We start from the raw sequence: 114,762 nt of genomic DNA, 5'->3' as shown, positions 1-114,762 counted from the left end.
TTACTGCAGGAGGTTAAGTTCTCGTCGCCAACTTCTAGGAGAAAAGATTTCCTTAGATTTTGAAAATTTCTTGCACAGGGTTGCACATATGAGAAAAGGGAGACATATTTTGAAGTTATTTTATTTCAAATATGCATCTAAATATACAAAGGGGCTATGCATTTGGTTAGCCAAAATTACATTAAGTTAATTTAAATATATGCATATATTTTTCGGCACTAAACCCTGTTAATTTGAAAAAAAAAATAAATTAATGAGATATTCATTGAGCGAACCGAATCATTACTTATATTATATATGGGCTATGCATTTGATAAGCCAAACTTTAAAATACATTCAATAGGCTGATCATTGGAAGCCAAGTTTATAACATACAATGGGCTATGCATTTGGTAAGCCAAGTACATGTAATATTACACAAACAATACATACAGTTTTTTTAAATATGTAAATTTGCCTATGCATTCTGTTAGTTTAGTTTTAAAATAAGTAAAATGGGTTAATTATTTGATGAGCTAAGTTTTACAATACATGCAATTGAACTAAGCATCTGATAGGCCAAGTTATAAAATACATATAATGGGATATGCATTAAGTTTACCCTTTTTTTAAAACATACAACGTGCTGTGCAACTGGTAAACCAAGAACTAAATTCATCTAACAATCAAACAAATGGGCCAAATTATTGTAAGTCAAGCTTCACAAAAAAGATATTTAAGTGGGTAAACCTTGGTAGGATTTTTTTTTTTGTTTTTGTTTTTTTGTTTTTTTTGTTTTGTTTTGTTTTGGTTTTGCTCTCTTTCGAATTTTCAATATCTACAATTTTATCCGCCCCCCCCCCCCACCACCACCACCATTCCTGAAATTTACGACCTTTTTAAAATCCTCAGCTATTGACATTCACATTTACGTTATTATTACATGTTTCCCCCCATTTTTATCTGTAATGAAAAAATAATTGGATATTGGGAGACTGGAGACATATCTAGTGCTTGGAATAATTTCTCTTCATCTCTGTTACAAAAGGCGGTCCCTGAGCCCGATGTTTGATGATGTCGGGATCGGAAGAGTACTCATGATATAACTCATGTCGGGACGGATGAGTGGGGAATTCTTTGTAGATTTTGTTGGAATGATGCAGGACAGTGATTTTAATATTCTTTTTGTCGGAATCGTATTCACGACTGCAAGGATCCATGATGGTTACTTCTAAACCATCTCCGTTTAATGTCACCTCAGCTTTGGGGTGCGTTGGTGGGCAAGACAACTTTCGCAGTGTGCGCTCGTTGATCTGTCGCGGGCGCTGCGGAAGTTTTCGCACTTCCGGTTTCCACTGGTTGTTTCCAATTTCCTCTTCTGGTTGAATCATTTTGTGTTGCCTTGATATAGCATTTGAGCTTTTCTTGCGATCGCCATGATGTTCGTGTGACTGTGGATTTATTCGAGTGGCATTGATTCTTGGAAGAGCGATGCCTGCTGGTTGTCTTCTTTGTCCTTGTTTTAAATAAGGACTAACCTTTAGATCATCCAAAGTATTTGAAATAGCTGGGAGATCGATAGCGGTAGAGCATGTCCCTTTCATATTTCCCATCCTTTGATCTTGTCGATTCAGATAAGGGCTACTTTTTGCAGTACCGGTGATTATCATTCCCTCCATATTGTTTTTCTCACCATTCATGCAACGGTGTTCCAAGGCTGTGAAGTCCTGAAGCCTGGCCTTTGCTCTCTTGGCCTTTTTTCGTTCTTTCTGTTTCTCATTTACAGGATCTGGAGGCTTGGATGGCTCCCGTTTCGTTTTCCCCATTTCATTCTGGGCAGTTTTACGAGATTTTCGGATTTTCTTTCCAGTAATTTTGAACTCATTTTTATCACCAAGAATCTTCTCAGCAATCAAAGCAGACAAATCTTGTGGATCTTTAGGTACCGTATGCGAATTTGTTTCAGCAACCCACTGTGCACAGGCTTCAGCGGTGGTCTGTTCTGCAGAAGTTGGTGACTTGTTGGCATTTTCTTTGTGAGTTGAGACCGAGTTCCAGTTTTCCATAATGGATGGTCTCAGTTTGACACAATCGGCCTCTAAGAATTCGTGACCAGTTTGGTCAAGTTTCTGCAGTTGTTTGACTGGAGCAAAAGCGGCCAACTTAGGATCTAAAGAAACTGCCTCTTTCAGTTTCTTAGACTTAATGAGATCATCATCACCAGTATTCCAAAAATCATCCTCGCTTTCTGCAGACACCATTGTCTCCTTGCTGTTTTTCTCTTTTTCTAAACTTTTGTAATCCTCGAAGTCATCATCATAGTGGTACTCGACCACTTTAGGGGAACAGCTTGGTCTATCCATTTCTCGAGGTGATGTCTCTTCATTGCCCGTATGTCCGCTTAATTTTTCGAAACTCTGGTTCGATTTTTCAGGACTATAATTATTTTTCCTGGTTCTGCTTCCGGAGCGAGAGCTGTTATCTGGACTTCTGCTTCCAGAGAGAGATTCTCTAAGCGGAGTTCTACGATCAGCACGAGAGTCATTATGCGGTACCCTGCTTCCTGGATGAGAATCGTTATCCAGAGTTTTCCATCCAGAGAGAGAAGCTGAAGCTAGGGTTCTATGATCAGCAGGGGAATTATCATCCAGTTTTCTGCAACTGGAGTTAGATTCTCTTTCTTGAGTTCTGCTAACAGTGCGAAATTCGCAATTTGAGGCTCTGCTTCCAGATCGAGAGTCAGTACCTGGGGTTCTGCAGTTGGATGCTTCTCGATCCAAAGATGTGCAATCAGCATTAGCATCATTACTTGGAGTCATGCAAACAGAATGGGAACTGTAAGCTGAGAGTCTGCTCTCAGTGTAAGACTCCCTATCATGGGTTCTGCCACCAGCGCGAGAGTCGTTATAGAGAGATCTACTTTCGGAGTGAGATTCTCTGGATGAGATTTTTGAATCGGCACGAGAGTTATTTCCAGCTGCTTTGTTACAAGAAAGAGAGTTTCTTGACCCATTTCTGGATTCAAAGTGAGAGTCCAATCCCACTTTGCTTGCAAATACCTTTTCTACATCAGATTGCTTCAGATTGACAAAATTGGGCTCCAACGGTTCGTGACCAATTTGATCAAGTTTCTGCGTACTGTCGACGGAAGCAAGAGGGACCAAATTTGGTTTTAAAGACGCTTTTTCATTTGGTTTTTCATCATCATCATCATCAGTATTCCAAAAATCATCCTCGCTTTCTGTAGAAGACACTGTCTTCTTCTTGTTTATCTCTTTTTCTAAACCTTCGTCCTCCTCGAAATCATCATCGTAGTGGTACTCGATCTTTTTAGGGGAACAGCTAGGTCTCTCTATTTCTCGGGGTGATGTCTCAACATTCCCTGTGTGTTTGCCAATTTGGTCATTCCTCTCAGCACCCTGATCAGAGTTTCTGCTTCTGGAAAGAGGTCCTCGAACAGAGCTCTTGTGACCGGCCTGGGAGACACAGTCAGATGTTCTGCTTTGGGAGAGGCATTCTTTTACAGGAGTTCTGCGATCACTTTGTGACTTGCTATCTGGGGTTTTGCTTTTGTACTGCTTGTCGAATCCAGATAGATTACTTTCAGAACGATAGTAGCATTCTCCATTATTTCTAGGGCTGGTTTGGTCCAACATATCCTTTTTATTAGAACAATAAACATTTCTGTTGGATTTTGCACTTCCATTTCTAGTAGATCTTACAGAGGATTGACTGAGGCAGGAACTAGAAATCCGAGGGTTTGGGCTTGGAATGGCCGTTTCCATGCGGAAAAGATCTCCAGTTTTACGTACAATTGATGAGCTTTTCTTTTCGTCATCTTTCCCATAGCTTTCCTTTATGTTCTCTTTTCCAGAGACAAGACCGCGATTTCCTGAAATCTGACTGGATGGTCTAGAGTAGGGTGTAGTACGCATGCTAGCTTTTTCACTATTAGAGGGATTTCTGCTGGGATCGTTAAACACTGTCGAGTTGAGGTTTTCTTTGCCGCTCTTCAAACGCTTTGCTATCTCAGCAACTCGGGATGGTTTTATCTCAATGTTATCGATGTTATCGATGCTGTATATCCGGGTATCAGACCCACGTGGGGATAGTAAACGCTGGCTTTCTTTATTTTCCATTATCCTCTGCAAAAAATATCAAATATTAACCTTATTTCTCACTTACAAATAAATAACTTTGAAAGGTTCCTTAACGTAGCATTCCTGAAAGAGGAAAAAGAATAATGTAAAGAATTATATCAAATTTTGCACAAAAAGTGTCTCAAAAATTAATTCTTCTGTGTGATTGAAATCAATAAAATGTTATGCAGTCTTGAAATATTTCCTGTATAGGTCATATCAGAACATACACTGTATGTGTGATTAAGAGTGCTATTATGTATCTACTTGTTCAAACTGCTAAAATTTAATTATTAAAAGTTAAATATAGATTTCTAGAAAGAATAATCTGAATTGTGAAATCAAACGTTAACTTAAGTACATGTATTAAAAAAAAAACATGAGTCAAACTTGATTATAAACAATAGAGAAACATCAGACGTATTTTGAGATTCTACAGACAATATTTGAGTTCTGGTCATTTTGTAGTAGCTATAGAAAGATAAACCACGAGCTCCCCGATATTAAGGTGCATCCCTAACCGTGAGTCCTTCTTGGGCCCGAACACCATATCGCTGGCTTTACATCTCCTAGTATATACATGGTACTTAAAGATACACTTTCATGCAGGAATTTTTGTGTTAAAGTAATTAATCCTACATAATTTGGTAAATTGATATACGTGTATATAGTGCAACCACTTACTGGAGCACAGTGTACGTTTTTCTCTATACAAGAAAATTTTGAAGGAATAGATGTCATATCTTCGAAGAAAAAAAAAGAAGAAACAAAAATTTTTTGTGAGCTTCATGTCTCTATAATATCTGAGTAAATACCGAATCTGTAAAGACTCAGGAAAACTAAGAATAATTGTTATACTGCCTCAACTTTGCAACATAACAGGACTCTACAAGTGGCAACAAAAAATTCGGATCTGAATAAGAAAGCCCCGACCACATGCATTGAAATCAATATTTTCATCCCCAAACCGTCAACAATAAAGAGAAAGAAAAAAGGAAAATGTGGATTTGCTTACAACAGCAAATGATTAATCAGGCAATGGCAGACAACATATGATTTAAACCTCTAAAAATGTGGCCAAATCGAAAACTTTCCCTTTCTAAAACTTTTGTACTTTCCCCTAAAAAGATGTGACCCCCCCCCCCCCACACACACACACACAAACACACAATAATCTGTCTACAGATCTCTCTACCTATGCTCTTGTAGTATAATCTATACCAAGTAATGTAAAAAAACAATGTCATAAAATACTCACTGATAGATTCTTCAGAAACTTCCAGTAAGTCTGACTGTAGGAATGGTGTTGATCCTACTGTCTCAAAATCGCTCGTCTTCAATGCACATTGACTGTAGACAGTCAAGAAGACTTGCAAGACGCAGTCGTACTTTGACTACGTATAAATCCGGCGAAATGGTTGACAAATCTGAGAGCACAGATAATTGCCAACCATATGTTCCAGGAAGATTTCCCGAAATGCTGGAGATTCAATTGTGACGCCACAATTGCGTTCCAGGAGTTATGACGTCATAATAATCAGTAGTCCTATATTTTGTTCATTTTTTTTTTAAATTTACAATTATTGTTAGAACAATGTATTCAATATTATTTAGACGCAGACAAACACCCTTTTTGGGATTATTTGTTTTGCTTAATTTCTAAAACAAGTGTCTAAAGAGACATTAATTTAAAAAGAAATGTACAAGCATAGATATCAAGAAATTGGAAGAAAAGACTTTTTTAAACAAATCTAATAGTAAATATCAGTATTGAAACATGTATGAAAATTTATTAAAAAAAATACTGAAAATGTTCTCTTAATTTTATTACATTGAATTGATTTTAGTTTTCTTATCCGTTATGCCAGCTTTGTACTATTTCTTTTTCTACATGACATTGTGAAGCATTTAAATTTTTTCCAGAAATATTATGTCATGTTGTCTGGTCCTTGAAAAGTTTTAGTTGTTTGTTGTTCAACAAATCAAGTTTTAAGAAAAGTTTGCAGGTACAGTAGTACAAGAGATTTACCAACTTTGAATTTTGTATCGAATATTTCATTCAAAAGCCGACTTTTGTTGCAACATGGTCAATATCTCCGATATTTCATTCAACATTTTTCTGTAATGACTGAAGAATAATTTTTTTAAAATTCCATTTTCCTTTTTTAATTTTCTTCTCAAATTTTTGTTGTTGTTTTTTTTTTTCTTTTGTTTTTGTTTTTAAATACATTTTTTTTTGTTTGCGTGTGTGAGAGGGTGTATGTGTATGAGGGAGTGTGCGTGTATGTGTGGGGTTTTTCAAGGGGGGAAGAGGTCAGGCTTATACTCCCCCCCTTTAAAAATGATTGAGAAACCGATGGTACAGTGTATGATGCGTAATTTTTTTTTTTTTTTGTTGTTGTTTGTTTGTTTTTTTTTTTATTATTATTCTTTTGAATTCGCAAGACAGTAGTGGTTTTATCTAATAAATTCCACGTGTGTTAAGAAAAAGGCTTATCAAACAGTCAAAAAGACTTATCAAAGAATCAAAGAGTCAATGAAGTGTTCAAAAAGAAAGGGAAATATTTAGTTAATTTTAGTCTGTTCTCGGTTTATTGTCTTAGAAATTAAGTATAAAAACGTGAGTTGTCTTTCTTCCAATAAAACCCATAAAATGTAACCAAATAGTACGTATTCATTATTTTCTGAGAAATTGCCTTCTGTGCAATAGTTTGAGAGACAGTCTGAGAGCTAGCATACTTTTTTGCATCTAACCCTCTTTCAAAAAAATAAATAAATAAATTTACCCCCCCCCCCCCCTGCTAAGATAGGAGTATATATGAATATTTAAATATAATATATTATATTTAAATAAAATAAAATTTCTTTGATTTCATGCATGTTAACAGTACATCAGATGAATCATGAATCAAGAAAACACTAGGAATACTTAGAGGACATCGAATAAATCAGTAAACCTGAGCCGAGTCAGAGAACTTTATAACATGTATCTTTTATCTAACAAGACACAACACTAAGCATCATATCATAATAAACACATACGCAAACACACGTAAGATTGAGAAAAAGAATTTAATTTAGTTTAGCTGTTTAATCAATGTAACTAGTATTATGCAAGAGTGTGGCTTCCCATAAAACTAAAAGTAAATAAAACGATTTTTTCAAAATTAACAGGAGCATTGAAATTGAAAATAGGGAAGGAATCATAAAGTTTACAATTGATACATAACGTTTTATTTCGACAAAGTTATAGCAATATGAAATTTAATGTACACACTGCATAAAATATAATTCCAACTATATATATATATATATATATATATATATATATATATATATATATATATATATATATATATATATATATATATATATATATATATATATATATATATATATATATATATATATATATATATATATATATCAGCTGTTTTATATATATATATATATATATATATATATATATATATATATATATATATATATATATATATATATATATATATATATATATATATATATATATATATATATATATATATATAAAACAGCTGAACCTGTATGGGCACATATGTAAAGACAAGTATCCTTTGTTATCAGTTATGATATTTGTTCTATGCCCTGTATCAGATCATGTCATGTTGCCGCCATCAGTCTGTTTAATCTGAGCAGCTAAAATGGTGTTGAAATTCTTTGTTTTTATTTTGTTTGGGGGTGTGTTTCTTTTGCTACAAAGGAAACATGTAAATGCCAAATCTCCACACATTCTGTTTATTGTTGCAGATGATCTGGGTAAGTTTGATACATGTATATTTCCCTGATAAATGTACTTTATGTAGATAAAATATGAACAACAGGGACTATCGCAATAGATGTAGGATTTTTCGTCATTTTCAAGTATATTTAGTTAAATGAGAGTGAATTTTACAACAAAAGCGAAGAAGCAATGAATGAAGACAATGTTTTCCTTGTTAGACAGATGGTATAAGAAATGCTTTTCATAATCAAGTACTGTGCAATATTTTATTTGAATCTTTAGTAAGTAACCTCTATTATTTGCTGAAAGGTTGGAATGATGTGGGATTCCACAACCCTAACATGAAAACCCCGAACATAGACAGACTGGCGAGGGAGGGGCTTATTCTGAACCAGACCTACCTACAGCCTCTGTGTAGTCCGTAAGATATATATATATATATATATATATATAATCAACATTAAATCTGTAAACTATAGTTTGATTCATGCTGTCTTAACTTCCTACTTTAATAAGACTTTTTCCCCTTAGATCTCGCCACGCCATAATGACCGGATATTACCCCTACCATGCAGGTTTACAGGTACGCCATAAATGGTCGAAATCTGGATATTATATTGAAAATATATTCAGGCAAACAATGTTTTGAAGGGTTTTGATTGTTTTTGTTGCAGCATCTTGTGATCCTTCCCTGGCAACCCGTCTGTTCACCTCTGAAAATGAAGTTTTTACCTCAAAGACTGAAAGAACTTGGTTACGCTACTCACATGGTCGGAAAGTTAGTACCACGAAAAACGTTTGATATATCTTTCACTGCTGGTCTTCTTTATGAGTAGACATTCTTTGACGAACCCGTTTAATTCCTTTTCTCCAGATGGCACCTGGGTTTCTGCAGTTGGAATTGCACACCGACTTACCGAGGGTTCGATTCCTTTTTTGGATATTATAACGCACAGGAGGATCATTATACACACGAGTGGTGTGAGTTCATTTCAGAATTACAGTCAGTTGTAGTAATGGACAGATCAACACAGAGTACCCAAGAATACGTTTGACATTATAACAAAGTCACAGTTTAGAAATACAGTTTTTCATCAAAATTCTACATGCAACAGTTGTTAGTAGTATTCTATCCTTTTATTGACAAACATATAAATCTAAGTACTAATACATTGAGTCAAGTGTTTGAATTCGAGGTGTGTTGCTTTTTTTCTTTTGAATGAACAATTTTTCAATGGACAATGCAAATTCATCATTATTAATCGTAAGTCACTTAGTAATAATCGGTTGGCAGACGATATATCGCTGTGTATTCAGTTTGTAGATTTATGTTTCTTCTTTTTCAGATAATTTTCTGGATTATAGGGACAATGAGAAACCAGTGAGGAATCTCAACGGAACGTACTCAGCGGTAAGGCTTTCAGGGGAACGTACTCAGCGGTAAGGCCTTCAGGGGAACATACTCAGCGATAAGGCTTTCATTGGAACGTACTCAGCGGTAAGGCTTTCATTGGAACGTACTCAGCGGTAAGGCTGCCAGGGGAACGTACTCAGTGGTAAGGCTGCCAGGGGAACGTACTCAGCGGTAAGGCTTTCAGGGGATCGTACTCAGCGGTAAGGCTTTCAGGGGAACGTACTCAGCGGTAAGCTTGTCAGGGGAACGTACTCAGCGGTAAGGCTTTCATTGGAACGTACTCAGCGGTAAGGCTTTCAGGGGATCGTACTCAGCGGTAAGGCTTTCAGGGGAACGTACTCAGCGGTAAGCTTGTCAGGGGAACGTATTCAGCGGTAAGGCTTTCAGGGGAACGTACTCAGCGGCAAGGCTTTCAGTGGAATGTACTCAGCGGGAGGGCTTTCAGGGGAACGTACTCAGCGGTAGGGCTTTCACTGGAACGTACTCAGCGGTAAGGCTTTCAGGGGAACGTACTCAGCGGTAAGGCTTTCACTGGAACGTACTCAGCGGTAAGGCTTTCAGGGGAACGTACTCAGCAGTAAGGCTTTCAGGGGAACGTACTCAGCAGTAAGGCTGTCTGAGGAACGTACTCAGCGGTAAGGCTTTCAGTGGAACGTACTCAGCGGTAAGGCTTTCAGTGGAACGTACTCAGCGGTAAGGCTTTCAGGGGAATTCTATTGACCAGTCTTTAAATAAGAGTTAGGAGTCCTAAGCCTTTCATCGGCCTTGATTGAAAAATATGGGAATCACTTTATTTAATATTGAATCGCCTAAACTCAACGTTAAACTTGCTTTTTTTCTGTTTTCTTCTGTTATGTTTTAACCATTCACTAAATATCTTTAAATAGATTGATCATACTCATAGGACAGTAAGGGTTTCTTTTTGAAATATTCATGAGCATAATGATCAATGTAACCATTTAAAACAGAGTAAAGAACAATTTAAAGGGAATTCTATTTTATTTGCATGACGGAAAATTAAAAATTGTAGTTCTAAAAAGCAATTTTTTATGAATTATACATGAGCACAAATACGGTTTTAAGTCTATTATTAAAATGGATTTTTCTAAATTTGTCCCAACTGAGTGAAGAATCCTTTTGAAATGTGAGATTATTCAATATAATTTGATTAATTTGATTTTATTTTCTGCTGAGATTTTCGTGATTTTTTTTAGGTTTTATAAATGCCTAGATCTTAGACATTACTTTGAAATTGTATCAGCTTAACTTTTTTTCCAGTTTACATTTGCATCGAGAGCTCAGAACATCATAAAGAACCACAACTCTAGTCAGCCTCTGTTCTTGTACATGGCCTTCCAAAATGTCCACGATCCAATTCAGGTTATCATATGAATGATACAAAACTTAACTTTATGTATCCACTTTTTCCTATTTCATGTAGACAATTTGGGTACATACAGTGCTTTTCTGTAAATCTTGGAAAATGAATATCATCTCCTCAGACGTGTATTAGGTAAAGCAAAATAATACTTTCAAAAACGATTGTTTCATTCACAGAATGTTAGAAGCATTGAATACAATCTGCGGGTTATTCTCTGTAATGATAAACGAAAATTAAACCCCGCCAACTTTAATTGACATGCGTTTTTAGGTTCCAAAGAAATATGAGGATATGTATCCTAGTATAAAGTCACAAGGAAGGCGACAGTTTTCAGGTCAGACTGCGAGAGGTGTAGCAAGAAAGAAATCGCTGTAACAAGTTTTCCTCAACATCTCAACAATGACACAATCATGTCAGATTCATATAATATATGCATACATTCTTTGTTTATCCATATTTTACTACTAAATGTATTTCACTGTCTTGCATTTACTTAATTTGCCTACGCAAGAGTTAAGGAGTTCATATATTCTAAACAAATACCGACAATTAATCCTATTTTTTTTTTATATTTACACTATATTTCCTTTGAATTTTGAAGGCAAACGTAAATATTGATAAAAAAAAATTTGGCATCATAAGCCAATATGAATAAATAAAAATGTACATGTATATGATAATAGGAATGGTCTCTGCCTTGGATGAAGCTGTGGGGAACATCACAAACCAACTCCGGGAGTCGGGGCTGTACGAGGATACTCTCATTGTCTTCACTGCCGACGTAAGTTACCAGTATACAAAAATTTAATGTACATGTAACCGGTACACTATTCACAATTATCGAGTTTTTTTCCCGACATTTTCGATAGAATGGTGGCTGGCCCCAGTATTTTGGAAATAACTACCCTTTGAGAGGTGGGAAATTCACGGTATACGAAGGTGGTACTCGTGTTGTCTCTTTCGTTCATGGTGCAGGGCTACAGAAAACAGGAGAGTCATTTGAAAGGTTAGAAGTTTACTAAAGCAATACTTTCGATAGTCTTCCATGAGACAAATTGTCCTTAGTAATATATTGATAATTCGTCTAGTTTTATCATATTTTCAGTCTGATGCATGCAGTTGATTGGTCCAGTACACTAGTGGAGGCCGCAGGTGGTAACCCAGGTAGGTCGGAGGGGGAAAGACACAACACCACATAAAACAGAAATTAAAGGAATAAAATTTCAAAATTCGAAATGATATATATATAAAATGTATTAACTAAATTTTCTTTACTGCAGTATTAACTGGAGATGGAGTGAGCCAGTGGTCTGCTATTAGGAACAATTCCCCGGGCCCACGAACTGAACTGATTTACAACTTCGATTCTGATGTAGCCCCTGAAGAGGGCCATGCAGCGATAAGGTATTGACTTATAAATAAATGAAAATAAACATCGGAATAACTACAATCTTAATTGAAAGGTTATCTTTTTATTATCATTCAACAATTATTTGTAATTTTCATGTTGAAGAGATGAACTGGGCAACGAACTTCAAATTACATGATGGTGTTAATTTTGAATTTACAGAGTGAACTGCCATTGGTAAAATCAAAATTTATCATGTAACATTTTAATCCCTTCCTTATACAGAATGGGGGACTATAAGTTAATTGATGGGTACCCAGGATTATACCCGGACTGGTATAAACCGGACCAGCTATACGCTTTCAAACCGGAACCGTCTGCTAAGGAGATACAGGCGCACGCAGGAAGATACCAGCTTTTTAATTTGAAAGGTTACTGTTATCTATAATAGGAAGTTGTGCGGTCTCTTAATTAACATAATCATATAAAATAGATTAAAACTCATTTTTTTTCTCCAAAATTTTAAAACACGTTTGAATCTTCTGGATATATACAAATGATGTTCAAAAACAAGTATATGAAACTGACGAAAATTATTCGTTATAGATGACCCAACAGAACACAATGACTTGTCCAAGTCAAAACCAGATATAGTAAAACAACTTAGTGAACGACTACAGATACTGACCAAGAACGCTGTTCCTCCGAACTACCCCCTCATCCCCGACCCCAAAAGTAATCCGTCCAAATTTGATAACGTGTGGTCCCCCGGCTGGTGTTGAGGAGACGAAAAAGTGAGTTATCTCTCTTAGGTGATCAGAGCGCTTGTCTTATTTCTGCAATTCAATGGAAACTGAATGATAATGCAGATTTTGTTGATGAAATAATGTTCACGAAGTGTCAGAGAGACGAGGTAATAACAGGTAGAAATTTCTTTCTGCAGGAGATTCATAGATTTAAGATGTATGTATAAAAACAATCTGATATTATGAAATACTTTTTTTAAAAAAATATTTTCTATAGATTGTGGTGATGTAACTTGGAAAGACTCGAAGGACAAGAAAGTGGATTTAGATTTTCTTACCAATTGATTGTTTTATTATAGAGTAAAAATGCAGGACAGCGTGCGTGCACAATCTCTTTAATTAATAAAAAAGGAAATTAAAAAAGCAAGTAACAGACAGATTGGGAAGAATTTTGAGACGAGAAAAAGCTGAAACACATTAATGAAGTGGTGACACATATTAAGAATGTTAGTTAATGGAGACATTTGCTCATCAAGGTTTACGATTTAGGGCGTATTAATTCATATCTAGGCGTCCATCCTACCGGCATATTTACACATCTAATTTCAGAACTAATAACACCATTCTTCAAAGGGAATAAAAGTAAAACTATTTGCAACATTTTTTTTCTTTTGAAATACGGAGAATTTCAATTATTGCATTTAGTGATTTTCATTAAAGCATCTTATACGAGGTATGTTTATCATTTATAAGCCCCTTACATCGCCCAAAACAGCGCCTCCACCTTCTGGCTATTTCTTCCGTGAGGCATTTTAATTGAACGGTTATCTTTTCAAGAGAAGGAATAATATTTGGTCTGCTTACAGATTCTCGAGTTTTATATTGAGGCCGATTATTAACTTTACAACAATGTAAAATATATTATGTGTACGTACAAATGCTTCGTAATTAGATTATACCAAACATTGTTGTTGCCACCCAAGATAATAATATAAAAGAACAGATCATCTTATCTGTCAGAATCAAGGGGGATAATCAAGTTCATTCTGTCATTGTTATTTATGCAAATTAGCCACAAGTGTCCGCTAGCGGTGAACTGGAACCTGTCGATCTGTCGTAAAGTATTATGACAGAGAGCAAAGGAATGGACAACTCCTGAACTGTTGATGATTTGATCAGCGATCAGGCAATTCTGTTTGGCTTGCCAGTGAAATCCCTTAGGAACTAGCCTCCTCGCATAGGGTGTTAGCGGATGAATACCAGAGGGTTGTTAGCTTTCAAATTCGCACAAACGCTTAATGTTTCTTCGAACAATGTAATGAAGTTAATATTTTATTAATCAAATTTATTGGAATATATTGTGTTCATCATTATCTCCTTCAACTTTTCTGCACAACTCTTAGTTCTGGAGAATTTAAAACTAAGTGCTCAACTTCTGTCATGTTTTTGCACGTGTTTTAATTTGCTTAATTGGCACATATTAACCATAAAATTGCTACTAAAGGTTTCATCTCACTTGAACCGGATGATTCAGGGAGCTTTCTTGATCTAGTTGTCCGTCTTCGGTCTGTTTTGTTGGTTAACTTTTTACATTTTTTCCCGAACCACTGGGTCAATTTCAACTAAGCTTGGTACAAAGCGTCCCTGGTAGTAGGGAATTAAAATTTACCTTTAAAAATGTCTTCTTCAAATCGGGAGTTATCAAGAAAAGATAAAAATATGGTGAGGTCATTTAAAAATTTCAAAAAAACTACTATGCCAGAAAAGAAGAAATTTATATGAAATGACTTTGACATAGAGGAGATTCAAATTTGTTCAAATCGTGGCTATCGGAGATAAGGTTGGGCCACAATAATTATGGAACAAAGATTTACCTGAGAATTTATACAATCTCAAGAACAAGAGAACCGTGATCAATTGTATTAATACTCAAGCTTTCTCAAGTAGAGCAGATTCAAGTTTGTTCAAATTATAATTCGAGTTTAAGAATGGAAAATATAAAACATGGGAAATATTAAGGAAAAAAAATCATCAAATCTTTTTCTCGAGAACAGAAGGACCATGATTGGTAATATTTTCAAAATATGCAAACATCTTCATGATCTTCATGAAGTGCAGGTTCAACAGATTTAAGTTTGTTAGAATCATGGCCCTATCTGACGTTTTCCAGGCTTTTTTTTCACAATTTTGATACTTGACGTGCCAGGCACGTCAAATATCAAAATTATGAAAAACGCACGTCAAAAATCAAAATCGTGCAAAACACCCGGAAAACGTCTGGCACGTCAAATATCAGAATCGTGAAAAACGCCTGGAAAACCTCAGATATTTCAGATTACTTCTGAGAGTGCAGATTTAAGTTAGTTTGAATCGTTGCCCTAGGGAAAAGTTGGGTCCCTGGGTCATGATTGGTCATATTTAAAATAGAATGTTTCCAACACTTCAAAATTTTAAATTCAAGACAGAAAATTCATGAAAGACAAACCATCAACTTACAATTTTTATATTGTAACACTGTATGTGGATTATATCATTAATATTACATGCAAAGCAGCATTGTTAATGTATATTTGTTATATTACTACTGTAAAATGTACATTATTTATTATTATGTATAATTATGATTTACATAGAGGGCCCCGAGGAAGAAAAGTGTTACACTAATTGAGTTACCTACTTTAGACAAATTATTACATATCATAGTTATTAATTTATTATTATTGGGCCTATCATTAAAATATACAAGCATTCCAATGTAGTGCAAATTAACATTTGTTCAAATTCTTACAAAAATTTACCATATATTTAACTATAGTTAACAATAGTACACACTTGTTGATTTTTTTTGTTGGGGGGGGGATATTTTGGTTTGCTATGATGCTTTAAAGGTTTGATTTACAATGAACCACTGAAGGTTCAAGTGAGTTTTTCTGAGCACCTGTTCGTCGTCTGTCTGTCCGTCTGTTTTCAACAAAACTTGCCACAAACCATCCTTGGATAAAGGGGATTCAGATTTGTTCAAATGAAGGACCACGCCCTCTACCAAGGGGAGAAAATCAAGAAAAAAAATCAAAAATGGGATGGGGGCATTTAAAAATCTTCTTTACAAGAACCAATGGGCCAGAAAAAAAATTAAACTTGGGTAAAAGCTTCCTGACATAGAGCAAATTTAATTTTGTTCAAATCATGGTCCCCGGGAGTGGGGTGGACCACAGTAGGGGATCAACACTTTACAAAGGCCATGATTTGTGACAGTTACATTAATATGGAAGCATCCTCAGTACAGAATCAAGTTTCTTCAAATCTGACATGCATATGGCCCCTGGGGTAGGATGGGGAATCAAAATCTTACAAGGCAATATGTAGAATAAAAATCTTTAAAATCTACTTCTCAAAGAAACCGTCACGGTGGATCAGTCAGTGGAGTTCTTGCTCCGTAGTCGGAAGGTCGTGGGTTCGCAACGTAACCGAAACAAAAGCGCTCGGCACTTTGAAGAGAAAGTTGCGGGTCTTTCGAAATGAGACCTTTAAAAAAACAAAGGCCCTGTGTCATGACATGCGTTGTTCCACTAAAGAGGCTTCACTGCTCAATGGCCTTGAGTGTCGAGCAAAGGTCTAAATTCGAAGCTCTTCACTAGCATGTGATGAAGTCTCAGGTAAGTGACTCCAATCTTGTAAAGAGAAGTACCTGTAAAACTACATGTAATAAATCAACCAACCTTATCATGCAAGAACAACAAGGCCATCATGATAGTTCATCAAGTATTCTCAGGTAGTGCTGATTCAAGTTTGTTCAAGTCATGGCCCCTGGGGTAAGGTAGGGCCACAGTAGGGTAGGATACAGTTTACAAATACATTTCTTATAGGCGACAAAACGTGTTCTAACACAGCTCCTCCCCTCAAATGAAAGCTCGTCAAATTCTCTCTCACTAGTAAATATCTCAAGGTGGCAAATCCGATTCGTTTTCCGACAAAATGCACATGTTCGCAAAAACATCTGAAAATGAAAGTAAAAGGAGGACATTTCCAAAATTCAGGGTTTGCACATATCAAACAATTTTATTCCTTTCCTTTCAAAGATAAACTGAAAATGGTTTTGAGCGTGGAATTTTTTTCTTCTTTTATATACATGTATATCAAGCATCTTTAGTTTAGATGACCTACTTATTTTTTATACTGCTTGCAAGTTCAGGAACTATTTCGTTTTGGTGCACTACTTTCTTCGCCCTTCCGATTCTGAAAAAATAGAGTTATGTACCCAGCAGGGGAACAAAGGTTTACATGGAAATATTTAGGAAAACTATTTAAAGATCTTCTCTAGAACAATAGGACTTTGATAAGTAATATTAACATGCAAGCATTTTGAGGTAGTGGAGATTCAAGTTTGCTGAAACTATGGCCCATTTGGGTAGGATAGGGCCATAATAGGAGATCAAAGTTTTACATGGGGATATACATGTATATAGAAACCAATTCTGAAAAAAAATTCTCATGATTAGCCATATTAATATGCAAGCACTTATGGGTAGTAAACATTTTTGTTCAAATCATGGCCCCCGGAGGTACATGTAGGATGGGATACGATGTAGATTCAGATATGGCTAAATCATGATTCCTTGGGGCTAGGGTGAAACTACAAAATGGGGTCAACATTTTTCATGAAATTATATAAGAAAACTTTTTAAATCGGAAGAAGAACAGTTGGGCCAAGGTGACTCAGGTGAGCATTGTGGGCCAAAGACTTCTTTTGAGATTTAGAGCCCTCATATTTCTATGAATGATGTAAATTTAGGAAATATGTAAATATATTTTATATTGTCTATTGATAAATAAAAGTCGTATGAAAGAATTGTAAAAAAGAAATTATAACAAATATGTACATTTTTAAATTTCTTTGTCCCAGATAAAACTACAAACAGTAAAAATACTTATTTCGACATAAAGCTACTGGTTCATTGATAGGAGTGGTTAAAAAAATCACGTGCTGGGCGGGACAGAAAGAGACAGAAGTATGTAGGGCTTGTAGCACATGAATTTACGGAATCAAAAGCATCTAAATATAAGGAATAACTGTCACGACGATGACCATGCAATTGGCTTGCGTGATAATTTGCATAAACGCTGTCGGTGTTTCTGCATATTATCACGCAACCCAATTGCTTGATCACATCAAGAAACCTAAAAATTAGACATTCCTTACATGAAATTAATTGTAAAAACACTGATTTACTATAGTAAAACATTTAATTATACTAATAATGCTGGAAAGGGAATGTGATTTCTCCCTACCGATTCCTGGCATTCAATCTGAAATTAAGGGACAAAAAATACGTCAAAAACAGTAAATTCATACTAAGTTCGAATACTGAGTCAAAATATCGTTATTGTATTAGAGAATACTATAAAAGATCATTGAAGATAACAATATTCTTCCTTGTGGGCAGTCTACAAGGTTTTCACTGCACTGCAATTCATTTTCAGTAGCAATTCACTTAGTACTTCCTGGTAACACACACACACGTCTGTACAATTCATGAGATTACTAGATAGACATTTTTGAAAGAGTTTTCTTTGTTTGAATCTGTAGACTGCACGGAAAAATTGATGGGATTGCAGTCGGATTAAGACGGAATATTGAAGTCTTAGCGATAAAACTTAAAGAAATATTGATTGGTCTATAATTCAAGGAGCTGGACCTATTGACGCTGAAAGGAAGTGATACATTGCAGAGCGTTTAGATGATTGTTTTCTTATGAAAAATAACGTTTTGATAGAAAAAAATTCTTTGTGTACGAATTTTTTTTAAACCCATCACACCGATGGTCATGCAACTTGAGGTACATGTACGCGCGCTAGCGCATTATAAAAATTCATGTGTAAGCATGTGTGATTTACAACATGTACACTGCAGTAAATTTTTTAATGCTTATACACATGTATTTTTTAAAAGATTCCTTTACCAGACCATATTATTTAAGTTCTTTCTTCAATTTATTTTCTTCAACACTTTATTATTTCGACGTCGTGTTTACTCCTAAAAGACAAATAAATGCCAGTAGTTATACAGAAATCGAAAGGAAAAAATGGTGAAGAGATAAGTTGATGTAATTCATAAACTTAAATCATTTACGACGGGGGCACAGTCAGAAACCTGTATACATTGACCTCATTTATCATGCAAAAAGAATAATGCAATCCCAAAAGCTGCAAAGAATTATATAATCAGAAGACAACCCCGTAAGAATTTTTTTAAAAAAAATCCGCAGTGAATCAAGGTACGGGAACATAATTTACATAATTTGCAGGTCGATATCGCAAGATAATGCAGATCCTGGTAACAGGAGAAAAAAAGAGACCCCAGCCAGACACCGCACAGGAAATTACTTGTGAATCTTATGCCCATCCGTTAAACAACAGAGTTATAAGAGCTTCTGATTCCCTAATCCCGTGTATCTTGCACCTGATACTTTTCAGTTCCAAGTTGTCAACAATCCGATTATACATCACGGTAGAAAAATGTCGGAGAGATGAAAATTCTAATGAGGATCTGGTTCCTCCGGGGCAGGAAACATGGGCTGTCGCTATCTTCCACATCGAATTTTAATCACATAGATTGCTTGTAATGGATTAAACTTGGAGATGAACCTTGATCTTTGCGCTCGTGGACATGCCCAAAACATCCAATAGCATTGTTAGATCGAATCATAATCTAGAAAACTTTTTTTTTATAAGCATTTTTTTTTAAATAAAAGATATGACTATATTTATTTCCAGAACTTTCAGACAGGTGCTTGATCGAAACTGGGACTTTCATGTATCTATTCACTAATGATAATGCAAAAATAAATAAATAAAAATAAAAAAAATCACTGAATTTTTCCGTGTTTGTAACGTGTAACACGTTGCAGTATAGTCAAATAAGGGTAATGTATAGGGTACGAAAAAATTTGGTAATGAAAGACGTTGGAAGCTATCCCCCCTCCCCCTCAAAATATGATTTCCGAATTTGGACAGTTTTCCTTGGGTTTTTTTCTTGTCACGTTTTTTTCAGGTAAGTTAATTTTTTCTGGCTGCCCCCTTCCCACCCCCCCCCCTTTCAAAAATGATGCTACGTCCCTGGGTATATTGCTATATGAATAAGGAAAGTTGACGATAGAAAGTTGAAGTCATCATGTTTATCATAAAGTTTTGTCGTTAGGTTACCATTAACGTCTTTTTCTAGTAAAATATCCAAATATGAAACAGATGTGTCAGACTCTGTGGTATCTTTTACTTCGAATTCAAAGTGATATAACGCTGAGATTCCTACCTCCCATCACAACTTGTACATGTACGGCTCAGCCTATGTACCAAGGCATCATACAAAACCTCAAAGTCTGTTACAGAAAATTATATTAAATCAAAGTACTGTGAGTACTGGAAGACGGAGGCCTGAATATAGCAATGAGCTGAATTTTGCATGTTTTTAAGTCTTATTTATAGAACTTTATTCACAGGCACTTGTGCCTGTAAAAAAAATTTATTTATAGCATCATAGAAACAGAAAGTATCTTATCTCCAAATTACATGGAGTACCCCTCCCCAGAATCACCAAACATTTAAACTTTCAGAGGAAATGCACTTGTCTTGCAAACTGTTTATTACCATTGACTTCTAAGATAATTTATCTATACAACCATATATGATATCCTTGTCTTTATTTTTATTCTTTATTTGTCAGTGCATTTCCTCTGAAAATTTAAATGTTTGTGATTCTGGGGAGGGGGGTACTCATGTAATTCGAAGTTGCGTACCTTGTATTATTACAATACCATTGGTTAATTTAAATTTTTATTACAGAAACAAGTGCCTGTAGTTCCCAAAATTTAGATTTATGTTTTTTTTTTAAAAAGATAATAACATGCGTCCCATGTATGTTGGCAATTTCCTGAAGTATAGATACAAGTACATCTATGCTAGGGGGAAAAAGAAAAAAGAAATCACTCAACTGCAACTTTTTAATTCATTTTCATGGAAAATAAAAGAATATTGCAAAACTAGTAAAAAGTACTCTTGCCACAGTTTTCACAATCTTTGAAACTTACTTAAATTCATGCATTGTAAATATATTGGATTACATAGATTTTGTAGAATGATATGAAAAAATACAGTGTGGAAATGCTTGCAAAAACTTAAAAATATGATTTAACAGGAATGTATTTCTGGTAATAAAATAAAAAAACAAAACAAAACAAAAACTGTAAAAAGAGAAGCCAATTATTTGTTAAAAATTTAAATAATTTCACACATACTGGATACATAAGATATTTATCTTGAGGTAGCAATATCAAACACATGTAATACACACTAATGTTACAAATAAACTGAGAGCAACACATGTTTTATAATATTAAGTGTGGAAAAAGAAGAATGCAAATTTATTGAAGTACAAAGTAAAATGTTGTGAAGCAAACCTTATGTATGTAAAACATAATGTGACTAATGGGCATGACTAAGTTTATATGTGATCTAAAAAATACTAAAAATATAATGAATACATGAAACAAATAGGGGGGAAAGTATACAAGTAAAACAAACCATGCATAATCACAAGGAAAAAAAAACATTGTGGTATATAGAAAACTATATGTATCAGAACGAAATACATTTAAAAAAAATATCTTACATTTAGTAATAAAATGTAAATGACATTTATGAAACTTCATATAATGTAACGAGCATGATTAAGTTTGAATGTCAACTGTTCTAGGAAATCTAGGTATTTAGATCTTGAGATTAAAATACATTAAAAAAATTATCTTGCATTTTGTAATAAAATGTAAATGACATTTATGAAACTTCATATAATGTAACGAGCATGATAAGTTTGAATGTCAACTATTCTAAGAAATCTAAGTATCTAGATCTTGAGATTATGAACACATGAAAGAAATTATATAAGTATATATAAGAAAATGTAGTAAATGTTACTATCTAAATCAAACATGCAAAATTAAAAAAAAAAAAAGAATATGTACAAAAAACATGCATCAATATGAAACTTTTAAAGCAGGTTTGACTTATATCTGAAGTTTGTCTTGCATTTCCTTGTAAAACCAAGTTGCCATGTATCAAATGTCATAAAATGCTGAGGGCATGACCATTTTTGAAAGTAAAATTTTCATAGAAATGGACTTAAAAGATAATGAATACTCTGATTGCCCATTGTGGTCCCCATTTTTCCCTGGGGACATGATATGAAAAAAAAAACAACTAGAATTTACACAACTTCATGATACTTCAATATAAATATGACTTATCATGGCTTTGCTAGTTTTTAAGAGATTCTTCCGAGGTAAAACTTTGACTGCCCATTCTAACACCTCCCTTCCCCAAGGATCATGATTTTGAAAAGATGCCAATAAATTTTTACTATTTTTTAATTATCTCGTCTTAAAATAGGTTTGAACAAACATAAATCTTTTTCATCCAAGGATGCTTTATCGCAAGTTTAGTTGAAATAGGTCTAGTGATTCTCAAGAAGTCAAAAATGTGGCATGTTTACAAATAACACTATACAAACAGATGCTGGACAGCTTTGGATCAGAAAAGCTTACTTAAGTCTTAAGCTCAGGTGAGCTAAAAGGATACACAAACAATAAAAATGTATGCAGTTGTAGCAAACTGAAATAATTTTTAGCAGTTTACTAAAAATATATGCAAAATTTCATGAAAAAACATAATTTGTACAAAGATGTATTAAAATGTAATACAAATGAAAAGATGTTTTGCATTTCCTTCACAATACTGATTGGCACAAGAAAATTGAAAGTAAAATTTGGCAGTCACTGAGTATTGTAAAGTCTACTCAGTATTTAGCACCTCACTGAGTATTGCAAGATTTCATTGTTAACAAAAAAAGTTATTCCAATCCATTCCACTCCTTATAATCCCTTGGTCTATCAATGTGATTGGACTCTTACAATATTATTTAACCAATCATGGAGTGTTTTACAAAACTATTCGTTTACGGGATCTCCAAGATGTTTTTTTCTTTCTAAATACACAAAATTTAATGAAGAGGATCTATTAAAAAAAATGATAATTATATAACACTATGGCCATCTTATATACTGATGTCATCTAAATAGAAAGTAGCACAACACACTCTCAAATAGAAATCATTTAACACTTCTTTTTAATTACACTTTATTTTGCATAATGCAACAGTGTTTTAAGGTCAGATTTTAGATTACTTGACATAAACAATTCTGTCTTTAAAATGGCATATCAAGACCAAAGTTTGTGAGGAGTGAAGCAGATCAGAAACACTTGACTAGCAAAAATGATGTATAAAAACACAATATTATACATGTTTTAAAAAATCATATAAATGTTGAACTTCAGAAACAATGCAAAAGTTACAAAATCCCCGAGTTAATAACACATATTTTGAGAACAAAACTACAAACTAGTATTCAGTAGCACAAATTAATTGTAAGTACTTATTGAGATAAAATGTTATTCGTATAAGATAATTTTCAGTTCATTTGGAAAACTTTTCTGTGATAAGTATAAATGAACAATGGACATACAAAATTTTGAAATTTTCTGAATATCATACCTTCCCTTCCTTCCAAAAATGAGCATTCCTGAACACAAATATTGTAAAATTGAAAATATGTCTGTCTCACTGGTATCTTATGAATGACAGAAACAAATATTTTCTGAGATTAATATGCTTTTCAAAGAAGTTCCATGTTTAAAACAGTTGACCCCTGTGTTCTCAATTCAATCAGAAAGGGAATTTTCTGAAGGAGGAATTCCTCTTTTGCAGACTTCTCCATTAATTGCAATTCGCTTATTTTCTCAATCATGATATCATTATTTACAAAGAAATCTTTGTATTGATCATTTGTGTGCACAGAAATTTCAATTCCATTGTCCTTCAAGGAAATGGCCTCAACAGTGCCGAATATGATAATTTCTCTGGGAAGGATTTTCTGAAAAGAAATTATAAACTTTATGTGTTATGCTAAAAATACAAATTTATCTTCAATTTTCATACACCTTAGGCCATAAACAATCAATGTTTCAAGTATGAAATTCCAATTATTTTCCATTGCTAAGATATACTCTGGACAAGAATTTATAGTATTTTACTATTTTCTACTGGTGACCTTGCATTTGTTCGAATGACCTAGGGTTAAGATCAGAAACACTCATGTCAATCTCTGTTTCATATGGGCTTCCAATAATTCTCCATTACAAAGTTATAGTCGGGACAAGAACTTTACCCTTAACACTGTGTTTCTTGTGGTACTCAAAGTTGGCTTCTTCTGCCATTCTGATGTGATACAATGCGTTATCTCCAAATTTTCTCCTATTTTAACCAAAGGATCCTCAGCCAAGTTGCGCCACAAAGACACATCGATGAGCTGGCCTTCATCCTCTACGGTTATTGTTCTGACATTTGTATCTCTTTGGCTAACTTTCACGATCTTAATAGCCTCATCCTGCACAATACAAAGAATTCACTGAATACTCTTTTACAATACTTATATCAGATTATTAGCTGTTTATTACTTTTTCTTCATGGGGCCTATAGTGAACCTATTGTCTAGGAAGCAAACAAATCTGTAAAATGTTTTTTTTAAAGATGCATTCTTACAATATTCTTACATCTTTAATTTGAAGTACACTGAAATTTGTCACATAAAAATGCAATTATAAATTGAAAACCATAAACTAAATGCTTGGAAAACTCAATTTTCATAATCATATAATTTGGAGTATAATTACTAACCTTAACAATTTCCCCCTGGATGGTGACCATTTGCCTCAGAGGCAAATCCTTTGTTTCCTTTACTGTCTTCCTTGGCGAGGCAGGTGTAATAATGTTTGTGGCTTTTTCGATGTGCACAGCATCAACGTCGAAAAGTGGACCTTGCATGATCTTTGTGTGCTCTGTCAAGACTAGTCTGCCTCCTTTCATGAGGAAATTCCTTATCTGGAGTGTTTTGCCTTCTTTTACAGTGTCAAATTGATTTACGTCACTTAGCGTTGCCAAAACAGCACCACTATTGTCAGCTACGCTGAAGTTCAGCATGGATCCCTCTTGGCCATTTGACTGTGTGAAGTTGGCTATATGACCAACTTTCACCACCTTCACTTTTACAAGACTTGTCGGATACGGCTGTGGTTTTTGACCAGTCTGCAGCAGATCCTCCAATTTCTTCAAACTCATCTGAAAATGATAATTTCAAATATACTGTTGAGTTTCAGGTTTATATAAAGTTATCCATGTAAGGACCTGAAATAATGTTGTCAATATTTCAAAAACATGTAACTCAGCCATTTTCTTCCTTTTTTTCCTTCCTCCTTTTTTTGCATTTATTACAAATATTGATTTTTCAGTACAAAAATTAATTTTTAAAAATCAAAATATAGAATTGTAGTGATTTGTAAAATGCTTTCACAAACTTTTTGAATGAATGACATATATATTTTTCTATTTCCACGTTAGAGAATAGATAACACCGTATATGTTTAAGAGAGAAAGAGGTAAAATTGCATTTTAATCAGGCCATATTTAAAATGTTTGCTTGTTCTCTTCTGACACAGGGTAAAAAAAAATTGGGTTAGTATGTTGGAAGGAAAATTTTTTCTCTCAGAAAATTTCAAGATGTTGACAAATGGGAAAATTCAGGAATAAAAAAAAAAAATAGTGTAATTCCTGGAGGTTGAAAAAAGTTTTAAGTCAGGTCATTTTGAGCCAGTCGGTTGGAGAGGACAACCAAACAATTTTTTAAAGTTGGCCTCATGAAATCATTTTGCTCTGAATTATCCTAAAGTAAGATATATGTGCACACACATGTTGAGGACAAAGACAGTAAACTGTCAAATAGGGAAAAAAAGATTAAATGGCCTTAAATCTTTACTTTGGTAAATAAACAACTATGGGTTTATGATCCGAGTAGTAAGAATCTAGGGTTGCACATGATATATCAGAATTTGACATTAACGTGGAGTAAACATGGTCCAAGCAAGTGTCATAGTCTGTAGTACTACTGTGCATGAGTTGTCGCAGTCCAAGTTTTCGCAAATTTGATGTCAATGACTTCTGGGAATTGAAATCAATGTTTGTATCACCAAGTATCAGGACCGGACCAGCTTTATAAAATTTTGCTTGCATTATAGTTTGTAAGTATTTGGTGAAATTTGCTATACTAGAAAACTTGGGTGGGCAGTATAGAAATGCAACATTCATTATCATGTCTTGAAACAGGAAAGATGCAAATACTGTTGCAATTCCAAGAATAATACAATATTCTATTTCAATGAAATCTATTTTTGAGTATACAACCATTCCATGAAATGGTCTATCATTGTCAGATTTATCAGTCCCATCAAACCTAAACATATAAAAACCAGGAATTTCATAAATACCATCAATATCTAATCTGTTCAATCTACTCTCTGATATTGCAATTATATCTGCTGAAGTCAAATTTATATCACTTTTCAAGTCTTCAATATGCTTATGAAGAGATCTTGAATTGTGGAATACTATTTTCACATCACTTGTAATGTTCTGTAGATTTGGTAAACAGAGTGACAGAGATGCATGCTCACGGAGCCTTCTCATTTCATCAATAACTTTAGGGGAGACAGCTATTTTCTTATCATTCAATTCTAAAATATGCAAGTCTTGTAAACTTCGAACCCTACTCAAACCAACATAATGCAAATGTTCCTGTTTTCTTTTTCCCAAATCCAAGACAGCTTTTTTCATAGTAGAGCCTTGAGCTTTATGTATTGTTTTGGCACAGGCTAATCGCAATGGAAATTGTCTTCTGCACACATGACAGGTCTTGTTTCTTCCAACAGTAAATTTTTTGGATACTTCAAGAATTGGAGTCCATGATTTTGATATTGCATCATTATAATATTTGGAGTATTTCATTCTGTTAGAAGCTCCAATATTCTCAAGTTCAAATTGCACCCACACAATACTACATCTGGTGGAATTTTCGACTTTGAAATCAAATTTTTTCACTATACATGGCGTACCATTAGTCAGGCCATCATTTACATCAATGTTGATACAAATTTCTGCAGGCAAGTCCTCTACAAGATAGAGTTCCTTAAACAGACCCATTGTTTTGGATGGGTCATTTGACATTTGGTTCAAAATCTTATGTTTCACATCATTAGCCACATCTCCAGAGACAAAATCAATTGCTGGGATAACACACTTTTTTACAAAAGGAGCATTCCGAAATGCTGCCATGTTATGGTCATTAACTTTTACATTTGTTGTGAACAAATGAGGCAATTTATCAGGATTCTGACCTTTGTCAAGACAATCTTGCCTTGAACATAACATTCTAACATCATCATCTGACTGCAGACCTTCACGAAGCCTATTTAGTAACTCTGCAAAATCTTTATCTTCTTTCTGCCTCATAATTTCTGTTAACTCATACATTTTAAACAGATCTCCCCATAAGTTCATTGCAAGTGGTCCATAGCCTTCACATAAATTCTCAAAGATCCAACCATCAAATACTGGTTTCAACTGAAACAAGTCACCAATTGCTACAATACTTATACCACCAAAGGGCTGATCATTGGCAAAAATTTCTTGAAGACGCATATTGATAAAATTGAACATTTTATTGCCTACCATAGATATTTCATCAATAAATACCATTCTGAGACAACGAAACTTGACCCTCATTGAGTCTAACTGTTGAACATCCAAAGGAGTATACCTCAAATTTTGGTTGGCAGGGATGCAAAACAAGGAGTGAATTGTTTGCCCATGTATATTGAAAGCAGCCTTACCAGTGGGAGCACAGAGAACAACTTTTATTTCATCTGGTTTGTCTGACAGACATTTGAAATAGAAACGAACAATACTTTGATAGAGACAAGTTGTGAGAACACTTTTCCCTACTCCCGCACCTCCTGATAAAAAACAATATAGAGGAAGTTGCTTCGTTTTCACTTTGTGCAAAACATGATAGAAGAAGAATTTTTGATTTACATTTAGTGACCTTACCAGTTCGATATAGTCTCTGTCATCCATTGCATTTACTAAAAGATCATTAATTGCCACCTGCTTTCTGGATATTCCTAGATCTAATCCTAAATCATAAGAAACTCCAATTGACTCAGGAATAAAGCAACCATGATCCATGCAATTTTTTTTTTCCGAGCTTAAGTCTAATTCTTCACTATGCTGAACTTCAGCTGCAATCACCTCTTCCTTGTCAACAGATATATGAAGCATATTGTCTTCCACAATATCAGCTACACCTTTGTCAAGTGCATAAGCATTTTTCTTCAACAGAACTTTTTCCTGGTATTGAATGAAACTCGTCTCATAATTCACATGTGTTCCCTTTAAATCAGACAGTTCATTTCGCCAAGGTAAAAACAGCATAAGCTGTTCTCTAAAATAGTTTTCTGGATCTTGATTCTTGTTAAACCTTACAAATCTGATTATTTTTTGTACTCTCCTATGCTTCAAGATTGAACCATCTGTCATGGGGTATTCCTTCTCAAAATCTTCAACTTGTATGTCATTAGTTTGTCCATGAATTAAATCATCATCATTTTCCTCTTCCAATTCATTTTCAGGCAGGTACTCATTATTCAACATTTGTCTTTTGTCTTTAGGTGGTAAGATTATGTCAAATTTTGACACAAAGTCTGCTAGGCAACAATGTTCTAATGCCTTAGGCCTTCTTTGGTAGCGTTTTATCCAATTATCAGACTGGATATTTGTTGAATTGTCTGGCAGTTCTTGCAATACTTCTAATGGCTTCAATAAAAATGTTCTGTTTTCTAGTTCATTTGTATTTATGAAAACCACTGTTCTAGAGCTCAACCGCAAAGGTATCTGCAAAAGTAAATATGCTGCCTCTTGTGCACTAATTTCAACATGTGTAAGAAATTTGTTTCCAATTTGTCTCACCTGTTGTTTAAGGGATAAATTTCCCTTTCTAGCTTCTTCACATGCCTCGTGCAGCAAATTTGACATTCCTCTCTGCGACTTTGATAAATAGGAGACTATGTAAGCAGCACAGGCATAACTGTCTAATATGAACTGTACATCAATGTTTGCCTCCCAAGACTTGAGTAGCATCTCATTATAGGAATTCACTCTTATTTCTGGCACTTGACGTTTTAAGAAAACTTTCGGAGATTTCAGGGATGACCGAATCGCCATTATGTAAACCTCTTCAGACATTTCCAAGTTTTGAAGGAAAGTCTCAAATGTCATCAATTCTCCCAAATTCACATTATTCAGAAATTCACAAATTCTTGTATAGTTCTTTTGTACCTCTGGATTGTTCTCAAAGTCCTTTTCTTCAAGAGGTTTAAGGATAGTTGTTTCAGACATTGGTGGTAATGGGAAATTGAAGCGACATATATTTTGACCTTTTTTCTTGCATGTTCGAGCATGTCTGTGTGTCTGGTAGTTTATGAGTTCAGCAATGTTTTCATTTTTAGCACATGTGCTGTGTTTGTCAATAAATGATTGTATTTCTTTAAGAGAATTGACTTCAAACTTTGGGGCATTCTTTATCCATATCAGCATATGTATGTGTGGGGATCCTCTTTGCTGAAATTCTACACGACAAAAATAGTCCCTTATCTCTCCTAAAGGCTGTGTTTTGCCTTTCAGAATATGGGTTAAGAATGTTTGAAACCGATGACTAAAGTATCTTGCACAGGTAACAGGATCTCTTTTAATCAGTTCACATTTATCTATCCATGATAAATTATGAATTTCTTCATCTGTCAAATTTCTGTTATTCAACAATTGACTAAGAATACGAAGTAGACCTGTCCATTTTGTTTCAGCAGCTGAGAAGGAGCAAAACCAGGTTGGAACTCCAAGCTGTCTAATCATTGCAAAGATGTCTTTTTTTGCATTTTCCCAATATGCAGGTGAACCACGTAATGTTCGCAAAACTCTATACCCTTCATTTAATCTTACCAACTTGTCAAAAGATGAGTCATTTAAAACTTGTCCAACAGTAATTTTCTCTTCCTCTGACTTACATTTCCTCATTGCTAGAGCTACTTTATCCTGAATTTGCTTTATTTGTACTTTTTTCAGCTTGAAAAAAAGGTTAGGCATGCAACATGCCGCTCTACGATCAAGTGAACGTAACTCCCATTTACAGATTGTACTATATGTGACAGGTGTATGCCTGTCTTTATTGTTTGGACGTCTTTGACCACAATACAAGGTTGGAAAAGCTAAATATTCTGCATCTGGGTCTTGATACAGTCCAAGTGGAGTTTGATTCTCTCCAGGAGCAAATGAGAAAACTTTGTTTAATGATCTTACATCACTAGGGTGCAACAATGTATCTGTATTTCCTGTAAGTCTTTCATCAAAATTTTCATCTTCTGTCCATCCATCACCATCCAAAGATATTAGATTTTCCATGCTGTCATTCTGATTATTATCAAGTGTAGAATATTTTTCATTAAAGTCAAACCATTCAGATTGCTCGGACATTATATCCCAGTTCTCATTTATTGTGATACCTTCATTTCTGAACAATTCACTGTTCTGTAAAAGCCATTTCAATGCATTTAAACACTTTTTTGGTCTGATAGCTTCATGTAACACATGATTCTTAAAACTAATTTTCCTTTTCAGTTTAACTTGAACTGTCTCAGATTCTGATAATGTCCGTGGTAAACATTTTACAGTAGAATTAACATCTGACGGAACATTTACAACATTACCCCTTAAACTTTTCTGACCTCCTCTTGGCTTCTCCATTAATTGCATAAAAGGAATTCTAGGACTTATGAGTCTCTCCTCCATTTCCGTAACTTCTAGGTCTGGTGGTTTGGACGGAAAACCGAAACCATTATAAATGGCACAACTTGGAATTTTCCCCATCTTAATGGATCTGTAACATGTGTGACACAACCATTCAACTCCCTGTTCACATCTTAAACCCAATAAACATTGCTGTGCTAAAGCAGACACATACAATGACTCTGCTTTTTGAACACCTTCTCTGAACCATGTTTGAGTACAGCATGAACAAACATAAACTGGACCAATGGAAATAATTTTTTTGAATTTAGCAGTTTCTGAATCTGATAAGTTCATGAGATTTCTCTCTGCATCTTTGTGTAAATTCATAGTGGAACCATCTTTCATGAATACCGAATCCTCAGTACTACTGCCAGGTTCAGAGTTAGTCCCTGTCCGATTGTCACAAACTATAAAGTCTTCATGTAGATAAGAATTTTGACAAGATGTTTTACTGGAAATCTGATCATTTATTTCAATATCATCATTCTTGTTATCACGATATAGAAAACACTGCTGTTTACATGGTGAAGCAAATTCATTTCCATCATTTGAGTTCAACTTTACAAGACGCTGCCTTTTCTTTGGTGTTTGCAAAAACGATTTAAGTAAACCATGTTCATCATGCTGATGTACATTTTCATTTGTTGAATTAGAAGACAAGTCAGGTAAATGCATGATATCTGCTTTTCTAACACTGTGTGGTAACCTCAATAACTGCCGAACACAAAATGTACCTGCCTCATACTGGACAAACTGCAACTGCTTACATGTAACAGAATTACAAAGCAATCGTAAAAAATTGCACATGATCTGAAAAGAACTGAATGAGGAAAGCACACATGTGCCATCTGGATCACACAAACCATTGATTCCCCTGTTGTGAGAGTCAAACACGAAATATTTATTGTGAATATGATCAAAATAGATGGCAATTGCAGATGCATTGAACACAAGTATGCATGCACATTGTTTAGAAAACACAAGATTTAAACAACTTTCAAGCTTTGTTCCAACTTCTGGCAAATTTTCCGACATATTACCAAATTCTGTTTTCTTATTCACAACTGAATAAAATAACCCCTTATATTCAAGTATGCTTGGCAAGTCAGATAGGAGAAAAAAATCATTGGATTTTTTAAGACATTTGTACATCCAATCTCCTGTACACAATATTTCATGTAGGTCAGATTTGTTCAAGGACACATGTTTTCTAAAAGACACAAAAACCAAAAACATTAAACAATTGCAAATGCATTGTTTTCCTCTTGAATCCTCTGAAAAGAGTATTGAACCTTGACTGTAATCAGCCTGCACCACAGTTTGTGGAACAACTGCATTTAAACTATTATTCATTGAACAAGTTGAAGCCATTATGTGTCAATGCTAAGACTTATCACGAAAATGAAAATAATGAGCAATCTTGCTTTTTTTTACTGTGACAAAATGTCAAAAGTAAAAAAAAAGTGTGCCTTCAGCCCCCCCAAAAAATAACATATTAACACAAAACAAAGACAAAACATATGCTTTAAGTTAAAAATGTGTTATACAACCGATTCTCAGACAATGAATTGTTCAACTTCAGTTCAACTTCATGTTTCTCATTTGCTTCTATGCAAACTTTCTAAAACAACTGTAGACTTTTCTCTATTAAATAAGTTCCTTTCATGCTTCACTCAAATAAAGTCATTAGTTATTCAATCATTTGTAAATTTTTCCAAAGACAAAATTCTATAGTAAATCTTCTGAGTCTTCATAGTCTTATTTACATTTCTAGTCAATCTTTCAAGTCAATTTTCAAGACAGTTCTAAACATTCATTACTTATGTCATTGTTATTCCTTGTGAAACATCAACTACAAGTTTAATGTCTTAATACATTGCTTATTGCGGTGACTTCATTGTTTTCTGTGAATTTTATTTCTGTGTTCCCTAACTGAATAACCCCATTAACTTTCTCCAAATTTAACATTCACATATTTCTTGTGTCTATGTACTTTATAAACAAAATACAAACCCTGCCACTCCATTTCCGGATGAATTTATTAGCTTATAATATTGTTGAAGCGTTGTAAATGGAGCCCCCATCGTAGCTATCATTCGTAAAACCTCGGCTATTTTCCGAAAGAGAAACGTTCACGAAAATGGCCGAATAGTTACGATTGCCACTCACTGCATGCTAATATAAACAAATAAAAAAATCGTAACATAATTACCTTTGTCTGGTTGCTGAAGGTGTAGGAAAACGTAACACTTTCTAACAAAGCCACTAGTGAAAATGACACACTTGTACGGAACTTTTTCTAAATTAAACAAAAGCATAATTAAACTTAAATGTTTGTCGTGTTATTGTATTCTAAAACAATGTGGAGACCCACGCGGCCACGCTATCTCGGGATGAATTGTAATTTTGTTACATCATTGTATCGTTTATAAAAACAAAATAGACAAATGCTATCTCAAACAAACAGCGTATGCCTAAAGCTATGCATGCAACATAAAAATACATGAAATTCATAACATACCTTTGTTTAGTATTTCTGCAGCTGGAGGCTTTCAGGAAAGCGTGAAAACTTAGTAAACAAAGCCACGAGCGTTATGTGCAAGATATCATTACGCACTGGATTACATTATTCGAGTATAACATCCTTATCTAATATTTAGGTGGGGATCACATGTTAAGAGTTTATGTTTTATTTTTTATATACTTCAATTTGCATACCACATACGAACATTTACTTAAGATTTTTTTCTATGAACTATTTTTCACCGAGTAACAACCTGGGGCACCGTGTACTGAAAGCAATGAACCCCGAAGACAATGGTTAAATATAACAAACGTAACAACCTAGGGCACCGTGAAACTCAGACACTGCAGGCCCTGTCGATTCCATAGTACCGATATACTTATCATTTCAACACTTACAAAATTAAAATAGGGGAGCGCTTATGACCATTTATTACGATTTTTTGTCAAGTGAAGGTGAAAGATTTTTTTAAAAATAAGAAGTCTATAGTATGCATTATATCATTCGCAATCTATAAATAAACAACACGTACGGATGAGAGAAATGTGCTCTCCAATGCAAATGAATGCGCGAGACACATCCGAGGAATTCCGATTGAGGCTGTAGAGTTATCTGCGCCTAGTATAATTTCCATCCGATAGGACTACCAATTTTTCGGGGGTTTTGACCTCAAATGAACTTGTTAGGATTTCAATCCCTATAGGCCGGAGGCTAGAGGCCTCCGTCTAAAAAGTTCAACTCTATATCTAAAAGCGAGTCCTCACATCACATCTCTGTTCTACATCTGTTGATCCAAGCTTGGACCTGTGTCAAATTCAACTGCATTTTCGATTAAGCAAAAGCGCTAGCACGATTACCACAGCAGAGACTGAGGGGGAAGAAGACGATTTTGACGTTAGTGATTACATCCCTCTCTCTTAGCTTGACCACCGAAGTCCTAGAGTAGTTCACTAACGCCGACATCAAAATAAACCTGTGTTAAAATGAAAGATTAGGATATCGTAGAAAAAGTCAAAATGAATCGAGAAATAGAGGCCCCGTCTGCCGATGATAACGACCCCGATGACAGCCATGTCCATGTTAATGGCTTTGAAGAAATATTAAATGCATGTGACATTGTGCGTGCTTATCTTTAAAACCATGCTATATTGATGAACATCAGCAATGAATGTGTGCTCTTGTAAACAGAAACAATTTTAAGAAGGCATCCGATTTCCTTAAGTACTTGAAAACAACTCTCGATATCTCAGTTAACCACGGGTCCGCGGTTGAAGTCCTATTCGAACACTATGAGAGACGTGGAATTTGATTTGATGATAAAAATAACCATCGTATCAATCTGGAAATTCCCGATCTCTTGTTCATTGTAGGAAAAAAAATCATATATATATACCTGAAAGGTTTTATTACTTTTAGAATGGTGGATGTTAGTCAAGTGGAGATATCGGAATTATTCAACCATAAAGCTTAATAATTTTAAATGATATCACGAAAACACGGATTTTATTTCTGCCTTAGTGCAATATTATGATTTATTTTCACCAAGGGGTATGACTTAGGATTAAGATGTACGGCATGGCTCAGTGTGTATTCCAACAACAATTCACCTGAATACTACTTAAGCAGGGTTAACATGTACATGTTAGTCCAATTTACCCGATCACCGGATCAATTGTTTCTTGGATTAGGTGTGAAAGCAGCAGTAAAATATCGGCAGAATCTACGCGAGAAGTCTTAAATCAGAGGTAGGCTAAATTATAATGCACTGCCATGTCAGAAATATAAACAAAAACCTGGCAATAAAATATAAATTCATATATAAACCCGTCTCGATAACTATCCTCGTAAAACTTAGTATTTTAAGTATTGAAGATATGCATAGCTTAGTCCAAGGCTTCTGGTTCGATTCCCAGGCACGTAGCACGTAGCCTGGCCCCCACTTTTTTCCAAAGACTTTTTTTACTATTTGAAATGTTAATTGAAAGGCCGGTTGCCCCCCCCCCCCCTTTTGTTGTAGAATAGTCAAGTAAGGATTAATAATGGATAAAATTTGGTACTGAAAGAAGTTTGAACCTAACCCCCCCCCCCCTCCACCCCCCTCGAAATAGGATTTTCGAGTTCGGACAATGTTCAATTTTCCTTTTTTTGCTTGTCAAGATTTTTTCAGGTAAGTTGAAATTTTTTTTCTCTGGCGCCTCCCCCCCCCCCCCACTTTCAAAAAAAAAAAACGATGCTACGTCCCTGATTCCTAAGTGGTTCTGAATAAAGACAGCTGTTAGAGGAATACTTGTGTATTACGAAGCATGTACTAACAGGGTTCAGAAGTTGAGAACTAATAATTTTTAGATTGATGATGGTTATTTATTTTTCATTCCACACACAAAATTCTTTAGACTTAAGTAAATATACCGCTTTATTTAACTGTGGGGTGCAATTTTAAATTGAAATGTCGTAAAAATACATGCCAGCATTAGATTTTTTGCTCATGTTTACCTAGTGCTATATTATAAGTAACATAATTGCTATAACATGCTTTATTGAATTTGAATTTATAGCTTAGGTTGTGTATCTTTAGGGGAAAGTACCACGATGGATCACAATAGATCTTTGTCGGACAAATATCGTAATAATTCATGATACATCAAGATTATACATTTGCTGTTTTCTCTTCAATTATTTCTTGATTTTAAGGAAGAAAACTTTTTTTCTTTTTCAAAAATCTTATTTTAATAATATGTCGCAATAATGAAAACCAAGCTTAAAGCAAAATAATAGGTTTAGCTTTTCTTTTTAATTGCTGGAAATAGAAATTTTATTTTTTTTTCCATTGAATAATTTATGATTTTCGGTCATTCCGGCAAATACATGTACTAAACAGGTTGGGGGGAAACGTAAATTCCGCTATAATAGTGGTATACCACTATTATAGTGAGATTCCGCTATATTTTCAGCCGTAGTTGTCCTCGATTTCATCAAATAACATACTTGCTGTTTAAAGCGCAAGTTATGATGGGAATAAAAATGAACAATAATTGGCATCCTTACATATTATGAATTTTATTTAATTTTCTGCCGATGCGTTTGATAATGCGAACACACTTTTTAAAGCGGAAGTTACATTTTTAACATAGCAACCAGTGATTGCGGTAGCATTGAACAAAGACTGACTCTTAATATCTCTCTCACATGTGCACAAATTAGTGCTTGTAATAACTTTCAACTCATTTTGGAATAGGTTTGTCGAATTTATAGAAGAAAAGGTGATTTTTGCCTGCATGGTAACGGGTACGGAGGCCCGTTATGACAAACGAAAAAAAAGCTCAGCACATGTACAATTTAATGGAACCGATTTGTGTCGTCTAAATTGTAAGCAATATATATAATATGTCATTTTTCGAAGTAATCTTAAGTTTGTGTATAATGTTTCCTTTCTTGATGATGAATCCATGAATTTAAATGATTATTCTTAGCAAGAAAAGAAGAATTACACTTGTGCATGGAATTACCTGTAGACGTGACGTAAAATAAATTCTGCAAGATTTATTGATTCTCTAACTTGCATGAAATTTTATATTTAACTACGATATGCACTGGAAAAGAAACAATGAAATCCTATTTACCAAAAGTAGATTATTCTGTTGTAAATAAACGAAATACAAGGAGAAACAGAAATATGAAGATAACGAAAAAAGGCCATTTGAGCAATATTTTTTTTTGCAGAGCGAATAGGTAGGATAAGGTGCTATGGAGGAGTACGCACCCCCTGTCGAGCATGGACAAAATTCATTTATTAATAGTTATCATGAATTAGTGCATCGTTGTCTCTCCACAGCCGCTAAAATATTAAGCCCGCTTTTTTAACTACAAAGAAGCCATTATATACACATTGAATTGTTTTCGCGTACGGTTATTTTTTCGTTTTTTTTTTCCTATCACGACAAGGAACACACTTGTCGGCAGGGGATGCTCACTCCTCCATGACACCTGATCCCATCTTTGATGTTTTTAGAGGTTCGTGTTTGCTCTGTTTAAAATTTGCATTGTTTCAATGGACTTTTGAGATCGATTACTGTTTGTTATCTTCATATTTCATACAGTATTTCAAGCAAATTGAAAAAAAAAAATTGAACCCATTTAATTTATTTTCTGTCTTAAGTGCAAAAATTTAAGTGAATTACATTATATTTTTCTTACATCTATTTATTTATTTTCTGTCAGAAAATGTACAAAATTAAGTGAAATCAATCATTGCATTTTCATCGTTTTATTTATTGTATTTTTCTGTCTTAAAGTGTATTAAATTCTACAAAACACAGGTATATCTAAGTTGTGGTGTAATTAACATAATTGTTATAAACACAAATGAACGTTCAACTCATTTTGTTATTTGCAAGCGGGAATAGGTGGATTTGTGATTTTAAAAAAAAAGGGGGGGGATAGGTGGAAGACCCTCTTAAAACCGAGACCCCTTGTTGTTCGTAATGTGTATCGAATCAATTAATAATTTAAGACATTAATCCCACATGCAGGTAATATGGTATATTGCTACATAATAAGGGAAGTTGACGATAGAAAAAATAGTTATCACATGTACCATGTAAGTTTAGTTATTAGTTTGCCATCAATCTCTTTATCTAGTAAAATATTTAAGGAAAGAAGCAGATATGTCATACTCCCTGGTGTCTTTTATTAATAATTTTCAACATACTTCTATTTTTGGAAACTGCAGCTATATCATAACTAAATGAACATTTAATTAATTTATGTCTCGCCATTACGTATAATACATGTATTAAGAACCAATGTTTCTTCTGAGAAATTACGCCAAATATTCCCAACAAAAATCGCTTATACATATAATTTTTGAAATAGTTTTTAAAAAGATTTTTCTTTTTTTAATCTAACTTTACTTGTCATAATACAAAAATTAATATTTCCAAAAATTTTGTTTAACATTCCGGAAACTAATGTCATATAATGTATATGTAATTACCTGCAGAAATGACATCTTATATCATTGTTTACGATTTATTGCAAAAACTATACAAATCGGTTTCATCAGAATAAAGTAAACATGTAATGAGCTTTTTTTTCGTTTGTCATAACGGGCCTCCGTACACGTCACCATGCAGGCAAAAATCATCTTTTCGTCTGTAAAATCGACAAACCTATTCCAAAATGGGTTGAAAGTTATTACAAGCACTAATTTGTGCACATGTGAGAGAGATATTTAAGAGTCAGTCTTTGTTCAATACTACCGCAATCACTGGTTGCTATGTTAAAAATGTAACTTCCGCTTTAAAAAGTGTGTTCGCATTATCAAACGCATCGGCAGAAAATTAAATAAAATTCATAATATGTAAGGATGCCAATTATTGTTCATTTTTATTCCCATCATAACTTGCGCTTTAAACAGCAAGTATGTTATTTGAAGAAATCGAGGACAACTACGGCTGAAAATATAGCGGAATCTCACTATAATAGTGGTATACCACTATTATAGCGGAATTTACGTTTCCCCCCAACCTGCTAAAGACATATCCATTATATACTTCCAGAAAGTATTGAAAAAAATACAGATACTTCACTTTACGTATCGTATATAGACCCACTCTGCATCATAATACATCGATGTATTAATACACCCCATTTAATAAGCACAATAAATGCAATATATATATATATATACATTAAACGCTTGAAGAATATTTGTACTTTGCTTCATAGTAAGGAATACTTATGAACTGAAATTGTCCTTGGGGCAAATTTTTGTGCTCGAATCTAATAAATAATCAAATATCTCCAAATATCAAATATCCCCACCCCCTGTTAATGAAACGATTAACACTAGATATAAAAGCATCATATTGTCTAATACATCGCTAATGTACCAGACCAAGCATTTGTTTGACCAGAACAATTACCTGTATGATTTGCTCGGTATGGACAATCAACTTTTATTGTTTACATCAAAGTGAAATGTAAAATTATACCTAGCAATTAATTTAATAAAGCTATCAATCTACTATAAAATTATCAAGGGGATACATGTATCTCGTTTTTTACAATAGCTTTTGTAGTATAAGAGCATCGATTGATCTAAGAAGCTTACAGCGATATCACTATCTGTGCATTTAGCACTCTATTACAGATAGTGGACGCTTTGTTACGCTGCCGGAAGCTAAAGCCGAGTATTGTTTTTTCTGCTGTACTGGAACACTCACTCATATTTTAATGTATCATGTCATATTCTATGTTAATATGTGTCACAATGCTGGAAACGAAATGACAGTCGTTTTATGCCCCTTTATGAATATAAGGGGCCGGGGCATATAGTTTTTGTCCTGTCCGTCTTCCGCCTGTCCTTTCATCACACTTTGTGTTTATCAATTCCATTAATGAGATAAATAAATCTCATGATAATTTAATGAGTTAATGATATCTTAATCAAGAGAAAAAAGATATCTTCAATTATTGAGTTTATGTTAATATTGTTCTCCATACTATTTATGCTTTTAATCTAGATCATGGATTTTGTCGAGTTTTCAGCAGTACTATATACATATCAAAATTGTGAAAATTCTTTGTATCAAAAAGGATTCGTTTACATGACCCCCTCCCCCCTTTTGCTGAATTCAGTCCCGAAACTAAATTAAGCCGGAAGTTTGTCTTCTGTTGAGTGAATCTTTTTAGAGTTTTACTGGCACCTCTAAAGGTAAGGTTGCTAATGTCCAAGTATCAATTTCGGAAGACCGATTGTTTACTTTTTGTGTGAAAATAGCAGGTGTAATTTGCGATAATATCAGATTAATTTCAGGATTTGATTGGCAAACATTTCGTTACATTACAGGCCATTAAGAAGGTACATCATCCGGGTAGTACAGATTTCAACATATCACCTTTAGTTTGATTTGCTTCTGAACAATCCATTTGAAAATAAAATTCTTATATATATTTTTTCTTCTTAGGTATCTTAGTTTTATCATTGAAGAGAACTTACAGATCATTTCTCTTCATTTTTCCTAAATAAAAGGGAGAAAATCGGGGTGCTAGAAAAAAGGGAGTTAACAGGGTGCTGGAAATGACGATGTTCATCGATATATTTTTTAAAATGAAAAAAAAAATGATTTCTTAGGAGCAACAAAGGAATTTAAAAAAACAACTTTTTATTAGACAAAATAATTTGTCGACTATTTTATTCCTCCAGAATGCAACAACAGAAATCAAGTGCAGAGATGTATCAACCCATTATATTCAGTATAAATATAATCAATTATTCTATGTAAAATTTTTAGTGATTATTAATTATGTATGTTTCACTACATTTGTTCAATGCAACTTATGATATTTAGATAGCGTGAAACGGAGTAAAAATCTCCAGAGAATTAGGAAACTTACTCCAGTCGTTGCAGTCAACATTCATGTAATACGTCTTTTTTTCCCATTCACTCGGTCTTACTGCCGGTTTTATTTCATTCCAGTTTAGAAATAATTAGATATATACCATTAAAAGCTCGGGATCAGCGCCTTGTATTGGCGTTACACTCATCAGAATTCTCACCAATTCCCTGACGATCAAGCCAGCAGAAGGTTCCCTCGTAAAACCTTTCACTTTCCCGACCCAATTCTATTTTTACGATTAACAGAGGAAATATATAGTTATATATCATAAACTGAGGTGATATACAAACAGTTATATTACTATGAATGCATTAATAACTTTTTTACATGTTGTACATTGTAGAAGTTTGGCTACGTTCGTTTATCGATTCTGATACCATAGAGGTAAGGTCGCTGGGAATTAATTTTATCTAAGTGAACAATGATTATACCTCCATCCAATCGCGTAGTACGAAGTATTAAATGCTTAAACTTTCATCATCGCTTCTTTGCTAATTTCCTTGAGAACGGCGATAATAACATAATTATCACAATGTTACTGTGGAAGCTGCTACGTTGACATTAAAAAAAAAGACACTTACACTTAACATTTACAGAGGAGTCTACATCTTTTAAGACCGGAAGTGGAACCAAATTTGTGAAGACATGTCTATTTGTATGCACTTCCCCCATCTCTCAAGTTGTCGGAATAACAGGGTAAGTTTTATCTATGTTACTATTTTTATTAGATTAATTTTTCTACAAAGTTTAAAATTTTATTTATTTCCATTCCGTAGATTTTGGTTCGCACGTTTCACATCTAAGACTGAAAATGTTTTAAATTTATATATTTTACCGTTTTGTTTTTGCAAACTTGCGTACTTCATAGCAAGCAATACCGATAATAAGAAATAGTAAATGTTGTATACATCTTGATCTGCTACTTTATGTTACACATACATACAAATAAATAAAATGAACCTGTCATGTGGACCACGGAATCGGTGTATTAGGTAGCGATTTCATTGATTCGGGGGACCTTTGTTGACTTAAGAATATTTTAAAAGAAAATTAGCTCAGCTGTCACCTACAAACAATAAATGAACATCGATTGTGGCTGGAGACCCGTACGTTTGTTTAATTATGCATGAGGGCAAATACACATTTGCAATGCTTGGTTCCTCAGCATTGATCTCTGAATCACCCGTGTATCACAGATAAAAAATCCAGCATATCAGGCAAAATCTTTGCAGTTTTTCTGTAAGAGATCCAGCTGTTTCTACAGTATTTTATTTAAAAATCGATGCGACTTTTCGTGAAGTGACAGGCATTGGACACCTGTGCTCTTCATCTTCCCGCGCATTTGTCAGATTTCAGCGTCACATGACTCTCGGAGATCTGCAGAAGCCGGATATTATAGTCAAGTTATGACACTTTTGTTTGAATAACAAACCAGACAAATACGAAAATATAATGTATTCTTGAAAACCTTTTGCGTAATTCAGGGGATGAAATGGAAAGCTTGATCGAAACAAAGAGCTACATGACACCAATCTTTGCGTTTTAGTGGGTTAAACGTTATGATTTATACGATATTTTACACAAACTATTTTTTAATTTATTTCTTCTATTCAGTGTGAATTTCTCTTTCTCAGAGAATAAAGCGTTTGATAAATAGTAATGAATATCTGTATTGATGAGAGTATATAATGCGCATTTTAAAATTTTAAAAAAATGAAAATCAATTAAAAAATCTTAGTCGATTTAATAATATTGTTAACAAAAATAATTAGATTAAAAAAAAAAATAGAAAAATAGAATCTTAATTAAGTAAATAAATAAAATCAATGAATAAATTAACCATTCTGATTAAAATTGTATTTTCTTCGAAAGTTTATTTTTTCATTCAGTATCTATGAATTTCTGTAACAAATGTGTCTACAGATTCTTTGTATTTTTTTGACAAGTTCTTGCATAAATGAATATAAGAAAAATTTCAAGTTATTATTATTTTTTTTTTTTAAAAAACTCATCTTACAAGAGGTCTCCTGCAAACTTTACCCGTCATAAATTTCTCGTACAAGTTATCTTTCTTTGTCCATTATTTACTTGTAACAATTTCCAGCTGCTGCACCTTTTACCAGATCGTTGTACAAAAATGTATTATTCTGTTTCGACCCATGATACACCCTTTTATAAAATTTTCATGAAAATCCGATCTAAACCCTGTAAAATATCTTTTTAAAGAACTCCAACTTTGTTGTCGGAGGTAGCTAAAACTGATTTGACCGTCGTTATCACTAAACTCATTTCAATGTTCATGTAAAGAATTTAGTAAAGAATGATGTTCTTTTATTACATCACGGAAACTTACCCACTTTCAAGGAAAGGGATTGCTGTTTGTAAAAAGTACTGCTGCAGAATGATATGATATTAATAGAAATTTTAAACAAAAAAGGGAGGGAGGTGGTTATGGTTTAGAACAACTTTATGGAATTGGAGTATTTATGTGTTTATACAGTATACCCTGCCATAGTCTTTTGTTCTTTAATTTTATCTTTAATTTACTTTTCAATCTTTGTATTGGTTCCGTGAATTAATTAAGTCTCTTGAAATTGTCAGTGCCAAATGGATAAATACAGAAAAAATGTTTTGTAGCTCATTAGATGTTAAAAGTTTAAAGGAACAGCATACAATATCAGCTTGCTGTAGATAATTCTACTTTGCTCGTTTATCATGTTTCAACAGAAATATTTTGTCAGATGGCAGAAGAAAAGTGATGAATGGCACCTTAAGGATTAGAAATATTTTGAAATTGCTGGCGTTGTATTCATTAATAATAGTCATTCGTTCGATCTACCAGGAATTGTTTTAGCATCAAAGCTCGGTATTCTTGTTGGATATTGAAGCTTGGTCGTGGTAAAGAGAAAGCCTCAGTGATGTTTCAGATTAAACTTCAGTTTTAATTGTAGTCTTCATGTATATTCATTTTATTTTGTTTTTTAACAATCGCCTATTTTCCTTAGGTATGTGTACATATAGAATGTCATTCATTTTTAATCTACTAAAATAGGGTCCTATCTGAGTACATTTCACTTTTCTTTCTGAACTTTTAGACTATTTGAACGATTTCTTTCTTGAATATTTAATTAGCTTGACCAATAATAGAAATGTTTAAACTGAACTTAGTGGCAGATCCAGGAATTTCAGAACGAGGGGGGGGGGGGGGGGCAGTAGAAGGTAGGGGGTCTTGAAGCCCCCAGTGGGTCCAGGGCGGGGGTCCGAATCCTTACAAATAAGAGGTGTTTTCCCCCTTGATTTTAGGATAATGGACATATGAGTTCTAAAAAAATTCAAATCCGCCTTTGGAACTTTCATACATTAATACCGTTTTCAGTAAATTCTTTTCCTTCTAACAACAGTGCTATAGTTCGTGAAATTGAGCGAAAATTCCAGCTGCGGGCCAGACGGTATATAACAGGAATACCAGTACAACTGACAGCTAATATAGCTGATTGTTAATTGTGAACAGCTTGCTCAATACTTAGTAGAAAATATTCATACAATTCGTAAATATTGATTATTCAAAACGGGGGTTTATGTTTTTGTAGATTTGATGTGCGTAATTGTACAAATTACTGACATAACATTACGATGTACTTCGGAGTTTAAGGATCATAGAGTATAAAGCAAGGTTTTTTTTTTTTTTTTTTTTTTTTTTCAGGCAGATGCTCTTAGACAATCATTTGTATACTTTAGCATACCCCCAGCAGGCATTGAATAATTCCTATGAACTGAAAATGACGTCTTTGTTTTTTTTTTTATGTATGCTGCAAAAATTAAAAACTTGGGCAAATAAGTCTACGAGTATGAAGTTTGAACTTAGAATTCCTCTCCTGGTTGATTTATGCAAATAATACAAAATTATGAAACTGACCTTAAGTAAAACATAGAAAAAATTCTTCCTTCAGTTATACAAGACTCCATGTGTTTTTCGGCATTATGTGGTTTTTTCGATCTACTCAGCATTCGAATTTATCGACTTTGTGCCAATGTTTGTTATTCTTCAGATCAAAAGCACTAAGTATTTTGATGACAATAGAACCATATCATCAGAAAGATCTAGGTATAACTTAAATGTAAAATTGTATCTTATTCCTATACTGGTGTTTCAGTTGTTTTGAGTTCTTCATCAGACAATCAGTGTCAATCAGACTCATCATTTTTCTAATACAGAGTATGTACATGTTTTGAGACTTATTCATTATGTAATGAATTCCATAAAAATGTTGAAATCTTACAAATGCATATGAACTAATGCCCTGTTCACACGGAGAGTTTAATTCGAATTAAACGTAAGTTACTGCGAATTAAATTTGATCCGCGTTCACACGAAGAATCTAATGCCCTGTTCACACGGAGAGTTTAATTCGCAGTAAATTAATGCGAAGTAAAATGATGCGAATTAAACTAATGCGAATTAAATTGCGTTCACACGACAGCTAATGCGAAGTAAACTAATGCGAATCATAATTTTTTTATTCAACAAGGCTATTCAGTGAGGCTATTATGACGTCATTTACAAATCACGTCATATTTTGCAGAGCAGTATACATTTGACATAGTGTCTGTACACATTTTAGTGATTAACATAATTTTCCTTTGTTTTCCACTCAAAAATAGCACAGGTACCTATATTTGACCATCGACATGTGGCCTGTGACTTAATTCTGCCCTTACGCGTGCGTCAAAATTTAATTCGAATTAGCTTCGCTTAGCGTTCACACGGAGCTAATGCGAAGTAATTTAATGCGCAGTAAACTAATTCGAATTAAATTAATTCGCATTATGCCCTGTTCACACGGAGAGTTTAATTCGAATTAAACGTAAGTTCCTGCGAATTAAATTTGATCCGCGTTCACACGAAGAATCTAATGCGAATTAATTTATGCCCTGTTCACATGGAGAGTTTAATTCGCAGTAAATTAATGCGAAGTAAAATGATGCGAATCAAACTAATGCGAATTAAATTGCGTTCACACGACAGCTAATGCGAAGTAAAGTAATGCGAATTGTAAGGCTATTCAGTAAGGCTATTATGACGTCATTTACAAATCACGTCATTTTGTGCAGAGCAGGTACATGTATACATTTGACATAATGTCATAGTGTCTGTACACATTTTAGTGATTAACATAATTTTCCTTTGTTTTCCACTCAAAAATAGCACAAGTACCTATATTTGACCATCGACTTGTGGCCTGTGACTTAATTCTGCCCTTACGCATGCGTCAAAATTTAATTCGAATTAGCTTCGCTTAGCGTTCACACGGAGCTAATGCGAAGTAATTTAATGCGCAGTAAACTAATTCGAATTAAACTAATTCGCATTAAATTCTCCGTGTGAACGCGGATCAAATTTAATTCGCAGTAACTTACGTTTAATTCGAATTAAACTCTCCGTGTGAACAGGGCATTAATTCGAATTAGTTTACTGCGCATTAAATTACTTCGCATTAGCTCCGTGTGAACGCTAAGCGAAGCTAATTCGAATTAAATTTTGACGCACGCGTAAGGGCAGAATTAAGTCACAGGCCACATGTCGATGGTCAAATATAGGTACCTGTGCTATTTTTGAGTGGAAAACAAAGGAAAATTATGTTAATCACTAAAATGTGTACAGACACTATGTCAAATGTATACTGCTCTGCAAAATATGACGTGATTTGTAAATGACGTCATAATAGCCTCACTGAATAGCCTTGTTGAATAAAAAAATTATGATTCGCATTAGTTTACTTCGCATTAGCTGTCGTGTGAACGCAATTTATGCCCTGTTCACACGGAGAGTTTAATTCGCAGTAAATTAATGCGAAGTAAAATGATGCGAATTAAACTAATGCGAATTAAATTGCGTTCACACGACAACTAATGCGAAGTAAACTAATGCGAATTATAATTTTATTTCTACAACAAGGCTATTCAGTGAGGCTATTATGACGTCATTTACAAATCACGTCATATTGTGCTGAGCAGGTATACATTTGACATAATGTCATAGTGTCTGTACACATTTTAGTGATTTACATAATTTTCCTTTGTTTTCCACTCAAAAATAGCAGAAGTACCTATATTTGACCTTCGACATGTGGCCTGTGACTTAATTCTGCTCTTACGCATGCGTCAAAATTTAATTCGAATTAGCTTCGCTTAGCGTTCACACGGAGCTAATGCGAAGTAATTTAATGCGCAGTAAACTAATTCGAATTTAACTAATTCGCATTAAATTCTCCGTGTGAACGCGGATCAAATTTAATTCGCAGTAACTTACGTTTAATTCGAATTAAACTCTCCGTGTGAACAGGGCATTAATTCGCATTAGTTTAATGCCCTGTTCACATGGAGAGTTTAATTCGCAGTAAATTAATGCGAAGTAAAATGATGCGAATCAAACTAATGCGAATTAAATTGCGTTCACACGACAGCTAATGCGAAGTAAAGTAATGCGAATTGTAAGGCTATCCAGTAAGGCTATTATGACGTCATTTACAAATCACGTCATTTTGTGCAGAGCAGGTACATGTATACATTTGACATAATGTCATAATGTCTGTACACATTTTAGTGATTAACATAATTTTCCTTTGTTTTCCACTCAAAAATAGCACAAGTACCTATATTTGACCATCGACTTGTGGCCTGTGACTTAATTCTGCCCTTACGCATGCGTCAAAATTTAATTCGAATTAGCTTCGCTTAGCGTTCACACGGAGCTAATGCGAAGTAATTTAATGCGCAGTAAACTAATTCGAATTAAACTAATTCGCATTAAATTCTCCATGTGAACGCGGATCAAATTTAATTCGCAGTAACTTACGTTTAATTCGAATTAAACTCTCCGTGTGAACAGGGCATAATTCGCATCATTTTACTTCGCATTAATTTACTGCGAATTAAACTCTCCGTGTGAACAGGGCATAAAATTTTAACATCTTATGCTTTAATACATTATAATTTTGTAATGCTGCTTTTGTTTAATGGCATAAATAGTAGTTCTGTCCGTAGGAGCAAATAAATAAGACTACCTTCCTGTCTGAAAGATATATATTTTCTTATAGTTTTCTGTTATTGATTATGATTTCCAGTGCCTATAACATATGCAGTAATCAGCAAAGTACGTGTACTATGTAAAAGATCCAGCATCCTGAAAATAGATTATAGATCTGTGATCTGTACGTACATGTAACATGTGGCATGAAGTACCATTCCAGTAAAACACACAGGATAACGTATACATGATTTAATCTGGAGTGTTATATTTTTTGTCACTTTTATCTCCTTATATCATGCTTTATATGTACGATTTGATGTGTACATATTTAGATGAAGTATTTTGAACAACTACTTTAATTATTGTTTCAATAATACATAAAGCTTTTAGCATTAAAGCACGTATATTTATCAGTTAAAACACCTCGCATATAATAAAAAATTATCTACTTGTATATTGATGCTTCTAAAGACGTATAAATATTCCTTTTTAAAAAAAAAAAATAATAATAAAACTTACATTGAATTATTTGGCATGTAATTAATCCGGTTGAAGGTAATTAAGCAGTGTCACTTAAAGTAAGTTCAAAAAGTACTTTAAAAATTTATATGCCTATATGGTTTGTTCAGTAAAATAGTGTGTAAAAAATTTTGATACAATTGCTTTTGTTTATATATAATATGAACTTATTTTAAGAAGACATTTATAACACAAGTCAGTCTTCCACTTGATTGAACAAGTTGGAGTTATCTCTCTTCTAATACTCATTTACTTCAAAGGTAAGGAACACCTGCTTTTATTTATGTAATATAAACCCATTTGTTATTTATTTAATGCACCTGAACATCATTAAAAGTTTAATTTGTTTACATTTTCAGTACATTCGGTTAAAGATAGATATTTGAGTTTATTTATTAGTTCTTAAAGGTATTTGTGACTTTTCCGTGACGTCATGTAACAGTAATAATGAAGAGTTTTAAAAAATAATGATCCGTTATTCCGGCAGCACATCGGTGTTTGTTCCGCCTATTTCTATATATTTTAGAAAATCACTAACTACTTCCACATGCTGAACAGCTTTTAATGAGTAGATGAAAATTCTCTGGGTTCCTGAAGAGCAGGCGATTTTCATTTGGTGTGAACATATAGAATAAATCTTTTTTGATATGCCACTTTCCTTGTGCAGTACCTTTCAAATATCACAATGGTTATCTTGATTCCATCTATTATACCTCTACTTTTAATTACTCATTACCATATAAAATGAATACCATAAAACTGTCTTTTTCCTGGAGAATGCACTCCTCTTCCTTCTTAAAAGTTCTTTAAAATATCTGTGAAAATAATTTATCGTAACATGTTATTATTTCTAACGATATTTATTTACTAGTGATTTAATAAAATTTTGTTTACTATATTTATTTAAACATTGTCTAAAAATAATTTACATTTCCCCTCATACCCATTCCATAACTGTATAATATTGAATATAGCCTTTTATATATATATATATATATATATATATATATATATATATATATATATATATATATATATATATATATATATATATATATATATATATATATATATATATATATTAATTGATTAATTTAATCAGATTTTTTGTGAATTGGTGGTTATACCATCGTATTCAAAGATGAAGAATTAACGTTTCAAGTTAGAAATATACATTGAAGATATATATCCTTTAATACATTGGATAATTTTGGTGGATAAGGGATATTTTTCGTCCAAATTACTTTGTTTAATGCAATACAGAAATTCTTCCATTTTTAGCTCACCTGAGCCGAAGGCTCAAGTGAGCTTTTCTGATCACATTTTGTCTGTAGTCCGTCTGTAAACTTTTCACATTTTCGACTTCTTCTCCAGAACCACTGGGCCAATTTCAACCAAACTTGCCACAAAGTATCCTTGGGTAAAGGGGATTCAAGTTTGTTCAAATGAAGGGCCACGCCTTCTTCCAGAGGGGAGATAATTAAGAATTCGTGAAAAATTAATGACATCATTAAAAAATCTTCTTCTCAAGAACCACAGTGCTTGAAAATATAAAACTTATGTGGAAGCATCCTCAATTAGTGTAGATTCAAGTTTGTTCAAATCATGACCCCCGGGGGTCGGGTGGGGCCACAATGGGCGATCAAAGTTTTACATAGGAATATATAGGAAAATTCTTTAAAAATCTTCTTCTCAAGAACAGCAAAGTCATGATTGGTCATATTTATATGGTAGCATCCTCAGATAGTGTAGATTAAAGATTGTTCAAATCATGACCCCTGGGGGTCGGGTGGGGCCACAATGGGCGATCAAAGTTTTACATAGGAATATATAGGAAAAATTTAAAAAAAACTATTTCTTAAGAACAGCAAAGCCATGATTGGTCATATTTATATGGAAGCATTCTTAGATAGTGTACATTCAAGTTTGTTAAAACATGACCCCTGGGGGTCGGGTGGGGCCACAATGGGTGATCAAAGTTTTACATAGGAATACATAGGTTAAATCTTTAAAAATCTTCTACTCAAGAACAGCAAAGCCATGATTGGTCATATTTAAATGGAAGCATCCTCAGATAATGTAGATTCAAATTTGTTCAATTCATGACCCCCCCCCCCCCCCCCCCGAACCACTTTTATATTTAAACTTTTCAACCTTTCAAGACTGAACTGATTTCTGCTATTTCCTAGCCATAGTGCTCAGGTGAGTGATGTGGCCCCTGGGCCTCTTGTACATTATGCCATGAGTACCAGGATGTATTAAAAAGAGCATTATAATTTAATAGGTATTGATAAGAGTTTGCCTTGAGATAAATTTTAATCGAAATGTAAACCAAACCAAAAATTAAAACAAATCGAAAAAGAAACAAAGTCGTGGAAAAGGATATGAAATACACCAATAAATCGGTTAAGTGCGAACATTAACCGGAATGGTCATTGTCTTATAATTCGTAGGTACATGCATATAATCATAGGGATCCATACTTCATTATGATAAAAAGTGATGATAGTGTACTAGTATTCGATAAGACAAACTTATAGGAAAGCTTGCTTTTTTTTCTTGACACAATACATCAACTGGAAAATGTGGGTTTTTTTAAATGTCTCTTTTAAATTGAATTTGTTATCTGAAATCAATCAGAAATAAATAAGCTTTTTTTTATCGAGGGGGGGGGGGTTAAGTGTCGACGGTTAATTCCATACTCCCATATTTCATAAGGTCATTGAAACGAGATCAGATATTCAATCTCAAATAATTCAGGTAAATGAATTCAGGTAAATACAGGTCAGATTTACTGATCACCTGTACTCCAAAGCTAGACAATGCTCCGCGAGCCATTCTTTTCATACTACAAGAAGATGGTTCTTAGAAAATGACAAGAATGTAGAGTGTGACAGAAGAATTAAAAAAGGAAATTGAATTTGTCGGGGAAGGGGTGAAAACTTATTACAAATTTAGAGAAGGGTAATTTTAAAAAATCTGAAAACTTTCTGCAAAAAATTATTTAGTGATCCATTGAACTGTGCGATTTTTTTTTTTTCGAAAAAAAGTTGCTACAAATCATGGGCACAATAGCTACCCCCCTCCCCCTAACAATACCTGAGAAACACTTTGGTACTAATTGATTTTCAGATAGCAAATTCTATTACAGAGGCATTTAAAGGTTCAACTAATTTCGTTTCATTTCAGCTTTATTAAATATGTTACTAGATTTACATATTTTCTAGATTTTTTATAGGATTTCAGGCCCGTAGGAAGCAAATTCAGTTGGGGGGGGGGGGGGCACAGCCATACATTTTCAGTTGACAGTTGAGGGGGCACTACCAAAAATTTCCTGAAAAGCAAAAAAAAAAAAAAACAAAAACAAAAAAAAAACAAAAAAAAAAAACAAAAAAAACATGGATTTAAACAATGTATTATCTTTTTTCCAGTACTTTTAATTTATTCAATAAAATATGTTCAAAACAATCAAAACAATGTATTATGGCATTATTACTACATTGTAATGTATATCCGCATTCTCTACAGGAAGTTTGATGTATTGTTATCCTGTTCTGTCTGTCTGTCCGTCCGTACGTCCGTCTGTCTGTCACATCATCTTCCTCAAACTCCTCTGACATTTAAAGCAGTATTAATCCTATTCCTTTTTTTTTGCTTGAATATGATTGTTGGTGTCTTGTAGATCATATATATGCAATAAAGTTTCGGAATTTTCATGTTCATCTATGCAGAGGACCATTGAGGGTCGAAAAACGACGTTATTCTACCAAAACATTGTTTCCAGAATTCTTCTACATTTTACATAATTTTGGAATATTATTGGTGGTGTCCTGTAGATAAGTAAAAGATTAATGTTAATGTGATAAATATATGAAACATTGCAAGGACTGAATTTTTTAGGACTGTCGGATACAAATTTGATGCCCGAACTGACTTGTAAGTTGTTCTGGCAACAAATATATCTGACGGTGGCTGTGAAAGTAACTTTCATAAAAGCATATATTCACATTTTCAAACATTTCCTTTATATAACACTATATGAGCAAGGTGTATTTAAACAGGTTCGTCACCTGACCTTAATGACGTCATAAGTGGTCAATGTGTTCTTATATTTTTTTTAAAAAAAGCATTCATGGTTTTAAAACTATACTACCCAAATATTTGTTAAAAATCAGTCACAAATGTAAATATAAGTAATAAGGCATAATTTTTAAACATTTAGCGGGATGTAAATACGGATTGGTACGTGATCAAATCTATCATAAAGCCCTTCGGGCTTGTGTGATTTGATCACATGACCAACCAGTATTTACATCCCGATGAAAGTTTAGAATTGATACCTTATTTTTTAAATAGAACATTGCATTTATTGCTACAGCTAAGGTGTCATTTTGTATCTGTCAAAAAGTAAGAATCGATATTTAACTCACTAAATTACATATACGTACATTTTTATGCTATTTTAGCAGTATGCGATATTCACAGTTTTCGTTTTAAGCTCATCTTAGCCGAAGGCTCAAGTGAACTTGAAAGGGGTTCAGGTTTTTCAAATGAAGGACCACATCCTCTTCCATGGGGAGATAATTAAGAAACAGTGAAAATTGGGTGGGGTTATATAAATATCTTCTTCTCAAGAACAAGTGGACCAGAAAATACGAAACTTCTATGAAAGCTTCATTACATAGTGTAGGTTCAAATTGGTCAAATCATGACCCCCGGGGGAGGGTGACCACAATCAAAGTTTTACATAGGAATACAAAGACAGACAGAGACGTGATGTCATATTAATAATTTAAACAAGATGTGTAAAACATTGATGCCACTGTATGGCAACTTATAGCAAAGTTAAACTTTCTCAAATGCAAATCAAATATGCTGGTACCCATTTAGTAACGTCTTGTCTCGAGGAATATACCTGTGAAATATGAAAGCCCTAGCAGCAACCATTGAATAGATATGGAAAAGGTTGAAGTTTTTTCAGAAGTAAGTCAAACATCAAGGTCAAGGTCAAATGGTCAAAATTAATGGTGGCCAATGAAAGGCCTCCAAAGAAATACACAGGTGAAATATGAAAGCCGAAGCACCAATCGTTCAAAAGTTATGACCAAGGTTAAAGTCTCTCAAAAGTAGGTCAAACGTCAAGGTCAATGGATTACAATTGTTGGTATCCATAGGGAGGTCTTTTCACAAGAATTACGTATGTGAAGTATGAAAGCCCGAGCACCAACCGTTCAAAAGTTATGGCCAAGGTTAAAGTTTTCCAAAAGTAGGTCAAACTCCAAGATTAAGGTCAAAGGGTCAAGTTGTTGGTATCAAACAAAGGTCTTGTCACAAGGATTACATAAGTGAAGTATGAAAGACCTATCACCAACCGTTCAAAGTTATGGCCAAGGTTAAAGTTTTCCAAACGTAGGTCAAACTCCAAGGTCAAAGGGTCAAAATTGTTAGTATCCAAAGGAAGGTCTTTTCACAAGGATTGCACATGTGAAGTATGAAAGTCCTAGCACGAATTGTTCAAAAGTTATGGCCAAGGTTAAAGTTCGGTAAAATTTTGCAAAACTGGGTCAAACTCCAAGGTCAAGGTCAAATATGATGGTACCCAAAGAAAGGTCTTTTCACAAGGAATACACATGTGAAATATGAAAGCCATAGCTCCAACCAATCAAAAGTTAAGGGCAAGGTTAAAGTTTATGCGGACAAACAGACAAACAGAAAAACAGACAGACAAACGGAAAGGGCAAAAACTATATACCCCCTAATCTTCGATACGGGAGGATAAAAAGTGAAAAATGAAATATCTAAATCATATAATGCAAAACCACCTCATCATAATAAAATAACCACGGCATATAATGTAAACACACCTCATTATAATGAAATACCCACAGCATATAATGCAAACGCACATCACCACAAAGTAGAAACCAAAGTATGCTGAAATATGTTAGATACAGTAGTATGCTGAAATGTGTCCGATACAGTAGTATGCTGAAATGTATCAGATACAATAGTATGCTGAAATGTATCAGATACAATAGTTTGCTGAAATGTATCAGAAACAACAGTATGCTGAAATGTATCAGATACAGTAGTATGCTGAGATGTATCAGATACAGTAGTATGCTGAAATGTATCAGATACAATAGTTTGCTGAAATGTATCAGATACAATAATACGCTGAAATGTATCAGATACAATAGTTTGCTGAAATGTATCAGATACAGTAGTATGCTGAAATGTATCAGATACAATAGTATGCTGAAATGTGTCCGATACAGTAGTATGCTGAAATGTATCAGATACAGTAGTATGCTGAAATGTATCAGATACAATAGTATGCTGAAATGTGTATATATATTGTAAAAGCACCTAATTATAATGAAATACCCATAGCATATAATGCAAACGCACCTCATTATAATGAGTTCCATAGCATATAATGTAAATACCCCTCGTTATAATGAAATACCTAAAGCATATAATGCAAAACCACCTAATTATAATGAAATACCCAAAGCATATAATGCAAAACCACCTCATTATAATGAAATACCCAAAGCATATAATGCAAAACCACCTCATTATAATGAAATACCCAAAGCATATAATGCAAAACCACCTCATCATAACGAAGAGCCATCGCATAAGGCAGCTCTGACGTTCTATATCAATTTGCGGAAACATGGTGCAATGAAGAAACCACAGCATATAATGTTAAAGCACCTTATCATAATGAAATAACCGCAGCATACAAATCAAAAGCATATCATTATGAAATACCCACAGCATATAGTGCAAAAGCACCGCATAATAATGAAATAACCAAAGCATACTTTACGTGTACATAAATTGGCGAAATCAAAATTTAGCGCAATCACTTAGTATGGAGTTGTTGGCGTAATCATTAATTAGCGCTACACATGTCCGTGCCGTATATTGTATTTATAAATGATCTCTTAGCGGTATTCATAAATTAGCGCATTGTTTTCTGCGCCAAGGCCGCTAAGATTTGAAGCCCGCTTTTTTTAAGTACACATACAGTATAATGCAAAACCATCTCATCATTATGAAATACCCACAATAAATAATGCAAAACCACCTCATCATAACCAAGACCCATCACATAAGGCAGCTCTGACGTTCCATAATATCAATTTGCGGAAACGATTTATGTTACATGGTCTAATTTTGTTTCGTTCGCATTTCGTTTTGTATCGTTTCAATTTCTTTTAGCAAACTTTACATGTACGATTCTGCATTTCACACAGACAAGGAAAAAGTTGTCAAATTTGAATTTAAAAAACAACCATGGTTAAAACTTAGTTAAAAAATAGAAAGTATTTTTTTCCTCAAATCTTTCACATCTTTTAACTTTGGCATGTACATTTTAAACAATTAACCTGGATGTTATTGAAAAAATGTAATATTACACAATTTTCTAAGTTCTTTTCTTAAATAAGAGATTTTTTATCCTCATACACCAGTCTATTTCTACATGTATTCGTAATGCATTTGTAGTAATTTTATCACGTGTCTCAATGGCATGGGGAATCTAGAGGAATACGGATAACCGGGAATTAGCTCACATGACTAACGCACGGGGATTAGTCCATTCATAACGATTGCTAGGGAATTGGTCACATTTAACGATCTAATGTTATATAGGGAAAAAATCAGTAGAGGTATAATAATAATAACTAATAAATTATTAATATGAACACCAAAAACTTGACATGTACTTATTCCGTGTTTATCAAAGATATTAAGTGAATCACTGCATGATCTCTTTTATTTCACAGTAAGTCTTTCAACTGTTTGGAGTTTTTCTTTTTAATAGTGCGTGTGTCAATTGTGGTAGACGCTCAATTCATTTACTTATTTTTTTTCTTTTTCTGTCGCTTAAAAAAGAGACGCAAAACACACTTTTCCGTTGAACTACTACATTTATATCGAAGACTGTGAATAAGTGCCAGACGGAACACATCGGAAGACCAACAGGTAGAGCTCTGTCGTCAAGAAGGTCCTGAAAATGGCTTCTCTATTTCTTAAGCATGCAATGCTTCCTTATAGAGAAGTGATCAGTTAATTGTATCCTTAAATTTACGATAGAGAGAGAGAGTAAAACATCCATGTATTGGACATTTTTTTTATTTTATTAAATTTACCTTTGAGATTATTTTCAATTCTAGTATTTTGTTTTAGGAGGTTTTGTATTATTTGGTCGTTACTGTAGAGTAAAAAAGGAAAGTTAAAAAAGAATACCTAGTGTTCAACCCTTTCAGCATAATCTTTTGAATCTCTCTACATGTATATGTTTTTTTTCTTGCTTGTTTGTTTTTAATGATTTTATGCCCCTCCATGAATATGGTCGGGGCATTTCCGTCTACTGTTAAAGTTTATCAAACTTTATATGGTGATACATATTGGTGAGAGCTATATAACTGCATCTTTTTTTTTCTTTTGACCTTAGACTCAATTTTATTAAATTTGTGTTTAGCTCAGTTTCATAGAAACTATTCAAGATACATGTATTTTTATTAAACTTCATAATGCTGATACATATTAATAAGAACTATTCAACTGTATCATTTTTAGCTCACCTGAGCTGAAATTAAGCTCAAGTGAGCTTTTCTGATCACATTTTGTCTGTAGTCCGTCTGTCTGTAAACTTTTCACATTTTCGACTTCTTCTCCAGAACCACTGGGCCACTTTCAACCAAACTTGCCACAAAGCATCCTTGGGTAAAGAGGGTTCAAATTTGTTCAAATGAAGGGCCACGCCCTCTTCCAAGGGGAGATAATTAAGAACTAGTGAAAAATTAATAGTATAAAAATCTTCTTAAGAACCACAGGGCCAGGAAAGATTAAACATCCTCGGGTAGTGTAGATTCAAGTTTGTTCAAATCATGACCCCCGGGGGTAGGGCGGGGTCACAATGGACGATCAAAGTTTTACATAGAAATATATAGGAAAAATCTTTAAAAATCTTCTTCTCAGGAACAGCAATGCCATGATTGGTTATATTTATGTGGAAGCATCCTCAGGAAGTGTAGATTCAAGTTTGTTCAAATCATGACCCCCGGGGATAGGGTGGGGCCACAATGGACGATCAAAGTTTTACATAGAAATATATAGGAAAAATCTTTAAAAATCTTCTTCTCAGGAACAGCAATGCCATGATTGGTTATATTTATGTGGAAGCATCCTCAGGAATTGTAGATTATATTTTGTTCAAATCATGACCCCCGGGGTAGGGTGGGGCCACAATGGGGGATCAAAGTCTTACATAGGAATATATAGGAAAATATCTTCTTCTCAAGAACAGAAAACCATGTTTAGTTATTTTGATATGGAAGCATCCTCGGGTAGTGTAGATTCAATTTTGTTCAAATGTTGACCCCCGGGGATAGGGTGGGGCCATAATGGGGGATTGAAAGATTTACATAGGAACATATAAGAAAAAAAATTCTTTTCAAGAACAGAAAAGCTATGAATAGTCATATTGATATGGAAGCATTCTCAGGTAGTGTAGATTCAAGTTTGTTCAAATGATGATACCTGGGATAGGGAGGAGCCACAATGGGGTATCAAATTTTTACAAAGGAATATATAGGAATGTTTTTAAAAAAAATTCTCAAGTACAACAAAGCCATTTGTTATATTGACATGTAAGCATCATCAGGTAGTTTAAAATTCAAATTCAAATCCCCCCTCCCATAATCTTTTCAATACTGAACTGATTTGTGCATTGGCTACCCAATGTGGTCAGGTGAGCGATGTGACCCATGGGCCTCTTGTTTTTTACCCTGACCTTCAGTATGACCTTGACCTTACTATTTTACTTTACATTTAGGTCAGTTTCAAAGAAGGTATTAAAGAAACTTTTATCTAAACATATACACTGATAAATATTTGTGAGAAAATTTCAACCGTGTCCAATTTTAGCTCACCTGAGCCGAAGGCTCAAGTGAGCTTTTCTGATCAAAATGTGTCCGTTGTATGTCGTTGTTGTCGGTGTCGTAAACTTTTCACAATTTCATCTTCTTCTCCAGAACTACAATGCCAATTTCAACCAAACTTAGCAGAGAGTACTTTTGGGTGAAGGGGATTCAAGTTTGTTCAAATGAAGGGCCACGCCTTCTTTCAAGGGGAGATAATTAAGAAACAGTGAAAAATTAATGGCATTTTTTCAAAATCTTCTTCTCAAGAACCACTGGGTTAGAAAATATGAAAACTTCTATGGAATCATTCTCAGGTAGTGCAGATTCAAGTTTGTTCAAATCAAGACCCCGGGGTAGGGTGGGGCCCCAAATGTTGATCAAATTTTTACATACATGTACAGTGTAAGAATACATAGAAAAATCCTTAAAAATCTTCTTCTCAAGAACAACTAAGCCATTATTGGTCCTATTTATATGAAAGCATCTTTAGGTAGTGTAGAATCAAGTTTGTTTAAATCATGACCCCAGGGGTAGAATGGTGCCACAATGGGTGATCAAAGTTTTAAATAGGAAAAAAGTATTTAAAAATCTTCTCAAGAACAGCAAAGCCATGATTGGTCGTATTTATATGGTAACATCCTCAGGTAGTGTAGATCAAATTTCTTCAAATTTTGACCCCCTGGGGTAGGGTGGGTCCGTAATGGACAAAATTTTACAAAGGAATACATAGGAAAAATCTTTAAAAAATCTTCTTCTCAAGAACAGCTTAGCCATGATTGGTCATATTTATATGGAAGCATCCTCAGGTACACTTGCATGTAATGTAGATTCAAGTTTGTTCAAATCATGACCCCCGGGGGTATGGTTGGGTCACAATGGGTGATCAAAGTTTTATATAGGAATACATAGGAAAAAATCTTCTCAAGAACAGCAAAACCATGATTGGTCATATGAATTTAGAAGCATCCTCAGATATTGTAAATTCAATTTTGTTCAGACCATGACCCATCAGGAGTAGAGAGGGACCACAACAGGGGATCAAAGTTATACAAAGGAATATAAATGATATATATCAATATTTTTTCTCTCTCAATAACAGCAGGGCCATGATTAGTCATATTAATTCAGAAGCCTCTTTAGGTAGTGTAGATTCATGTGTGTTCAAATCAATTTCCCGACGGTATGGCAAGGTCACAAAAGAAGATCAAACGTATAGGAAAATTTCTTGAAAAATCTACTGAAGCCATGATTAGTCAAAGAAATATGGAAGCATCCTCAAGTAGTGTAGATTCAAGTTTGGTCAAATCATCCCCCGACCATTTTTATATCTAAACTTTTCAATACTGAACTAATATCTGCTTTTTCCTAGCCAAAGTGCTCAAGTGAGCGATGTGACCCATGGGCCTCTTTTTTTTTTTTTTACCATGGCCTTTCCTCTAACTTTACTATCTATTGTGTTTAAAATTCAATTTTTAAGAAACTTTTCAAGACAGGCGCGTAGCATCAAGGGGGTCGCCCCTTTCTTTTTACAAACATAACTTTTTACTATCAAAAATGTTCATTGAAAGGCCGGTTCCCCCCCCCCCCCCACCTTCCGACCCACTTTTTATTGCAGTATCGTCAAATAAGGGTAAAGTAGTAGTGTATGAATAAAATTTGGTACTGAAAGAAGTTGGACCCCCCCCCCCCAACACACTCACGAAGTAGGATTTTCCTATAAAATAGTAAATATAACTTACAATAAGCTGATTATTTTTAATGCACAATAAGGAATAATTGTAAACACAAATTATTAACACATTTTTCAATATATTTAATGCAGGAATTTCTCCATCCACTTTACTGAATTAAGAGAAATTATTTCAACATTAATAGATGTTCAAATGGTTGGTGTATAATAATGGGATTGTAAGAGTATGACGACTAACATCAATGATCTAATCAGTATCGCTTCCTAATGTGACGTAATATTATCAGCCATTTACAGATGCCATCTGTGATGGAGGTACTTTTAAGTTACAGATAGTACTAATGGTTGTATGCAGCGTTACAGAAAAGTCTTATAGTTTCAATGCATAATGGGAAAAGGTTAGCAAGGATTACTTATTCTCAGAACATTCTTACAGCAAGGGGACTCTCCCTAGACAACTGTTGAATAAATTCTTATTTGGATTAACAGATTTCCTGTTATGATTATCCCCCTTTTTGAGATTTTTAAAAAGAAACTTCTTTGGCTGCTAAACAGACCCAACAGAAACATGTAATGCTATTTCATTTTAAATTGGAACGAAAATAAAAGTGCACAACTATCTAAAAAATTAGTTTGATGTCTGCAAAGTATTAGACTTAGCACAGAAGACCCTTTCATTCATTAAAAGATAAGAAATATTTGATGACTCACATTAAGAAATATGATGGAACCCACTAAACAGTTATCAAGATGTTTTAATTATAAAGTACGCAATAAGCAGCAAAATTTCTCTAGGCAGGTTCAGTCTAATTATAAGAAAAAAACCTCCTCTGTTGAAAATCTAGCGAAAGATGTTAATAAAGCCAAGGTATACACGTAATTAAATTTAAGGTGTACATGTAACTAAATCGTTTTCTTCGACTGAACGGTGCTTAGAACAGTATGCATTGGCTGTAAGTTGTTTGTATAATACCCCCCCCCCCTCCCCCGAAAAAAAATTTAGAAAGAAATCCATGGGCAAAGACGAAAAGTGTAATCAGAGTGTATATATGTATGTAATACTGGGTTAAGATGCAGAATGAAATATTTAAAAAAGGACTTTTTTTTTATAAACTTGCTACCAACAAAATTCAAGCATGGAAATTAATCGTGTTCGATTTCTATCGATCTCTGTTAAGTTTAGAGAATAGTCTCTTCTCTTTTCACCAGGGGGTATTTTTTTCTTTTCACGAAACTTTCGTTTAAACGCGTATCGATTTGTACCCTTCTGCATGGATCTTGAAAAAGAAATTAGCATCTTAGCGACAGGAATTCTTTATTTTAATCCCCAAATGTTCTTTTCACGGAGTAAAACTCTTAAAATTTATGTTTATGCCCCTAACTCTCGGTCGCAGACTCTGCAGTAGAATCCAATCAACAAGCCCTTTAATGAGTAATTGATTTGATTGAACCAAAGTTTTATGCCTGGTTTTGCAAGTAATAAAATCAGCAGAGAGACTATTAGTGCAGAAAATGACGTAACTGTGTCTTTTTGGGCTTTGGTGTGTAAAAATTAAAGTAAGATTTGACCAAAGTGGATTCTTTAATAGAGGGGCAGCCTTCAAGGAATGATACGGAACACGGTGATATATTGTTTTACGTGGATAATGAATAAAACTAATCTAATAACGAGATTATTAAATAGTTTCATCTTGATTTCAGTCATTGAATTTACATAAAAATGGTACTTCAGGGAATTTATGTGTCCCGCTTATGTACGTTACAGTAGAAGTGGGTGGAAGTCCAAGAAATGCAAATGAAGAGAGAAAAGTAGAATTAAACTTGACCTTTCACCTTTTGACCTCAAAATCAATGGGGTTGTTCTTATGCCACAGGGATTTCATTGCAAAAGCTTGAACAGAACTTTTAGAAATTGTCATCTGCAATTCATTTTATCATTTATGCAAAGTTTGAATTTCTTATCTAGACTGTTGGCCCCAAAAGGGTTTTCTTTGATTCATAGGGAATTATGATATAAAATTTCATAGATAAATTACCTTAGAGATATTATCCGGAAACTATAGTGTTACACTAACCCTAACCCAGACAGACGGACACACAGACTCATCCAAATTAACATCTCCCGCTTTTAGCAAAAGCTGGGGACAAATTTTCAAAAGTAAGCATTGGTATTATAGTTTGGAAGTTTTAAAATCTACATTTAACAATGTATAATTTACTGTGTGATGATGAATAAACTCAGTTGATCGTGTTAAGAAACAATTGCAGAATCTGTTTACCTGAAAATTGCTGCTTATTTTCATTCATTAACAAGCAGCAAAATGAAGCCGGATTCATTACTGTTTGTAAACATCTGTAATTCGTTCCCTCTCGATAAATATGTTTCCAGTAATGAACTTTCTGGTTTTATCATTGATGGATGCCTTGTTCCTTGTTTCTCGTACATCTTTCCGAAAGTCTCTTTCTCGAATTCCTCTCAGCAAATTATTATATTACCAGAAAATATTTCTACCTGTCGTACGTAAACACACGTTTATTTTATTCATCAAACATACACAAAAATATTTCAAAGCCAATTACCTCTGGCAATGTTTAATTTTTTGTTGGAAACTTACTGAGCTATAAGTCTGAACAAATGTCTTTGATTTTAGAGAAGAACAAAATGGAAAATAAAAAAAGATCCTGATTCAAATCGCACGTGCCAAGAAACTAGATTTTGGTTCAGGTTGATTTATACATCTGTGAGAGCCGTACTCATGTGTTGCCATGCAAGGTTTAATTCTGCTTCTTATAAATAAGAAAGAGAGAATTGCGACAGAGCCATTACTGATTAATTATTAGATATTAAGTAATCAAGATAAATGGTAAGTTTCTTGGATACTGTTAATTCACATGGCTCAGGACTAATAATTCATAGCAAACTTAAGAGCAGATCGATACTTCCTTAATCGGGCGATTATCGACAAATCGTTAATGATCGCTTTGTAAACTAAATCCAATGAAAAATTGATGTTTCCTTCGCTCCTAATTTAATGAAGCACGACAGGGTTTATCGGACCTTAATAATTCAGTTAATCGAATTAATGGACAGCTATAACTCTCTTTCAACAAAAAAAAATATTGACTAGGTTTTTCGCAATCGATCCCTTTTTCCCCTTTCTTGACAGAAAATGGTCTTGTGGAGCATTAGTATTGACGAGGCGAGTTAATTGATATTTCGGTAGATAGAAAAAGACTTGAAATTTAATTAGGCGCAGATTATAGCGTCTTGGACTTCGGTCAGGTTAAGGAATATTTGGGGAACTGACACTCAGCCATTTTCGATCTAAAAATGTCCGATTTCAGGGGAGAAGCAAGGGTTTTGCTTCCTTTGAAGAAACTTATATAAATGGAAAACCCATCCATTTTCTCTTAAACAGCGAAAACATTTTTGACATATTATCTGGAAAAGACAGTTTCTTATTTGATTTGGAAACAGAAGAAGGCATCCTTAGATTCTCTGACAGGTAGCTTGATTGTGTCTGACAGTGTAATAGCAGGCTCCGGAACAATGGACCTAGATTGACTCCGGGCCAGGGCCATTATAACCATGACTTTGGAACATTACAGGATCGCTGTTACTCGTCGGTTTTGTAGTTGCTAGACATAACTACGTCATTATGGCAGCACTGTTTCAGGCTAAAGCAAATAATCAAAACGGCTGCTTATCCTTAGAATAAAAATTGGAGAATAAAGACAAGAAAAATTATTCATGGAATTTATTTTCCTCCTATGATAATATTTCTGCTCTTCGTTGTGTGTGGGGGCTTTCAGAGATACAGTTTCATTTTGATCCTGCCGAGACTTCTGAAAAAGGATTGAAGATGTTCAATTACCTTCAGATGTTATGAAAATGAAGGATTATCTCTGAGAATGTCTATTCCAAAGGAAGACTGTCTAATTAACGATGGGTAAGCTCATTATCGACTCAGTGCTAATCGCACTTGTTGCTGACTGGTCATTGAAACACTTAGAAGACCAAGTCTGTTGATTTGCTAAATTAGTGATACTTGTCACCCAGGAGCTTTCTTGTGTCACACTAGCACGTGACAAATATTTTTTTTCTCAAGTTTTAATGAGAACATACTCAACTCAGCTGATCTTTGTGATGTATGATTAACTATTAAATTTATCGAATTTGAATTCCATTGGGAAGTGTGATATTCTACAGTTTTGCTTTGTGAAGCGTTTACGTATGAATTCTCTGTGAATTATTTATGAAAAGCCCGATGAAGTGTAACGTAGTTTTATCTGATGGTAGCGCGCTATGTTGATCATAGATGGACGTGCACAGTTTGTCAACTTCCTATAACGCTTTCACGACATTTATTTGTAATACAAAACTCATTCTTGTTTGAAAGGCCTATCGAGTTGTGATTAACAGTTTGTGTTTGAAATAGAATTCTTCATCTGTCAACATTTTCTGACACCCCTCTTCCCTGTGCTGTACGGACCTAGCCGATTAATTGTCGCCTAATGGTCGCAGATTCGCCGGTTCAATCTTAGGATTGATAGCTCCAGATCGATAATTTGGTATCTCTCAAGCACTTGACAAATTGTTGCAAAAGGATGGCTGAAGCTATACTGAAGACGCTAAGAAAGGTAAATATCTGTTTTTCATATTGTCCCTTGGTTTTAAATTGTTTATCAACAATTCGCCTGTCGATTTAGCAAAAAATGCATTTTAGTGTGATATAAATAGGAACGTCCAGTAAAAACTATTTGGGAGTGAAATATTTTTTTGCAAATACTTGTCATATTTTGTTTAATGTTCTATCATGTCATTACATGCTAAAAATATACAGCTTATAAACTGACATTTTAAAGGATCTGAATGGGTGAACTGTTTCAAGTATCGTAAAATCTCGGGGGAAAAACTTCAAGTTATATAATTTCCGATGTTAAGCTCGTAGTTGAAATGGTTACACTGTTCTGTGTTCCTGAAGTCGACCCCGTGGTGGGAGAGGCGATTCCCGGTCTCTTTGTAATTATGAATTATTGCTTCGTCTCCTGGTATTTAGAGCCTTTTAGTTCTGCTAATTTCGCTAAAATTACCATGGTAATTTCATCTACCGCGGTTCTGGTAAATTGTTGTAACTTAACAAATCTGGCAAAATAAAGATCCAGATTCTTTTATTCACATTAGAGAAAGAATTATAAATGATCAAAGTATAAAAATATTTTGCCGTTGATTCCAGCTTCGAAACAAACTAGATTTTTATCCACACTTCTAGAGTGTAATAAGGATATGTATGATTTCAGATTTAAAACTTATATCTAAGTCTGAAATACATGTAGGGCTACTTGGTCAGTCGACATTTTCATGCACGATCGAATTTTAAAACTGATCCTTGATCCTGAGCTTAGTAATTAAATGTTACATATTTGATTTGATTTTCCTCTTTGAAATGATATCGCTTTGATTACGATAGTTTTTTTTTTTTTTTTTTATAAATAGTGTTATTAGAATTAACCAATATGTTCCTCGACTTAAGTCCATAACAGAAAATAAGCTGATTTCAGTTTTTTTAACCCCTGTACAAAGGATAGGAGTTAGGTTACAACGTAGATACCAGAGAGTGACTGCATGTGGTATAAACACTGCTATTGAGCTACTTTAAAATGTAATGATTTTGTCCTAGTGTTGACCCATATAAATCACGAGGGGCTCTTTCTCATCGTAATTATGACACTATGTATTAAAGTTCAAAACCATCTAACCATTTTACTATAAACTCTGTACCCCAGCCCTCTTAATCCTTGCACCTAGTGAATCATCGTGGCACCTACAGGTACCTTATATTCTTTTGGCTGAGATTTTTATAAAAAAGTATATAAACGTGGTGGTTTTGAAAAGTAAATGCACGTATGGCAATATCCTAACTAGTAGTGATTAACCCCCCTTTCGATTTTCCCATTATTTATAAATTTAAACTTTAGTTCTGACCTTTTTCACTGTTTTGTGTAATTTGGAATTTTACTGGATGTAAGTTACAAATTCAAAATATGACAGCTAGTTTCGCCATATCTTATTTGTTTAATCACCATCCGTAAATCATTTGCAATTAAAATACAAAAAAATTACAACATTCTTAAGTGGTGGTGGCCAGACAACAGTCAAATAGATTGATAATTCACTTTGAGACCTAACATATTTAGTGAAGCCTAAATGTTTTAAAACAATATTCATATTGAACAGTTCCTTGACGAATTCGGAATTTGTCATCTGTTGCTTTTTACCAGAGCTATGATGTGGTTATCACTAACATCAAAGACCACTAACTGGTACAATCACTGTGCCTCATCTAAAATCGATAAACGTTAAACATACTTATCAAAAATGAAAAAAAAAATATTGATGTATAAGTGGTATAAAACTGCAATTTTGTACATAGCTTTCAAATGAAAACCCTCTGAATAGAAGTGTCAAGTTAGTGGTATTATTCCGAATACTGATGCAAACTGTACAAAACTCATTTACTTAATTCATCTCAGATAACTGATCGTATAAATAATTTCACACAAAACCTTTCATTTCTAGTGAAGAATCACACATTTATCCGTCAGATTGGATTTACACTGTGTTGTGACGTATCCCTATTGATATAGGTATAGCCCTGTAAAACATCTGTCGCCCTAAACAGTCAAAATGAGAACAACATCTATTGTGTGACTGCATGATTATAGGCTTAGAAAGAATGGTCTGCAATATGTTGCTGGTCTTGATAGCTGCTTAACTCCTTGTTAAATAAGCAATCAGCAGCTAGCGTATTGAACTGAATGGTGTGTAAGCAAATGTTATCGAACTCATCATAATTAGGGTACACGGTTAGTGGCAGTCTGTCATCTTCTTATTGTAATGATTATCTTGTTTGTATCGATTGGAAGAAAAGTTTGACAATTTAAGATCTACATTTCTAGAAAGATTCTGTTAAAAAAGCTATTAAGAGATTCTTGGACAAGGAAACATTTTAATTAAAACTGGTTGTACATCTCTAGTTGAATTTGTTTCAATTTCAAGCTGTGTCATGATTAGGACTTTCCAAGAACGTTCTTAGCATTGAGGAGGTTAGAGCTGGGGAGGGAATATTTTCCTGAAGAAAAACGGACCAATGGGAAAATATTACTCATAATATTTCTCTTTGTCAGCATCAAAAATGCTTCAAAAACTGTATGTCGTTTGCTTCATTACTTATTTTTCTCTGGAGAAGAATTTATAATGTCTCATTTTAAAACCGATAACAAATTCTTTAAGAAAAGATGAAAAGACTTCACGTGATCCTTGAAGACAATCTCTGCAGCCTTCTCTTAATTATATTCTTGTGAGAAAGGGTACACCTTCCATCTGATGTCGGGTTCGCCTAATGTGAAATCATTTGTTAGTTAATTGAAATCTTATCATTTTCTCTCTCAGCTATGCTTTTAAATCATTAGAAATTCATTTTGTCGTTCCATCTTGTGATTGATTTTGCGTCTGTTGTCCATCGTTGACAAAGAGTCACGCTCTGATATTGTTTAGACAGACAAGGCAAATCCAGCGTTTCCGAGCTCGCTAATTTATCCCTGAACGCCGTTCCCGACTCAACAGGGATAATGGTTGAAAGACAACGGAAACTATGGATACCGACTCCGATTGGAAATTAATTGATAGACCAAGCCATTAGATGGTCGGATGTTCTCGATAAAATAAAAAAAAAACTTTAAATGATGTTATCTATTAGGCAAAGAACTTCTATCGATGATCTCAGACAACAGAATCCGCTGCAAGCTCACGCCGGAGAGTAAGTGGTTTTTTGCTTTCCAAGAGGTACTCCTACATGTACCTGGTCGGTTCTATCTTTAATTTCTTAAAATTATGAGTTAATGTTCATTTTAATTGAGCCATCCCTATACCCTAACACAGTCACGTTGCACTGCCACAGTCCTTTATATCATAACGGATTGTTTTCAGTTAAAGAGAATTTTTACAGTGTATTGCTGATAAATTACAAACGATAAGGAACCACCCAAAAGACTTCTCAAACGGTTTTTTAAAATGAGAATGGAAAAACACAATTAATTAAACACATCGGGCTCGATCTAAAACCAGCCAACAAACGATGATTCTAAATTAAATACCTGCGAGCAATTATCCCAACAACAAACAAACGAAATGCAGATGGTTCCTCGATAGCAGATATTGGTTTTATCCGCAATCACTCTAAAAGTAAACATTTACCTGTAGATGTCTACCTGTCATTAACAGTATTAATTGGTTGTTGGTCCTAATTATCTTTGACAATTGGTAGCCGTCCGGATTATCGACTGATATGACTTAACTAGTAGACCGTGTAGAGAGCTCGGTAATGTACACTGTACTCGACTATTGATGGGAGATTCAGCCGCATCAACTCTTAACAAGCAGTCAAACAGCCGATTAAGGGTCCGAATGAAATCAGAAAAACTTCATCAACAAGCGTACGGCGCTAGTTTCTTAACTTCACAAGATAAAAACTTTTTATAATTTGTGTAAAATGGCCAGTGGAATTCTTAAACTGATAATACAGGTATGTGTGATATGTATTTCATATTTAATGTTGTGCTTGCTGAACTTCCGAGATACTGTGTGGCTTTGGAAAGTAAACACAAATTGTTTCATGAGAGAACAACATATTAAATCAACATGTTCTAATATATATATATATATATATATATATATATATATATATATATATATATATATATATATATATATATATATATATATATATAGTAATTTTCCTTTCCATGATTTAATATTGATAAAAAAAAAAACCTCTTAGTTGATTTTGAAATGTCAGAGACACATTGTTACAACTATCCTTGTGATTGTTTTAAAACAAAACAATGGTGACAATGATTAAAAAAAAGAATATGTGCAGAATTTTTGGACAAAATTACTCGTAACTTTTGTGCGAGTCAATTAATAAACCACCAACAATATGCTGAAAGTCTATGGTTATATTTGAGAAAGAGGAAGAAAGCCCCTTGTTTCGTTGCACATTTATACTGTTTATATAGTTTAAAATTTTAGTACAGCATCTTTTAAGAATAATTCTCATTATAAAATATGTGTTGTCGATGTAGGAAAGCATGTTATAAAAATCTGATGTAAAACCAGTGTTCCTGATTATCAAACTTATCATTAGTTAATTCTTTACATCGTTTCCTTTTTTTTTTTTTATCAAATCGGTGTCATGAACCTGAACTGATTTGGCATTTTAAGGGTTTTATGGAATTCACAGTTGGACTTCAATATTTTCTCTGTCTTTTCATGTACTAAATCATAACTAAATGTACTAGTGATTTGGAATTTTTCTTGTCGAATCCCCCATCTGTTTTTCAGAATTCTTATTGATAAATCTCAACATATCAAATACAAACTTAAATTTTCGCTGTTTATTAAATTATTGAAAGTTTGGGTAGTTTGGGCAACTCGTGAGTTTCCGTTTTACCGAGTTATAAGAGTTAAAAATACACATGCCTTCTATGTAAAGGAGGGACTTCTTGGGGACTTGTGTGATTCCTCCAGATCTTCATTTTGCGATCTACATTTTTAAAATTTGAATATTCAATATGGATTTTCCCTCATAAAAAAGAAATAGTTTCAATATATGCTTTCATTCGAAACCTTTTAAGCACGTGTACTTTCAATGTAAGTCATTTGGCAGGTGTGTTTTTGAATAGAGAGGTAAAGGTAGGTGAGTTGGTCTTCCTGGTGTCCTCTACAAAAATTTAGAATTTTTCAATTTAAATTTGTATATATACAATTCTAAATTTTTGTAGAGGACACTGGGATCACGAATTGTTCTGAAGATGGGTGATATTTAGATAAATTCCATAAGTCACAATATCATTCGATACTGCCAGTTCAAAGATATTTCACTCGTATATTGATATGTTTATACTGTGTCCCTAGAAGAAAGATACTAAATTTACTGAAAGGGATATGGCGATTTTTTTTCTCATGTGTCTAATTCTTGAATATTTTTTCCAACTTTGAAGTTTTTTTTTTTGTATTTCGACATGGAGTCAAAATGTTTCTTAAATAGCTTTTCATAGTCTACAGTCCAAAAACAGATGCTTCAGTAATTTAATCAAACAAACAAAAATTGTGATGACACAAATCACCGCTGGCACTGTGGGTCTATAGAATCAGTTTCTCGCGTGTTCCAAATCTCGGATTCTCCAATTCATCCGAAGTTCCGACAAATATGTATCGTTTATGGTAAACGTAATATTTTTCAAATTTATTTAGTCGAGCTTCAGTACCATTAATCGATTCTGCCCTGTATCTTCAAAAGCCCCATTAATCAAATAAGTGGTTTTGCTTGGTCCTTTCAAAAGTAATTCATAAGCAATTGACTAGGACGAGAAACAAATCAGTTCAGTCCTCCCTTAGGGGGTACGTAATCAATTTTTGGTTTCAGTCTTGCAGTCTTTTATCGAGTATAGTGTCTTTCGTCGATACATCATGCACATCAAATCCTCTCAAATTTGGCATAACAATGGTTCAGGTTACTACATAAAAACACTTTTGGGATATTTGTATCAATACTATATTCCTTCGGAAGGTCTCTGACCAAACTGGCGTGAAAAATGAAAGTAATAGAATCTGCATGGACGTGCATGTTTTGGAATCGAATGTACTGAAAAGAAAAAACTAATATATAGAGATAATCATCGATAATGGGATTGTCTTGGAGTTTGCCGACTTGGTCTTATAGAATGGTACCAGGGGATAGCACATCTGACACGATGTCTAGAACTATTAGTCTACACACTCACCACTGTCTTCGAGCTTCGGTCTCCCAGTGTCTTATCCAAGTACTTTAATCTGCCAGGGAAAATTTGGGACGTTTTCGAAAGGAAATCCATACAGCTGAGAAAATTCTTTTGTTCAAAATGCAAAAGAAGATATTTATTGTAAATACTTGCAAATGTGATACAATAACCACCCTGAGAATGGCCCTTGTTATATTGAATGATATTGACAGGGCGTAATATAAAAGTTAAATGATCGAAAAAGAGTATTATTAATAGTTTGTTACACAATGTACAAAGACCAATAAAACCTTTCACGCCATCTTACATGTAAAATATTCTTGTATTTTTGTTACTGTTTTAACACGACAGCACAAATAGGGAGTTAACATAAAAAACAATGCCACCACGCGTTGGAAATCATGCTGTGAATGAACAAAATGAAATAATTTTCTGTGCGTTTTTTTTTAAAGGAATGTCTTGTATACCATGTGTTTTTCTGTTCCTCAAGTTAAAAGTGAATTGTTTATTATCCATAGAATCCTTAAGTTTGCCTGTTAAATCTCACGTGGCAATAAAACGCGATCTTCATTACATTGCGTAAAAAAGGAAACAAATTTAATATCATTGAATCCTTCCCCGCCAATATGTCAAATAAAGTTCGTAAAAGTTCCATATTAAAGAAATAATGGTACTTCACTCCCAGAAAAATCACTAAATAGGCAACAAAGAAAGAGATAATGATTTCCAGGGCTATTTTTCGCATTTATTTTTTTCCTCTTAGTACGTCACATTTTATTTCATTGCTTTCGTTATTGTAACAAATTATTAATAAAATGTATGAATTAAATTCAGTATATGATAAACTTTTGCTTATAAAACTTTTCAATAAAATTGAAAGTAGATTTGAATTTAGGTTAAGTTACCTGGGTAAATAGTACATTCTCAAATATGTTTTAAGAGGGCTTGATGGACATGGACATTTCTGACTATTTAAACCACCTGCAAAAGAAAAGCTCTCTATAAAAAATTAGCCTGGTACCCGAGGCCTCCACGCCTGCACTTCGAAAAGCCTCGGGTACCAGGTTATATATAAAAATATAGGAAATTGCGTTAAATATTATAGCTGGACGTGTATGATTACTGGGTCACCTGAGTCATTGCTATCCTTTGGTGTATCTGTTTAAATTTTAATTATTACCAAAGATGCAAATGCGTATCTTCTTATGGCTAAGAAGGACAGTGTTTCATGATCTCCCGAGAGTCCTATAGGGACAGTGGCCAAAAATGAGGCTAAAATTAAAACATTCTTTTTGAAAAGTATTTATTATTAAAGATCTAAGGAAAAAAAATTGCCTGATTACCTAAAAAAGTCTTTCCAATAGGTTTTTAGCTCACCTGAGCTGATAGCTATGGCGTCCGTATGTCTATAAATTTTCAAATTTTCGAATTCTTCTCAAGAACCACTGGGTTAGTTTTAACCAACGTAGGCAACAAGCATCCATGAGTAAAGGGATTCTAAGGATCCCTTTCAGTAAGAGATAATCAAGCCAAGGCAAAATAGGGTGAGACCATTTTAAAAAAAAAGTTTTCTCAAGAACCACTGAGTCAGAAAAGGTGAAACTTATGCGAAATCTTCTTGAGGTAGTGTAGATTCTAAATTGTTAAAATAAAAGACCTTGATGTAAGATGGGGCCACAATAGGGGATGAAAGTTTTACATTGAAATGTATAAGAAAAATCTTTAAAAAAAATTTCCTCTAAAGAACCACTGGACCAGAAAAGGTGAAAGTTATATGTGGAAGCTTCCCGAGGAAGTGTAGATTCTGAAATTATTATGCCGATATGTACATAGGTATGTCAATTTGTAATCATGGATCCTGGGGTAGGATGGGTCCATAACAAGGAATCAAAATTTTACATTGAAATATGATAAATAATGTAGATTCTAAATTGTTCAAATCATGGCCGTGGGGTAGGGTGGGCAACAATAAGGGATCAAAGTTTTACATTGAAATATAGGAATATCTTCAAAAATCTTCTCAAGAACGACTGGAGCAGAAAAGATGAAACTTAAGTGAAATCTTTCAGAGGTAATGTAGATTTTAAAGTTAACTGTTCAACTCGGTGCATGGAACTATGAAAGAAATTTTTTTTTAAAAAGTCTTCTAAAGGAATGCAATAGAACCATTAATTTGCAAACATTCCCAAGTTGTGTAGATTTAATTTTTATTTAAATTATGGATAGAGTGGGCTAAAATCGGGAACATATTTTACACAATGCGTGTGTACAGAAAAGAAATTTTCTTCTCCGTAACTGCAAGGCCATGTTAGTCATATTGATATTGAAGCGCCCATGGCGTATGGATTCAGAGACCCTTAGAGTTAAGTTTGGGTCATAATATGGGGTCACATGGGAATATAAAAATCTTTTAAAAATCTTATGAAGAACAGCAAAGCTAAAGTAACAGGTGAGTGTTGTGCCCAATGGGTCTCTTGTTTTTTTAAAAAATTAAATGTCTTCTAATCACTGTGCCATCTCACGCGTTTCAAAGAGTGAAAAAAGGAATCAAAATGAGACTGTATTTATGTAAATTAATCTTTTTTTGGTTTGTTTTGCGCGCTCTCTCTCTCTCTCCTTTTTCAAATATAGCTCTAAACGTCGGACCCCGATGGATTCGTTGTTTTTAACCTGTTTAGGTTTACATGGCTGACAGATGATAGAACTTAAGACGATCTCTTTTCTCAAATCGAATTTCTTACTCGTTAAGACCGTATTTTTTAAGTACGACAAAGAAGTTATGGAAAAGCAATTTGTCAAAATTGTACTTGCTCTGGAATCAATATCCTTCAGTAATCGCCATAATTTTGGCTAGGGAGACGTATTAAGACCTGGAGGCTTCAGTCTGATTTACGATTGTAACATTTCATGGAAATGAATAGATCATTAAAATAGCAATATATCTATCATAAAGACCCAAGAGAGTTCTTCTCGAATACGTCTATAAGAATCCAGGATGTTCTTTGAGCGGCCATTTTGAAATCCCATACATTCAATCCGTATGCTTTGCGTGTGTTGTAGAAATTATTGAAAAAAATGTAAATAGATGTCATGGGGATGCTGGAGCATATCTGCCTTTCACTGCTTTAATTTTATGTATAACCAAGTAATGACATTTCCAGTTTATTTTTTCATGAATATTTATTTCTTGTCCAACGATAAACATGTACAAGAAACCATATATAGGGCCAATCTGTTTCACACTGGAAATTTGTCTTTTATTAGACTGAGGTGCTGTAGCTCATTTCAAATTAGATTTATATTGAGAAGAATAAGATGAAGCATTACAATAAAATTGTCATTTCCATAAAAATCCAGCGGATGCCACTTAACAGTCGATACATTTGATAGAATACGATGGGTCGCGGAAACCAATAGGCCAGCAATTTTAGAGTAAATGTTTGATACCATGATAACAACCGAACGCTTCCGACATAGGCGCAAATTTCTACAATCGAAATAATGATAGATGGTATAAAGCTGTTCTAAATTTTCTCTTTAATATGACTTCCATTCCGTGTCAAACAAATGTCGCACATCAAACCGATTAATTAAATGCATTTCTAAGGACTATGTTCCGCCATGTTTGCAGCAGCGATACTTGACGTCATTTCTGAGTGAAATGCCTAAGGTGGCATAGATGTGCAACATCCAGAATCCAAAGTAAAATAATGGCAATAAAATTGTCCCCCAATTGATAATGCCTTACACATGGCAAAACTAATGAAGCAATAGATCAAATGTAATCAAAGTATTGACTGTCAGGCGTGTTGTGTGGGAAGGCACACGCTGTTTTTGTTCGAAGAATTCGTTTAAGTGGTCTGAATAGATTTTGCTAAAACATTAATATTTAATGACCCTTTACTTATCCGTACTCTACGATAGTTAAATTTCACCGATAGTTTAGATTTTCGCCAGACACTGAATTTGCGTCACACCGACGTTAACCATACAGTGACGTACGCAACACGTAACACATCAGGCTCCGGGGCCATAATAAAACTTAGACGAGCTCATTTTTGATCTCAATTTCACTTTTGCAAATGGAATTGATATTGGATAAGTGAGACTGAGATCAAAATTGAGCTCATCGAAGTTTTATAGCACCGGAGCCCGAGCAAGTGTTAGCATTGGGGAAAAATCTCAATTAATATTAATTTGGTGCATTTTAGCGTTTTCTACGTTCAGGAGACTTAAGAATCTTGTTGGTTTCAGCTACTCCCCAGAAATTCCATGCTATCGGTGACAATGTTTTAAGTCCACACCATCGGAGCAATTATTCTAAGATTAGATGCACAAAACACTGAATTATTAACAGACAGCTATTGGTTAAATTACTGACTTGAATTAAAAGGCCAGTTCTATAGTATAGTTGACAAAGTAACGTTACTGAATACGGATATAAGATGTACTGCGATATTGTTGTGGAAGTCCGATTTCTGTGTGTTAGAATTGACGAGATAAAGAAACGCCTTTTGTTATACATGTATGATATATCCACGAATTCGTCCTCAAGGCCTGTTTTCATTCATTTGGTTGGCATAATTTGACGGGGAATAAATGAACTTTATACCACATTTAAAGTTTATATTTTGTGAGCATTAACCTAAATGTAGATTTGTTTTTATGAACGAGACATGTTTAGAATTTTTTTTTTAGTTTTGAATATGCCAAATTTGTACATCAAGTGACGTTAGTTCGAGTACCTTTCAATTCTAACACAATTAAGTAAATAAAAATACATCATTTAACGTTACTGACTTCAAATGGACTGGGGTTCATACGCTGCTGTTTAAAAAAAAAATGCAAATCACATTGATCTGCTGAAATGTGCAATGAATCCCTTTCATTTGTATGAATAGAAATGCAAAGATAAAGAATAAATTATTGTCAATCTAATTAATTATTGAAAGTTCCAGTTAAGAAAGCAGTTTATTCGGGGAGAACAAACCGGAGATCAATGGTTGGTCTAACCATTATATGTAATACATTTGCTTCCTCTGCTATACTAGATACTTGTACTGCTAATGAACTGTTAAGTGATTATGCCATAGTGAAACATTTACTGAAACAAAGCTAACTTTTCATTTGTAAATTTGTAATGTAGCTACAGAAGATATTTATTGATCAGTATAATTTGCAGGACTTAATATATGTAACTTCCTGTCGGGCACTACAAGGTAAATGCAATTTAAATTCATACGAAATAATAAATGTTTGAACTGTCCCCCTCTAGTCCAGATTTTACTCGCGACTTGTAAATTACCGAACTGCAGTGTTCTGACCCCTTTCTAAGTATTCTGTGAGTTCATCCTGGGTACTTTCTGGTATCTACAATTTAAAAGCAATTAATCTATTTATTTAAAGAAAAATGACAAGATCATCAATTACAATTGCTTCCACAAACATTTCTCTGCACCTCCATGTCACTATCAATACAGAACTGTACGTTAAACCTGTTGTTCCTCGATAACGATGTGCTGTATGAAAAAGATACCCTCCTCTATCTTCTCCATTATCATTTGATTTACGACAATCATAAACTGGCAAAGGCCACAAACTGGTTCCCATGAGTAAGAGAAAAATATCGTAAACTTGATATAAATCCTGACAGATCTACAGATAGCTTCCTGGAGTGCCATGTATTTTGGGAATTGGTCAGAGTGTCTATCGGTCAGTCTACAGATAAGAATTTCAGTATCTGTTTCCCCTTCATTTTTCAAATATGTGTTTCAATATTCGGAGATTGTCGTGCAGGAGTTTGTATGCAGGGGATAAGTTAAACAAAATTTTTGTTTATTCTGTTTTCTTTCATTTCCAAACTGAAAAAAACATGATTTATGTTTCTTCCACTGTGCAGATCAAGGTCAATGTAATTTTTTTTTTTAAATAATATTAGCCTATAAATGAAAGTCTTTTTTTAAAATCTGATGCAAAATCTGTGGAACAGTTTTACACGGCCTAAACAATAGAACCACAACACATAAAGCAAATTCTTTAGATTTTTTATGCAGATAACTGTTTATTAGAAAGATATCTTGTAAAAAAAAAAAAATACATCTTAGTAAGAACTATATAGAGTCGTGAACTCTGGGTGCAATTTGATATTGTGTTAGATTATATATATATATATATATATATATATATATATATATATATATATATATATATATATATATATATATATATATATATATATATATATATAGCTGTTTCCTGCGAGACTTCACATTGCTAAGAAATTTATTTTCTTGTTGTAGATTCTTTTAAAGTCGTCGAAGTCTATTATATAGGAACTATAGCAAATACAAATTATAAAATTGAAATATAAAAGAACTAGCAAGTACAAATTATAAAATTAAATATGAAAAAAGGTCAAAAATCAAAGAAGAAATTTATTTCAAACTTTAAAATAAATTTTCTTTTTAATGACTGCAGTATTTCTTTCAAAGAGATGAAAAATTACCATGTAGGTAGGCCTGAGAAAAATAAATCTCTTTTTACAGCTCACTTTCGTCATGAGCGCACGTGCTGCACGTGTCGAATGGAATTTCCGACAAAGAGATGTCTGTTGTTATGTGTATATATTTTGATGAATGAAAGCTGTTATAAACAGAGGTTTTACATAAATTTGGAAATGAAAGAGAACTCGGTAAAGTACATTAAACTGTCACATTTACATGCATAAAGCAACGTTGTAGAAATTTAGGAGCAAGTTCGTAAAGTTTAATGAATCGTTACTTGTCAAGAATAAGAAATTTACATATACTAAAATGATTCTCAACTGTGATTCATTTTCGTCCGATTTTTGAAATAAATTCTAATAGTTTGAATAGACAACGATTCTTCTGTCCAAGAAGAAATCCGGATTGCTCTCTATGATATTCAGCTTTAATTTTTCTACAGCCGAATCTACTACATTTTAATAAGTTACGATATCCGGTCATAAATTGGCAGTTCATAAATTTCGGAATTTCAAGTGTTTTTCTTGTTGGTTCCCTATTTTCAAGTACTATCAAAGTAAGATTTTGATTGGATTTGATTTAAATGCTACCTCAGTATGGATAGCTTATTTTACGGACCAATGAAATCCCTCTGCAATTCGTCTGTAAATTAAAATGTTGTAGTTGTTAATCAGCCGATATAATCTGAGGAATATGCTCGCGTCTTTCTAATTTCCTTTTTATGGATTCCAAGACACGTCTAGTTTGTTCTATAAATTAAGAAAGACGCGAGAAATTGGCGCATCTTATTCCTGTCAAAGTTAGGCTACTCTCGCAGCATGACGTGATTATTTAAACAGAGGAAGGAGTCATCTCTCTTTGAAAGCACTTGGGTTAGAAATCTCTCTCTCTCTCTCTATATATATACATACATGTACAGAACAGAACAGAACAGAACATTTATTTTCTAATTTAGAGCCCATAACAGACAAGTATGAAATTATTACAATAATAAAGAAAAGATATGCCAATGGATAGTATAACAACTTGTAAATGACATTACTCATTTCAACAATAATATTGTACTATTTCAGTTAAAGGGAATACTATATATAAAACTGTATGGCTACTACAACATGTTATCATCTATGAACTTGCCCACAGAATTAAGAGTTTCTTTGTCTTCAGTATTGAGTAACCAAAAAAGTTTTTGTTCATCATCTAATGCCGAGAAATTGGGAAATTTACTTTTAATTGATTGAAAAATTTCTTTTCTTTGATGATCATATTTTTTACATGTTATGAGAAAATGAGTTTCATCATCTACACTGTTAGAGTTACATCTATTGCATAATCGATCTTCACGAGGGATGTTGGTAAATCTTCCCACTTCAATTTGCAATCTGTGACAAGAAATTCTTAATTTACATAGAGATTTTCTGTGATGAAAATTTTTAACTACTGATAAATAATTCTCATAACCCCAATTTTGTTTGAGTTTTACATATGTGCTTAATTTACCATCAGTATAACTTTGTTGACTTGTATACCAATTTTTTTATAATAATCTAATATGGTTTTATGACAGAGTGACTTAAATTTATGCTTCCCATAACAAATTACTTCATCTTTGATATTCAGTATATTTCTTAATTTCTGTACAAATGCGAACCATGAGTTCTTTCCATGTACATAAAGATTTTTACTACATTCATATGCATCTTTAAGTAAAGGAAATTCTGTGGACAAATTTTCAAATCTATACCAACTTTTGATTAACAATTTGACAATATCATAATGCAGGGGGAACCTTCCCAATTCAGACAATACTGCAAAATTTGTACTTTTCTTATGAACACCAAGAATATATTTACAGAATTTAAGGTGTATTCTTTCACAAAGTAGATTTCTGAAACAGTCTTCAACTTCTAACTTTTGGCATTTTAGGAATCTTTTAGTATTGATATTACTTGCACCCCACACCTCATGTATATATATATATATATATATATATATATATATATATATATATATATATATGTATATATATATATATATATATATATATAAATTCTGTATTATCTGTATGCTATACCGGTATTTTATTTGTTCAAAGTTCATTACCGAAGTACAATACTTTATGGTTGTCAGATGCGTTTTATTGCGTGTAGAGATTATAAGCGATCTAGATCTGACTTTACATGAAAACTCTATAAGAATACAACGTTAAGCCAGGCTTTCTTGATAAAAAGGCACGAGAACGATATATCCTTGAAATGACTGAGATGAGAGAGAAAACAGAGGTAAAAAAATATATGTGAAATCGAAATCAGCTGTGGTAAATAAATAGAGGGAATCTCTGTCCGGGTTAATTTTGTTTTTATTTTATACAGTTCTTTCATCGTTGAGAAAGTAAAAGTTTATATCAAAGAACTTATTACAGGAATTCCCCTCTTGGGTCTTACGCAGAGGTATTTTATTGGTGAATCACCCGCAAATTTGTTTTGATTGAGGGGATGTGATGGTAAATGGTTTCTTGTCGTAGGGGGAAGGTTTTGTCTATCTAATGGTAACAAAGGTACGGGTGTCTCTCATTCTTCCTTTCCAAATGTACAATAGGGCTTGTGGCGCAATGGATAACGCGTCTGACTACGGATCAGAAGATTCCAGGTTCGAATCCTGGCAAGCTCGTATTTTTTTTTTTTTTTTTTTTTTTTTTTTTTTTTTTAAAGAATAACCAAAGAGTAAAGGAAATTTGGAGAGAGAAAAAAACGTGTGCTCATAAAAATACAATCTATACATAATTATGCATAATACAAAAATGTTTATTTTGCCCACGAGTGTTCTATAATTGTATTCACAGATACAGTTCCTTCCACCGTGAAATGGTTCTGTTGTTCTGTAGATCGATTTTTTGCCTGTATTTCTAATTATCTATAAGCACCTGACAGGAAGTATCCAAGACTTGTTCACCTGTAAAGAAATGACATAAGAAGCGGCCCTAGGAAAACATATTAATTGGTGTTTCCATTAACGCATGCTTTACCATGTTGCTATTCTTTCTTTTGATTATCTTACAGGTAAGCATTATTTTTCAAAACAAGTCTTCAGTAGTAATCGGTTTTAATTATGTCCATGTTTCATAAATTCATCAATGAAAATTAGAGCCCTTTTGCTTTCAATTCGTGGCAGTGTTTATGGTGTCTGTTAACACACGGTATTGGAAATGGAATACGTCTCGAAAATATGACATGTATGTAATTAATTCCAAATAATACGGATGTTTTTATTGATTTTATACATAAACACGAAGCATTGTCCTTGCAGGGAAATGTATTTGTCACGAACAATTCATGTGACTCATCAAACAAAGCAACTGTACCAAAGTATGCTGAAATATATGTTCGAATTGTGCATCTTTTTTTTTTTTTTTTTTTTTTTTTGCACTTTGTGGAAAAATGAGATAAAATATTTTAGATATCAGACAGCCAAGAAAAGTGCTCCCTGGAGAAGGCGTTCTTGTTATTCGTTTTGATATCATTTACACCTGTTCATTTAATATTATTTTTAACTTGGTTATCATTTGGTCATGTATCGTATGCCAAACAACGAACAAAATAATTGTTTTGTTGCATTTGAACTTCGTCACTTTATGTAGTTTTCCGCGATATACTGTGTAACTGCACATTATCTGAGGAGATAAGTGCAATTTACTTTTGTAGAAAACTTTAATTAAAACTAACAGTTTCTACTTCACGTGCATGCTTAACAAATTTCTGCAAGCATACGTTTATTCTTTCGCCTCTTGGCACCCTTATTTCCGAAGAGCGTTTAGTTCCTGCAATTTTCTGAATTAACCTTTAGTACCCTCTTCTGAGTTTTTTGTTTATTTCATTCGAATGTGTAAAGTAAACTAAAAAACAACAGATGCGGTAATGAGTTTAAATCAGAAGATAGAGAAATCCCTTTTAGACATAAACAAACTCCGATTGCTTAATTTTATTTCCTAGCGAAGTATCTCTTTGCCTCTTTATTGATTGGGGGAAAAGAATTTGTCTCTCGGTAACGCGATGGTATAGTGTTGCCATTTTTATTCAGCTGTGTTTGTTTGGTTGTTGTTGTTTTTTTTTTTTTGTTTTGTGTGTTTGTTTGTTGTTGGTTTTTGCTTGTGTTTTGTATTGTTTTTCCATGGAGTATCTGCAAAGTTAATGTATGTACCCAAAACGAAGGTTTGAGTTTTTTAAAAGAGATTTTCGTTAATCGTCAACATTTTAAAATTTTTTAATTGATATGCAGAAATTTCTCACCATTATCTGCACATACTTTCACTTCTAGAAAATACTAATGAGTCGACAAGCACAGTCGTGATAGAGTCTACCTAGTATTTAGGTCCCTGGTTCTACTCTTCATCGTACTTGGGCCAGGCAGGAGGGCATGTCTATGACATTGATAATAAGTTTTATAAATCACAAAAATAAGATACAATCATGTGCCTCATCAAAGAGCTACTTCATTTCTAATTCTCAGTATTTCACCCTAGTTTGATTATCATTTTTAAACAAAATTATATCTTCTGTCGCTTGTGATTTCACTCGTAATTTGGTGCTTTCTTTAAACAAAAACTTGACTAAGTTTGACGAACATAATAAGACAGAATCAATCGAAATCTTAAGTTAACAAGCTATTTTTTTCTGACAAACTATCCCCTGGTGTTTTGTAAATCATTTTATGAAAAGAACCTGCCATTTCTACATCATGACCGAGCTTCCGTTTCCTGATCTCGTGCATTCTCGTTATCAGTATCCTTCTGCATATCGCTAAACAGTGGATAGTGCTTTGATTCGAGCTTGGCTACTGAAATTTGTCGATATTCTGTCAAAATTTCCTTTCACTTTCGAAACAGATATGGTTGAAAACAGATTAAGTATGGAATCTATTGAACAAGACATTATTTTGTACAATGAAAGTTCTTTCTTCTGCCTGATTCGGATAAAACCGGAACTTTGCTGGTCAGGTGTCGGTCTCCATTTTTCCTTGCTCAAATAACTTTCCCTAATAAATTGCTCCGTCAATTGTTCAGTCCCTCGGATACACAGCCGTAATCAATACAGTGTCAGAGGACACTTATCTACCGGATGATCGCAAAATTTTCATTTCCGACTTACTTTAATTATTTTAAGAGCGAGCGTATTCCGATCAATAGAGAAGCGTGAAAAAATGAGCGGACTCCGGGGATATAAAACAATGCGTCCGAATCCCATTGCGGAATTAATTTCTCGTTTGCTGTCTGAATTTTATCGTGCATTCAGTATGGTGAGCAATCTAGAATAGCACACAATCCTTTTACACGCATCCATTTCACTCTCATTGCATTTTGTATTTGCATTCCCTGAAACAAACATTACCTTCCTGTTTACTTCATTAAAGTAATGGGGATTCAAATTTTACTCAAAGTGATTAATTTCTGAATTGTAGAGTTGTTCCACGGACATGTGGACTAATTACCCTAATGTATTAGATTTACCTATGATCTTTGAAGTTTTGTGAAGTTATGTGCCAAAATTATGTTGATTCTTTGAAAAAAAAATGTACATTTATTACTAAGATAAATACTATGGTCGGTTCTCCCTAGCTAGCTGAATTAATCTCACCTTTTGCTTGACCCAGTATATCATATGTATATATATATATATATATATATATATATATATATATATATATATATATATATATATATATATATATATATATATATATATATGATCTCCCATGATTTGTAGTTGGATATGATTTTTATCCAACGAGTTGAGTGTTTTTTTATCCCCGAGCCTTGGCGAGGGGATAAAAACACACAACGAGTTGGATAGAAGTCATATCCAACTACAAATCATGGGAGATTCTTTTTATCCCATGTTTAATACTTCACAAGCAATGTTTTACACTGTTTCATATAGGACTCCACTTTATTTCACTTCATCACTCTAACGCAAAAACCATTGTGACGTCACAACTGCACTTAACTGTGGGATATGAAAAAAATATCCAATGAGTCATAGGCAGCTCTGTTAAGGCTGCATAAAGGGGGCGGGGCCTAATTTATACGGGAAAAGTTTACTGTGACATCACACAAATATAGCAATTCCTCACAATAACAGAAAATGAAATAATTTGCGAATCTAAACTGCATAAGAGTAATGACCTACATCAAAACTTACCACTGCATTCATTTTTGTCGCTATTTAAATCCCAGACAGCAAGACTGATCGCAATGCACTTGTTGACATGACGTCATCATGGTAAAGTTTGACGCATTTTATGTGCTGTGAGAGGCGGATCAAGTATTTTTTTTCACAGTATAAAATGCATTTTATTATCAAACAGAATATTATTTGAAAATCTTAGGTAGACCATTAATACAAATCTGAAACGTTTGTTTAGTGCCATTATTTAGAAAATATCGAGAGAATGTTTTGAGTTAATTCTACCGTGTTTTTGTCTACAGGGTGTGCATGTTTCACGCCGAGGTGCCTCATTAAATCGCCTTTTCGCAAGGGCATACACTTAATAGATCTTGACCATTTTTTGAATACACATAATGGACATATTCCTTAACTTGAAAAGTGCTGCTGCTTTCCTGAAATCGATAGCATAACTTAATAAATGCATAAAATACTTGGTAAAGGTCACACATATTTCGACATCAGCTAGATAACTTAAAATTTAAACTAATAAAATGCGAATTTTATTTAAAGCAGCAGCAATTTCCATAAACTACAAGTTATGTAGAAACAATCTATTACTTTAATTTTTAATTTTAACTAGGGTATGCCCTTGCGATATTGAAATTTGTTTGTGACCTACATACAATACACATTACATGCATTTATCACGTGACTATCACAGGCACTTGGGGTATGGACCCCCCCCTTTCCATTTTTTTTTCTTTTTGAATCTGGGGTCGAGTCACCTTTTTCCTAGTTTTGTATTCTAATATGCACTGTATGTTATCAATAATGTAACTCTTTTGTCTCTATAAGCTGTTTTTAAATATATCGTTTTCGACTGATACATAAAAAGAGAGAAGGCTTGCAACTCTTTTCTCATCGTCTGCCTCACCTCGCTTAAACTTCGCCTGATTATTTATCGAAAGAATAAGAAAACTTGGAATATGCATACATCAATAAATTCGTTATACATTCTTCTTCCTTTTCAAATTTCCATTTAATTTTTATGTGCCCCCGATTTGTAAATATTTCGGTTAAATCACACGCATCTAGGGTAAATTTTGTTGATGTGCACCAGCTGGGACGGAAGTGCAATAACGGTAACTCTAACTTTATAAATGTTCTGCATTAAAAAAAAAATTCAAGGCTTTGCAATAACAGTATTGTGAAATTTGGTTGTCTAGGTCGTCTGTTAAAAGTTAATAGTCATCCATTTGAATTTGCTAGTTAAAGTTATCTTGTTATTCACAGAACTTACCGTTACATGTTATATGAAGAGAAAATTCGGGATTTATTCCTTCTCGCATTTAATGTTCCGAATGACATTACACGTAATGATGATACCCGAAAATACCGGGCACTTCCGTCCCAGCTGGTGCACATCAACAAAATTTACCCTAGATGCGTGTGATTTAATCGAAATATTTACAAATCGGGGGCACATAAAAATTAAATGGAAATATGAAAAGGAAGAAGAATGTATAACGAATTTATTGATGTATGCATATTCCAAGTTTTCTTATTCTTTCGATAAATAATCAGGCGAAGTTTAAGCGAGGTGAGGCAGACGATGAGAAAAGAGTTGCAAGCCTTCTCTCTTTTTATGTATCAGTCGAAAACGATATATTTAAAAACAGCTTATAGAGACAAAAGAGTTACATTATTGATAACATACAGTGCATATTAGAATACAAAACTAGGAAAAAGGTGACTCGACCCCAGATTTAAAAAGAAAAAAAAATGGAAAAGGGGGGGGGGGTCCATACCCCAAGTGCCTGTGGTGACTATCAAATAACGTGACCAAACCAAATTCAGTGCAGAGCGGGGTATACAATGTTATTTCAAAGAATGCTAAAGTCATAAGATAATATAGTACCTTTACAAAATTAAAATTAATTTTAAAAAGGTATGTATTTATGCACGTTTGTATTGTGTTGATTTCTTCGAAGTACGCCTTAACAATGCTGCGTATCCACGGGATAAAGGGGTAAACATGGGATAAGTTTATGTACCTCATGTACCATTTACATGGTTTTTGAGTGAATAAATTGAAATTGGTGCCCCCCTACTAAATAGAGACAATAGTAAGAGTCCATCTGTAAGTACAACAAAGAAATCAATCTAATCTCATGGCAGATGTGTCAGTTCTTACTTTGTTATAAAAGTGGAAATGTTTTTAGTTTATTAGAATAGATTACATATGAGTTTAAGTTGAAGGAGTTTTAATCATTAGACTTTTCTCTTTGTATTTCAATGAAATTCAACTTGTCACGCACGTATATAAGTGGTTAAATATCAGAAGAGCTTGTCTATTGGTATTTCAGATTTGTGCCTCTGTAGGTGTTGGGTTAAACAGAATTAAGTTTTTACCCTTTAACACGTCTACTTTTACCTCGGATACAAGTATTGACACTTTGTAGACCTTAAATAGGGAACTCCTAAATAAATAAAGTCCTCCTCTTAGTGTCAAAAGCCTTTGGACACCGTCCGCAAAACTGAGTCTTTTTATTTTCATTAAAATCAAATCTATTTTCAAAGCTGAAACAGATTGGACAGCAGACCGTTGTCCATGTGATCTTTTTTTGTGTCATTTGGTGTCTCCACGGGTTGAACACAACCCTACAAAATGATACCCGATAATTAAACTGACTAAGTGTTCATTAACCGGTCATCGGAATTCCTCGGACCCGTTGGTCAGCAGGTGGTCTTTCGGATTACATCATTCTCTGTAATAATACATTATGTCTATCATTCCGTTTTTTGCGATCGTTATCACATGTTGAGTAACTTTTAACAAATCCAGAGGCGAAAAAGGAACATGGCTTTTTTTCATTCACAAATCATTTTTTGTCTTGTCTTATAAGAGCAAGGAAGTTTTTTTAAATGTTTAAATTGTATTCAGATCTTGGAGGTATTTTTTTTTTGACTATCTGGATGGTTACATTTTTGCAAAGCAATTGTTTCAGTGAAATAGTGACCGTCATTGTTTCGTGAACAGAAAAGAAAAGATTTTGAGAGTGACCTTTTTGTTTGGAGGAGTCTATTTGCTTACACAGGACAACAAATATCCCCCCAAGATAACGGTGTTATTTTTAAATGAAAAACGACAATTTCATCGGCAAAGGAATTTCTTTATTAACATTTTTTCAAAGAGGGAGATTCGAATCCATTGAAATCGTCAGATGATTTAGAGGCAGTCTAGTTTACACGGAAAAGTTTTATAGCTTTTTTTGTCATTTCGGAGCGCATAAGTCAACTTTTATCATCATTCGCACATCATAATGACGCTGACTACAAATATAGTAAGTAATATCAGTTTTTATGTTGATACCACAATATTGTACAAAATTAGTACTTAGTTATTTATTTCTTTATTGTATTTATATTTTGGATAATAATCGAATTTCAAGAAGTCGTAAATAAGAACTTGGGAATATTGTGTCAACTGTCCGACCTCCCTTTTATTTGTTTTACGTGTACGTTCTTGTCCATATATACATATTGCATATTTTAGCTTTCAGCATAGTTCGCATGAACAAGATACAGAAGTGATCTAACTCTTAGTAAATATCCTTACACATACCCGATTTATTTGTCTAACTGTTTTGAGAGCTGCTCGACGGCAAAGGGTTATAATCTGTGCGTCGGATTAATATTGTGTAATTGTTGTCGTCTACTAATATGTTAAGTAAATAGACTGATTAAGTAATCCAGATTTTGGTAATCCATTTACAAACAAATACACAGAAGTCGTCAGTATAAATTGACTATCAGAGTATTCTTATCCCAGTGCATATGAACTTATTTTCTTGTTTTTGTATCATGAATATCCTATTGTGAGTTAATTAAATCTTGCATAAAAATAATCACTCTAAAAGTAAACCATGCTTTAAATAGGCATATTTTGAAAAGAAAATATTGTCTTTCAATTTTTACTTGACAAAGCAGTTTGAATTATTTTTATTTAGACAAACTTTTTTCAAAACCAAACAGATTTCCATTTGACAATAGATTTCTTGATAACGACTCAATAGACCGTCTTTATTGAAATAAAATGTAATTAACTTGATAAGAGAGGTCACCTTGCGTGCACGACTGAATCACTTCTATATCAATTTTTTCCCACATCTGGAAAAAAAAATTGATACTTTCTTGCGATGATTTTTACTTCTTTAATTTGAAAATAAGTAATCAGATGTCTAAAGGAGATTTCTTATTTATTTGTGGTCCCAGTTCTAGAAATTCGATTTTCCCTATCGATATAATGAATATGTACGTGTAGATAGATACAAGTATTCCTTTGTTAGTGTGTTTGTCTTGAAGTCGGTGTATAACACGATTATCTTATTTGAGTGTTACTGAGATCAAAGCAAGCATAATCCTATTGATTATTGATAACGATAGCTTAATCTGGCATTACCTACATTTTTGGGATGCTGCAATTTCTGCACGTTATCAGAATATAACCAGAAGTACACAAGTTTGTTACACTCGATACTTTGCAAACTTCCTCAAGTTTTGCTAAAGAATTACAAGTACTAAATTATTTGCATTCTAGTTGGGAAATGGAAGACAAATGGTCGATAAAGTGACAAAATTTTGTTGAATTCTCAGCTGGGGGGGGGGGGGGGGGAAGTCATTAAATATATTTTGCATCATGCATGTAGTTTGTTGAGCGTGCTCGATGTAAATGCTATTTTCAACAGCTAGACTGGATTTAGATAACAGGACCCTGTATCATTGACAGTTTCTAAATGACATACTAGTACCTTTCCCATCACCATTCACATAGCAGAGGAACAATCGTGGCCTCGTCACCTTGGGGACAAAAATTGTTAGAGTTTTTATAAAACTTGTCACGTTTTGACCTGAGGACTTCAACTGTGTATCAAATGCACTTAAAAAGTCGTGCAGTACTCTAAATTTTACACACCAACGAATAACATAATGAAGATCATGAAGTTTGTCCCTTCAGTTTTGGCACATGTTCATCTTTTAGCCACATTTAAAGATGTAAAACTATCAAATACAAAGTTGCAAATTGGTTGCATCTGTTTTAGACCCCTAGCGGTGAAACTGGAGGGAACTATGGGTTTCCTCCTCGTCTGCCCGTCTGTCTGTCCCTCCGTCTGTCCCACTTGGTTTTCCGCACTTTTTTTCTAAATGCTTGCCGATATTGATCTGATTTCTGGTATGTGAATGTACCTTGATGAGTTACAGATTACAAATGTAAGTTTGCATTTCGTTCCTCTTCGATGACTTTTTGAAAATTACGACCTTTTTAAATCTATGAGGGGAACCAGATTTCCCGCTTGGTTTTCCGCACCTTTTTCCTAAAAGCTTGCAGATATTGAGCTGATTTTTGGTAAGTGAGTCTGCCTTAATGAGTTATAGAGCAAGTTTGCATTTCGCTTCGATGATTTTTGATGGGAATTATTGCTTTTTTTTTTAATTTTTAATGGGAACCAGATTACACTTGCCAGTAAGGGGACTAGTATTGCTTATGCTATACTCTCAGAATTCTTGTTATTTTTAAAAACGTTGTTATTGCAAAGTTAATAATTAGAGTTATTAATGGTGTAAAAAATAGAAGACCTCCTGAATTCTGCTTTAGACACCGTGTCCCATCATTTATAAAACAACAGGAGCTACCCGCTGATTTTTCGTAAGTTGCTAGATGTCTGAGGCCCGTGGGAATAATTTCATCAAGCTAATAACAATATGAGGATGCCAAATTTAAATCGAATCTAACAGAGAATTCTCAAGTTTTAATCAAGAACAATGAAAGTGTTCTCAGTTTTAATTAACAAGAGCACCTGCACATTTATAAAATAAGACTCCTGCTATCTTAGGATTGCCTTCATTGCTTAGTTTCAAATTTATTCAGACAAAATTGGCTATAACAACACTTTCACTGTTTTACAGTAAGTTGATTGTAACTGAAATCTCTTTAAGTAGAAAAATGGGAACAAAAAAATATGACTTTAGGACATATTCTTGTGTTTCAACACATAAGAGATAATGGCAGACTGTAAAACTATCAATATCGCCATGTCTCTGTCGCAGAAGGTTGATACGAAGATTGGATGCAAGATTATCCTTAAACGATTTAGGAACACCTCCAAGCTTTGTTGCCAAGGATACGGGAACAATTGTCACTTAGGAACGTTTTCTTGCCGTCTCGTGGAGTAATTGTCCTTTCGATTTTATGTGTTATGAAGGAATTTAATTATGTCCTACAACAGAAAATTCACTGATCGATTCTTTAATAATAAAATAGATTTTGAACAAATGAATACGATGAATGTAATTAATGTCTGTCATTATGTAAATCAGTTTGTATTTCCATGGCTGCTAATTTTGGAAACCAGATAAATTCATTATGAGAGAGACTTGACAGTGTTTTGAGATCTTTTCCCTGATAATTAATTACGTGTCCTTCTTATTCGTCCTTTCTCATCACTCACAGCTGAGTATATGGGATTACATCCTAAATCTATAAACTTTCTTCTCCAACATCCAATTAACAAGTGATAGTTTTCCGGCTTAACATATATATTTCTCTCGAGTCTTTTTGGTTCCAATGTAAATCCGGAAATTAACTTGTCTATCCCAAAATCCGGACCAGATACAGATCAATATCCGATTAAATCTTAAGACGACGATCCATCTTAGTTTTGTCTTGGTGGTACAGCCATCCAGCACTAATTAAATTTAGGACTTAAACCTCTGTAGGATGTTATCGATGGCGTCCCAAGAGCCCAATCAGATCGGACTAGGACTTGTAACCTAATCTTCTCTCTGATGTCTTCTTTGAGAAATATTGACATTTTTCTACTTTCTTGCATGTTTGAGAGAAATATCTGACTTAAAATTGCAAGTGATGTCTGAACTTATTTCCCGTTACATTTGTTGAAACCCTCAATTCTGATAAATTTGAAAGGCAACGGCACATAGTGTTCATATAATATTTTCATCGTCGTGCACTAGGCCAAGGTTTTTAGTTCGATACCCTGGTTCACTTGAATCTTTTTTTTTATGTTTTATAGTGGATGTTATGCTGTGAAATCTGAAAAGTTTTTTCCCCTTGAGCAAACATGCATGCAAAGTGATAGAAAAAATCTCGAATATAATTTATTGCAAGAGTAAAAAATTTTACTTTTTCCCAATTTTCTCCTTGTTACTTTTCCTAATGTGTTACATACGTAAGTAAGAAAATGTTTATTTGTCTAATTAATGCTATCTGTAATTTTGCAAATTGTTTTGTTCTTAAATCCTACGCAGACATTTTCCTTCTTAATGGTTTACAAAGGCTCACAAACAAACATGTGTCTGACACATCCTTTTTTTTTATCGTGAGGCAGACAATTATCAAAAAACAGAATCATTATTTTCCGAGACTTTTTATCAGATGTTCTTGAAAGACATAAATGATCAAAAAATGGATAGGAAGATACAAAAATGAGAAGATGGTAAGCGGTGAATGTCTACAGAAACTTTTGATGATTGGAGCCAATTGTATAGAACGAAGCCCAAACGTAATGAGGTAGAAAAATAAAGTTATAATAATTAAGTCATTCTGATGCCGCTCAAACCTTCAAGTATATTCTTCAAAATAACCAGAAATGACTTGAAGCCCAAGGTGTAAGAACGTTTGTCTGCGAGTTTTATCTTCTTCTTTCGACAAAGTCTGTTTATATTCTTAAGATGTTCAACTCTTAGTTGGTGGAATCTTAACAAATTATCTTCTAAATGCTGCATTTCATCACAAAAGTGAAATGCTCTCAAATGAATGATAAAACTCTTCGGAAAACATGGAGGATTTCTGGTGGCAGATAAAGTTTATAAAAGGTCGTATTGTGTGTTGCTCGTGTTCGCGTGTTGGGTTTCCTACATCCACCCATTGATGCAATAGGGCTTAATCACGTACGATTCTCTTGAGAAATTTGATGCATTTTGTCAGATTTAAAACATCAGGCAAACAAAAATGAACTAAACATCGTCGAAAAAAAGTTTTGTATATTTTCATCTGTTTAAAGAGAAATTTTCATTCATATAGAAAATGAAAATAGCGAACATCTTGTGATGAGTTTGCATGACCATTTTGGGTTGAAAAAAAAAATCGCCTTAATGAAGGCTGCCATGGTAACAGTGGAATGAAATTTCTGTCATATTTATGTCTTGTCATTTGATATTACTATTATGTGATACAATTTTAAAACGTTTCACCTTAAATTGATTGAAGGTAGGAAGTGTTAGCAGCGATAAAAATCAATATGCCGGCGAACGCGGTCTCTCATCATAGCGAGATACAGAGTCGGAGAAGGTAAACTCTATTTTGCTCAGTTTCACCGTAGGCTATTGTTTTACTGGATTGTTTTGAAAAACACAAAAAGACATTATTGGAGCTTGGGTGGAAGATTAGGGAAAAGACGCTAGTTTTTGTTCCTTCATAAATAAACGCTATGGAGAATGTGAATTGAAGTGGAACGAAATTTTTAGAGTGATTGCTGGTTTTCTTAACAATCGGTGAAACACAACTCGTTTCTTTTACTTGCTTGATAAAGGACACACTGTTTTACCAGCGTATTATGATATTTTGATTTAATCAGTTATTGGGGATTTTATATAAGAGTAATTTACTTGATGTACGTTAGATTGTGACAGAAACGTTTGTTTGCTTACTGTGATTAGTGTCTGTATTTATATTTTTCCATCGCGCACGTGCTAAAAACGCGAACTGCGGGGAATGTGTTTAGGACTGGCATACTCTCACAACCCGTTAATAACGCCAGATAGGAGATGTTAATGTAATTACAAGGATACCAAGTTAACAGTGTCAGATTCTTTTCTCCAGGAGTGTTTAATATTTAATAGTGTTACATTTGCATACTTTTTCACCACTTTGCCATTGTTTCGATGCTTGCCAGAAACAAAGGCGAATACTCATTTTTGATGTAGTGCTTACGAAACCGTAAAATGACACCTATATGATTCATGAAAAAAATTGTTGAAGTTTCAAATATTACAACTTCCCTGTTCCAATTTACGGTCCACTTGTACGATGACCGCCATCTGTCGGTGTAATTAACCTTCGGAGCTGGGACAGAAGTTGACACCGTCTTCATCTTTCCAAGGACTTTAAACCCTTTGTCGTTGACGGAGGATTTTATTTTATCACATCAAACACCTGACCTACGACTGATATGAGTCTCACGGGGAAGATTGAGGTATATATTTAACATCTCCCTAGGTATCCTTTTTTAATCTTATCAAGGAGATTTGAAAGTGAATAACGCAGTAGTATACGATAATGGTAAAAAAGGAGAGAATTTATGTAGTTATATATAGTGAGAGTCACTTGTAAGTATACAAGAATAAAGTTGTTTGTCCTCTGCTTCATTTTAAGCATGAAAATTTAAAAATTGTATAGCTCAATGTAGAATTCAAACAGCTTCAAATCCTCAGGTTGTCATTAATTTTTACTGTTGTTTACTTACTCTCTCTATCGGTCATTACAATTTCAATTATTTATACAAGGTAAAGAGAAGAAGAAATTCGTTTCATTGATTATGAATACAAAAGAATTAATCAATTTTAATTGTTGTATAAACTTTGTGGAGGTTGGCGGGTTTGTACTCTCGAAACATTAGTTAAATTTTCTTTTAATCATGATACATCAATGTAATAAAGAATAATGTTGGTTTCGGTGCAGGTTCCCCTCTTTCTGTTTTCTTCTGTTCTTTTGTCTCTGTCCTTGTAGAACCATAAATACTTGTTCATTCAGCGTTCTGTGTCCTCCTTAATAATGTTTGAGGCTCCATACTGCACAGTCTACCTCATTATTTGTAATTTAGATAACGTTACGCCAAAGTAAAAGTCGATTGAAAAAAATGATTTGGAAACTACATCGTGTCTTTTTTGGTTAGAAAGATGGGCCTGATGGAATTATGATCGATTTCGCGTTACTGCCTGTCCGCGAGGAATTATTACAGGAAAGGTTCATCTTCGCACGATTCCACTATCGAAATAAAATCCGCTATCCCTGAAAGTAAGAGGGTTTTTACATGTCCAGAAATTGTGTCTCAAAAGTTGAGAGATGCAAGAAAGTTAAGTTTTTGAAAATATCAAAGGAGAAAACTGCTTTAATTTTTTTCCAAATTAAAATGAAATAAAATTCGTCTCTTCAAATTCTGAATAAAATAATTGTTGAAAATTTCCATGACAGATGTCATAAAATGTTAGCAAACTATTGGTTGTGTTTAAAAACCTGTATATAAAGAATTTGCACTTGAAGTAAACATTTTTCGTCCAAGTTGGAGGAAAGTGATGATTTCTTTGTCACGATGTTCTAAACCTTTTTTTTTCAAAATAAAAGATAATGTCCTTTTTCAATATAAATAAAGAGGTTTTTGCAGAAAAAAAATTCTTTTTTACTTTATTTTCGTTATACGTTTTCAGATGTAATTGCTCAGATACACGATCACCCATAGTGTAGTGTTTACTGTTATCTATAGCATTCTCATTTACGCTACCCCAACAACAAGGAAGGCAGCGGGCAGAAATATGAACAATATATTCTTGTATGTTTTAATGAGGTTAAGCATGTTACATAAATATTCATTTATTTATGTATATATGCCCGAAACCTCTGACAATAAATGTATTTACTCAAATATGTGTCGTCATTCTATCTCATAAAATGCAGCCAGCACGGCTATTAAGATGAAATAAAGCGCAGTTTCTGAACGAAATTGTAGACTTTGTCTAACACATTTTTATGTGATATGGTATCTGTTACCCATTGTATTCTTCATAAAATAAACATGAATTGAAAGCCTTCTTCCCACATCGTAAAAATGTTACATATAAAATGAAAAGAATACGTAACAAAGTAAATCGAGTATACAGTCAGTACCATGATTCAGAAACCGGAAGTAATCCACGATTTAGAAGGTTACGATTGACGGACCCTTGCTAAGAAGGACCGGACCATACATTTCTATCATTTAGCCTCAGGTGCTTGGTGTATTGGTTTCTATAGATACTACGTCTATTTATCTAGATGACTGTGTTAAGTATACAGGTTCGTCGATGCCTGTGAAATCAACCAAGTAAGAAATGAGGTTTTAATAAGGCTCTCGTAAAAATGAGATAAATGCCAACACATGTATTGCTTTCATAATTCATATTTACATCATATTTCTTTTCAATTTGCAAAACAAGGTTGAAAGTCTTTGATCCCTTTATTATGTATACATTTTATGATTTGCACTAATTCATTTTTAAAAATAAGTTTAATATCTAATGAATCCACTTGAATGTATTTTGGGGATTAATTTTAATGAGGGGTGAAGTTTATATATATTCTTACTTTTTTTGCAAAAAAATATATAAACTATGTTTTCATTGAATTTCTCAAAATGATTTTAACTAAGAATTTCAAGTGTACATCTCAATACTGGTAATAAAATGATTAAATTGGCTTTATTTTTCAAAACTATAAGGAAAAGTAAGAGCGTCAATGCTTTATAAAGTCACCACAGCAATGAGGATATGACGGGTTTCAGTTCAGATTTGAATCATAAAATTCGAGACAGGCATTAGTCAGACATGGGGTACACGAGTTTATCTGAATAAAAAACATTTTAGATATCCAAGGTTACACCTGTGTATACAGCCTTTATATCGAGACTATTCATGTCGGTAAAATATTTGTGTTGATTGTGAAATTCAACAAAATCCATTTTATTTTTTTTTTAAACTTTGTTACCATGCGAGGGGGTTGCCTTTGTGTATTTTTAGGGTTTAAAGCCCGTGTAACCGGGTATAATGAACAGTTTCTATAACGACACAAATTCGATTATTGAAGTTTAACCAAGCTTAAAAACCCTCAGTTTAGGAGGCCTTTCGAAGGGACATCGGGTTTTCCTGTGTGTTCTGTATTTTAGGAAAATTGGGGGATGAGGGCATGTGTTTAAAATAAAAATTACCCTTTTAAAGTGAATAAAGGATGAAAAAAAAAATAATTTAAGAAATGACAGAGAGTCAATGTTCCAACTAATTCTGTTAATGTATCGGTGGCCAGCGTTGACTGTGAAATGGGTATTTTTTTTAATACTGGCAGATAAGATTTTTAGGAAAAAGTTTCAATTTCTTGACGTTCCTTTGGACTTTCCCTTGTTTTAAAACACTCATTAGACCGTCCCCTACCACTTCTTCAACGTTCCACCTCACTGGGCTTAATCCACCACCCCCTGTAGAACAGTTCTTAATTAACTTGTACATGTACTAGTGTGTTACATTGTGATGTTTAGAATTAATTTTATTTTCTCCCTTTTGTCTCTCTTTTCCTTATCTTATTTATCGATTTTTTTTTAAACACAACGAGTATCAGTTTGCATTTGCTTTGTTTCTTTCCACTATCGGATATTTACATACATTTCAGATGTTTGAATTCCAAAGGAAGTCGTGTCTTAAAACTTTTGAATTATTCAAGAGACTAATAAAAAAATAAAGAATGCATGGATTGATTTGAGAAAATGAAACAAAGGATTAAAACACGCAGCAGCTGTCTGTACCAGGCAGTGAACAATGCCATTCGGAAAACGTACCACAGAAAGCTTTTTAAAATCTTCATTTTCTTGATATACAAAAGTATCTTCCAAGTTTTACAAGATGAAATCATTGGTCTATTGCATTACCCTCCCAAGCGGCTCGGAACCCCACTCTCACGTTGCGTGACACCAATATCAAAATCATGAAGGGTAGCGAATACTCGCCTTTACCTGGTGTCTATAATTGAAAAAAAAGAGATCAAAATTCATCGTTCAAAATCGTCTCATTGTTGATGTTCGTCATATAGGTATCATCTAAATCAGGACGTGTATCTTATACCTGCTGAATGTGAAGACGGGAGTCTGTGGCCGTCTTATGTTATATAAGGGAGAATATTCATTTTAAATTGTTGAGGGATTATAACTTGATGAAAGTATGATTAGTCTTTGTCGTGGACAGGAAAATATTGAAAAATATGACTACTGTAAACGATTTAGAAAGGTAAGAAAATAAAGAATCATATGACTATTGTAAACAATTAAGAAAGGCAAGAAAATATTGAAAATGACTAGTGTAAACAATTTAGGTAAGAAAATATTTTTTTAAAAATATGACTATACTGTGAACAATTTAGAAAAAAAAGTTATGTATACAGTTTTACACGCTATAGTGAAAAACGAAAGTGGACTTCAGAATGGGAAGTGTTAAATAATAAACATTTGTGACAGAATTATATCCAATGGTATACATACTTAAAATACTTGTAGGTTAAGCTTGGAAGCTTGGTGTTTTTGCTCCTGTGTGCAGAATGAGTCACTGTTGGATGTTATATGTAACATATGTATTTTTCTCGTGGACTTATTGCATCACCTGCATGTTCATTTGCTAAGTAATATGTCTATCGCGAGTGAAATATATTATTTCTATTCTTTATTCTGTAATGGTCTAATTTATTTAATTATTTTGTCTCTCCCTGATAGTGATAATATATTATAGAATCAAAGGAGTTATTCCGCTTTACATAGATATTAAAATTTTAAAATTATGTATTTCTTGAAATGTCAAAGATTATGTTATCTATACGAAAAATTAAACCTTCTGTTTTTATTGTTTTTTAATATTTGAAAAGTTTTTTAAACTTAAATCAATTAAAAAGAAAAAAAACCCAATTAATTTGATGTTGAAATGATGATGAGCAAACGTTATTTTCCGTTCAGTAGTTTAGATTATGTTAATATTATCGTTCAGTAGTTTAGATTATGTTAATATTAACGGTCAGAAAAAGGCTGAATACATGTTATCCATAGTACTTTATCTGCAGATGTGTATCTGTCCATTAGGGGTGTTTGTCTTGTTCTTATATGTTTATTGTTTGGAGATTGTATCTATTTGCTACGGGAGGCCACTCTTATCTTCTTCGTACAAATGCAGGAGTTATCTTCTCTTGCTTGCTGCACTAACAATGAAATCGATGGGGTTGATATTTTCCCACTGATAAGTTACTTTGCCATTATCAATTATCAACAATGTCAGAAATAAATGTCAGGAACATTAAACAGAATATCCGCTTAACAAGTCTGTACACTGAAAATCTACTTAGCATTCTGATAATTCGAAATATATTTAAGAGACGGCTCAACCTCCAAACTGGTCCATACTTTGAGACATATATGCAATGAGAGAAAATTTAAACTGAGTGCAGTTCATTGCAAGGGCATCAGTTTTATTCAGATGAGCTCATTTTTGCACGATGTGCACACAGGTCCTCCAAATTTAGCCGTGCGTTGTCGCAACGATGTTAAATATTTTTACATCTGCTGTCCATGTAACAAAATATTTCCGAGATGAGACACTGAAAATAAATGTCAATAGTTACTGTACTGTTGGGCATCCAGTTAATTGTGTAAGTGGTATACATGCACGTCAGTTCAAAAGGGGAATTTAACACAAAATTTATCAGTTCCCATTAAGATATGTAAAATACATGATATTGAAAATAAACAGAAGACTTAAGTGTGAACAACTTACTTGTATAAACCAGTACTTTGTTCCGTAATTCTAGATCTTTTGTACCTGGCTTAAAACACAGGTGAACTGACAACCTGTCCCCAATGTCACATTTTATGGACAGCACGTTTCTTTATTATTTTCCGACACTTGTAAAATCGTTAATTCAATAGCTACATACGTCTTTTATTATATTAATTCGAGCTTCTAAACACATATTGTTGTAACAGATGTAGTGAATATTTTACTTGGATTAGAATCGTGTTTATTACTGTTTTACCCATGTTTTCAAACTTCTGCGGTAATTACGTACTAGTGCTCCTTATCTTTTAAATAACGTTGCCATGGAATTTTTCTCTGAAATGATGAGAAAATGTCTAGTTTTGTTATTTTGATTTTCACAAAGAAGTCTGTATATAAGTATACGTCTGTTACGTCTTCTGCCAGATATTGCTTTCTTTTGATTTATACATACGTCAAGCTTTTCTATTCTGGAATAATTTGTGCGTTGAAGTTTTCCACCTCTATAAAACGAAAAACTGTGGCAAACAAGCAATTGCCTTTAAATGTGTTATATCGACTCTATATTAGAAGAAAACAAATAGACCTTGTAATATTTAAAAGTAACATCAAACGGACATGGACATTTTACGTACCTGTATCATTGGATAGCAGTTGTTAAATGCTGGGACTTGTTTACTTTTTGTTGTCATGTTTACTAATGACTAAAAATATGACTTGTCTTTTATCTGCAAAATTTAACTTTTCAACCGAGACCCCGCACCAGCCTTTTATAGTTCTCTAATCAGCTCAAGAATTCACCTGAAAATTACGAGGGAGTTTCAAGGAAGGGTATACAAACTGAAAGCTGTAGTTAAAACTTCTTAACGGAAGGAGGAGTTAAGCGCATTCTCTCTGTGTCAGTGGAAGATTATATTCATTTAACCCAACCAATGTGACACGCTGTCCACATTTAACTATCAATAAAAACTTTCAAATTCTTGCAACTTTGGAAAGGTGGCATCAGCTTTCTCCTTGGCCATTTAAGTGTGTATCGATAACTAATCTCCCTCCCCCGATCTCCGGTTGCAGAGTGGTCTGAGTGTGTTCTACTAACCCCACAGTGTATCGTATTGCAGAGGTGTGAGGATGGATGTTTGAATATTCACAATGCTTGGATCTCGTTGTTCTAATATAATATGCGATACGGGCGATGTCTCTGATTCGGTAGGTATCATTTTGATATAAAAGAAAATGTTCTCATTATAATAGTATTCCCAGCTGAATACTCTCAATCCTATCACGTGCTTAGCAGAATTTGATTATAACGCGAGCTTTAGTGATAAAATCAGGTGGTTTCCAGAACTTGGCCATTTTTTTTTTCATATCGACCAATTCCTTTATTGAGTTTTCTGTTTTTGGTCTTCAAGAGTTTTGAAGGATATTTTTCCTTTCCTCTCAAGAGAGGAACAATAACACACTTGAAGTCAATATTGGTGATATTTCAAAGACAATTATCCCGCGGTCTGTGCTATCGGCATCGTATGTGGTAACTAGTGCTCGCTGCCTGAGACGATATTAGTCAATATTCTCTCTAAAACAGTGTTCTGTTTCTGTGAAAATTGCAAATTAATTTGGTAAAAGTTTCCGATGTTGTAGAAAGTGGTTATATGGGAATTCTATATTGCTCTCCGTGATCTTGGTAGAACCAGCAAAATTGAAAACCAATGCTTTGGGGAGGATAGTGACGATATGAAAAGTTCGCACGATATCTTGATCAGAAGTAAAACAAACATTATTTTATTGGTTGTGTTTCAATCTTTTGAGTCTGCCTGTACCGAGTATTTTACCTTCTCCTTTATTGCATTTCTGTGAGACTGGACGCAGATGTTTCAGGAAAATTTTACATCAACTTTTTTATGTGTATCGGAAATCTTTATTTAAACCAATCTGGTGCTGGTCTTTGGACAAGGAACGTCAAAGCTGCCCAGTAATTGCTTAGTTTAGGAGGGTTCGAATTTCAAAGTCTTCTAGAAATATTTCTCTTTCAGTCCATAATTATTACCAAGGTGACGAAAAGGCGTTAATTAAATCGATTTTTCTGCAAAAATTCTTGGAAGAAGGGAAATTCGAAAATGAAGATGGATGGAGAGATAGATTTAAGCCGTTTATACATTTGTGAAATCTCCATCTGGGACGGGGTTTTTGAGCACTAATTAAGACTGGCTAGTCCTCATCGATCGGAGAGGCCTGGCTTTCTGAGACATTGTATCGAACGCTTTCGGGGAAAAACAGCACCAAGATTTGTGTGAGTTAAGACTGATTTCTTTGGAACTTCAGGAATAAACCCCGGCACGCAGCGCGGTTCGATGGCGGAAGAACTGCTTGAGATAATTTGCCGTTTGAAAAGTATACAATTATTCACGGTGATTGTTCCGATTTAAAGAGAACTTGTGAAGGGACTCGGTCTTTATTCTTTTTAACGATGTTATTTCTAGCCATGGAAAAAAATTGCTACCAACTGACATGCGCATACGTTTGTTAAACAATTATCCAAATTTTGTGTATTGAGTTTGTAGATAATAGTTTGTCATAGGATATGAGGAATTTATGTTGATATTTGTGTAACATTTGGGAGCCGTGTATACAGTAACTAGTCACATCAGGACATAGTGATATAGATGAAAACTGCAGCTGATTTGGATGTGTAATTTTCTTTGTGTGTGTTTTATTTTTTGAGGATTAAGCATGTCCATCAGTAACTGTGGCCAGGTGATCTGCCACACCCCGTACACTGTAGTAAGTATTTCCCAAAGGACTTCCCCCCCCCCCGTGTCAAAATGACTGTTATTTTCCTTTTCCGGTGGTTCACAGTTTTCTGAACTGGGTTTGTCTTCTGTAATTGATTCGATTTACCGTGATTAGTTTCCTGTTAAATTCATGTCTAAGAATATAAATGAGATTATTACAAATCTAAGGTGGTTTTCAAATGTCATATAAAAGTCGGGAATTTTTGCGAATTACATCCTCGACAATAATTGACTTTGTTCTGCTTAAGTGTTTTCGTACCCACTCCGTAAGCTCGGCAGAAGTGTACTTGAATAACAAGAAAAATGATACAAGGGCTTTCAACTGGCAGAATTGATTACATCCATAAAATAAGTGTTTCCCTTTTCGGGTTTCAAAATATCTCTCTCTCTCTCTCTCTCTTTTTAATGAAGTATATTAACTGTGTGAATTCCTACACCTTCGTTTAGAAGTAAGGTGTACTTCAACAACTTATTTAAATTACATACATTTTAACATTCTTGAACTTGAATGCAAGGTATTTGAGTTGAATTTCAGCAGTAAATTACCCACTTCATAATCAGACAATTTTGGTGCCTACCTGTATTATGTTTTTGAAGAAGATTGAATTACTTGTAGAAAAGTAAATATGACCTTTTGTGTCCTGTAAGTTCTTGACACAAGTCTTATTACAATTCTGTCTCTGAATTGCTGTACATGGAATTGTTAACTTAAAATACGAGACCGGTCACTAATTGTAAGTTCTGTAGCTTTATTTGAGAATTAAATATCCCGACACCAATTGTGAGTCAATATTAGCCCGGGTAAGAGAAATCACACACCCGTATTCCAATTAAGCATACAATTTTCTCTATTAAACCAATATTCATTTTTAAATGTTTTCCCTGTCAACGGAAATAAGACAAGTTATTATTGAAATATTTCGATTTGTTCAATATTCCACATCCAATATTGATATAAAAAAAATAGTAGAAGGAAACATTTGAACAGATTAAATGTCTCTATTAGTTCCATAGATGAGCTGGAAAACCTACATGTATACGCTAGAAATTTAGAACAAGTTATTTTGATGTCTTCATTTTTACACATAACCAGGTTCCACTGTTTACGAGATCCTTTTAAAATATTTTTTAGATTTATTGATAAAACTATTATTCAAAACATTTAAGAAACAGTATTGATTTTTCATTGGGAAAAAAAACCTTTAAACTTTTTATCTATTTGTAAATTAGTTTCAACCGAAAATAAACAGACGAAAAAGAATATCTCATTATTTCAGTTATGCTTTCTCTTGAGAATGTTTATAAAATAAATCTTATTCGCTTGTTCGAATGAAAAACTACAAAATATTTTGGAAAAAAAATAGTAACAATTAGAGAAAAATCCTGGGCTCCGTCTTTATGATCTGACTCATTAGTCTTGCCAACAGAAAGCATCGCTGTATTTTAACAAAACCACAAAGGTCTAAGCCGATAAGTAAGATAAAAAAAGGCAGCGTTTTGTTGAAAAATTGTTCAAGTTTAAACAAATTCGTTGGTCCACGTGCTAAAATTCCAAAAATTCTGTTTTAAGATTGAACAGTCAAGATGGTGGGTGTTCTGAATATATTAAGCTTAAATTCTTTAAAAATAATTTTTGACAGACGATCAAACATTTCTTTTTCTTTCAGTTTGGGACAAACACTGGACAGACCTCGTCAAAATGTTCTAAGAGCACCACGTATTGCCCGTCAGGTAAGTTCTTATATATTTTTTTGATTATTATCGAAAAATCTGATTCCTGGAATTAATTAAAAGTATACATTCATTATTTAGTGAAAGGTAATTAACAGCATGAAATCAACCATAGAATTCACTTTGAATATGAAAAATCGATGGAAAACTAATTTAATTATTCATTTCAACATTTCACAAAATCCCCTTTATAACGGCTCATGAATTAAAACCAGCTTCATAAAGTTATCCCTAAACGAGGAAGGCAATATTTGCATTATAAATGAATATTTCTCAATTCAAAAGCAGAAATATATCAAAACCACTTTCCGATTCTCATAAAAAAGACTCTGTATGCATTATATCGACAATAAAAAAGGAGAGTTTCAGTAAAACTAACAAATCTGTCTCCGCAGAAAGCGGAAGGCTTAATCTTGGAAATGACTTCTAAGAGCTGGAAAAGACAGATATATCACCGGGCGATGTAAACCGGGAAAATCAATAGCAAGGCCCTGTTTGTTTCTCTTGCAATGTCAGTTTCATTATTCCGTAATGAACGACCGGAGTTAATTTCCAATATCTATTTTTCCTGAGTCCAAGAAGCGGAATGCAATGATCACGGCAATTAAACTTCTCCTACAGACGATCTCAAGAGGCGGCCGTCATTGATAGTTTCTCCGATGAATTACTTTTGACATTGGAGAATATTAATTGAAACATGTTTAATTGATACAGGAAGGGGCGCTGTAGCATGCATTTCTATCAATTTTGTTGTATAGAAATTTGCAATAAACCGGATTATTAAGTTAATTAGTATCATTGGGGATTCAATGTACTAAAGCAGAGAATTGAGCGCTTTCTGCATTTGTTAATCAACATTTTATTTAATGAAAGATGGCCGAGTTTGTTAAGTGATCATTGTAATGAGTCCATCTGTAAATTTGATTTCCAGGATACAGAGTGTAAGAAACTGTTCTGGTATACATTCCAGAATCTGATCGAGTCCTATTAAAATGCACTGTTGTTCAAGTTGTTTTATTTCGTAGCAATTATATTTATGCATTATTTTTAGAACTTTTGAGGATCCTTTTGATAAAAGTCTTGCTAAGCCGAGAGTGCACCACGATTCCGCACCCCTCTCCTTCAATAGTCTAGTGCTTTTGATGTATAAGCACTTTACAACATGTAACTAAGATATTTTATAATGAAAGATATAAATTATTAAGACTTTAGTTGGTGAGGAAAACATCAAATGAACGTGTACAAGTCGGCTTCAGATGAAATCCGGTGTTGTATGAACGAGGAATAATTTGTATACCTGAACAAAAAACATTTCAACATTTCACAATATCCCCTCATGAATTAAAACCAGCTTCATAAAGTTATCCCTAAACGAGGAAGGCAATATTTGCATTATAAATGAATATTTCTCAATTCAAAAGCAGAAATATATCAAAACCACTTTCCGATTCTCATAAAAAAGACTATGAATGCATTATATCGACAATAAAAAAGGAGAGTTTCAGTAAAACTAACAAATCTGTCTCAACATCTTGTTTTATCTCTGTATCCTGTATCCTCTGAACTCTGTATCCTGGAAATCAAAAAAAAAAGATCGAAAAATAAAGAAAAAAATCTAGACAGTGACCAAGATACACATGTAGGCTGACCCCGCCCACCCATGCTCAAGCTCTTGACCGTTTAGGAGAGTTTTCAGACAATGGACAGGAAGTGACGTGTAAACACCCAAGATTAGATCGACTTAGGCTTAGTTGTTTTTCTGTGGTCAAAAATAAAAGCCCTGAAGTTTTTAACAATGGAGTGTTAGATTTAAGGGTGTCCAAACCTGGGGAAATAAAAAAAAACATTGTCCTCAATTATTTACATTCGTGTATTTAGTTTAAATAAAAGTTTAGCGAAAGTTCAATTGTTAATCCGCACCAAGTGATCTTTTCGGTGAAAAAAAAATAATTTAAAATATGTCTGTATGATTAATCACTTATATGACTACTGCTTTGCAGGAATTTTTTTAAGTTACCCCTTACTAAAACTTGTTCATACATAAAACTAATAGATAATGCAAAAGAATATCAAAAACATGCATGTTAAAATACTCTTTCTTACAATAGAAAAAAATATTTAAAGGAACTCGAATTTACTAACTCGCATTGGTTATGGGACCTATATAATTATATTATAGAAAGGAATCCATTAAGCTTACAAAGCAAATATGTAAATAAAAAAAATTCTCCCATCACTTTTGCAATAAGTAAAATATACAAGTTAAACCAATAGATAAATCCGGAATTATTATGACACCAGTTGATTTTACCAACAGATTACAGAATCTTTCTTCTGTTATAGGTCACTACTATGAGACCTGTCCTCAGGATAGAGGTGCCCGCTGTGTCCAGTGCGACTCCAAGTCCTATCAGCCAGACAGAAATGGACCACTGGACAAATGTAAAGCGAAGTATGTTTTTTTTTTTAATTCTAGGAAGTTGATAGTGATAATCAGATCGTTTTAGATCTGTTTGTTTTTTCATCTCGGAATACAACCAGCCTCTTGGGTTGAGATTTTACCAATGTTTCTGTGAACTTGGTGATGAAAGCATTTTATTTTCATTCCATGTCTACAGGACCACATGTGACCGACCAAACATGCAGTATGCTGATCAGGGAAGTGCACTCCGGGACGCGAAATGTCGATGTGCACCGGGATATCACTTCCTGAATACAGACCACACACATTGTGTCCCAAACAGCGTGTGTCCAGTTGGCTGGGGGCAAACAGATTATGGTATATACAATTTTCTTATCTTACAGTTTCCTAAAAATGTTTAAATTTGGAAGACTTTAGTTTTGATTTCACTTAATCTTGGATTTTATTTTAATTTTTTCTTGAAAATTTAAGGACAATGTGAAGATTGTCACAAACGCAATATGTACTCAGACAAGGCCGATAAGGTTCAAAGATGTCAAGTGCTTCGAAAGTAAGTAACCTTTTAAAATTACGGTAGAATCTTTTGTAAATGTCACCATTGATAATAATACCCAGAAAGGTCTACAAGATCAATCCTTGTTTTGTATTTCAGCTGTGAGAAGGAGAATCGTTGTACTAAACGGAGAAGTAACGGGACTTTCAATAATGAATGTGATCAACCAACAAAAGGTTAGATACATAAAATCTTTATAATATACTAAAACTGACTCCTTCTACATTCTTCTTTACTCCATTAATGTGATCCTATTTGCATCTCACCTGTTCAATGTTGCAGATATATCTAATTGCACAAACCCAGGACCTGCGACTGGTTCACAGAGGGCGCTACAGTCGTCAGCATCAGCTCCCTTATACGCAGGTGCAGCAGTCGGTGCCATCATTTTCCTTGTCTTGATCTTCTTCCTTGTTATGTTCTTGCTTTGGAAACGACGTCGTGCGCAGTCGAAGGACGACGCACTTTCCAAGGACCAGATAGAAAGCCTTTTGGAAAGAATAGTAACCCGGTCAGAGGGTGACGAGTCGTACAGTAGAAAAGGTACACATGTAACTTGGATCACTGATTGATGAAAAAAAAACAAACAAACGAACCAAAATAAATCAGTGTTTTGAACTTGATTTTTTAAATTCTTTCAGTTATTGCCGCCTCCTTCCGCGAGATCGAAGATCGAATAGACCGTCAGATCTGGAAGCTCCCTCAAGAGTTATTTAGGGAACACATGCAGCCCGCAATGTACGAGGTCATTGTTGAAAAATACAAAGGTAAAGTTGACAAAACTTACTGTTTCTTGCCTTTATGTTGTCATATCATTCTATTATTCGTAATTTATCATGCACATTTATTTTTATGAAATATATTGAACATTATTCAGACAAAGACCACAAGTATGCCATCAATGGGTACCTTCAGGATTGGCGGGAATGGAAGGGAGAGAACTCGGAGGCCATCAGTCACCTCTTTAAATGTCTCAGGCTGGTGGAGAGGGAGGACATTGTGTATGAAATCTGCAATAAATTTAGAGAAGGTAAACCCTTCTTATTACATGTATAATCTGAATTGATTTTGCAGGAAATAATTTTAAATACATTCAAGTTCATGTTCTAAGACAAAGCACGTATAAGAGTTAGCATGAGACTCTAGTGTTAAAACCTGGAAAAAATCTTGATAATAAGGGTTGAGTACGTCATCAATCAATTATATATAAATCTAAGTCTCAAGTTTTGGTTTCAAACTTTCTTTCAGGGTACCCTGAGGTTGTCATGGACGCTGAAGTCAAGCTGGACAACGGAATCGTCAAGAAAAGAAGTCAAAAAATCACCTTTAAAGAGTATCTTAAAGAAACACTATGTTGCTGTCCATCAAATCGTAAACGTTATACAGAGAAGGATGAGCCTAAGGAAACACAAGATTCCTTACTAGACGCAAAAACAAAGGAAGCGGAAATAAGCGAAAAAGAGAAGCTGGAAGAACCCGATGACGTCCCGCCGCTATCCCCCTCAGAAGCCGGTGCTATTTATAGAGAACGACCAAGCCCCAGTGCCCCTGTCATCGATGATGCAGGAAATGTGCATGTCATTATTCCCATGAACAGAGCTTATTCATTTCCGGTTCAAGCAAGCTCATGATTACATTGTATGAAATATAGACAACGTGCAATTTACAGCATCAAATGCTTTAATGTGCAATGATCACTGCATTCCGAGTTCAATAGGAATACACAGGTGTTCATAGTGGTGAAATAATATGGATTTTGAAAACATTAGTTGGGCGCATTATGTCTTTCATTGAAAATGAGAGCAGCCCTTCTTCTCGAAAGTTCGAATAGACTTTCTGATAAGAATAAACTGTACAGTACATTTTATACGTATAATTCGACATTGCGTTCTGTGAATTAACTTTCATCAAGTGATTTTTCATGTAAATGTAGTTGCTTTTAAGTTGTTGTGTGGATGGCTTTATCTTTATCTTACACTGACAACGAGACTGAGTGTATGACGTCATCAGAGTCTATGAGTATTCAAACAAATCGACTTCTTTAACTACATGTAGCTTGTGTCATTTAATCATGGCGAGATGGCTTTTCGACATCGATGCTTGGGTATGATTATTATCAAAATTATTCTTGATAAGAAACTTAATTATGGTAATAATCGTATTATATTCTGGTGTGGAATTATAAATGATGAACGGTGCACGCCATTTTATTGCCATAGTAACGATTTATCAGCAACTGATACGAAGCTATTTACTTCATGGTGTCTCATTAAGTTGTGTTAAAATCTTAATCAAAGCTTTGTCATCGGGTTATCTATTACAATTTACATCAATAAAGTACGGAAGCTCACGTCAAATTCATCTAAAACGGCATCAATGCCACCCTTATAGCTTAAGATAACAGCCAAATGGAAATATAAATGTGATGATATGAAATATTTTGATACCAGTATCAAGTGCATCGATTTCAAAATATGTTTTTTTATCAATTGTCGAAGCTATCAGAACAGTTTTCCATGCATTCATCTAAAATTATTGAACACGAATAGACAATATTATGTTACTTATAAATGCTTGTCACATTCGCTGTTGTGAGTTAGTGCTCCTCGGTATATGAAAGAAAGCAATTTACAATATGTTCAATTTATTTACTGATGTATATGTTTTTTATTTATATAATCAAAGGCATTTATTGAATAAATTCTAATAGCGAAATAAAATGTATTTTGATATGCTAACTGTTCTAAAATTTTTTTATTATCATCAAGTGTATGGGGGTAGCTGCAGTTATATATATATTATATACCCACAGCATATAATGTAAATCTCCCTCATCATAATGAAATAACCACAGCATATAATGTAAATCTCCCTCATCATAATGAAATAACCACAGCATATAATGTAAATCTCCCTCATCATAATGAAATAACCACAGCATATAATGTAAATCTCCCTCATCATAATGAAATAACCACAGCATATAATGTAAATCTCCCTCATCATAATGAAATAACCACAGCATATAATGTAAATCTCCCTCATCATAATGAAATAATCACAGCATATAATGTAAACCTCCCTCATCATAATGAAATAACCACAGCATATAATGTAAAATCCTCTCATCATAATGAAGACCCATCCCATAAGGCAGCTGTGGCGTTCCACAAAAAATGCATAGAATTATCATAAGCTACTCACTCACTAATTACCCTAAATATGACTGAAAAAGAAGACACTTTTCACAAATCTCTTAGAACTGTTAAATGCTTGTTTTTAATGGGGGAAGTGGATGCACACTTCCTTCTATCGGGACATCACTAGGACTTTTCCGTCAAGTCGACCGAGTGATTTTCCCGATTGACACTGTCTTCCCTTTCTGGAATCTTAACCCTTTTTTAATATTTATGCATAATGAATTCACGTAATGGAGATCAAAGTAAGCAATTGCAATCAATAGGTTTTTTTCACTAAACATTCAAATCACAAAGTCTAAAATATAAAATTACAGGTTGCACGTAGACTTGAATATCATATTCTTTCGCGCACCTTAGTTATAAACTTATATCAAGTTAAGTCTATTAAAACCGAATAGTAATAAATTTGATAAATAAACAATCTACAAAGTACAATCTTTACGTGGTTACTTTTAAGTTAAGAATGTGAATTTTAATTGACTTTCCTATTCGGGATCTATGTGGTGATAATTCGATTAGAGTGGTAATTCGTATAGATTTCGAATGCTGTTATAAAAAGAATTGGCTGTAGCTCCAGTCGACTAATCATCCAAAAGACTCGCACCACAGTACATTCACTCCTTATGTTCAATTTGATATTTATAATGGAGGCACTTCTAAATGTTAATATTGCCAAATGTGGTCAATTTTTTTCCCAAAAGAAAAAAAAAGCCTTGTCATCATCAACATATATTAGCAAACACATATGATAAATATCAGGATAATAATCTGTAAAGAAAGGATAAATATAATGAAATTCATTTCACCATAGTTGATTTAAATCGTTGTTTTCTTTCACCGGAGATAAACATCTTCAATGATAAATAGTGCGGGTGACTGTAACTCTGTATGGACCACAATATTAATAGGGACTTCAAATTTCTTCACCTTTTCACCTGAAAACCTACAGACCCACAATAAAGATTCAAAACACCCAAAATGTGACCCCGATGCGTAACGTCCTGGCATTTTTTCTAGATGTTATCATTTATATTAAATGAATAATGCACCATTTTTCCTTTCAGACTGACCCCATCCTATTTGTGGGGCCAATTTTATTTGGTCATGTTAATTTGAAAGCTGTACATAAAAAATAAACATGAAAGAAATCCAATATTCCCTAAGATTCGTTACCATGATAAAATGAAATGACAACACACAGCGGCCTCAGATTTCACTATAAATATTTATCGCAAAAATCTTATGTTTCTTTAGCTTTAATCTACCTCATACCAATGAGGGCACTGTGACCGTTCTTTTAAGTTAAATAAATGTTTCCAGTCAACAACTCTATGGCATAAACTTTTACGAATCTGTCGTTTAGAAATAAGTCCTAAAATCCGAATTTTAGTTTCTGTTAGACATATAAGGTAATTTGAAGGTACTTCAACAGAAAATGGGGAACAAATAGATCGCCATCATTGCAACCACGGTTTTGAATCCACATGCTTCCAAGGAAATCAATGTGAAGAACGTTTGGGATACCAACAACGATACATCGCCGCCATGAAACATTCATTCTTTGTTAAAGGGTCGATTTGTCTTTCGACATAAATGTCATCTGTATCAGTTTTACTTCATTTACATACATAGGATATAAGCAATTACTTACAAAATTCCGTGTCTTGGATTTCACCGTAAGAAGCAAAGCAGATTAAGGTAGATGTGTAAATATCTTCAACTGATACCATACATGTCAGGTTTAAGACATCCAGTTTTCTAAAAATTTAAATAAATTATCCATTTACCTTTCTTGAATTACATTGAAAAACATACATAAACAAAACTGTGAAATTCGCAGTTAAGGTGTCATGACACAGTAAAATTTCGCCAAAATGAAAATTAAAAAAAAAAAATCCTTTCCAGTCTCTGCCTACTCTTTAAATACATCAGTTTTCTTCTAAAAATAAATAGGCACTTATATTGCAGAATTTGACGAGTCATCATAGTTTTACACAAAGTCAGCCTGTTTTTGCTATTATAAAATGAAAGAAAAAATATACTAGTAGATAACTAATGAGCTTTAAAAATGGGCCTTACAGCTATGCCAGACCGTCAAGGTCATGAAACACCTTTATAGGTCATATGCAGAAAATCCTCAAGTTCCAAGTCAAAAAGTTCAGAATTTAAGTTATGACCTGGACACGATATAGTGATCTTGACCTTTGATCCTTTGATCAGGACCATTATACATCTATATAGGACATGGCCATCAACAGACAGATAGACAAATAGACCAAATCAATGTTTTCCCGCTTTGTTGAAGACATAAAAATATCACTAATAATGATACAGTACTAGTATCTTGTATTCTTGTTAAACTGGAAAACTTGTTATCGATGACTATCCCGCCCCTTCTCCATATTTGATTCCCAGTTTTAACTATAGAGGACACTCAGAGCGCATGCTTATGTCAATCCATTTAAAACTTTACAAGCTTATCTTAAAAAAAACATAGGTAATCAGAGATTACAGAGCTCATCTCAACGAATGTTGTCTTTAAGTAAGGCAAAGTCCCACACTAAACTAATAATCTAGGAATATGCATCCCTAGGCAACATTTATGCAATTTTGGTCTGATAGGGCTTGCGGTTACTTGGGAATCATCGTCGCAAACCACGGCCAAAATGTACGATCCTCTCCAGCTATATGCGGACTCCGAACCGGGGCTTGAGACGATGCTTGGGAATGGACTTACTTAAAAACTTTAACGTAGTCACTCATCCAGAAAATGTAAGTCAAATCCAGCATCTGAAGAAAGATTGAGAGTGTTCGTCCCTTGATGCATCATCCATGCAAGTTTGGTTCAGATAGGGCTTATAGTTACTTGGAAATGAGATCTACTCCAAAAACTTTAACCTGGTCACTCATCCGGAAAATGTGGCCGGGTCAGATCCAGCATCTGAAGCAAGTCCATTAGTGTGCATCCTTAGATGTATCATCCTTGCAAGTTTGGTCAATATAGGACTTAATGTTACTTTGAAATGAGATCTGCTCAAAAAACTTTAACCTGATCATTCATCCGAAAAATGTAGGTCAGATCCAGCGTCCGAAGCAAGTCAAGTAGTGTGCATCCTTAGATGTATCATCCATGCAAGTTTGGTCAATATAGGGCTTATAGTTACTTGGAAATGAGATCTGCTCCAAAAACTGGACACTCATTCGGAAAATATAGGTCAGATCCAGCATCTGAAGCAAGTCCAGTAGTGTGCATCCTTAGGTGTATCATCCATGCAAGTTTGGTCAATATAGGGCTTATAGTTACTTGGAAATGAGATCTGCTCCAAAATCTTTAACCTGCTCCAAAAACTTTAACCTGCTCCAAAAACATTAACCTGGTCATTCTTTAGCTGAAATTGCAGCATCTAAAACCTTGGCTGGTACAATGAAACACACAAGAAGCATCCTCCATGCATCTCTGATTAAAATAGGGCATAGAAGTACTTGAAAAGAAAACTGCTCCAAAAACTTTAACTTTAGCTGACTCCAACGCCGACGCCGAGGGTATTACGTAAGCTCCCCCAACTTTGTTGAGGTGAGCTAAAAAAAATAGGTGAGCTAGAGCTATAGCCATCATAAAACACAGAAGCAGCTATCTGAACCATTAGTTTAATTTGCTGAATCGATTAATTATCAATAGCAAGACACAGTGGTGTACTAGAGGTGGTTTTGGGGGACGGGTGGGGGAGATCTCAATTTAGAGTGGAGTGGGCTTCATGCCGGCAATATCATAACTCATTAACTGTGCTTTAAGCATTTAATACTAGTAGTTTACTGTAATTTCAGTTTGAGGTGGAAAATACAATTTTTAAGAGATCAGTAGAATCAATAAGCACCTAGTTTATAGTGTTCCAGTGTGGTACAATTCTATATCTTCTCGGGCCGCGGCCTTTCCGGCAAACTCGGAAAAGATATCCGGGGTTGTTTTTTCCGAGTTTACCGGAAAAATCCAGGAAGGTATCATAAGACCTAAGTTACTTTTCGTACATTTATGTACACGTTATAGACAACAGAACACAAAACTCCAGGTCATATGAATTTTCATATGAAAATACGAAATTGACATAGCACAGTTTATCTACAGTAGTATTCCCAGAGTTCCCTATCATGAAGTCGAGCATGCGTATTCCAGTAAAAAAGACACGTAGTTGCTAGCGCTCGAGAGAGCGGTAGCAAAAATTTAACGAATGGAATAGGTTGCAAGAGTGGGATTGATGCCAGTAACATATTTGTCTTGACAATTTTCAAAACCTTCTTGTGTCGTGCAGTCTTTGAAAGCAATACCGTTATCATAATTTCTTTTCAAAGATTTTGTCACTATTTCCGACTTCTTTGGAGAAGGTAACCAGAAATTTAAAAAAAAAAAACTGAATTAAACGGCGGGCTATGCCTATAAATGCCTTCTTTTAAAACACTTTTTAAACACAAAACATTGAGAACCAAAAAAAAAAAAAAATTAAAAGAACAACAACAACGAATAAAACAGCAAAAATAGTGACATTGTTTAAAGTGGGTCACCCGAAGGATGCAAAGTTACAGAGCAGCCAATAATCTCATGAACGGAATAACTTTCCCCTTAAGGAAGGCTTAAAAACTGCATGTTGAAATATGAGTCCTTGCAGTTTTATGTAGTCTGCCCTTAGATGTAAAATCTTGCGAGAATCATAGAGAAAAAAAAAGTTTTTACGCTGTGTAACTGTATAATTTTTGTTTCTCAAGCAAATGCTTTCATGTACTAATGAATCTTTCTTCAATGTAGAAAAATTAAACTATAATCCCACAGTAAAAAGTATAGTACGTCGCGTGAAGTTTACACTTGCCGGATGCCTCGGTTGGATTCAACTGAATCGACCGCAGCTGTTACCGTACATTTCTGTACCCATGCTGAATAACTCGTTCTTTCTTGATGCAGCGTGCACATCTATTTATTTATTTATTTTTGGTGTACATATTACGAAAGCCCATTGAGCTCATTTTCGTATTGTATTTTCGCTCCTCTACTATACGCTTCAACACTTGTATTGAACAGCATTGAGAAAGACAAAATGTGACTGCAAAAAAGATTTAGAAAGAGGAGAGACACATTCAATGGCGAGAAAACATAAAATTTCAGCTCGTGATAATCCAAGTTCAAAATAGTCTTTCGTTTTTCATTGTAATGAATAAACTAGATCATTAAAAAGTAAAACAAACTGTAGACTTACGCAAATGTCTCTGTTTTACAGGAAAAGTTTCGCGTTATAACGCGAAAGTTTCGCGTTTATTCGCGAAAGTTACGCGTTATAACGCGAAAGTTACGCGTTTATTCGCGAAAGGTTCGCGTTATAACGCGAAAGTTTCGCGTTATAGTGCGAAAGTTTCGCGTTATAATGCGAAAAATATATTGTTTTACCTACGAAAATGAGCTCAATGGGCTTTCGTATATATTCTACATATTCTATGTAGGTTAGTAGAATTTCTAGATTGTACAATGTTAAGCTAAAATTCCTTCAGGATTATCTTCTAGACATTTTGATAGAATTTATATTAGTTTCCATTTAAAGCAACATTAGCTGCTTTTTTCTTGTCGGCCATATTCGTTGTAAAATTGTAATTTTTTTTTTATTACAATGACAGGAAAAATGAAAAGTGATAAAATTCTATATATGCTACTTATATTTTCATTTGAATTTTTTAGGAGGTGAAATATGAAGATAACGAACAGTATAACCATGCTCAAATGTCCATTGAAACAATACAAATTTTAAGCAGAGCAAACATTAACCTACTAAAAACATCAGAGGTTGGCTCAGGTGCCCTGAGGAGTAAGGGTCTCCAGTCGACCGGTCACACCCGCCGTGTGCCCTTTGTCATGAATGGGTAAACGAAAAAAAAAGTATAAAAATAATATAGCCTATAACAATTTCCATGAAAGACATCAGTCTACATTTGAAAGCAAAATGACATCGTTGTCCTGTATAGAAATTAATTTTTAATATTATCCTATATATTCCATAATATAGAAATTTTTCTTCTGATAAAATTTAACGCTAAAATTCAACCCTTATTGATTATAATGGTATATTGATTGATTGTATGTTGTTTTACGTCCCATTCGAGAATTTTACAATAGATTTATAATAACTCATACACAAACATCAATTTCTATCAACATTTTCACAGTATTTTCTAAATTTATCTCGT

General features: G+C 33.9%; 5 protein-coding genes and 1 non-coding gene across 12 annotated transcripts; 3 read left to right on the top strand and 3 right to left on the bottom strand.

Moving 5' to 3' along the window:
* Positions 1-858: 858 nt before the first annotated feature.
* LOC133171548 (uncharacterized) lies at positions 859-5,555 on the bottom strand. The gene is made up of 2 exons (XM_061306316.1): positions 5,377-5,555; positions 859-4,124 (listed from the first exon to the last, which is right to left on the bottom strand). Exon 2 carries the CDS (start codon positions 4,116-4,118, stop codon positions 987-989), a length of 3,132 nt encoding a protein of 1,043 aa, XP_061162300.1. The 5' UTR covers positions 4,119-4,124; positions 5,377-5,555; the 3' UTR covers positions 859-986.
* A 2,236-nt stretch (positions 5,556-7,791) lies between these two features.
* On the top strand, positions 7,792-12,827 carry LOC133205544 (arylsulfatase B-like). Its single transcript, XM_061341382.1, has 14 exons — positions 7,792-7,913; positions 8,188-8,299; positions 8,410-8,461; positions 8,553-8,656; positions 8,753-8,859; positions 9,225-9,289; positions 10,571-10,672; positions 10,944-11,007; positions 11,357-11,454; positions 11,543-11,679; positions 11,779-11,837; positions 11,954-12,077; positions 12,307-12,452; positions 12,628-12,827. Exons 1-14 carry the CDS (start codon positions 7,799-7,801, stop codon positions 12,801-12,803), a joined length of 1,461 nt encoding a protein of 486 aa, XP_061197366.1. The 5' UTR covers positions 7,792-7,798; the 3' UTR covers positions 12,804-12,827.
* A 10,355-nt stretch (positions 12,828-23,182) lies between these two features.
* On the bottom strand, positions 23,183-33,189 carry LOC133171748 (uncharacterized). The gene is made up of 5 exons (XM_061306541.1): positions 33,128-33,189; positions 32,819-32,905; positions 24,553-24,993; positions 24,044-24,262; positions 23,183-23,749 (listed from the first exon to the last, which is right to left on the bottom strand). The coding sequence occupies exons 3-5, from the start codon at positions 24,991-24,993 to the stop codon at positions 23,492-23,494; spliced, it is 918 nt and encodes a 305-aa protein (XP_061162525.1). The 5' UTR covers positions 32,819-32,905; positions 33,128-33,189; the 3' UTR covers positions 23,183-23,491.
* LOC133205019 (uncharacterized) lies at positions 25,684-31,281 on the bottom strand. The gene has a single exon (XM_061340761.1). The coding sequence runs from the start codon at positions 31,279-31,281 to the stop codon at positions 25,684-25,686; it is 5,598 nt and encodes a 1,865-aa protein (XP_061196745.1).
* A 7,949-nt stretch (positions 33,190-41,138) lies between the features above and the next one.
* LOC133171581 (uncharacterized) lies at positions 41,139-108,078 on the top strand. 7 transcript variants are annotated; one of them, XM_061306354.1, is made up of 10 exons: positions 41,139-41,227; positions 102,302-102,365; positions 104,709-104,817; positions 104,984-105,144; positions 105,259-105,337; positions 105,440-105,516; positions 105,623-105,883; positions 105,982-106,107; positions 106,218-106,370; positions 106,589-108,078. In XM_061306354.1, the coding sequence occupies exons 1-10, from the start codon at positions 41,177-41,179 to the stop codon at positions 106,969-106,971; spliced, it is 1,464 nt and encodes a 487-aa protein (XP_061162338.1). In that variant the 5' UTR covers positions 41,139-41,176; the 3' UTR covers positions 106,972-108,078. The 7 variants fall into 7 exon arrangements, with proteins under 7 accessions (XP_061162338.1, XP_061162341.1, XP_061162342.1 ...); XM_061306357.1 differs by lacking the exon at positions 41,139-41,227 and adding an exon at positions 63,853-64,352; XM_061306358.1 differs by lacking the exon at positions 41,139-41,227 and adding an exon at positions 67,967-68,296.
* Positions 79,654-79,726, top strand: Trnar-acg (transfer RNA arginine (anticodon ACG)). The gene has a single exon. It is a non-coding gene; the product is annotated as a tRNA-Arg (tRNA).
* Positions 108,079-114,762: the final 6,684 nt, after the last annotated feature.

This window comes from Saccostrea echinata, unplaced genomic scaffold (genome assembly GCF_033153115.1).
Source record: "Saccostrea echinata isolate AGI-Se365-2 ecotype Australia unplaced genomic scaffold, CSIRO_AGI_Sech_v1 ptg000054l, whole genome shotgun sequence".
In the NCBI taxonomy this organism is placed as follows: Eukaryota; Metazoa; Mollusca; class Bivalvia; order Ostreida; family Ostreidae; genus Saccostrea; species Saccostrea echinata.
Note: the sequence above shows the minus strand (reverse complement) of the source record. Positions and strands in the feature narration are given on the sequence as shown.

What these genes read in the sequence shown, in the direction of transcription:
- LOC133171548 (XM_061306316.1), bottom strand. Translation starts at nt 4,118, where the DNA reads ATGGAAAATAAAGAAAGCCAGCGTTTACTATCCCCACGTGGGTCTGAT.
- LOC133205544 (XM_061341382.1), top strand. Translation starts at nt 7,799, where the DNA reads ATGGTGTTGAAATTCTTTGTTTTTATTTTGTTTGGGGGTGTGTTTCTT. An exon ending in TCATTATACACACGAGTGGT is followed by an intron (nt 8,860 to 9,224) that starts GTGAGTTCATTT and finishes CTTCTTTTTCAG; the next exon opens with ATAATTTTCTGGATTATAGG. An exon ending in TCAACGGAACGTACTCAGCG is followed by an intron (nt 9,290 to 10,570) that starts GTAAGGCTTTCA and finishes CTTTTTTTCCAG; the next exon opens with TTTACATTTGCATCGAGAGC.
- LOC133171748 (XM_061306541.1), bottom strand. Translation starts at nt 24,993, where the DNA reads ATGAGTTTGAAGAAATTGGAGGATCTGCTGCAGACTGGTCAAAAACCA. An exon ending in TCCAGGGGGAAATTGTTAAG is followed by an intron (nt 24,263 to 24,552) that starts GTTAGTAATTAT and finishes TGTATTGTGCAG; the next exon opens with GATGAGGCTATTAAGATCGT. An exon ending in CAAGAAACACAGTGTTAAGG is followed by an intron (nt 23,750 to 24,043) that starts GTAAAGTTCTTG and finishes ATTTCTTTTCAG; the next exon opens with AAAATCCTTCCCAGAGAAAT.
- LOC133205019 (XM_061340761.1), bottom strand. Translation starts at nt 31,281, where the DNA reads ATGCATTTACCTGACTTGTCTTCTAATTCAACAAATGAAAATGTACAT.
- LOC133171581 (XM_061306352.1), top strand. Translation starts at nt 96,253, where the DNA reads ATGATTAGTCTTTGTCGTGGACAGGAAAATATTGAAAAATATGACTAC. An exon ending in ACTGTAAACGATTTAGAAAG is followed by an intron (nt 96,319 to 102,301) that starts GTAAGAAAATAA and finishes TTTTTCTTTCAG; the next exon opens with TTTGGGACAAACACTGGACA. An exon ending in AGATGTCAAGTGCTTCGAAA is followed by an intron (nt 105,338 to 105,439) that starts GTAAGTAACCTT and finishes TTTGTATTTCAG; the next exon opens with CTGTGAGAAGGAGAATCGTT.